At 36.6% G+C, this 144,179-nt stretch overlaps 2 protein-coding genes across 2 annotated transcripts; one reads left to right on the top strand and one right to left on the bottom strand.

The window, feature by feature from the left end:
- Positions 1-40,991: 40,991 nt before the first annotated feature.
- Pfdn4 (prefoldin subunit 4) lies at positions 40,992-73,236 on the bottom strand. Its single transcript, XM_081745063.1, has 4 exons — positions 73,092-73,236; positions 58,228-58,332; positions 51,049-51,162; positions 40,992-41,416 (listed from the first exon to the last, which is right to left on the bottom strand). The coding sequence occupies exons 1-4, from the start codon at positions 73,137-73,139 to the stop codon at positions 41,264-41,266; spliced, it is 420 nt and encodes a 139-aa protein (XP_081601189.1). The 5' UTR covers positions 73,140-73,236; the 3' UTR covers positions 40,992-41,263.
- A 2,165-nt stretch (positions 73,237-75,401) lies between these two features.
- Tmx3 (Thioredoxin-related transmembrane protein 3) lies at positions 75,402-140,408 on the top strand. The gene is made up of 12 exons (XM_081746039.1): positions 75,402-75,508; positions 91,059-91,107; positions 92,916-92,955; positions 96,177-96,340; positions 105,879-106,062; positions 116,169-116,246; positions 119,689-119,755; positions 124,324-124,519; positions 127,925-127,978; positions 135,894-136,086; positions 137,677-137,869; positions 140,016-140,408. Exons 1-12 carry the CDS (start codon positions 75,478-75,480, stop codon positions 140,039-140,041), a joined length of 1,275 nt encoding a protein of 424 aa, XP_081602165.1. The 5' UTR covers positions 75,402-75,477; the 3' UTR covers positions 140,042-140,408.
- The last annotated feature ends 3,771 nt before the right edge of the window (positions 140,409-144,179 follow it).

Below are 144,179 nucleotides of genomic sequence, written 5' to 3'. Positions count from 1 at the left end.
ATATTCGTTTAAAGCTTCTTTACTTGTTGCAAGTGATCACACTTCAGTTTTCATTTGATATCCCTAAACATTTTGAAGAATCTTTAATGAAAAATCGGGAAATCGTATCATGACAAAAGCAGAACAGAGGTGGCGTGCAAAATTAAAACAGGCAGAAGAGGCGTTTTGGTGACAGGTAAAGCATTGGACGCTAAGAATTCATACTAATAAAACAAGAACAAGGCAGTGACTGTTTAGTATAAACTTTTTACTATGTATAATATGTAAATTTGATACATTTAAAAGTTTTCCTAATAGTAAAATGTCAAAGACAAGCTGATTTTGATACCGGATTGAATATACTGTGTAACTGTGTCTGCTTTGTGTAAGAATAGACATTTCGCTTTGAAACAAAAGGTGATCATATTAATATAAAGAACAACAATAGGTTATTTCAGTCCTATTTTGCAGTGAGACTTTTCTATTTACAGGGCTTTCAGAGTAGGGAGAACTGAACAAAAGTGTGTTTTGGGAATGGCATCACAGTAGGTTTCTGGTGGTGTTGTTCGGCGAGGGGAAGCTACAATGGATGAGTCAAGTCATTTAATCACTTCCGCTGTGAACCTAAGTGCAAGATTCCAAGTCACATTTTTGGGTTCCAAACAATACAGTACATCTGCTGGGTGAAAGCATGTTTCTCTTCATTTTCATACAAATGTGTTGCCTTCAGAGGCGGATCCAGGGAGGCGGCGATCGGGGCGATGGTCCCCCAGAAGAGGAAACTTTCTTATTTTATATATAAATAAAACCCATCTCAGAGTTTGGAGCTCTTAAAAGTAGCTCTAATTAGCAGTATTACAACCCCCCCCCCCCCATAAGTCTGTCCTGGAGCCGTCCCTAGTTGACTTTCCTACCTTATTTTTAATCCCGTAGTTGTTTCTTTCGAAAAGTTAAACAAAAATTGCAGTTTTTCTTTTCTTTATAGTATTTATAAGTCAAAATATTATGTAATCATTGTATGTTACTTGTGTAGCTCACAGGGCCGTAACTATGGGGGAGCAAGCTAGGCACGTGTGCCAGGCGCGTGGTTAGAGGGGCGCTTAAAAGGTAGGTTATATATTAGTATTTTTCCTGCCGGCATTTAATACTTTCCATCAGACTGCGAAATCATGAAGTCGAAGTGGGAAGAGGCTGGAGGACTTATAAAAAAAATAAATAAAAAAATAAAAAAAACTGCGCACTTCTACACTTCAAAGTTTCGATATAGAAAGTTCACGTATTTGGGAAGCCATAAGTAGTAAATTATACAAAATTAGGTGTTACAAGTATACTACTGACCACTAGTCAGTGTGATAATTGAAGGGAGGAAAGGGGAAATTCCCAGGCACCTCTGAACACTTCCCTAAAACCTCGTTCCCCTTGTGCTTTCTAAGGGGTGGAGGGAATTGGTAATGACATCAAACCTTCTGAGTGATATTAGAAATAAATTAAGTGCTCAAGCATTATCTAACTTGTTCTTCATCAATGTTAAAAGCTGACCGTTAAAGCTCAAAGCAGACGAGCTAGTTATTTCTTGGCTGAAGGATGATTCCACTACGGATGACTTAGCACGAGAAAGTTCTGGAGGACAACAGGAAAGAAACCTTATTTCAGATTTGTTTAAGGTGACAAATTACGAGTTACGGAAAATGTGTACTTGTATTACTAATTGCTTATTTGTGTTATTACAAGTATCTGTTCTACCTTTTGTGTATAATGCTGCTTTTTAAAATTAGATATTAACTACTTTGAATAAATATTCATAATAAATACAGTTATACATATTTGTAACTGAAATTTAACATGGTGTTTTAATGATTACACAGATTACAATGATGAGCATACTTTATGGAGACGCTCTCACAGAGGGTACCCAACCAGCTTTATACGCTATGCACATTAGAAAAACTGATTTTTCAAGTCTTTTGTGAGACAGATACTGCGAACTGAGAAATCATAATCTTTTCCATATTCTACATTTCCATAGCCTATTTTCCTGCTAATAGAAGTTTTCTTTTGGGGGATTGCGTTGAGAAATAAACACTTAGTCTGCAAGAATACTCTCGTAGTACAAGTACGTATATTTTAAGCACACACCAACTCCTCCCATCCTCCATCTCGAAGTGCTTCAATTTCCACACTGCCACTAGTTCACCTAGAAATGCACGTTGATTATGTATGGATTACTGTAATTATTTTGCAAACTTCTGACATTATTTCACTGTATTATCCCCCTAGCAAGGTTTTAGTAGGGGGAATTTTGTCAAAAAAATATTTAGTGGGGGGAATTCCCCCGTTCCCCAAGGATTTTGCACCCTGCTTTTCATCATAAGTTGAACTATTTCAATTCGATAATAAATAAATAATTTCATTCGATAATAATGTAGAATCAAATCTCATATATCAAAATTTGTACTATAGCGCATTTTCCTCTCTTCTAACCACAGACATTATTCGTTTTGGTAGAAAATCATTGTACAAAGACATTCTCTCAGGCTTTCTACCCCTTGTGTGCAATATTATCCCGTTGGGAACAGCATTGACCTTTACGACGCTGTTAACTAAAGGGTGGGGCGATAAGGTTTTTTTTGGTTTGACTTAATTTAACGTCCCACAATTGTGCCGGGTAGGCTAAAGGAGACGTGGACCTAACGATTATAGTGGAATCCGAGCCACTTTGGTCGTTCAATGCTCTCCCACCAGTAATCGAACCCGGGACCACAACGCCAAAGGCTCGTGTTCTAGCTACTAGACTTGCGGGAAAGGCAAGATTGTTTGTTTGTTTGTTAGTAGCGAGTGGGTATGTTATAAAAATGTAAAAGTGTGTCATAAAGTGCAGAAATATTCCCAGTGAATATTTAACATAGGCCCAATAGAATTTTCATTCACAATTGAGACTAAATAAAAGTGAGACTAAGATTTGACAACACTTGGCAATTCTTTATCAAGACTTGGCAATTTTAAGTCCCCCCCCCCCATCTTGTAATGCTCGCTACGCCGCTGTGGATATGACGATATTTTCCTATTTGATTCTTCTCTTTTCAATTTCCCTTTCTCGAATCACCCTTCATACTTCATAGAACCAGGGGCGGATCCAGGACGGACTTCTGGGGGCGGGGGCAGTGGGTTGTAATATTGCTACTTAGAGCTACTTTAAGCCTTGTCCGGGCAAGATATTTTTGTAACGTAGACGGGCAACTGGGCCTAACCAACTCTATTAGCCTTACCAACTCGATACGTTCATGACTTTAGCTTCGACTAACGATAAAAGAATTCAGAATTTTATGTCATCGAAATATTTATAGTTATTGAGAAATTCGAAAAAAAAAATGAAGCTACTGGACCTGGGAGGCCCCACTTGCCCGGATAAGGGTTAAAGATCTCCAAACTTTGGGATAGGTTTTATTTATATATAAATTAAACAGTTTCCTCTTCTGACGGGGGGAGATCACCCTGATCACCCCACTGGATCCGCCTCTGCATAGAACATCGTGTTTATGCAAAGTATAGCGATCAATTTTCCTCAGTCAGAGGCAAATCAAGGTCGGCAGAAAAAAACGATCAAATAGTTCTTTGTGACGCAAGCATCAACAACACATTTGCAGTAAAGATAACACCTGCAATCCTGTTTTAAACGTCACTGGGCAAACAGGACTACTTTGTGTACAAGAGAGAGTAATCAATCAGCGCACTGTCCACTTGATCGTTCATCGCAAAAAACAAACATGTTCGTTTTTGAACAAGGAACAGAGATATGAAGCTTGATTTTGAATGGAGTATAACCAGGTTCCGTTTAATACGATATTTTTAGTTTGCTTTTTCGTTTCGTTGAGCGAGGAAAAGGGAGAATTAAATAGCGAAATTTTGGTATAACCATATACTTAAAAAAAAAAAAAAAATGATAGTGCGCTTATCTCTGGTGGAAAGGGTCACTGGTTCCATCCCACGTTATGTGAGTTCGTAGTAAAGAACATAACGTCCGTGGGTTTTCTCTGGGTTCTCCAGTTTCCTCTAACGTTTATATTTCACTGTTATTTCATAATCATTCAATTTAATTCAAAATTAGTCCCTTTTAGCTTAAGAAGTAATTGTAGGAAATTAAATTTAAAATTTCATTGTTCTGAAGTTTGGTTTAGCTAAGCTTGTCCGTTCGGGAGACAAAAATCTCCAAGAATACTTGATAAATCACCGGATATTATGTTGTTGGATGCCATTGAATTAAATGATTGTTTGTATCTTCTACGCATGGACAAACATTTGATAAGCAAATCATACATTCATGAGATGTTGTACCCGACTCTGGTCACTTTAGTGCAAGTCCTGTTGTGGACTACATTCTGCCAGCATAACGCGCTTCCTCATATTGCACGTACTGTCCTAAACCTCCTGGCTTGACACAATGTTTTTCGGATACCTTGGCCGGCGTGCTCCCCTGATCTCTTGCTGATTGAGCACCTGTGGTCGATGGTTATACACCACTTTTTACACCTGCGAGCTTGGCCAGCTACAGTTGATGACCTATGACATGGTATCGAAGGTGCATAGCTTGCCATACGACATGAGAATATCCAAGGGCTCATCCTTTATATGTCTCGCCGTGCTGCAGTCGTTCTCCAGTTACTCCAGTTAGCCCACAGGTTACTGAACGTCCCCAGTACTACCCGCTATTGCTACGTTCTCAGCGTCACACAGAGCGATAAGTTTAATCATTTGCTATAAAGATAACCAAGAAAGTTCTGTCTCTTTTCCACCCACTACCTTCGATCATCGATATGTCACCTAAGACGTACCTGGAAGATCGAAAATAGTTCCCATCAGCATCGACGACCTTCTGCCAACGTTCTGAAAGGCCATGGATTCCATCTCGGTAGAACTTGGTACGCCGTGAAGCGAAGAATGTATCAACTGCATTTTGCACATCTACAGGGATTTGAACTGGCGGCCTCTAAGGTGATTGTCCAAAGAATGGAACAAGTAATAATCGGATGGTGCAATATCCAGGAAGTATAGCGGTGGTATACTGTTTCCCATCCAAGGCATAGAATGGTGTCCCAGGTCATCCTAGCTACGTAGGGCTTAGCGTTGTCCTCTACCAGGGGGGACTCCTTTGCGATTCAAAAGCATTGGTTCCAAAGTTTTGAGTTTTTCTTGAACACGGTTCAACTGTTGACAATACAGAGTTGCATTGATGCTCTGACCAGCTGGTAGCAGATCCCGATGCACGATGCCGCGAGTATTCTACCAAACACACAGGAGGACCATCTTCTGGTGCAGTGCCGGTATCGGTTGTTTTGGAACCGGTTCATGGGATGCTAACCAATGATGACGGCGCCATAGAGTTTCGTATATGACCCTGTCACATGTCAACACCCTGTCCAGAAATCGCTTCTTCCTCAGACGAGATAGGAAAGAAACACAGATGTCTGTTCGCGTTGCCTTCTGGTCTGGAGTCAAATCGTGTGGGATCTATCGACCCAAATTGTAGTGCTTCCCAAGTTGATGGAGGTGCTGACAAATAGTTTCTCCACTCACACTGAACTCTAGTCCCAGTTCCTCACATGTTTGGCCACTGTTCGCCTCAATCGCTGCCCGAAGATCTTCATTTTGTACATGTGTTGGTCTTCTGACACATAGTGCGTCTTCGAGTATTTCTCACCGTTCTTAAACTTGTTAAACCACCGCTGCATTGTCTGCGTAGTCACGACACCCTTGCCAAAGGCTTGACATATCTTCCGCCCCGCTGCAGCGGTGTTTCAAACCAATTTTGAACTCTTACAGCATATACGTCCTTAGAACGCTCTGTGGAGATCCTAGGTTCATTCTGTTTTTACGCAAGTTCAAGGTGTTAAGAACTGCCACCACCAGATAGTATGTTGAATATGCCCACACCAACAACTGACCTTCGCCTTATCTAAATTCGCATTTAACTTAACGTGTGAGGACTAATGGAAAACAGACCTCCACCAAAAGCGACAGAACTTTATTGGTTTACTTTATACTTATATCATTAGATCTCTGGTCTGGCAACTTTGGGGCTGATATTGTGTCTTCTTCTTGGTGCTGCATTTTAATGGCAAGAAGTGTACTAATAATAAAACTAATTACTACTGTCGTTTTGTCGTAGTACTTTTAGCTAAGCTTTGCATCACTTCATTGCGCGTCATATCAGAGCTGCTCTGAGGACGAACACATCATATTAATGTGGTAAATTGGATTTTTTCAGGTATTGTGTTATCTAGAATCACATCTGTATCTACGGCAACAGACATCTATACATGACCGTAATACTCCCTATCCGATCAATTGGTATGATAACCCTTTGTATAACGAAAATTTAGAACCATAAACGCCCACAGGATTTTTCCTATCCAAAATTGTTTAAAATTAAAATTAAGAATATTTACTACTATGTAATGAGAAATGCACTCAGTTTTGAAAAATAAAATGAAATTTAGTTGATTAGGTTAAGGACATGGGAAAACTGTAGCCATGAAAAGTTACTGTTTATGTAAAATATTAACGTATAGTACCAGTAATTAGTGTATATCATGTCAGTGTCACATCCTTGCAAAATATCCTTTTACATATTTCTTGAGAAGAAAAATGGGGTTAATTTTTTAATCGTTACGAATATTTTAAAATTATCAATTAGAAACTATTAGTGGTGTTGTAGCATACACCACGAGGAGTTTGGTTGGTCAGTGAACACAACGGGAAAATTGAAGTTCGTTTTTTGCATTTCCTCTCATGCTCAATTCTCCATTAAAAAAAAAGAATGGGTTTTTAGAAATACAAAATACTAGCAGAATGCACACTATTCGCACGGGGGAATACGTTTCATTTAGGATATCAAGGGGAACAAAACTGTAACCAATCAACTTACAGACCCCCAAAACTATTAATTCCACACTAATATCTGTATTTTAAAATTATTTTTACATGTCACTATTCCCCCTTACAGGTACTAATGAGGCTGAATTTTGATTTAAATGGCATCGGAAGTGTCATTGTTCATCTCAGCGACTAAAAAAATATGGATTCTACACTACGAGATCTCCTAATATCGATCATTTACGATCATTTTTATATATATCTTCGCCCCCTCCTCCAAATTGCGTGGCTGAATTTGGATTTGAACGGCATCGGAAGTGTCACTGTTCATCTCAGCGACTCCAAAAACTATGGATTCGACACTAACATCGATCATTTTTATATATCTCCGCCACCTCCTTCAAATTGCGGGGCTGAATTTGGATTTATACGGCATCGAAAGTGTCACTGTTCATCTCAGCGACCCCAAAAACTATGGATTCAACACTAATATCGGTCATTTTCGATCATTTTTATATATCTTCCCCCTCTCCCTCCTCAAAGTTGCACCTTCAAAGTGGAATGATAAAAGCCATATCAGGCCCGAATCTCATCTATGTTAAAAATTTGATCGAGATCAGTCGAGTGGTTCAAGAGTTATTAAGTTACAAAAATGTGTATTTAAATCTTAGGATTTGTGAAGTAAAAAGTAATTTAGATGCGTTTTAACATTTAAAATGTAAGAATTTTCCTGATCATTATACTAACTGACCAATCTCAACAGCACTGCGGTAGTTTTTCCAGTAAGAGTCATAGCACTAATTACTCGCATTGGAATATATTGGAAATCGATTTTTTATTGTCCGTATCTTGGAATCAACTGGATGTATCGCCTCCATCAGCAGGCTTGTTCCTAATTTTTGTCCATTTGCATCCTGCCTAAAACTAATGGTGATTCATTCGGTACTTTTTGAAAATAAAGAAATGAAATCTTTAAGTTTAAAGTCCCACGCTATGTCAGCTAGGCTAAAGGAGACGGTGATGATGATAAATGAATGCAATGGTGGAATGAATAAAGTGCGAGGCAACGGAAAAAGCATGTCCACCACAAAGCCCACTTGGTGCGAGCTGGGATCGAAGCAGAAACCCAATACATCAGACGTGATCACTCTACCACTGAGCCACCATGCCTCCGAAAAAATGAAGAGAAATCTTTCAGTTTACGTCCCACGATTATTCCCTTTAGGCTAAGGGAGATAGATGGTAAAGGCAAGTGAATGACGATGGAAGAATTGGTGGAATGAGAATGTAAAAGAGAAATGGAAGTATCCATAGACACGATGTTGTGTATCACAAACTTTACTTGGCATAAGATTGAACCAGGAATCCAACACAGCAGAGGTAAACGCTCTACTATTTTTTGGGTGGAAAACAGTTCACAAAGGATGAGAAACTCAAGCAAGCAGTGACAGCCTGGCTGATGAGCTGCAGATCTTTAGCGGCAGATGAGTATAACATCGGCGTTGAAAAACTGGTCCCACGTTCTAACAAGTGTCTTGACAACTATGGCGATTACAGAGAAAAGTAGTGTAAGGTCCTGTGGTTTTGTAAATAAAATTTTGTGCTGATATCTTCTGTTTTTATTTAACCATGCCAAAACGTTCTTTACTTTCTCAACGACCCTCGTATATATATATATATATATATATATATATATATATATATATATATATATATATATATATATATATATATATATATATATATATATATTTGGTCTAGGAATTAATTCGTGCGGGTGGACAAGAGATGGCGCAACGAACGGAGCGTCCCACAGTTCCGTGTATCCACACATGTGTTGCAAACCCCTGTCATCGCGTATCGTTCGTACTATAGGGCAGTGGATTAAAGCGTCAACAACACCAGTTTGTAGTTAAGTGAACATGGCGCAATTTGTGCCTGATAAAGTGTTTTTGCGGGGTGTCCTGCTGCATTACTTTAACATGCAGAAAAGTGCGACTGAAAGTCATCGTATTTTGGTGGAAGTGTATGGTGACCATGCTCTAGCTGAGCGAACGTGTCAGAAGTGGTTTGCACGGTTTAGAAGTGGTGATTTCGGCTTGGCAGACCAAGAGCGAGCTGGACAGCCAAAAAAATTTCAAGACGAAGAATTGACAGCATTGCTCGAGCAGGATTCGTGTCAAACGCAGGAACAACTTGCAGCAGCATTAGGCGTTGATCAAACAACAGTCTCCAAACGCTTGAAAGCCATGGGAATGATTCAAAAGATGTCACATTGGGTTCCACATGAATTGAAAGACAGAGACGTTGAAAGACGAAAAACCATTTGCGAATTGCTGCTTCAACGACAGAGCAGAAAGGGGTTTCTGCATCCAATTATTACGGGTGATGAGAAGTGGATCCATTACGAGAACCCTAAACGAAAAAAGGCCTGGGTGAAACCAGGTGAACCAGGTCCATCACAACCAAAACGAGATATTCACTGTGCAAAGGTTATGCTGTGCATATGGTGGGATATGAAAGGTGCGGTGTACTATGAGCTGCTGCAACCGGGTGAAACTATGAATGGAGAACGTTATCGACGACAATTAATGCGTTTGAAGCAAGCTCTGGCCAGAACACGACCAGAATGGGAGAACAGACATGATAAACTTATTGTTCAACGTGATAACGCTCGCCCACATGTTGCAAAACCGGTCAAAACCTATTTAGAAAATGTCGGATGGGAAGTTTTACCCCACCCGCCGTATTCACCAGACGTTGCTCCTTCGGACTACTACTTGTTCGATTGCATGAACAACGATTTGATTGGACAGCGGTTTACTTCTTCAGAAGATATCGAAACATGGGTCTCTGACTGGATCGCTTCCAAGGATGAGGACTTCTTTCGCCACGGAATCCGTACATTGCCTGACAGATGGGCGAAAGTGGTGGCTAGCGATGGACAATATTTTTCTTAAGGTATTTATGTATTTTGTGTTTGTACTACAGCTTCAATGTGTGCGTACCAACCGCACGAATTAATTCCTAGACCAAATATATATATATATATATGAAAGTGACTATGTGACGTAATAACCAGGGGCGGATCCAGGGGGGGGGGCGATCGGGGCGATCGCCCCCCCAGAAGAGGAAACTTTCTTATTTTATATATATAAATAAAACCCATCCCAAAGTTTGGAGCCCTTAAAAGTAGCAGTATGACAACCCACCGCCCCCCCCCAGAAGTCGGTCCTGGATCCGCCCCTGGTAATAACTCTTGAACCACCCGACAGGTCTTGAACAAAGCCACATACGCGTAGATGAGGTTCGGGCCTGGATGTTTTTTATATAATTTCACTTCAACGGTGCAACTTAGGGGAGGGGAAGGGGTGATATATATATATATATATATATATATATATATATATATATATATATATATATATGTGTGTGTGTGTGTATGTATGTATATATATATATATATAGTCCTCGGGGTTATTGAGATGAACAGTAACACTTCCGATGCGTTTAAATAAAAATTCAGCACCGCAACATGGGGGAGGTGAATGGAAAGATATATATAAATGATCGAAAATGACCGGTAACGAATCCATAGTTTTCGGAATTACTGAGACGAACAGTGACACTTCCAATGCCGTTTAAATCCAAATTCAGTACCCATTAGTACTGCTAAGAAAAAGATGATGACATGTAAAAATAATTGAAAATGATTTATATTAGTGCCGAATTTTAAGTTTGGGGTTCCCTAAGTTGATTTGATAACAGTTTTGGTGCCCTTTATATCCAAAATGAAACGTATTCTTCCCGTGCGAAGAATGGTCATTCTGCTAGTATATATAAATTTTAAGCTTGTATCTGTATATAAATTTGTTTCGCTTGAATCTTAAATTCTGATTGTGATTATGCAACTAGTGTATGTTCATGAGCGAGTAGCACGCAAGAATGGAGCACCGCATAAAGCATGATTGTCAGAAGAGAAGACAATTCTCCAAAATTATAGACACTCTTCCGACTCAGAAGATAAAAGGAAAAGAACCCAGCAACATCTGATCGGGCATGATTCAGTTTCAAGTTCCTACACTCATTTGTTTCTGAAATCTGATAAAGAGCGAAAAGTGGTTGAATCGTCTTCTCTCTCTCCGTACTCACTTAGCAGTCAATAGAGGTCTACACGGGATCGAGCCGTAAATTTTTAATTATACAACCATATTTCTCGGGTCTTTTTGGGCCTAACTTTGTCAATATACTGTACAACGCTATATATTGCACTGTTCTTTCTGGAGAAGTTTTAAAGCACAACTGCAAAATTAAACCTCTAATTGCTGTAAATAAAAATACAATTCTGCGTTAATTATTAAGTTTCTGTAATTCGGGCTCATTTGATTATCACAAGAGCTAGGACCGGGCTCGGGCAAAAATGCTAAAACATATTTCGGACTCGGGTCGGGCCTCACATTGCAAATTGACGAGCCGGGCCGGGCCTGGGCTAAAAATTCAGGCCCGTGCAGACCGCTAGCAGTCGATTCCCGCACAACTCGTCTTATCTACGGCTAGAATTCAAGGAAAACATTTGTACAAAATTTGACGTACCTACCCCAACAAACATGATACGCTACTGTTCAGTGGCGGATCTTGAAAGTAAAACCTGAAAGGGGGAGCTAGAATTCAGACTATGATAGGTATATCATGAGTTCACAATTCTTCATGGGTCCTGTAGAAGTTTCCAACTTAACTCTATCCTAACGGATATTACGGCTAGGTTGGACGTTGACTTTCTGAACCCCAAATATGTGTTTTACAAATTGCATAAGAGAAGAACTGCAACTGAAACTATATCTAATGTTTCAAAAAGTTTCCAATAAAGAATAAAAGGCAACGCTTACCATAAACTTTCAGAAATACACGAATAATTGCTTCAAGTATTTTAGTCACTCAAAAACTGATGGGCTTTTCAAGTATTTTAGTCACTCAAAAACTGATGGGCTTTTCAAGTATTTTAGTCACTCAAAAACTGATGGGCTTTTCAAGTATTTTAGTCACTCAAAAACTGATGGGCTTTTCAAGTATTTTAGTCACTCAAAAACTGATGGGCTTTTCAAGTATTTTAGTCACTCAAAAACTGATGGGCTTTTCAAGTATTTTAGTCACTCAAAAACTGATGGGCTTTTCAAGTATTTTAGTCACTCAAAAACTGATGGGCTTTTCAAGTATTTTAGTCACTCAAAAACTGATGGGCTTTTCAAGTATTTTAGTCACTCAAAAACTGATGGGCTTTTCAAGTATTTTAGTCACTCAAAAACTGATGGGCTTTTCAAGTATTTTAGTCACTCAAAAACTGATGGGCTTTTCAAGTATTTTAGTCACTCAAAAACTGATGGGCTTTTCAAGTATTTTAGTCACTCAAAAACTGATGGGCTTTTCAAGTATTTTAGTCACTCAAAAACTGATGGGCTTTTCAAGTATTTTAGTCACTCAAAAACTGATGGGCTTTTCAAGTATTTTAGTCACTCAAAAACTGATGGGCTTTTCAAGTATTTTAGTCACTCAAAAACTGATGGGCTTTTCAAGTATTTTAGTCACTCAAAAACTACCAGTGCTGGATTTAGGTTTGATGGGGTCCTCAGCTATTGACGGGGTCCCTTTATACGTCAAGCTTTCTTTTTCACTGACAAAATGTCGCCAGTTTTTAGGTTTGAATATATGCTAATTTGTGGACCTAATGGATACCTAAATTGAAACAAGGGCCCATTACAAGCAGAGCTTGGAAACAGGAGCTCCATTATAAGCGGGATTGGATAACAGGGGCCTCATTACAAATGGGACTGAGACAGATGCGGATCCAACACGGACTTCTGAGGGAGCGGTGAGTTGTAATACTGCTACTTAGAGCTACTTTTAAGAGCTTCAAACTCTGGGATGGGTTAGTTCCTCTTCTGGGGGGGGGCGATCGCCCCCTGGATCCGCCACTGGGCTAAGAAAGAGAGCCCTTTACTTGCTTCATAAAAGCCTAGCTCATAATACAAAACACCATTGTTGTATATGCGTTCTATTTTTAGCTTTTTCTTGTTACTTAGAAATTAGATTACAATCAGTTTTTCTTAAAATTTTTTGGACCCCCAAGTGAGTGTGGCCCTAAGCTATAGCTTGTTCAGCTCATACGTAAATCCGGCATTGACCAATGCTACTTTTCTTAATCAACACAGATGGGACCTATAGATCCCGTTCTCATTCGTGATGTCATTTCGAGTTGTGGTGATATTGCTGATGCAGCAAAATGTGAATAATGAGTACTATTAACAGAGAATGTACTTTATGAGAAGAAACGACTCCTCTGTATAAAATGTAACAGAAAAGAACTTGTGTGACCCCGAAAAAAGAAAGCTGCAACATGTCTCCCATACTTTCTCTCGCTATTAGCACAATCTCTGACCCACCCTTCTCACGATCTCTAGATTACACAAAGAACACAGTGCACGCAATTTTTCTGCATTTCATCTTTCAAAAGACAAAGAATGCAAAATGTTCTTTTCTTTTTATCTTCTGAGTCGGAAGAGTATCTATAATTTTGAAGAATTGTCTTCTCTTCTGACAATGATCCTTTATGCGGTGCTCCATTCTTGCGTGCTACTCGCTCATGAGCATATACTATAGTTGCATAATCACAATCAGAATTTAAGCTTCAAGCAAAACAAAGTTATATACAGGTTCAAGCTTAAAATTAGTTACAAAAGACTAAACAGAAAATTCAGTAGGTGCTTCAGCTTCTGTACAGTCTAATCATTCTTGTAATTAATGCGTTAAAAATTTTGTTATCTTTTAATTTAATCAATTAAACTTTGTACGACTTAACTATAAGAGTTTAGTTTACCAAAAATTTCTGTATATAGTTACTCTACCTGTCCGTGACAAAAAAAAAATCTCAAAAGCTACTGGTAGAGTGCTTACCTCTGGTGTGTGAGATTCTTCGTTCGATCCCCGCCAAGTAAGTTCCTGATAGACAACATTGTATCCGTGGTTTTTCTCGGGATACTCCAATTTCCTCCCACATGCTCATTCCACCGATTATTCTATTATCATTCACTTCTCTTAATCATCCGTCTCCCTTAGCCTAAAGGGCATAATTGTGGGACGTTGAACTGAAAATTTTCATTATTTTTTTTTCAAAACGTACCAACTGGATGGAGTACCAGCAGTTTTGGCCAGGATGCAGGTGGACAAAAATTAGGAGCCAAGTTCGTTGATGGAGGTGATCCATTCAGTTGATCCCAAGATATGGACAATCAAAATTGAATTCCATATATTCCTATGGGAGTAATTACGAATATCATCCTTGCTGGATAGACTACTCGCAGTGCTGTTGAGATTAGAAGGTTAGTATAATGGTGAGGAAAATACTAACATTTTAAACGCTAAACGCATCTAAGTTAATTTTTACTCGACAAATCTAAAGATAAATATTAGTAGTAGAAAATGGATCGATCTGGGCCACCTTCGGACAACATAGGCCAACATTAGCCAACTCACGAGCCCCTGGGAAATTGAGCACCTTACACCGTGAAACCACGGTCTTTTACGACCTCCATTTTAGGGGTGAATTTGTTCCCTTTTATGACCACTTTTTAGGGGGTGTACTCGTTCTCTTTTATGACCACTTTTTAAGGGTGAACTCGTTCCCTTTTATGAGCATATTTTTCCAACCCCTACGAACACACAACATAACAAGGGTATATCCTTTCTCTTTTATGAGCATATTTTTAAGGGTGAACTCGTTCCCTTTTACGAAACATGGCAAGGGTGTATTCGTTTTCAACCCCTTAGCATCAGACTACATAACATAAAAGAGTATGGTATATATTTTCCAACATAGCGCATCAGACTGGCAAGGGTGAACTCGTTTCCAACCCCTATTTCAACACATAGCAGAGCAGAGAGTACGTAACACACAACCACCTCCATTTTAGGGGTGTCAGACTTCAACCCTTAATTGAACATAGCGCATCAGACAGAGACTACGAAACATAGCAGGGGTGAACTCGTTTCCAACCCCTATTTGAACATAGCAGAAATTACATAAGACTACGGGGGTGTATTCCACCCCTATTTGAACAGCAGAGAACAGGGGTGTATTCGTTCTCTTTTATGAGCACATTTTAGGGGTGAACCCGTTTTTCAACCCCTATTTTAATTACGAAAACATAGCAAGACTCGTTCCACCCTTATTTGAACATAGCACAGCTAATAAAAGAGTATGGTATATTTTCCAACCCCTATTTGAACATAGCAGAGATTATTTTCTTTTACGGGGGTAGCAACACCCCAATCCTCCTCCTTTCTCATCCAGGGCTTGGGACCGGCAATGGCGGAGTTAAAAGGTTAGGTTATTTATTTTGTACACATTTTAGCAGTGTTTTAAAAAATAACGACGTCTGGTTATTCACACACCCACACATATAATCTCATGTCAACACCATCACACATACATGGTTTACGGAGAACTTAATCTCGCGCCAGTGACCATCATACATACACGGTTTACGGAGAACTTAATCTCGCGCCAGTGACCATGGTTTACGGAGAACTTAATCTCGCGCCAGGGACCATCACACACACATGGTTTACGGAGAACTTAATCTCGCGCCAGTGACCATCTCATAAATGAATAAAGCATAATATCATTAGCATCAATAGTGGTAAGTGAGAATTTGTTTAAAAAATCGTGCAGTGAATAACCAGATGCACGACATGCTAGATATAGAAAACAGTAATGTCCACAAAATTGAGATAAATCACCTTGAATACGTCTATTATTCCATGTATAATACAGACAGTTTCGTTTTAAAAACCTTATATGATGTTGTATATAGGGAGGTATACCATAGCTATCGAAATACTCTCCCACACACATATTAGATATATAAACAGCAACCCAATGTTCGCCAGGCTTATCACTAGAATCAGTATTTATAATTATGGCGGCTGGAAATGTATGAATAAACAAAGGTAACTCATCAGCAGCATATACACCAATAAAATGATCTTTAGGCAAATTTTGTTGTAATGCTTCATAAAGCTCAATTGTATTTAACATTTTTTTTAATTAATATATATTTTTCTCTGGAAATCAATTTCTAATTCTGAATAGAATTCACCATAAATAATTGTTGTTACAGGAGATGGCAGTGCTTCTTTAAAATGAACCTCTAAACGTACACTTCCTTGCCGTTGTGGACTAGTATGAAATGCAGCACTTGCGCTTGAATCAGGAGTTAAATCAAACACCAGTAGAGTATAACCATTAGGATATTCAGCACGTGAAATATCATTACCTTGATTAGAATAATAAATACCTGAACCTGTAAATAACGTAGAATATGCTTGTACATATAGATTATTATCAAAATCCGGTTGTAATGGTTTGAAGGGCACTGGAGTTCCATCAACATACAGTGTAAAAAACGTCATACTAAAATGTTGAAAATTGAATGGATTTGTTTGATAAGTACCATTGAAAGCAGTATTAGTAACAAAACCAATAATAATACGTTTAGGCACTATGCCTGAAAACAGATCTGGAAGTGTACTATCCATAATTCCTTGTGGTAGAGTTTCTGTCTTCACCTGCACTTTTGTTATAGGATATTTTATTCTAAATTTAGGATTTTGTAATACTTTATTTTGTGCTATTTTAACTGCTGGTGATACATCAACCTTTTTCACAAGCAATGTTGCATCTGTAATTACAACTTTTCCATCAGCATCTGCGTCACCCATTAAACAAAATGTAGGTTTAGCTGGAATTAGTTTAAAACGCAATTGTACAGCATTCAGTAAAAATTTCTCCTGATTGAAAATATCAGCATGAATATAACCCAATAATTCAAATGACTGACTTAAAGCAGTGAGAAGAAAACGTTGTTTAAATCCTACATTAGCATCGGCCACACTGTCCATATGCCCTGCAGTATCTTTAAACCACATTGATGTTTGAAGATGCGTTGTTTTAGCTTCAGCATTATAATTTAGTAGTTTTTCAATATACGATCGATATGGATATGTATGTGAAGAGTAGGAAATAATTTGATTATTTAAATATAATTGCACTTCACTGAACATTGCATTGAGAAAATCATTTACAGGGCCGATTTTCTTATCGGCAGAAGTTAAATTAGAACCATCTGATTTAGTAATTTTACCTTTAACATATAACATTGTGTGCGGTAAGTCAATATAGTCATCCCCATGACCGGGGACTACAAATTCTATTGGTGCATTATCAGCTATCGAAGCCACAGGCTTATATGGAACTATTTTATTACCTATAATACTGGTTTGAGTGGGTAAACCAGCAAATAAATCTAATTCTGATTTCATACACTCACACTGCATTTTTGTCTTTTTCTTACTATTAATATTCACACATGGTAAAATTTACAATACCGTATTACGTCTACGAAAATGTAATTTTACACATACACTGCCATATTGGAAAGGAAGTGGATTACCTGTACTATCTCTTAAATCAATAATAATTTGATCAAATTGTTTACGTTGCACTGGCACATAATGAGGATTATCAAAAATATGTACATTATTAATACCATACTCTGTAATATTTGTATTTATAATACGTAACAATGGAGCTATGGTGTCACCCACCATTTGTGGTTCTACAATATCACTGTAAATATACATAAGTGTAGGTAGCGATTTTTGTAAATCAGGTGGATAACGAGCATGATGCACAACTGCAATATCTTCTTGTTGTATGTGATCAAAGCCTAGTATTCTGGCTAGTTCAGGAGATAGGCGTACTTCTATATGCTTCTCTTGATCTTTTATTACTCTATTAACCTCAATTCGTTTTACTGATGCTTTAACTTTTAATTGTAAATTTAATATATCACTTTTATGATTAATTTGAGATAGAATATCATCAACATGATAATAGTGGCCTGGTAAGATTTGAGTTATGTTCCAGCTTTTTGTATTCATGAGACGGTAATAAATATTATTTGTATATTTGGAAACATTCTGAAATGAACTTGTATAATGTACCTCAACAACAGCTGTTTCCCACACTCCCTTCTCCAGTACAATAGGTTGATATAATTTAGTAGTATAACAAGCAAGAGTATTTTGAGGAAAATATTTCATAGAACTATTGCTAGGAAGTGTGAGATAAAAACTATCACTTTGCTCCATAATCAATCAATCAATCAAAAATATCTTTGGATCTTTTTATCCGTTTCACACCACCACTACCACCACTAAAATAAACTTCCTTTCTTTTTCTTCCAGATCCTTCCAACACCTGATTTAATTTATTTTGAGCTTTATTTTTTAAATTTGTTTTAGCTTCTTGCCATCGATCATGCAAAGACTCTTCAATAGGTCTATTATTATCTAATACATCTCCTGCTACATTAATTCCTGTACGTATCAACTCTTTACCAACAGTTTTTGCACCTTGTTTTAATAAAGGAAATACAGTACGAAATAAACCTCCTAGTAAACTACCAATGCCATAACCTTCTTGATATGCTGTACCTTTATACACGTTATAATCACCTCCTACTTGATGTGTGTAATAATTAAAGTACGGCTCATTCATCTTTCTTTCTATATACTTAAAAATATCAATAGATTACAATAGAATATTAATATTATTGCTTATAAGTACACCATTTGCGTTTACGGGGTGGAGGACCATCCTCTTCGTCCTCTTCGTCTTCTGTTAGTTTTCTAATATAATCTATTCGTTGAGGATTACCAATATACTCTAAGGGTATATTGGCTTTTGCTAATAATGTAGCAAAAGGTTTCCAACCGCAACTGAAATATTTTTCTTACGACATCTAACAAAATCGGATATCAAATCCACTATATTTGCACCTGGAATTAATTTATTATTAATATTCACATTTCCATTATCATCCCATTGAATATTTGGATTTTGTTTCAATTTACGTAATAAAGGTTTTGCTTTACGTTTACAAATTTCAGGGAGAGTAGATATTATTTCATCATCCTCCTCATCCTCTTCTTCTTCTTCCTCCGTAGTAGTAGTAGTAGTAGTAGTAGTAGTTGCTGTTGTTGTAACTGCTGCCGGTTTTTGAATTATATTTAAATATTTTTGTAAGACTCCTCTATATCTTATCCATTTTTCTTCTGCATTTAAACTTTTATTATTTAAAATTTCTTTCATTTCATCATCAAGATTAGATATCGTTTGATAATGATGTAATTTTTCTGGTGAGATTAAAATAAGTTTTTTGCGTTTTGCATAATTATTTAATTAAACTAGATAGTATACCTCCTAAAATAGGTGCAAGCAATGCAGTAAGAAAACCACCTTTTTGTATAATTATTCGTTTTTTCTTTTGTTTTAATGACGGACCTTTTTTCACCAAATATCTCAGTTCCTTTGTATATTTTTTAGCTTATTTATCTCTGTTTTATTTAATGGAACATTTCTCTGTAATACGTTATAGGAACATTCGCAAATAGAGCGAATTAAATCAGGATCTGCATTTTGTAAAATTGCCTTACGTGCTTTCGGTTTTGACTTTGCTAAAAGTTTTAATAAATGTGCATTTTCCTTACTAATCATTTTTACGGCTATTAAAGCACAAATAGTTGTTAGAATATAAACCATATTGCAATTATTTTTTTACAGGCACATAAACATAATTAAAAGAATCTGTTGGAAAGATATTTGTTCGAACTCGCTGCTCATCAGGAGTATTTTGTTTTAAATCAAAAAGTAAATAACCATGTGCAATTCGAGTAGCATCTTGATATGCTTCTTGAATAAATTTTGCATTACCTGGATACAATTGTCGTGCCAGATAATTAATTTGAGCTTGATCTCTAGGATTTTTAAAATAAACAATATAATGACAATTTAACGAAATATCCCGCATTCCTTTTTGTTGATGAAAAATATTCTGTGTTATAAATATTACACTTATATTTCTATGATGGCTACCCTTAGTAAAAATATCTACAATCCGATGGTCACACTCACGCATTAAATCATTAATAATGACAAGATGTGGACCTTCGTGTGCTTGAAATTCATTATTTTGAGGTAAACCTTCTTTAAACGTACAGTTTGAAAGAGTATCATACAATGGTTGCCATTCACCATAACACCATACAATATTTTTAAATAACTTACTATAATGGTCAAGAAATGTTTTAACAAAATATGATTTTCCACAGCCTGTAGGACCTGCTACCATACATGTAAAAGGAATTTTCCATTTCATCTCTATTACAGATATATTGCATTTATTTTAAATAGCGTTTTTAAATATTTTGCTTTCTTTTCTCCTTTACATAAAAAAACAGCGTTTGTGGAAGAACTTGTGATACTGATAGACCTCGTGATGACGATGACAATTTAACTAAGCAACGAAAATTTACAGTATTGCTAGAATTTAAAATACTTGTGACGACATGCTTCACCTATAAATTCTTGACTTTTCTTTTTTTTACAATATAGTATGTTTTAAATCAATCCAAGAATTTTCACTTTTTGGCAGACCTAACCATTTCACATAGGCCTTATTATTTTTCTTTCGCAAAACTTTTTCAATTAAATATGTTTTTGGAAATTTCGTTAATTGTAATTCGTGTCCGTAAAATCTTCCTTCAATAGGTTTATTATTTGAGTCTACTAAGTGATATGTTGGAGGATTAGTGAAGAAAACTTTAGCAATTCGAAAAATTTCTGTACTCCAATTGCGTGTAAAACCTCTATCAAAACCAGGACGTTTAAGTTTACTAATTCTTACATATTCACCTATCTTAAATTTACTTTTTCTTTTTATCACAGAAAACTTTTTGCAATAGATGTTTGTCAATAGATGTTTTTCATTTTCTTTTTAATAGCGTCGATAGGTTTCATTTTAATAGTGGAATGAATAGTATTATTATATTTATGTAGTAATTCCGACAGAATGCCAATCCATTTATAATTTCCCTGCAGTGTAAATTGTCTCCACATTAAATTACGTAATGATCTATTAAATCTTTCAATAATGCTTGCTTTCACATCACTGTACGTGGAATAATGTTTAATGTTATTTTGGTTCATCGCCTTCTGAAACTCTGAATTATAAAATTCTCGACCCGTGTCAGTTTGTAAAAATTTAGGGCTTTTGTTTGCTTTTCGCAGTACTGTTATAAATGCTTGTGTAATTTCTTTCCCAGTTTTATTTTTCACAGGAATAGCCCAAGCATATTTAGAGAATGTATCTATCACAGTTAATAAATATTTGAAATTTCGATTAATTTTTGCTAGACCTTTCAATTTTCCACTATTCATTTCAACTAAATCAGCTTGCCATAAATCATGAATACCTTTCGTTATAACGGGTATTCGAGGATAGTTTCGTCTTGCACTTTTATGTAATTCTGCAACTATTTGTTCTCGAACTGATTGTGACATATTTTTTAATACTAATATATCCAAAAAAATTATCATATTTACAATATACAAATCTTACATGTTAAATCTTTATTATGATACCCCCAAGGAACAGTATGTATTTTACAATTTAAAATTTTTCTCTTGTCATCATACGGATCTAGCGCTAATTTTGTTACCTGATTTGTTGTTAAATTGTGATATTTGCTTTTAATTTCAAATTGTGTTTTATGAATCGTTTCGTTTTGAAATAGACATGATTTATAATCGTCAAACGTAATTTGTTCTTTAACTACATTTTTCTTGATCCCTTTACATTTTTTCAATTCTTTATTTTCATCAGTTTTTATTGCATAATTTTTTGCTCGTAAACCAACATATTCAATGACAGGAACTCCACTTAACTCGTCTTTCATTTTACCCAAAACGTGTTTATTTTTTGTGTTATGTAAAGCATGATTTTCTGCATAATTAGAAGTATCAAAATACTCGTTCATGTCTTTTATATCTTTATAAATATCATCGGTTTTAATGTAGTAAATGAAAGAGTCAGTATCCATATAAGTAATGCTAATCTTATCTCCATATCGAGGTTTCATTATATTGTAATGGAATTCATACATTGCTAATTTTGATAATTCCAAAACTGTAGCTCCTACATAGATCGGTTTATTTAGAGTTACAGATTTTTTTAACATATGGAATAATGCAAGATTATCTCCTAATTTTACCCAATTTTGAAACTGATCTTGTGCTACTAATTTTTTACACTTTTTTCATTGTTAATTAATTTTATATCAATTCGTTTTCGTACATTCTCCATTGTCTTTCCGTATACAGAATTATTTAATAACTTATAGAAATCTTTTTCAAATTCAATTGTAGCATTTGCACGGCGTTGAGTATTTTCTTGTATATAAGATGCAAGCCATTTAGATTGACGAAACCATAATATTTTATGTACTTTTACCAATATTAAACCTTGTTTTAGATAAAATTGTAATACTCTATAATGCAAGATATAATTCGATTTCGATTTAAGTGTCAATAGTAATTTTGAGTATTTACCATTTGGTGGAACTTCATTAGTGGGAGCACACGGAAAATCAGAATGGTATTCGTGTAAATAATTTGGATACTCTAAGTCCACTTCTAGAAAAAAACCCATTCACTATCCGTGGGGCAATTGATAATTTTATTCTTGTCTTGCCAATTGTCAATTTTATCCTCCCACCGAAAACCACCATATGGTAAATAGTCAATCATTGATAGTCCGTACAGATTGTTCATGTCAATATAGAGTAAATAAGATTTTTCTTTTTCCGCATCAAAATCATGTACGTAAGGATTATTAGCTTTGGCATACCTTAACACAGCTTGAGTAATACCTCCGCGAATCGATTTTTCTACAAACATATACATATTGATATCTGATAAAAGTTGAAGTTCAATTTTTGTTTTATATAACATGGCTTGCCATGCCAACCCAGATGCAGTAAAACAATTAATCGGATCAATGCAAAAAGCATTTAAACATGTCTTTCGAAAATTCTTCAACACATCTGCTGTGAGAAGTACATCACATTTTAAATATAGATCGTGGTAGTCCCCTAAATTTTCACATTTAAACACACGCCAAATCAGTTTTGCATATTGATAATCAGTCTCGGAAATTTGTGTTTTATTCAATTTGCTATTAAATGCCTCTCTTTCAGGAAATTCAATTTCATTAAATGTATCTAAATTTGTTATGTAATCGTAATAATAAATTCCCTTACGAAGAATTAAAGGGAACTTATCATCAGAAAAATATTGCTTTGTATAGACGAATTGCTTAGGTTTTAATTTTGACACCAAATTTTCGAGACTGTACGGCAGGAATTTAAATAAGTCTACAAAACGTAACTCGATATGTCTACCATTAAAATTAAAGTGCTTAGAGAATGTTATGTATTTCTCAGTGCTTTCAGCAATTACAGAAATATTGCCAGGGGTGCAACCTAATTCTTTCACAAATAAATGTGCATCATACCCAGACAAATTATGGAAGAAGACAGGGATAAAATTACTTTGACGTTTAATTTGTAAATTGCAATTGTTGCACACCGTGGCAATATATTGCCCAGTTAAATGGTTATGATGTTTAACTTTTCTATTGTTACTCGTATATTTACTATCGCAAACAGAGCATTCAGTGGATAGATTAAACTCCTGTAACTGAGAACTATTTAATGGTATTAATGGTTTTTGTTGATCTAATATGTTTATGATTTTTCTTAATTCATTCTCCATAGCAGACAAACTTCATCGATACATTTTCTCCCCGATAAATAACTAAATCTGATTTCATATAGTTGTTACTCCAACATACAATATAACCAAAACTGCATGGTATATGTTGCTGAATTTGTATTGTACTAGATCCTCTTTGTTTATTTATAGGTTTTAATAAACTTTCAAAATCTGCAACTATTATCACATCATTCTGTAATAACAATTTCAAATTTCGAAATTTTAAAACTTCTCCTTGTTTCGGCATGTTAATTTTGGTTGGAGTGTGTTCTTTACATAATTTCTCATGTTCATCTAATTTTGATTTGTTATAAAAAGATACTAAACATCGTCTACAAATAAATGTTTGATGAGTACCTAACTGGTGTCTAACTAAACCATTTAAATTTGTAATTAAACAATAATGAGAGTTTAAATATAATAAATCTATATGTTTAAATACACCTGTATTTTCGCTTATACGTAACGGAAAAATTGTTTCATTATCATAATTAATGCCATATATATTAATAGAAATTTGTTCCTTAGTAAATACAGAATTATACATATGTTCAAATTTGCTTATGTGTGCTACTTCGACGGGGAATTTTATATTAGTTTTTTCAAATAATGGTAACAAACTATTAATATATTGTATGTAATTATTCACACGATGTGGATGTTCTTTTACTGGATATAAAGCAGCTAGAATGCAGTACATAAAACATCTATTATCGTTATTTTCAATATTTATAACACAATTCTTTTTAGATAAAATCCATTGAGGCAATTTTACGTAAGTTTTCTCTTTATGACTTTCTAATAACGCATTGAGATTTTTTATAAGACAATAATGACTATTGCAATTTTCTTCACAATACAGTAAATCTATACGTTTAAATACAGATGTGTTTTCGCTTATACGTAACGGAAAAATTGTTTCATTATCATAATCAATGCCATATATATTAATAGAAATTTGTTCCTTAGTAAATACAGAATTATACATATGTTCAAATTTGCTTATGTGTTCTACTTCGACGGGGAATTTTATATTAGTTTTTTCAAATAATGGTAATAAAGTATTAATATATTGTATGTAATTATTCACACGAAGTGGTTGTTCTTTTACTGGATATAAAGCAGCTAGAATGCAGTACATAAAACATCTATTATCGTTATTTTCAATATTTATAACACAATTCTTTTTAGATAAAATCCATTGAGGCAATTTTACATAAGTTTTCTCTTTATGACTTTCTAATAACGCATTGAGATTTTTTTATAAGACAATAATGACTATTGCAATTTTCTTCACAATACAGTAAATCTATACGTTTAAATACACCTGTATTTTCGCTTATATGTAACGGAAAAATTGTTTCATTATCATAATCAATGCCATATATATTAATAGAAATTTGTTCCTTAGTAAATACAGAATTATACATATGTTCAAATTTGCTTATGTGTTCTACTTCAACTGGGAATTTTATATTAGTTTTTTTCAAATAATGGTAATAAAGTATTAATATATTGTATGTAATTATTCACACGATGTGGATGTTCTTTTACTGGATATAAAGCAGCTAGAATACTATACATAAAACATCTATTATCATTATTTTCAATATTTAGAACACAATTCTTTTTAGATAAAATCCATTGAGGCAATTTTACATAAGTTTTCTCTTTATGACTTTTCAATAACGCATTGAGATTTGTTATAAGACAATAATGACTATTGCAATTTTCTTCACAATACAGTAAATCTATACGTTTAAATACAGATGTGTTTTCGCTTATACGTAACGGAAAAATTGTTTCATTATCATAATCAATGCCATATATATTAATAGAAATTTGTTCCTTAGTAAATACAGAATTATACATATGTTCAAATTTGCTTATGTGTTCTACTTCGACGGGGAATTTTATATTAGTTTTTTCAAATAACGGTAATAAAGTATTAATATATTGTATGTAATTATTCACACGATTTGGATGTTCTTTTACTGGATATAATGCAGCTAGAATACTATACATAAAACATCTATTATCATTATTTTGAATATTTAGAACACAATTCTTTTTAGATAAAATCCATTGAGATAATTTTATAAATGATGAAGCTGACAGAGGATCATATTTACTGATTTTAATTTCTAAGTGATGGTTTGGTTCAGAACATAAAGACCACCCTGATTTCTTAATTGCCCTATTTTCTTGTTCAACTAAAATTTTATTAAATAGTTTTTCAATTATAGAATTCACATCTGTACTCGGTAAAATAATTTCGTTACCACTATTTACAAAGAATCTACATGTTTCTAAATCTACTGGTTTTACAAAAGTTGTAGCCAAAGAAAAATTTACTTTAAAAGATGTATTAGTTTGTTCTTGTTTTAATATGTCTAAACAGTCTTTTCTTTTATTATTTAAAAACATCCACTATCCTCATTTAAAACAGTATCACATTTTAAAATGATTTTTTTCAAATTATTATTAAATAGAGTATCAGTTGGTGAATTGATAGTATTTGGTTTAACCTTTTTTGTTGCCATTTTTTTAAAAAAATAACTCGATGTTACTATAATAATTCTGAAGTGAGTTTTTATAATATGATATTATTATTATAAAATGTCTTACCTAAAAAGAAAACAAAACCACACTAATAATATAAACACACACACAAAAAAATCTGAACTTTACACTTGAAACACCAAGAAGGAAGTGATTACAAAAAAATATCTCGGTCAGTCTTTTATACCTGTGTGATCGCATTACGTCATATTGCGCAATAGGGATGAGTCACGGTCGGGGATTCCCCTCTTTTTTTTTAATCCTATCGTTGAATGAAAAATTATACCGCGAGCCATCAACATATACCTTTGTGATTGATTGCATTACGTTCGGGAATTCTTTTTTTTTAAATCCTATCGTTGAATGACAAGTTATTGTCTGTTAAAGAGAAAACTAGCTCAATGTTTTTTTAAAATCCGGGTGAATAACGTAATGAGAATTATCCACATATGGCGGAAGTTATTATGTAACTGATAACAAAACACGGAAGTTCGCATTCTTTGCAATCTTTAAATATAGGTTAGAACAAGTTCACTCCTTAAAAGAATCTTTGCTATTTTTAAACTCCGCCATTGCCGGTCCCAAGCCCTGGATGAGAATGGAGGAGGGTTGGGGGTGTTGCTACCCCCGTAAAAGAAAATAATCTCTGCTATGTTCAAATAGGGGTTGGAAAATATACCATACTCTTTTATTAGCTGTGCTATGTTCAAATAAGGGTGGAACGAGTCTTGCTATGTTTTCGTAATTAAAATAGGGGTTGAAAAACGGGTTCACCCCTAAAATGTGCTCATAAAAGAGAACGAATACACCCCTGTTCTCTGCTGTTCAAATAGGGGTGGAATACACCCCCGTAGTCTTATGTAATTTCTGCTATGTTCAAATAGGGGTTGGAAACGAGTTCACCCCTGCTATGTTTCGTAGTCTCTGTCTGATGCGCTATGTTCAATTAAGGGTTGAAGTCTGACACCCCTAAAATGGAGGTGGTTGTGTGTTACGTATTCTCTGCTCTGCTATGTGTTGAAATAGGGGTTGGAAACGAGTTCACCCTTGCCAGTCTGATGCGCTATGTTGGAAAATATATACCATACTCTTTTATGTTATGTAGTCTGATGCTAAGGGGTTGAAAACGAATACACCCTTGCCATGTTTCGTAAAAGGGAACGAGTTCACCCTTAAAAATATGCTCATAAAAGAGAACGGATATACCCTTGTTATGTTATGTGTTCGTAGGGGTTGGAAAAATATGCTCATAAAAGGGAACGAGTTCACCCTTAAAAAGTGGTCATAAAAGAGAACGAGTACACCCCCTAAAAAGTGGTCATAAAAGGGAACAAATTCACCCCTAAAATGGAGGTCGTAAAAGACCGTGGTTTCACGGTGTAAGGTGCTCAATTTCCCAGGGGCTCGTGAGTTGGCTAATGTTGGCCTATGTTGTCCGAAGGTGGCCCAGATCGATCCATTTTCTACTACTAATATTTTTATTTTCAAAACTCCATTCATGTTTTTAAATAGAAAATGGAGAGTGAAGGGAAACGCAAAAATTCAAACTTCAATTTTCATCTGTTCACTGCGATAAACCAAACTCCTTTCCATGGTGTACGCTATGACACTGCTAGTTGCTTCTAATTGATAATTACACTAGTTAACAAGATTTTTGTAACATAACACATCTAATCTTAAAGGAACTGTGAGTGCTTAATTCGAATATGCATTCAGTTTTTCCTCCATCACGTACAATTTTCCTGTGACTCAGGGATTTTTGGGAAATTGCCTAAAAATTTCCATTTTTCGCGTATTTCATAACTCTAGCTCTTGTCCCCTTACGAATAATAACACAAGAGTTAAACGAATGAATCTACGACTGGTACTCAATAAACCCTCTAAGTTTCAGAACAATCACTTTATTATTTCTCGAGAAATAAAGATATTTATATGTCTATGCTTTCAGATCTCTTGCTTTTGTGGGGAAAATGATTTGCTTCATTACCGCAAGCACATACATAAAATAGAATACCATATAATTTACATGTAACACATTTTACAATGAACAATAATACAAATATACAAAAATGTCATGAAATAGCCATTGTAACTACCAGAATGTATGAAACTTCCATTGAGTTACATAAATGTACACAACTTCCTTCTTTTATAAGAAGTATTGCATTCTCTAACAAGACCCCAAAAATAATCCTCCATCATTGAAGGATCCCATCGTTCTCGGTACCTTTTCACTGTTGCCATTATGTCTTGCTGGAATCTTTACCACTATTCGTCGCTGACAGTATCTAGATTAGCAGGATAGAAACTGACACAGGAGGGTCCCACAAGTTGTCGCTAAAATCTGATTGCCACATAGCACATCTGATAGAGCATCATGAGAAATGAACATGAGCAAAATTTAAGGTGCTATGGACCAGAAGGATAGGAGTTAGGGGGATTCAAAATTTGAGTTGAGTTGATTTTAAGTTTAACGTCCTTTTCAGCAGCGAGGCTATATGAGACGTGGACCTACTGATTAACGTGGAATCCGAACCACATGAGCTTCCGCCGGGAATCGAACCCGGGTCTCCCACGCCAGAGGCGCGTACGCTAACCGCTTAGCGACGAAGGAGCTCGATTCAAAATTTGAATATCCAAAGAATTATATTATAGAATTATGTACGTTTAAAGTAAATATCTTGAAAACCGTTAAAGCAATCAAAACAAAAGTTGCATAATATAATGAGAACCAAATGCCCTATGAAAAAACTATAAACAGTGTTGCCATAGGTGAAGCAGTGTTGCCAACTCAGCACAAATATTTTATTATATATAGCACCATATAAAAGCATGCACAGATTTAAAATGTACTATTATCACTAAACATAACAGTGAAGTGTAGTGGTACAGTGTTGCACACTGTTGGAGCTACGTGTGCTGAAACTGTACAATGGAGAAGTCTGATACCTGGCAACAGATGGTAATAAAGGGATCTGGGTCTCATACTATGAATTTAGTTCAAATGCATAACACAGATAGTATAATATAGCAAAATGTCAGCAGTGTAACAAAATATTGATACATTTGAAGATGAGTGATGCAATTTTTACGTCCTGTGTCAGCTTCGAAGCAATATAGGAGTACAAAGTAAGATCCGAATTACTTTGAAAGAGAAATATAACAATGAAATGTAAGGTGGAAAGTACAACAAAAACATGTCCGAGACGGGATTGGAACCCGCGACGCCTAATATGTTGGTTGTATAGCCTTCTAGACCACACCGCTGTCCGGTCTGACTAAAAACGAAATGAGATAGTAACAAAATAATTATATTTCCAATGTAAGTATGGTAATATTACGGTGTACAAACATAATCATGTGGTATATAAGAGAGGAAGTAAAAGAATATGTTACTTAACTCGAAAGACACAAACCAAGAAAGTACTCTTCCAAATATTGATAAGATAACATGGAGAAGCATTTTACAGAATTAGAAAACACGTGTTTCTTACCTTGCGTGTATAATTTGGTTACGCAAGTTGTCTACTTATTCATCAGGGCTACAGAAATATATTGCAAAATCCTCAGTTTTTTCTAATGCATTCCTTTATTACCCTTTGTTACCACATATCAGACTTCTCCATTGTAAATTTTCAGCACATGTAGCTCCAATAGTGTTCAACACTGTACCACTACACTTCACTGTTATGTTTAGTGACAATAGTGTATTTTAAATCTATAGACACTTATATATGATGCTATTTATAATAAAATATTTTATGCTGAGTTGGCAACACTGCTTCACCTATTGCAACACTTTTTATTGTTTTCGATAGGGCATTTGGTTCTCATTATATTGTGCAACTTTTGTTTTTATTGCTTTAACGGTTTTCAAGATATTTACTTTAAACGTACATAATTCTATGATATAGTTCTTTGGATATTCAAATTTTGAATCCCCCTAGCTCCTATTCTTCTGGTAAATAGCACCTTAAATTTTGCTCATGATCATTTCTCATGATGCTCTATCAGATGTGCTATATGGCAATCAGATTTTAGCGACTACTTGTGGCACCCTCCCGTGTGAGAGTCTAAAAAGTGAAGGTTTAAAGACATCCTACAACCCAATTCTTTGTACTTCTGTAGTAGGTCTATGCCATGTACGATTTCACTGTAATTCTCCGCTTTGTTATTGTCCAGAAAGTTGTGTACAACACACGTAAATACTGTCCAAGCCGCTAGCTATGCACTGTTTAACTTGCTGTCAAAGCTATCATCAAGCATGAGTTTCCTAAACTGGGGACCAACAAACACTCCCGCTGAAATGTTAACATCATTCAAGTTAGGAAACTTGTGTTACAAGTGCTTGACACCTTCACCAGTTCTGGTCATGACGAAGTTCTTCGTAAGTCCTAACTTTATATGAAGTGGTGGCAGTAGTATCTTATTAGGATCTATCAAAGGAGCATTGCATTCCCTCGGAACATATTTACTCGACATTCCCAGTATTTCACTTCATAATGCTTGTCAGTAGCTCGGCTATCCCTTAAACATAAACAGCATTGGTACCGTACTTCGTTTAAGCGCAAAAGAAGGAAGTCGTGTACATTTCTGTAACTCGATGGGAGTTTCATTCATTCTGGTAGTTTCAATGACTGTTTCATGACAATTTTGTATATTTGTATTATTATTTATTGTAAAATGTGATAGATGTAAATTGTATTCTATTTTATGTCTGTGCTTGTTGTAATGAAGCAAATCGTTTTATCCACCAAATCAAGAGATCTGAAAGCATAGACATATAAATATCTTTATTCGTCTAGAAATAATAACCCGAATGTTTTGAAACTTGAGGAGTATCAACCAAAGTTTCCTTGGTTTAATTCTTGCGTTATTATTTGTTATGGGGACAAGAGCTAGGGTTATGAAATACGAAAAAAAAAAAAAAAAAAAAGAGAGAATTTCACAAAAATATCTCTGTTGCGGGAAAACTGTACGTGATGGAGAAAAACGAAATTCATACTGGAATTCAGGGCAGAAATTTTCTTTAAGATAAGGTGTTTTCTCTCATGTTACAGGAAGAAGTTAAAATTAGTTGACTAGTGTTATTAAAACGATTCGTAACTATTAAAAAGTTCGTTGCTGAATTTTGTGTCTGTCTGTCTGTCTGTTATTTGCGAATTTTTCAATTTTGAGCCCTCTATTCGATACAGCATCAACAATTAACTGAGAAAGTGACGGAATATTTCGCGTCACTCTTACAGTTCTCGAGATATTGGCCAAAAAATGGCTGATTTCCGGAGATTTAAGAAGCCATATGTCGGCAACTATAAGCTATACAGAGATGATATTGGTGTTGATCAATACCTAAGAGGATGGTGAATATTTTGGTACCAAATAGTAACCGGTGGCCACTGGTTTGGCCTATGGCCAGTTGGCCAGTGGCCACCAGTTAATATCGTTACCAAAATGTTTACCATCCTCTTAGGTATTGATCAACACCAATATCATCTCTCTATGACTTACCGTTCCCCAGATACTGGCCAGAAAAGTTCGAATTTTGGGAGATTTCAGAAGCCATATCACGGGAACCGTAAGTCATACAGATGATATTTTGCGATTTTTTGCGAGAAACAGAAGAAGGTGATGTGACACGGACATGATGCAGGGGGCGATGTGGCTCAGTGGTAGAGCGTTCACCTCCGGTGCTTGGGGTCCCTGGTTCGATCCCAGCAAGCGCTTTGTGGTGGACAAACACCGTGCTTGTGAGTTTTCTCGGGGTTCTCCCGTTTCCTCCCACTTTCTTCATTCCACCATTTCATTCATTTCTCGTAATCACCGTGAGACGCAAAACTTCAAAATTTCATTTCACTGGCATGATGCACACTAATCACTGGTATTATACGTTAATATTTTACATAAACAAAAACTTTTCATGATAACAGTTTTCCCACGTCCTTAACTTCATCAACTAAATTCCACTTTAATTTTTAAAGCTGAGGGCATTTCTCATTACATAGTAGTAAATATTGTTAATTTTAATTTTAATCAATTTTGGATTGGGAAAATCCTGCGGGCGTTTCTGGTCCTAAATATTCGTTGTGGAAAGGGTGTCGTACCAATTGATCGGATAGGGAGTATTACGTCATGTATGGATGTCTGTTGCTATGGATACAGATAGGTATCTAGATAATACAAACACCTGAAAAAAAGTGCAATTTACCAGATTAATATGATGTTGGATCAACTTTCGTCCTCCGAGCAGCTCTGATGTTACGTGGAGTGAAGTGATGCAAAACTTAGAGAAAAGTTCTACGATAATAGTAATTACTTTTATTATTAGTACACTTCTCTCTATTAAAAATGCAGCACCTAAAAGGAGACACATTATCAGCCCCACATTGTCAAACCAGAGACCTAATAGTACAAGTAGCAAATGATTAAACGTGCTAACTGGAGTAAATGGAGAATTACTTCAACACGGCAAGGCATATAAAGGATGATCCCTTGGATATTCTCCTCTCGTATGGCAACCTATGCGTTTACGACACGATGTCATGGCTCATCAACTGTAGCTGACCGAGCTCGCAAGTGTGGATCAGGAGAACGCACTGGCCAAGGTATCCGAGGAACATTGTGACAAGCCAGGAAGTTTAAGACAGTACATGCAACATGAGGGCGTGAGTTATCCTGCTGACCATAGTCGAGAAGAACATCTCATCAATGTATGATTCAATTGTCAAATGTTCGTCCATGCGTATGTTACATCCAGAAAAAAGTATATAACTTCGTTAACTGATTACAATCCAAAATATGAAACAGTGTGTGCTCTTCCAACAACTAGTTAAGTATGTTTCTCGTCCAGAGATACACGAAATCATCAAGACATGGGGCATAATTCTGAAATCAATTAATCCAAACTTCACCACACGTATCTGCAACAATGCTACTTACGAAATGTTTAGGTCGAAAGCAAAGATTTCGACTTTAAGTTCGAGCGGACACAAAACACTATTTCCGCCATGACGTCCTCCAATCTTATCAGTTTTCATTCGTGGCGTAGAACATAACTTTACTGATGAAGAAATTTACTTTGAATTACATCAAGAAGGACTACCAGTCAAGCGATATATACGAATCAATAATAATCCAACATATTTAGTCCGCGTTCTCACTGATCAACAACAGTTGATCGAGCAACTTCTTCTCGAAGGTGCATATATATACCGCCGTTGTTACAAGTTGAACCATCTCGCACTCCATTACCTCTACCTGTTAGATGCGAGAAAAGTGAACACTACAACTAACATCGACATCTGAGTGTACAAATATTGTTGCGGCTACTATTCACTTGAACATCTTTCTAAAAGCTGTTCAAATCTCAAGGAAACATCACATTGCGACCGATGTTCTTTACGTCACCCTACCTATAGCTACAAATCTCAAGGAAATATCACATACATTACGATCGATGTTCTTAACGTCACCCTACCTATAGCTGCAAGTGAAAACCTAAGCCTCAACCTGATCCGGCTAAGCCAGAACTTGTGCCGATACGTTCCGTTGACACTACAACAGAGCTAGCTAATTCGCTACGCCATCTAATACCTGTTCAAGAGCTATCACGCTTCTTATTTCTTTAAAGAACATTTATCCTTTTTATTGCAACCATATCCTGAATCAGATCATACAGACTACTGTTTAATTTACAACTTCATGCTACCTACTCTGGACCTATAGTTCACTTTAAATTCAGCTAATCGAAGTCTACGTTTAATATGGCTGCTTCTACATACAATTTTATACTATAGTACGGAAAGTATAATGTCGTTGGCTTCCCGCGAAAAGTTGTAGTGACGTTTATGCAGAGTTGCCAGCTTGGTTATTTGGCTCGCTGAGCGCAGTAGACGGTTTCGACTTTTCTCTTTTCATTCCCATATTGCAGATTAGACTGCTTAGTTTGACATAATTACGTATGAAAGAGTATTCAATTTCCAATTATCTGTTCAAAGCAGAATATAATAATAATAATAATAATAATAATAATAATAATAATAATAATAATAATAATAATAATAATAATAATAATAATAATAAATATGCAATACCTTCATATACCGACAAAGCCATGTGAAACAAATGGGCATTGACACTTGAGAGTTGAAGTTTTACTATCCGCGAAAATAGAAACTGACCTTGCGATGAGTAAGTTATTCAAATCTGAAGGGTGGTGATTAGCTGTCCTCTTACCACACCCCCAGTGATTAGCAGGTCCAAGCGCGAGAAGCCAACGACGTTATACCTTCTGGACTTCAAGTATCATTATGACTTGACTTCTTATCAATCTTAACCCACCACGTGCTCTTTACACCAACTTCTTCAAGAACAAACTGCAGCCTTTGCACTTAACACAACGTTCCTCACGCCATATCTTTCCTGTTACTTTTCAAAATATCATTACTCCATCTGGTCCACGAGTTTACGAAGGTATAGTTATAGGTATTAGGAGGCGCGGATTCAAGGGGAGGCTATAGGGGCTATAGATCCCTTGACGCTCAGGTATACACTGAATAAAATGGGCTTCAATCCTCTTTTACACTGGATAAAGCGGCAACTCTGGTTTAGCCCCTCCCTTCATCATATGCTGGATCCGCCACTGGGTATTAGCCAATGCCTTCCTTATCGAACAGTCACAGTTTCACCTTCGGTCAACTGAGCATAATGTCATGGTCATTTATTTTCGAGGTCGCACTTTCACCTTTGTCACCATCAATTTTCGTACAGGCAAAGAACTCAATTATGGCTTCTTTCGGTACATAGATTCTTCCAAGGATATTTAAATAGAGAATCTGCCCTTACAACAAAATCGTGAAGCCATACGTCAGTTTCGCCAGTCCTACTCTGCCCACTCCGTCCAATAAGATCGCAATGTTTTGAGCCAACGATCATGGCGGAAACGAGAGTAGCCAATCAGACGTGCTGATGCTCGGTTTTTTTTTTTTTTTTTGGCTTTATTAATTTAATAGAATGAAGATATATATGGGTAGATCCTCTATTTTATAACATCCTTGGATTCTATTTTCAAGCACTACATTATCATGCCGGATTTAAACATTCATAGCAGATCATATAACTTCCTCGACTTTCTTTACATTGAGACAGTTGCTGGGTGCCATGTTTTACTGAAGCCTACACGCCCAGCCAGCAATATTACTTCTGATGTTATCATATCAATATCGCATATCCTGATGTCCCGCAGAGTACATATCAATGTCCTTGATTCTAAAAGTGGCGACCATGTCTATCAAACTTGCATTCCTCTACTCACATTTTTTGAACCTAAGGTATCTCCTCAGAAAGTTTTCTACTACAAACGGGCTAATTGGGACCAATATCGCTCCGATCTGGACACTCGGTTAATAAACTGCTCATGGCTACAACGCAATACGATCTTGATCATACGATCGCTGCTCTTATTGCAACTATCCAAGACGCAGCTCAGCGTCCCATGCCAACAACAGAAATACAATTCCATAAACCAAAATTACCTTTACACTGTTTTCCTTTCATATCCATCTCTCATACAGTATATTCCCCATGCCATAAACGTCGCCAATAACTAGTGGCCCACTTGCCGGTAAATGTCGATCGTCGATATAGCGACGCGTCGAAGGATTGCCGCTAGTGTGCCACTGGCGGCAGGGTTTCATCGAGTTGAAACAGATATGTAGAGTCGGGGTGTTGAAGTTACCACCACGTAGCATCGAGGGCTTCATTTTGGTCCGCGCTCCTTCGAAACGTCGCGGATCGCGAAGAAACCAACACGAACTATCGCCAGTCATGTGCATAAGGTTATTATTATATATTATTTTTTCCTGATGAATTGTTCCTAAAGTGAGCTCCAGGGTCAAGAGTAACTCCTGCCTCTATATTATGAAGTGAAAAATCCGTGTATAATTGTATGAATGTAGATGGCAACTCTAGCCGATCATTAGAAACTGAATATGGGAGAACTATGAAATAAAGTATATAGACGCGTGTCATTTTGTTATAAAATTACATGACGAATGTATTCTATCTGATCCCAAACGGATATCGTCGAATATAGACGATTAAAGGAGCACTCTGATTCGAACCCACCCCGGGGTACTTTTTCTTTTACTTTCTTAAAGGCATTTTCAGACTCGACTTAAAGTAAACAAATTACGCATATAAGAGATTCAACATATTTTGAGGGAGGAATTTTGTGGTTCCTTGGCATTTAGTCGCGTCTCTGCGACTGGTGGGTCGCTGGTGGTGTAATTTTCAAAACGGAAGTGAAGCTATCGTGGATCGTAGCTGCAGGGCCGCCAATTTTTGGCGAGATGTCGCTAGTTGCCCATCGGTGGTCCACCGACACTTACGGCAGGGGGTCGTGAGTATCTAGCTACAGGAAAGACGTTCCTGCAAGATCAAAAATAGTCCCCATCAGCATCAACGAAATTCTGCCAACGTTCTGGAAGGCCATGGATTCCATCGCGGTAGAACTTGGTGAGCCGGGAAGCGAAGAAGGTATCAAGTGTATTTTGCACCTTTACTAGGGATTTGAAATGGCGTCCTCTAAGGTGATTATTCAAGGAATGAAACAGGTGATGATCGGACGGTGCAATGTACGGGGAGTATGGTAGATGCAAGTGTTTCCCATCCAAAGCGTAGAATGGTGTCCCGGATCATCCTAGCCACGTGGGGCTTAGCTTTGTTCTGTAACAGGGAGACTCTTTTGCGATTCAGAAGTGCTGACTTCAGTGTTTTGAGTTTTTCTTGAACACGGCTCAACGCTGACAGTACATAATTGCATTGATGCTCTGACCAGCTGGTAGCAGTTCCCGATGCACGATGCCGTTAGCAGTCCGCCAAACACACAGGAGGATCTTCCTCTGGTGCAGTGCTCTTTTCATGGGATGCTAACCAGTGATGACGGTGCCGTGGAGCTTCGTACAGGACCCACTTCTCATCACATGTCAACACCCCGTCCAGAAATAGCTCTTTCCTCAGACGGGGCAGCAAAGAATCTCAGGTAACTGCTCGCGTTGCCTTCTGGCACGGATCCAATCATGTGGAACCCATCGATCCAACTTGCAGTGCTTTCCAAGTTGATGAATGTGCTTCCGAGCGGTTTCTTCACTCACACTAGTTTCTAGTCTCAGTTCCTCACATGTCTAGCCACTGTTTGTCTCAATTGCTGCGAGGAGATCTTCAGTTTGTACATGTGTTGGTCTTCCGGCACGTGGTGCGTCTTCGAGTGTTTCGTCACCGTCTTTAAACTTGTTAAACACCGCTGCATTGTCCGCGTAGTCACGACACCCTCACCATAGGTCTGGCATATCTTCCGCCCCGCTGTAGCGGCGTTTGACCCCAGCTTGTACTCGTACACCATACACGCCCTTAGGACGCTCTATAGAAGTCCCATGTTCACTCTATCATTACCCAAGTTCACTGTGTAACTGAACTTCCACAACCAGGTAGTATGTTGGATATACCCACACCAACAACTCACCTTCGCCTTATCTCCATTCGCATTCAACTCACGGTATGAGGGGCAATTGAATACAGACTTCCACAAAAAGTGATAGAACTTTCTTGGTTCCCTTTATATATTGTTGCATATAAGAAACAACATTGAATTCAAACTTGCAACACACTTGCTACTGAAACACATGATACTAAATATTAGCGAAATTCCATCAACTCACTGGCAAAACTTCCCAAACGCCATATCCCATTGTCCACAATAATCAGGCAGTCACCTGGCATTCTCCACACGTAAATTCTGCCAGCAGTTGGAAACCAGATAAAGAAGACTCATCCAATTAGATGACAGTCTTCCACTGCTCCATTGTCCAGTTCTTATGGGCATTGCACCGCTGTCTCCGTATAGCAGGATGGTCAACAATCACGAGTAGTTTGGAAATTGTAGATCTGCCATAAATATCCTGCTTGTGGAGTCCTCTTCTGACTATTTTGACGCGAACAGGGTTTGTAAGCACTGTATTCAGCTAAGCTGCGGCCTTTGCCGCCGTGGTAATCTTCTGCTTGATCACAATCCTACCAAATGTGCGTCTGTCTGTGTGACGCAACACACACTTGCATCCACGCTGGTGCTTCGCTGATGCGGTTTTTCCGGAACACTCGTAGGCACGCATGATCTTCGAGACTGTCTCTCTTGATACGCCAAACATTTCTGCTGCTTTCGTCACGGAAGCTCCCACCATATGCGTACTCACAATTTGTCCTCTTTGAAACTGTCAGCTCAGACATGATACAAGATAACCTGCACAGATCGGTTGCTGAACTGTAACTGACTCGTCTGTTCGATTGGCCAGATTGTATACTTCACAGGATGTACCGGTAACTATAGTGACACCTACAATTCAGACGCAAAGTGTTTGGATTGGCTATCTCTTTTACACAAGATGTTTTCATATTTTTGTCCATTCTGTACTTTCATAGCTGCTCCTTTTATTATTCACCTGCCAAATCATCGATTCCTGACATTTCTTGAGTCTTTATCAAGCCAAGTCAACCAGGTCTCTCGTAGTACAATCGGCTATTTTCTTCGGGTCAACTTCATCTTCTTCCAGCAACACTTCGGTTTTCTATCTTCCCTGATATAGTTTTTCGATTTTTTTTTCACTTTTTTGCAACTTTCTTGTGCTCACACTAATGCTCCATCTTCTTTCTGTATTCGATCGCTCTTTATCCTCGTGCCGAAAATTTTTGATAAATTTATATGCTGTTTCCAGCTTACCTTCCCTGGTCAATTTATTAACTTCTTTACATCTCTCTTCCATATACTGTTTCTTAGCTATAGTTGATTTCCTGTTGATCTCATTACTCAGTGCTCGGTATTTCCTTGTTTAGGTTCTCTATCTTCCTTATAATCTCCTCAGTTATCTATTGTTTCTTCATTTGGACTTTTTGTCATCAAATCTCTTTTTTTATCCGCTGCCTCCAACATATTACTTTTCAGCCTGTTCCACTCTTCAGTGTCTCCAGAACTATTTTCTATCACATTTGTATGTTTTCTCTGCATATGCCCACCTTGATTCATCGTTATTTTTCAGTCTTTCTAAGTTCCATCTCGGCTAGATCGTTTCTTTAGGTTTCTGTATTTCAGCTCACACTGACATATCCCCACGTTGTGGTCACTGTCTATGTCTGCCCTCCCGAAATTCCTGCAATTCTTAACCTGATTTCTAAATCTATTTTTGACTAGAATATAATCAATCTGGTATTTTCTGTTCTTGCCTGGAGATTTCCAAGTGTATATAGATGGTATTGAAACCATCTGTTGCACACTTTACTTTGCATTGGATACATTCCCATATTTCCGTCCACTCCTCCTCCTATCACGACATTTCGGTCTCCCCTGATGATCAGCTTGTCTTCGCCTTTAATTCTTCTTATGACTCCGCTTATTTTGTCATAGGTCTCTTCAAACTCTTCATCATCATAGGAAGATGTCGACACATACACTTGGATTGTCAGTTTGGTATCGAGTTTCACAAGTAGTATTATTCCACAAATTTGTGCGTATCCGCTGACTCTCTGCTCTAGTTCCTTGCTTAGAATCACTTCCACTTCTCCTGTACCTGTCCATCCTTCTTATGTTTTTGTGTGGCTTGTGCCTGTGTGAATTACTCTGTAGTCGCCACTCCAGAAGTCTCCATTTTCTGGACACCTCATCTCATCTCCCAAAACATATTTATAAACCCATTTCATCTCCATTTTAAGGTTTTCTAATTTTCCGCAATGTAAAAGTGATCTGACATTCCATGTTCCTAATCTACTACTAGTTTTGTTTCTATCTTTGAAAACATTCTTCTGTACAACGGGATCTTCTTGTACTCTGATACTCGGGGAGGATCCAAAGGACAAAAAAGATTTTTTAACAAAAAATTCATTTTTCCGCGATTTTCCCGCCTCAGATACATTGTGGAAACACCGTTTAAAAGGCTGTTCTATTCTGGAGAGAATGATGTACGAACCATAATCCTAGGATAAATAGGGATGTTTCAGGAAATTTTTACCCGAGATCCTGTTTAATGCGGGAATCTGGGGTATTGTGGGATATTTTTAGCACATTGGTAAATATTTTTTACCTTACTTTTCAAGACAGAAGCCTGAAATTTACTACACACATTCAGTATACTCCTTAGTGTTTTTCAGTTGATTTTGAGATCGGTGCGTTAACACATGGGCAAAAAAGTAAAGAAGGGATATTTTTAACAAAAAAAGAATCCGTTTTTCGCGATTTTCCCGTCTCAGATACATGATGCAGACATTGAATGGTACCGTTTGAATGGTAACTGTTCTATGCTGAAGAGAATGAGGTACAAAACATGACCCTAGGATAAATAGAAATGTCTCAGGAATTTTTTATATTACATCCGGGTCTTTTGGGGTAATCTGGGGCATTGTGGGATTCATTGGTAAATACTTTCACCCCTTACTATTCAAGATAGAAGCTTGAAATTTCGTACATACATTTAGTACACCCTTTAGTGTTTTTTCAGTTGATTTTGAAATACGTGCTATTAATACGGGGGGGGGGGGGGCACCAGAGGAGCTCAAAATTAAAAAACAAAATCAGAAAAAATATCGATTTCTCTCAAAATTCCCTGCCTCACGGAAATGATACGGAAATGTAAATGGTACCGTTAGAAAGGCTGTTTGTTATATTCTGAAAAGAACAAGGTATGAACTATGATCCTAGGATAAATAGGGATGATGCTGTAGCTGCTTGACTGAAAGTCTATAATTTACCTAAAAACAGCCAAAATTTAAAAAGGTTACAGAGTTTAATCTCCTAACAAGAAAGAAAATAATGTAAAATCAGTAAAAAATTTATTAATGCAGTTAAAAGACTATTTTAGTACGCTTTTATTTAACGCAATAATATAAACAAGAATGTATATTTCAACCACGAAACTTCCTTTTTCGTAAGAAATATATGCATTTTTACAAATTAATTTTTACTACAGCGTATGTAGAAAAGCAGTTATATTACGTGTTCACATAAATTATAAGAAGAATTACACAACGATGTTAAGCACTTCCCGAACGTTATTTTCAATTTGCAAATAGAAATCACATAGCCTTCTAGTCTTCTTCTGCTTCTAAGTTAATGTGATTACCAAACTTCCCGTATAACTGAGTTTTTAAATCACACATCGCTTTCTTCAGATCTGTACACGAAGCCTCCAGATTCTTGATCTCGTCCTGAATGTTCGTCTTCGCATTTTCTATGGTTTGCTGAAAAAAAAAAAAAAAAAATAGACTTTAGATATAGAATCCACAATACAAACAAACAAATTAATTACGGCCTCACCTCAAGTGTGCCGTTTACACTGGTCGATTCCAAATTTTGTGTAGATTGTCCGTTCTAATTGAATATAAATAAAAAAAAAAAAAAAAAAAAAAAAAAAAACATGGTCGTTATTTCTTTATTACATTTTAGGGGTACACTGGGAGTGTTGAAATTTTAAAAAAGTAAAGCATCATATCCTACGAGTTATACATTCCAACACCACATATTTGTATATAGGGGTTATATATATATATATATATATATATATATATATATATATATATATCAGGCATTTGTTTCATGGCCAAATGATTATGAAAAACAGAGGATAATCATTTCTCCAGTCTAAGATGAATCTTTATTGTTTGAAGTGTTTTGCCCACTGAACACCATATATCACTGACACTATAATTAATTGTGTGTGTAATATATTTGCTTATTTCATACTGTATGCAAGACGAAAGAAAACATTGATCAAACATGAATTAGAAACTCCAACCCGAAGTAGGCTTAAATCTTGGAAATAAAGCGATATTGAAAAAATAATCGAAAAAAAATCTCCCCTTTATGGCACCCCTTGCCGAATTTTATGAACACGTCTTTCACTTGTGTCTGTAAAAGGACATGTACAGATGTTGTGAGCAATGACAAGCAGATTCCTGCTCATATGTGAATGATGCGCTGTGTAGAGAGCACAGGTTCAGCTAGTAGTCATTTTATTGTTACTATAGCCTTTTCATATGTAGTTGGGATATAAGTCCACAAGAGTTTATTGTTTGATCCTAAATATTTTGCTTGGGTGCTTTTGATATATTTTCACTCTAGAAACTTTCCTAGTAAGTTCCATGTTATCAGCAGCATTTCTTTAAAATCACCTTCCCTAATTACCATCAGTATAATTTAGCTTAAGGAACAATTTATGGCAATGTGAAAGTTACAGTGTCAGCAACTGGAGCCAATACTTACTAAAATGTCACACTTTTAGGTTGCTTCTTCACAGTTGACAACACAAGATTTTTTTTTTAACTTTCACAAATTAACATTACAGAGATTATTATTTATGCACTCATAATTTTCTTCTAAGTCAGCCTCAGCCTTTAACTTTTCTCAACAGAACAAAATCGTGCATAAAATATAAAATTCTAATCAGTTTTCGTTAATAAAAGGGCTGTTCAGAAAGTACCAGACGTTTTGACCTATCGCAGCAGTGGACGGGGCTAGAGTCGCCATCTTGGTATCGGAACATTGCCACACTCAGTACGCATCCAGCTGTGGTAACGTGAGGACTGTGACGCTCTTACTGTGCTTTCTATGACGTGTTACAATGTGCGCTGTAATAGAAAATCCCGCCCGCCTCTTGAGGTGCGTTCTGTGATTAGCTTTTTGTTGGCAAAAAACAATAAGCCAATCGAAATCCATCGCCAACTGTGTGATGTGTATGGGCATGGAATAATAAGTGAAGACCGAGTGAGACAATGGTGCATTGATTTTAAAAATGGCCGTTCCAATTTATCAGAATCAAAACTCTGTGGCTCGAGATAAGCAATGAAGACAGAAAATTGACTGTATTGCTAGTAGTTCAAGGGACAGAGAATCCGCCCGGCAAATCGAAGGTCGAAGTTCAGAGTCCTTGTTAGTCCATAGTCTTGTTTTCCAATGTTCTTTACATATACTGTATGAAAATAAATTATATTAAAGGACTTTCGCTATTGATATAGTACGAACTTATGTCAATGTTCTGAAACCTGAAGAACTAACGAGTTCTCAAGCAAACGTGTTCTTTCCACCCTGTATGACTGCATTAAATAATAATAATTTCTTCTCTATTTATTTACTTATAAGTCCCTATTTATTTATAAAATATGTTAATTGTAAAAAAAAAAAAAAAAAAAAAAAGTTAGAATTTACAAGGGATGTACACAATTTTAAGAAAACTCCACCGTTCAGCGGGTTTGTATATCCAATACTACTGTGGGCAGTATCTTCGCAAAGCGATTATCTGGTTATTCCCTGCAACTCAATCTTGAATGGGTTACAACTGGAGCCACGTTAGTCTTTTCAAAGTTCTTATTTCGTCGAGACCATTTATTTTATTTAATTCATCTCATCTGAAGTGCATAAATATTGTGAATTAACGAACACAGTGACGTAATCATTTACACGAGACCAAAATATCAAAATTACGATAAAGTAGCATCGGCCATTTAGAAATAAGGTTATACATATTGGTTAATTTCTTTTAAAGCTCGCATAATATATAACAAATGAGATTTATTATTTCTTATCTCTGTAATATATTTATAGCAGTTTTAGCTTAAGCAAATTATAAGCATAAATATATAATTTTGCTATTTTCTTTAACGAACAATCGCATTAACATTTTTCCTTATAACCTTTGCACGGCACGGTAGGTATTGTACTACGAGGAAGGATCAAATGAAAACCTTAAAAATACAATCAAATGCCGTAAAGTTGGACGATTACTTCGATACGTGGCAGTAATATGTCTTGAGTCGCACTTAATGACCGACAGGTGACAGAGTGTTGCTGGAAGAACGACGAACGCGGCAGCGTCAGTATCAAGACGACCGCCCGCCCCACTGTCCACATGTACCGCGTTAGAACAGCGTTCGGTGATCCGGTTTTTGAGCAGTGAAGGTGTGAAACCAATTTAAGTTCATCGCAGGATGGCAGCAAATTATGGTGATTCGTGTTTGTCCCTGCAGGAAGTATACGGGTGGTGTAGGAGGTTCAAAAGTGGCATAACGTCCGCCATGGATGCTCCTCGACCGAAAGCGGCTCACTACGCAGTGACCGACGAAAACACTGCGTTAGCGGAACAGCTTTTATAAAGGTAAACAGGCGTATTACGCTGAAAGAAATCAATCGGCACAGTCATGAATATTAGTTTTGGTACAGCTCAACAGATTGTGCATAATGTTCTGCTTTCAATAAGGTGTCTGCAACATGGATCCCACGTCATTTGACTGCTGAATTCAAAGATAGTCGCGTCGACACCTGTGAAGAACTTTTATGTCATTTCAACGCCGAGGGTGATGCATTTCTGGACAGGATTGTTTCACACGATGAGACCTGGGTTCACTCTCATCAAGCAGAAATCAGAAAAGCGAGCAAGGAATGACAGAAAATCCGCACTCAACTATCAGCAGGAAAAGTAATTCTCATTCTCTTCTGGGATGCAAAGGTAGTAATTTTGGATAAGTACATGGAAAAGGAGTGATAGTAACCAGTGCCTCGTATTCAAACCTGGTAAAACTACAACCTCGCTCTGCAATCAGGCGTAAACGATAAAGACTTCTGTTCTCAGGTGTCTCCGACCGCATACTGTCCATTTGATCGTTGAGACTATCAATGACATCAAATTTGAGTGTCTCATTCATCCACCCTATTCACCAGATTTTGCCCCCAGTGACTTTCATGTGTTTAGATCACTCAAAGAAGCGATGGGAGGTAAGCATTTCAACAGTGATGAAGAGGTGAAAAATACGGTGCACGAGTGGCTAAAATCTCGGCCAAAAGAGTATCTCAACTGGTATCCATGCACTTCTGAAGTGATGGAATACTTGCATTTAACGTCAAGAGGACTTCGTTGAGAAATAAGAGGTAAGATGTCCTTTCCATTGTTCCATTCTAAAATATATTGCACTTTTAAGGTTTTCATTTGATCCTCCCTCGTAACATTATGATAATGGGTCATACTCATCATTTTGGTTTATAATATAATTACAGTGTAGAATTTATTAACTTTCATACGACATGCCGGAATCACGGTATATGCTAAGAACATGGCGAAGTACTATCCCGGCATTCACCCTGCCACTAACATATAGAAAAGGTTTACGGTGATGGGAAGCCGCAGAGAACAATTTATTATAATGCTATCTTCATAAATTAGATACGCAAGCTTAGGTTTCAATTGTAGTTTAAGTAATTTGAAGGCGATTACAGTGTGTTCCCATTCCACTATAGCAAAATAAATAAATAAAAAGTTAATTAAAATATGGAATACATTAACAAATGAAAATTTGGAATTACTGCAAAAAGGTGAGTATAAGAAATAATTGTAAAAAAAAAAAAAAAAATGGCAAATGTAAAAATAAATATAGCAAACAATGAATACAATTCAGTAGAGACGGTTAACACAAGAGAAGTGTGCCACCGATATAATGGTAACAGTGTCTCCTCATCTTTTTCTCAGGAACATGAGAGAGTCTGGAGAAGGATTCTGAACAATTGGTCTTCTGACGTTTTAATTCAAGAAGAACTAAATGCATGGGTGTTCAGTACTGTTTTCTCTCCATGAACTTACAGAAAACCAATATAGCTCAATAGCTCATAACTGTTATGATCATACCCTTTCAGTGATCATAGAGGATGATAATACAGCTATTTTTATATATTTATTGATAAGATCGATTTTCAATATTATGACCCAGTGTAATTAAAAATATCCCATGTGTGGCGCTACCTGCAATATATACCTGCAAGAGGAGTTTTACAAACAAATCTAACGCGTTTCTTTGCGAAATGGCTTTGAATGCAGTACACTCACTAAACATTGCATAGGCTACAGATTTTATTATTATTATTTATTTATTTTTAGTGTTGTCGAATAAGTCTTCCAAGGAAATGAACATAAAATGCACTATCAAGTCGAAGGTTAAAATCAGAAGCATTTGGCTCAAAAGAACAATAGATTTTTGAGTTTAATGAAGTAGTTGAAACAAAGTAACATTATATATATCAGAAATGCTATGATTCCAGGAGGCGCAAGTTCAACCGGGTGAAGTCTGGTCAGAGCACTGAACACTACTACTATCATTATTATTTCTGGATTTCTATACTAAATTCAACCTTACTTTAACTTTTTAAAAGTTTTTACGATGGCATATTAAATCTGTGCCCCTACCAAGCAACGAACGTGCCGCTTCTGGCCGGTCAATCTTTTATGGGTCGTAGTAAACAATTACCAATCCTCTAAATTATAATATCACCATGGTGGTCAGTTACGTTAAGTTCCTCGTTGACGAATTAATGAACTGATCTTTGCAACGACCGGAAATTTCAATGCTAATCATCAGTATGAAAATATAATTGTTTATGTCAATATGGGGTCTTCATGAAACGGGATTCTAAACGCTTGTCATTTGTCTTGTGTGTTAAACTACTGTAGTCTCCTCCTTTCGCAGGCTGTGAAGAAACTCAGGAAATTTGTTCTCTAGAAAGGTGAGGCTGTTGTGTGGTCACCTTTCATCTTCACTTGACTTAACTAAAACTTCTTACGTCATGGTATCGACCAGGCAGGGAGATGGCAAATCCAGTCCAGAAAGCACAGTACGTTATTTCGTTCACTGAATCAGTGATCACTGATCACTGTATAACGTAAATTTGTGTTTCCCCAAGTAGATGACATTAAGCGAGTACGGGACTACTACTAAGCCATATGACATATTACCATTCCATTTGTTACGTTCGTAACCGCTATGGATTTATCGGTAGATAGATCATAGCCCTGACCTGACAACTTCGGACTTTATCCTTTAGGGACAGGGAAAAATGAATACAATTGCATCCATCTCAGCAGACATGCTGGCATAAATATGGCAGAGATAGAATACAGGTTGGATATATGTACAGCCACCAAAGGTGCACATATCGAAATCTACTAGATGCTAAAATATTTTCAGGAATATCGCATTAGTTCCATAATCCAATGTTTTTCATGTGGGCTGTATGTTACCATTCTTGCAAACCGTCTCTAAAAGCGTGGACCATAATTTATAATGTAAGGGGTTTAGGTCCGGACTTGTAGAAGGCCAATCTGAAGTTGAAATGAAGTCCGGAACATTTGCCCCCAGCCACTACTGGGTTGTCCGTGCCTTGTATGTTGGGACGGAGTCCTACTGGAAGCTCCAGTTCTGCCCATGGAAGAGGTTGTTGGTGAGATTCTTGTCTAGTCCCTTAAGTACTGTCTTCTGGTACATTTTGGCTGAAGTTTTGACCCCTTTTCACTGAAACTGAGCTCCGCTGTGCTCTACATTTTACTACACGATGACTGAAGCAAGATGCTGACCTCTTTGGATCTTTGGAGCTTTTTCACCAGCTTCTCTAGAGATGTGACATATATCCTGTCATTTTGGGCATTGAAAGCCTCCTCAACACTCATCAGTGAAAAGAATTCGACAGTGCCCATTAGCTGCGAAACGCTTGAGTAAGCGCTTTGCTTTTAGGAACCTCTGGCGCTTCAGTTAATTTGTCAGATGTCCTTTGCGTTTTTTGTAAGCATGGAGTCCCAGGTCATTAACATGCGAGACATAGATAATTTCAATATCTTTAGCTTACGAGCCATAACTGACTGCTTTCTTACTGGATTTCGTCGGACATGCGACGCCAATGCTTTCACAAGTCCTGCTGTTCGTACTGTGCGCCGTCTTCCTTGCCGCGGGTGATCTTCTACAGTTCCTTTCAACAAAGCGCTAAATAATGCGGTAAACGACTTAAAAAAAAAAAAAAAATAATGTCCAGTTTCTGGAGGCTCTTGAAAATCTCCCCTGGTGATCTGCCTACCCTGTGCAACGCTACACTCAAAATTCGGGACAGTATTTATGGTAAGACTATGTATATATGTATAGCATGTTTGAAGACACAAATCTCATGTTCTGTTATAACCATAAATTGTAAAATTAATTGAAAAATAAAATGAAATCTTTTAAGTTTTACGCCCCACGGTTATGCCGGCTAGGCTAAAGGAGACGGTGATGATGAGAAATGAATGAAAGGGTGGAATGAAGAAAGTGGAAGGAAACGGAAGAATCCCGAGAAAACCCACGCACATGGTGTTTGTCCACCACAAAGTTCACGTGGTGCGAGCTGAGATCGAACCAGGGACCTCATGCACCAGAAGTGAACGCTCTACCACTAAGCCATCGTGGCCCCGATAAGTCCTGCAAAATGAAGTAATTACACAGTGCAGAATGTTAAAATAGCTGCAACTCCGTCACTGTCATCGATAATAATAAGTTCAATAAAAGCAGCACACTCCACAACAGGTCTTCTAACCATTTTTGTTTCGAAATCTCTTTAATTATATTCAGGATATCTGGAAATATACTTTCTTTCTTCCTCTTTGTTTAGGATAGCGAAATGGGTATTTGGGCGGATTTCTTTGAGAATAAAATAGTCCACATTTTTTATAATACCACCGAAGAAAGTTAAGGTAAGCACACTAAATATCGTACCACTTCGTAGTAGAGCTGGATTTAGGTTTAGTAGGGCCCGAAGCTATTGAAGGTAATGGGGCCCTTTGTGTGCCCTGATGAACGTAGGCGTCCTATATACACTAATGAAGAAACGAGTGATATTTTAAAAATTAGGCTAGCAGGACGGAGCCCATTACTTTCAACATACGATTTTCACAATACGAAGCACTGTTGCTATATGTAAATTTTATCTTGTTTATTGTTTCTCTTATACAGGGTGGCCCAAAAGTAGGTATACAGTACCGTACTGATCAGCTCATTGCATGTTATATGATTTCTTATTGTTATCCATCGGGTAGACTTAGTTTCTTTACTATTTGTTCTTAATGTGTTTTTACTTACATCTTAAGCTCGGAAGAGCCGAAGCAAATAAGCCTATAAACTAGAATATTATACTTTATCAATGCACGGGGTGTATTTCTACTTTTGGGCCACCCTGTATTTTAGAAACGTAAATCCAGTTTCTTCCTTTATTTTCGAGGGCTTTCAAGAGAGTGGGACCCTAAGCTATAGCATGTTTAGCTTATACGTAAAGCCGGCACTGCTCCGTAGATGTCATGTACCAAGCGCGTTCGGAAAGTAACCTCTGATTGGTCATTGTGTGTGAAGTGGTGGGGGCAGCGCTACCATCTCAGCACAGACGTGCGCGGTAGATCAGTCTGCATCCAGCAGTGGTAGAGTGAAGGTTGTCTGATCATTAGCTCCACTTTAGTAGCGTCTCAAAATGTATGCTGCAATAGAAAATCCCGTCAAGTGCGAGGTCCGAGCTGTTATACGCTTTCTTACGGCAAAACAATATTGGGCAACAGCTATTCATCGGTAACTTTGTGCCGTGTATGGACCAAGTGTGATGAATGAAGTTGTTCGTGAATGGATTCGTTTATTTAAAAGTGAACGAACAAATATTCATGACGAAGAGAGAAGTGGAGGCCATCAGTGGTCACTGATGAACTCGTTCAGAAAATTGATGGAAAAGTTCGTAAAAAATCGACGTTTCACAATCTCGCAGCTTTCCGATGAATTTCCACAAATTTCCAGGACTTTTGTTATATGACGTAGTAACACAGGCTGGAAGATGCGGTCACAGACGGGAGATTTTTGTGGTGATGAAATTTCTAAGCTAATGTAGAGATATGATAAGTGCTTGAATGTTTATGGAAACCATGCTGTAAAATAGAGCAAAGAAACCATGTTGTAATTCTTCTTATTTACTTTGGTGTTTCTTTCTTAACCAATCGGAGGTTACTCTCTGAACGGGCCTCGTAAATGCATGTTGTCTAATTTTATTTATCTACTAATTCAAAGATAGGTAAATATGGTGTAAGTGCTCTCAACGCTACCATTTGTTTCTTCTATGTTATACAGTATATACTATTACTGATAGCAGATTGCAATGGTGCGAGGCGAATGTATTTTGTATTGCACATTGCTAATATAGGAGCTACAAAAAAAAAAAAAAAAAAAAAAAAAAAAAAAACCGTAGTTTCATGCGCTCATTATACAGCCCACATGAAAAACATTGTATTATGGAACTAATGCGATATACCTGAAAATATTTTAGCATCTAGTAGATTTCGATATGTGCAGCTTCACATACAGTATATCCAACCTATATTCTATCTTCTGCCATGTTCATGCCAGCATATCTACTGAGATGGATGCAATTGTATTCATTCTCCGCTGTTTGATTTAAATCTGGAATTTGCTAAGCATTCATTAGATCTTTCACGTGTCCCTAAAGGATAAAGTCCGTCGTCAGGTCAGGGCTATGATCTATCTACCGGGAAATTGTTTAACCATGGCACAAACGAAAGGAACGGTGATCTGTCATATGACATCCCAGTCTCTTCGGAAGACTGCTGCATACTTTCCAGTTTGTGTGTTGCGTAATGCCACAAAGACTTAAGGACTGTGTGTATCCCAATGGTGCCCATTATGAATAATTATTTGTGATTTTGGTTCATAATACACCCATATAACTTACGTTACTAGGATATTAACATATCTCTAACCATTTTGCGCCAATGTACTCAAAACTTTGGGACATCGTGAAGTACTCTATTTAGTAAGACAAGCCTCTTGCTTAATAACAAATGCTCAATTTCTATGATTCTGTGTGTTTCATGATGTTAATTCAATGTATTTATATTAAATACAATTGTAGTACACCTCAAACTGCTCCATGATGATAACTCAACTCTAGATAACAGTTACCCTTTACAAGTTTTAACAGTATAAATATGTTGCTAGCAAACAAAAATCAAACTTACAAATTGAAAAATAAATAAAATACCCACCATAGTACTTTCACTATCTTGACAAACAAATATTTCACCAATGAGGTACGGTATTTTTTCATCCTCTACTAGTATCAATTCCTCTGCAGCATCTTCCAAATTCTTCAACTCATTCTGAAACATAAAGAAAAGTTATATCAAAATAATATCCAGCTTGCGATCGTAGAAGAAACTTTTTTATTCGTACATTTCATAGATAGAGCTAACATTCAGAGTGTAAGATACCATTTTCAAAACACCTTTAACTAGTTAATTCTATAATTCAAGGAGAGAGGTTAATCGCCACAGAAAAAAAACTTTCCCTAGATGTTATCCTGTGCCGATTCCACTTTTATTATCCATCTTCCTAACATTCTTCTTTCACTTCCTCCTTAGTCAAGTTCCCTGTCCCTCACAAGTAAACCTTACGTTTGGGTGAATCGAGTTGCTGACTGAGACACATATGAGAAATTAGTACTAAATGTGGTCAGTATTTCAGTGAAGTTGTAGGTGCGAAGCTCCAGGGGTTTAGGAGATACAGCTATCAGGACATCACATGGAAGTACAGAATAGTCTTCATACAGTTGGAGGTAAAAGCTCTGTAAGACCTCTTGTAACGGCAAAGGGTAAGTAACAAATATATGGGTACATATTAGGACTAGGGGGAAGTCATATAGTAAGGGTATACCTGACGGCGGCCATCTTGATATCCGCCATTTTGAATTAAGGTTAAGTTTTTAAAATAGGAATAGGATCATGTGATACATGATTTAAGGCGCAAATTTAATCAGAAGAACAATTGTGACGTTAATTTTGATTTACGCGCAATTGGTAAAAAGTTACAGGGAAATTAAATATTGTTGCAGCATATGTATTAGTCCTTTACCCCACCTTGTAAATTTTGTGTTAATGATAATAATTAAATAAAAAGCAGGTGGATAAATATTAGGTCTATGGTAAGAGTTGCCTTGATGGCGGCCATGTTCAAATCCGCCATGTTGAATCAGACAAAAGTTTTAAACAAAACGCATAACATTGACATCTTATTAGTAGCAAATTTTACCATAAATCCAACGGTATAACCATTTTTGCTTTATCATTAACCAGCATTTGTTATCCCATAAACAAGTTGCTAATATAAGGAAAAATGATATACCAAGACCTAATATTTATCCACCTGCTTTTTATTTAATTATTATCATTAACACAAAATTTACAAGGTGGGGTAAAGGACTAATACATATGCTGCAACAATATTTAATTTCCCTGTAACTTTTTACCAATTGCGCGTAAATCAAAATTAACGTCACCATTGTTCTTCTGATTAAATTTGCTCCTCAAATCATGTATCACATGTCCCTGTTCCTATTTTAAAAACTTAACCTTAATTCAAAATGGCGGATTTCAAGATGGCCGCCGTCTGGTATACCCTTACTATATGACTTCCCTCTAGTCCTAATGTGTACCCATATATTTGTTATTCACCTTTTGTCGTTACAAGAGGTCTTACAGAGCTTTTACCTCCAACTGTATGAAGACTATTCTGTACTTCTATGTGATGTTCTGGTAGCTGTATCTCCTAAACCCCTGGAGCTTCGCACCTACAACTTCACTGAAATACTGACCACATTTAGTACTACTTTCTCATATGTGTCTCAGTCAGCAACTCGATTCACCCAAACGTAAGGTTTGCTTGTCAGATCTTCTGACTGGACACTCAAAAACTTCACACAAATTTCTAACTCCAGCAATATGCCCCCACCCTTACGTATCACGACGCCTCAATTTAATTATTCACACGATATTGTGATATCTTATAGCTATTGTAAAGCTCCGAAATGTTGGTTGGTAGGTTTGAAGTTTAGCATCCCTTCCAACAACGGGGCTATATGAGATGCAGACCTACAACAGGCACATAGACAGAATTTCGTAATGCGGGGGGGGGGGGGGGCTGATATTTGAAAATGAAATGAAATGAAATCTTTAAGTTTTACGTCCCATGGTTATGCCGGTTAGGCTAAAGGAGAAAGGGTGAGATTTGATTTTGACTTTAACGTCCATTTCAGCAGCGAGGCTATATGAGACGGGACCTACTGATTAACGTGGAATCCGAACAACATGGGCTCCCACCGGGAATCGAACCCGAGTCTCTCACGCCAAAGATGTGTGTGTGTGGAAGGGGGAGAGGCGTGACATGAAATACTATTGTTATCACACCAGGGACTCGTCATTCTAAACTATTATACTGGCAACATATAGTGGTTTGTTAGAACAATAAAATGATATCTTGGTTAAGTATTTTAATAACAAACTATGAAGATATCTCGAGTAAAAGAATATAAAAAAGTATTAAAAACGATTTTACAATATCTACGTTCCTTCCTGTGTTTATTCAAATATAACAATTTTCCTTTCATTATGACCTCAACTATTATAAAAAGTATATATCCAATAATGTTTCATATAATATTTTACAATATCTGTGTTCCTTTCTTTGTTGAATCAAATGTTAACAGAACTTTCTTTCCACATAATTTTAACTACTGTCAACTACTGTTTGTTCTAAATGAGAAGTTAAAGGAGCAATAGAAAACTGTTTCTGAAATAACATGTTTGATACTGCAGAGAAGCAATGACGAAAAATTATGAAGAAGAAAAAAAAAAGTTTACACTAAAACAGAACGGCACTATATTTTTGAAAGCTTGAAATTTCCTGACTAGTAGCAGAAATTCTGAGAATTTGGTAACTTTGTAGGAATTTCAAATTCCCTGACTTTTCCAAGATATCCAGCTCATTCGGCACAATGTATTGTAATTCGGCTAATGCGTTCCTCGTAAGGTTTGAGTGGAGAGGAAACAATGAGAAGGGCACATCCCGACAACGCTGTGTTCAAGTTTGTGTATCATTGGCTACTGCTTATTTAGCTTGTCATTTGGAACACACAGTAAAACACACGTCAAAAACTTTCTCATTACATCTCTAACAAATATTTACAAAAGCAACCTCGCTTTTCCTCTTCGTGCCATTGCATTTAACACCTCGTCAGGGATGAAAGGCACAGGGTAGTGTATAGACATCAGAGCCTTGCTGTAGCTTTTTATTTTTAACGGTGATTCTTCTTTCACTCGTTTATTTTTGTTTCGTCCCTCCTTTTTTTATTTTTTTATTTCTGGTTTCGAAGACGGTCCTGACCTCCCGGACCCCCTTTGGCTACGCACCTGCCTACAACTAAACGTACGATCTGAATCACATGAGTTCCCAGCAGGAATTCGAATCCCGAGTCTCCTGCACCGATAACCATAGAGTGACGAGGGAACTTTTAGTTCCGAATTGTACAACTTTTTAAATTCATTTGTTTGTCCGCTTTTTTTTTCCGCGCCAAATACTTTCCCATTATCCTGTACTCGAAAATCATATCACTGTAGATAAAGTCAATATGAAAGAGTCGAGTTTTTTGAATTCTTCATTATCCAGCCTTGCATACACAAATGCAAGAGGGACAATAACAGAATTTGCCAAAGTGGGTCCAGCCCCCTCCCCTCCCTCCCAAAAAATCGAGTTTACCCACCTGAAAAAGATGACTTAAAAACGTACCTTGGCTTTTGAGCTTTTTAGAGGATATTACATGATATAGAATGGAAATTAACATCGAAAAGTCGAAAGTCATGAGAATAACCAGTGAAATCATAAGAGTAGAACAAAGAGAACTTGAAGAGGTCGATAATTTCAAGTATCTGCGAAGTATTTTGACGAGAGACGCTTACTGCACCAAAGAGATCAGGTCAAGAATTACCATAGCCAAAGAAGCATTCAACAAGAAAAGATTACTCTTAACTAACAAGCAGGGTTGGCTGGTTTAAACCAAGGTGGTTTAAACCAAGGTTTAAACCAGCTGGTTTTTTCAAAAAAACCAACTGGTTTAAGCCAAAAAACAAAAAAATGTTCGTAAAAGTGTAAGTGTTTGTAAAATCTTGATGAACACACATTTGTGGGTTATCACGTTTTACTCCCGTATATTATCCGTATTATATTCAGACCTAAATTCCCCATTCATTACTCAAAAAGATTATACTACAAAAGCAACTTTTTTTTATATAAGTTTATAATGTTTATTTTGTGATTTTTTGTAGTTGTTATTATTATGTAATTGCAATCGAAGAAAAATTCTAAATATTGTTTCGTTTCAATGTTTACTATTGATAAAAAACATCGAAAATGCCGTACTTTTGTGTGTTTGGGGGGGGGGGGGGTCATACAGACCTCACGAGAGGCATTTAGTGAAATAAGTATCTTTGGTATCTATTCATGTATAAATGAGTCTGAGCCAAAGTGGACTCAAATGATTCGTATCTTTATTCACTTTTCTTATTGATATGCAGATTAAGTCGGTGTATTTCTTTAATTTCGACCAATAAAAGTCGTTGTTAACTAACTTGAACTAAATTAGTTCTTCTGTACTCCGTAGTACTTTGAAATTGTTCATATATAATTCTGTGTAATGGTTTCACTTGTGCAACTGTTTATCTTTTTGTCCTTCTGAAATGACTCTTGACAGTTATATTAAGAAGCATGTAAAGATCAGTACAACGTTTTTTTTTTTTTTTTTTTTTTTTTTTTATCAGGATTCCTTCGTGAGTGAGTCGGCAGACGTATCGCATTTGTGGCCAATTAGTCCTGGTTCCGAGTTCAAATGGAGGACAATTTCTCTCGGATGTAACTCGAGAAGCGGTTTTTATTCCGCTTTAAGCTTATGTAACCCCTTCCAGCATAACCCGGTTGTTGCATAATAACACCAAGGTGAAACAAACTTATTTCTGTCCATATATGATGTGAATATATAGAGCAAATTATTTAAACCATATAAACCTGGTTTAAACCAAAAAAACCTGGTTTAAACCAAAAAAACCGGTTTTTTTGGTTTTTTAAATAAAAACCATGGTTTTTGCCAACCCTGCTAACAAGCTCAATACTGGACTAAGGAAAAAGTTGGTGAAGTGCTATATATATGAAGCATTGGACTGTATGGTTCAGAGACTTGGACATTACAAAAGTTAAAGAAATATTAATAGAGCTTCGAAATATGGTGTTGGAGGAAAATGGAGAAAATATAATGGACAGAAATAGCAACAAACGAAGATGATTTAAAACGAATAGGAGGGAAGAGGACACTTCTAGCCAACATCCTCCATAGAAGGCCAATTGGATTGGACATATCTTGTGAAGAAATTGTCTTCTTCATCCTACCATAGAAGAAAAGGTGGAAGGAAAGCGAGGAATAGGAAGAAGAACAAAGCTGATCGATGATTTGAAAAATAGAATATTGGGAATTAAAAAGAGGCAGCTGAAGATCGAGAAACATGAAAGACACATTTCCAGGCCCAAATCTAAAATTGAAAAAAAAAAAAAATCCTCATTAGTTCCAGGATCTGCCGAAAGGCGGAATACTTAATAATTGTTTATACAACCAGTTAATTACATTGCAAGTTATTTTCACTAGATTTTGGATTTTTATTAGGGGGGGGAGAGAATTAGACGCTTTTATGTATTATTAAGGTCTATTACCAGTGACGTAACGTCAGAGCCTCCAATGCAGGTGGGTCTCCACTGAGTTGGGGCTCGCAGACTCTACCCATTTCTGAAGAAAAAAAAAGTCGGATTATGTATTACAATGGTTTTGTAGGGTAATCCTAAGTATTTATTAAGGACAGAACAGATAAATTGTCAAAATATCAAATATTCCATATTTTAGTTTTGTACTGAGATCGATGCAGTTGCAAGGAAACCATCTATGATATATCGACCCTCTCGCGTACCTGTTACTTTGCTTTCTCTCAGAATTGCCATACGTACCAGCCGTGAACATGAAAAAGCAAGAAGTATGTTTATTATAAGTAATACAAATGCAGCTAACGATGCGAGACTTAACACTTATGGTACTCCTCCTCCCACCCAGTTAAGAAATTAAGTATTCTAGTCTTTTTTTTTTTTTTTTTTTTTTTTTTTTTTTACTGCCATACAAGTAACATTCAATCTACATTAGGAAATAAATTGTAATATTGAATGAATGACAATGGGATATTATAATAATAATCCCACCACGTACAAAAGTCTACATATTGGTTTTATGTTTAACTGGTACCTTGATAGTACTTTAATCAAATTCCTTGATTTAAGAGATCGTTTCACTGTAGAACGGGAATACGGAAGATTCAATAGGGATCACAAGAGTATTATTAGTAACAGAAATATCTAATACTTGAATCGCGCTGCGCAGGACTGTGGTGGCTCAGTGGTACAGCGTTCACCTCTGGTGTGTTCACCCCTGGTTCAATCCCAGTTTGCGCCAAGTGAGCTTTGTGGTAAACAAACACCGTGTGTATGGGTTTTTCTCAGGGTTCTCCCGTTTTCTCTCACTTTCTTCATTCCACCATTCCATTCATTACTCAACATCACCGTCTCCTTTTGCTTACACGGCATAACCGTGGGATGTAAAACGGAAAGATTTCATTTTTGAATCGCGCTACGTATTTTCCACCTGAAAGCACGCTGCATGGTTCAACTTTATTAGAAGTCACTCTATGTACAGTTTTATAAATACTTAAACTACACACAGCAAATAAAAATACATGGTAATTGAAATTCAAACTTCCGTCCTCTATATTAATATGAAAAATATTAAAAATTGATCTGATAAATAACTTAATAACGCCCCCCCCCCTCCCAGAAAACATAATCCAGTAATGATACACAGCACATTAATTTCTATCTTTGTCTGGTGTGATATGCCATTAATTAACTGTAACTCATTTAATTCCTGTAAGTTTTAATTATAGTTTTAGAGAGCCAGAAATTTATTTTTGGAGGAGGGTTTGGATAGTCTTCGTTCGGCCACTGATTACTAACACTAAATAAATACTAAAACGAAATAAATACCAATTAAGTACTAACTATAAATACTAACGCCCCACGGTTATGCCGCTAGGCTAAAGGAGACGGTGATGATGAGAAATGAATGAAATAGTGGAATGAAGAAAATGGGAAGAATCCCGAGAAAACCCACAAGCACGGTGTTTGTCCACCACAAAGTCCACACGGCGCGAGCTGGGATCGAACCAGGGATCCCAAGCACCGGATTGGGTATAATACAGTAATCAACAAATCTCAAATACATTTTATTATTTTCCACATATGAAACGTACCTGCTTGAATTTCAATTCTTCCTTCAAGTCTTCAAGTTTAGCGTTATGTCGAGCAAATTTGTTAATTTTTTGTTGATCTTCATACGTTATATGAACGTCAGAGTCCTGAAAAGATATAAATAAAGCATAAGTACGTCAACTCTTTGTGAAAACTATAAAAATCATTAAAATCATAATTCACTCTAGAAATTCGTTGAATGAAAATACATAATTCTCTGCCAGAAGACAACAATGGTTCAATCAAGCCATATAAATATGTGGTGGATTAACTAAAATTTCAATTATGTAAAATAAATGGATATGATTCTAATACCTCTCTACGAGCCTTCAGGTCGAGAATGGCCTGAAATAAGGAGATGCCGTGTCACCATTTATTATTCAACTTTGTCCTGGAGTACGCTATAAGGAAAATCAAAGATAGTAACCACGGCCTAGAGCTGAATGATATTCACCAGGTTATGGCGTATGCTGATGATGTAAATTTAATGGGGGATGATAGGAGAACAATAGATAGAAATGCAGAGATCTTATTAATCGCTTGCAAGGACATGAGTTTAGAAGTAAATATAGGAAAATAAACATGGAAGTTCGTCGAGATCGTAATACGGCAAATTATGAATGCCCTAAAATATCAAATAACACTTTTGATAAGAGGATACTTTCAACTATCTAGGATCAATATTAACAGACCAAAACCATATTCACAAAGAAATTAAATGTTGACTAAAACCAGGGAATTCGTGTTATTATTCAGTTCCAGATCATTTGTCGTCGCGAATTCTGTCGAGGAATTTGAAGCTTAAAATATATAAAACGATAATCATGCCTGTTGTTCTGTATGGTTGCGAAACATGGTCGCTTACAATGAGGGAAGAACGCACACTGAAAGGATTTGAGAACAAGATCCTAACACGAATATTCGGACCCAAAAGAAACGGGAACGGTGAATGACGGAAACTTCACAACGAGGAACTACTTAATTTATATTGTTTACCAAACATTGTTAGGGTCACCAAATCTAGGAGGCTTGGGTGGGCAGGTCATGTAGCCAGGATGGAAGAAAGTAGAAACGTTTTCAAAGTTCCAACTGGAAATCCAATCGGAAAACGACCATTAAGAAGACTTAGGCGCAGATGGGAGGACAATATTAAGATGTATCTCGCAGAAATAGAAATACAAAGTAGAAACTGGATCCAGTTGGCTAGGAACAGAAGCCAATGGAGAGCTTTTGTGAACGCGGCATTGAATCTTCAGATTCCATATGCCATAAAGTTAGTTAGTTTACGATTCTAATACCAGAAAAATGTCACTCGACAGCTCTGATTTCTATAAAATTCAAATCTAATAAACTGAAATCGCATATGGATCTGAAATAGATATCAACCCTTCTATCTCCCAGACTATCGTACAGGTTTACCAAACCTTCAAAAATACAGCTGGAAAAACCAAATTTAATCTCCAATCAACTTCAGAAAACAGGCTAAAAGAATATTTTGTCGGTTAAGAAATCCATTTTCATGTTTATGAAATTAAATGTGAATAAATAGTATTTATATTGGATCGACCAAACACAATATAAAAACTACCTTGAACGAAAGAACGTATCATTTTCAAGAAACTGCAGTGTCATCGTAGGCGTAACAAAAACATTCCTTTGTGTATGAACATATGTAACTTAAATAATATAACATTTTATATAAATCAGCATCACAAAACAAATACTTGATTCATTCTACGTTCGGACTACAGATAGAAGAAATTTAGACAAGGATTGGGATACCACTGTAAGTAGCTATATTAATAAAATAAATAAAAACATCTTTACGAAAAGAAATTTTAGAACGGAATGCTCTAGTATTGAGAATACTTGGGTTAAAATTACAGACAGCATTAAAATTTCAGCAAAAGGAAAACTGGGGCGCGCGAAAATATGTATAAACTATGGTTCAATCGGGAATGCACTAAACTAGTAGAGAAGAGAAAACACACAAAACTGGGTTGGCTACAAAATCCGAATGACAGACCCGCACAAAGTTTCGTTGAGATAAGGCATGAAACTTTAAAAACTTTTAAAACAACGATAAGATTTTTTTGAAAGCTAAAATGTTGAAGATAATAGTAAAAATCGTACGAATATATTAAAGAAAGCGGACGGCACAATTTTCACGGATACGGTTAGTATTTTGAATAGATGGAAAGTTTATTTTCTTCTTTTGACGATTTGCTCAACACTAAGCCCAAAAATAACGTGCATGCAGAAAGTAAAATGCATATAGCAGAACCGTAATTCCAGAGCCTAATCGAACAGATATAGAAATCACTACAGAAAATAATAAATAAAATACAGAAACACAAATCTCCGGGTGAAGACGAAAATTCCTGCTGTTAATTTTACTTGAGGGGAAAAAGTTGCGGAATGAGATAAACTCATTTTCCTCTGGAACAAGGAGGAATTACCACAAGAGAGGAAAGAATTAATAATTGCTCCGATTTACAGTAAAGGCGACGAAACTGTTTATAGTAATTGTCGAGACACCTCTATTTGTCCTAACATCCTATAAAATCCTCTCCAACACGCTCTCAGCAAGATCGATCCCATACGCAGATGAAATCAGTAGAGGTTTTCAGTGAGAACTGAAACAAAATCGATGAACCAGATGTTTACCATTCGTTAAATACTAGAAAAAAAATGCGAATAAAATACTACCGTACAGCAATTATTTATTGATTTCCGAAAGACACGACTCTGTTAATTTGGAATACCAAAAAAGCTAGTTAGATTAATTAATGTGTTTAAAGTAATGTGCTTAACGTGCCCATATTACTGAAGGTCGAGCGCATGATTAATTAATACAACGACAAAAACAGCAAGAACTTTCTTTTGGTTACCTTGTACTTTCGACAAAGGTATATACTTTCAATATCTAGGATCAACATTAACATACCAAAATCGACACGAAGAAATTAAAAGTCGACTAAAACCAAGGAATTTGTGTTATTATTTAGTCCAAGATCTCTTCTCTTTGCGAATCCTGTCGAAGATTTTGAAGCCTAAAGTACATAAAGCGATAATTATGCCTGTTGTACTGCACAGCCGTCAAACATGATCCCCTTACTTTAACGGAACAAAGCAGCCTGAAAGTATTTGAAAGCAATGCAGGGCTTGTTATAGCAAGAAAGGTATGGATCATTGGTTTGAATTCCAGTTAGAGTAATTTTCGAAACTTATCATGGTTTTTGGAAACTTTTGAGTTAATTTTGGGATATTCATCGCATATTGGTAAATATTTTCCTCCTTCTTCAGTTGTCAAGATATCAGATTGATATTTTGTACATGCACTGCGTACATCACTTAGTATTTCTCAAGTGATTTTGATATCTGTATGTTAACACAGGTCCGGTCCAAAGGTGTTTAAATATATGAAAAAGGATTTTCTTCAGAAAAATTCCCCTTTTCAGGTATATGATACGGACATGCTAATGGTACCGTTTGGAAGGATGCTTTGTTCAGAAGAGAATGAGGTACGAAACAAAATCCTAGGATAAATAATGATGATGCAGTAGCTGCTTGACTGAAAGTCATCCCAAAATGATTAATACCTTAACTACAACTACTTTTGAATTTCCGTTATTCACTATTGATTGTTAATGACTTTTTTTTTTTCATGCATTCTTTGCTCTTCAATAGATACGTATTCACCTGTATTGTAGTACTGCGCAAAATTACTACCTTCCAACTGTTTAGTGTTGTTGTGCGCACTGTTAAGAAAAACGAAAACAATGAATCCTCACCTCCTCAGGTTTTCAACCAGTACTATAAACACCTTACTGCGGTATTATGTAAACAAGCAATCAGAGAGGGAATTTCCTATCAAATATATATCCCTGGGACATCACGAGTTACAAAACGCATACAGAAGTACTTGTTCCCTGTACTAGCTGCCACACAACGGGATACTTATATTCATGAAATATGAACTTCTAGCAAGAAACGCATGGCTTCTTAGGGAAGGAGTTGCATTAATGGGTGCAGATTGACTATAGGAGGGCTGAGTATAACTACAGTGCATAAATAAAACTACAGTGCACAAAACACGAATTAACATAAAAGCACAAGCCAACTTGCGCTAGGTGACCGACAAAAAGCACGAATGCTGTCTGTATTAGTCTATTTTAACCCAGTCGTATTAACTCCTAACTCGGGCTTTTAGCAATCCTGATAGGACGGAATCAAGTGCAACGGAAAGAATGACGATAAAATTTCAAAATAATTATTATAACCAAGATCTTGTCCCCAAAAGATGCGGCAAGGAAAGAGAAGAAAAAGAAAGAAAAAATATAGAATGAAGAATATCTTAAAGCAGAACTTCGAAGAAGACAATTAATTAGTGTAATTCTCGTTTAGATTTAGCTTCTCAGCTTAAGCTGGTATACAAACATTAAATAACCGAAACAACATTCCTTAAACTTTACATTTATTGTCTAACAAAAGAGTACTCTTTATCACAGAATCGAAGTATCACAGCACGCTTAACATAAATGTTTGCAAATAGAACGAAAATAAAAAAAAAAAGTGATTACGATATAAATAGCGAGTGTATTTCGCTCAGTTAAATTTAGTCCAACCTTTCAACAGATTTTCATAGATACGGTACATTTCTTCCTTTGACCCCTTGACTTTAATGGTTATTCACTGAAGGTATAATTTCGAAGTAATCACCAAGAATTTGTCGTTCACGAATTCGTATTTACACTTTGCTGCCTAAATCATTTCCAACAGTGTTTAAGTATCATCACGTTCTTCATCACAATAACAGACTTTATATTTTTACATACAATATTACATTCACATTCAATGTCAAACACGATTGACTATCATATTCCGCCGACACGCGTATCGGGACCCGGAAGTGAGAATAATTCACGATGTGGCTCAGGTATCACCAAACAAGAATAAGAAGAAACAGAGGACATTAATATATTTTAATTTAAATCGTCTCTGTTCTAAAGCAGCGCAATTCCAGCAACGTTACACAACGCAATTCCACAACGTTAAATTGGAGACACACCTGAAAGCACCGAAACAGTTACTTCCGTTATAACGATATCGTTATACACTTTCTGTACAACCCTCATACATATAGCCCAATTCCCTGGAATCAACGCTTGGCTAGTCAAAATTCGTAGAAGAGAGGAACTACGGATTTTTTCTACCCAGAAGGCGCGTCTTCTTTCAAGACATTTCAGCACCTCTCGTCGTACCATATTTGGGAAGGTATTTATTCGTTCCCTCACTCACGCCTACACAATTCGCTGCCAAAGGCATCGATATGTTCAATTATTTATTATTGTTTGATATTTAGTGAATTATCCAGTGTCTCCGTATTAGTCATTCAATTTTCTTAATGGTGTTTAAATGGCTATAATGTTTAATAATAATTCGTAGCTTTATGGGAACTATATTCCAGTAACATTCGTTATCAGTCCGCTCTCTTTTGTCTACAAAAAAAAAAAAAAAAAAAAAAAAAACGTTGAGGTGAGAGGAGGACGCTGTGCATCTGGAATCTAGAGCAAGAGGAACACTATGTGATTCGTATGAAAAATTAATAAGACTACGCAGCCATAATGATGGTATTAATACCTTCATTTCGCCCAGTGTTGAAAAATATTGTGTTCTAAGTCCAACAGTGGTGTTTGCCATGTGAAAGATGAAGATATTAATAGTGTTTTTTTTTCTAATTTTCGTACTATTTGTCCAGTAAAAAAGAAGACGACGAAAACGTAAAATACCATACCTAACACGAATAATCTTAAGTATGATGCTTACAAATACATGTTGTCCACCGTATGACACTGTTCATTTATAACGTCCTGTTTACTCTTTGAAACCTACAATTCAACGTTAGGTTTGAAGTGAAGCTTTTACTATAGGCAGCCAACGCGACATCTAACTGAACGACTGATGATATCACTCTTTCAAGATATCACTACGAATATAAGACTTTAATATCTGTAAATGTCCATTTATCAGCGTGGACGAAAAGAACTAACGGACGATCATTCTTTGAGAAACCCGAGCGAATATCGTACATTACTGCTGTGTCTAATTGTTATAATAACCATTAATATATATATATATATATATATATATATATATATATAGAAGTAAAACATTCCTAAATGACAAATGAATCCATAAAAGGAAGATTGAGAATTGTAGTATTACACTTAAACAAATACATACAGAGAATAGGAAAAAATTTCTTAATCTACTAACGTAAATTAGTTACAACATAACCAGCTGTATTACTCACGGAGAAAGAGACGACAGTGTATTACGCGGGACGATTACGGGGCCCGAAGCAAAGCCGACAGTCAAGGAAGAAAATTCCTCCCATTGGAGTAGTTTTACTCAGCCATGCTGTGAATACCTTATGCAACTGGAAACTGAACATATTTAAAGCAAATCTTGAGGAAATACTGTATCACGAATACTTAAAATACTATTTGATTTAACCAGGCAGTCAGATCTACGTATTCTTTCTAGAGTTACTCTTAATAATTCTACTTTTTAATAACTTCCTTAATTGATATCACGACGACGACAGTATGAAGACATAGAATTTCCATCACGGATTCCCTTAACGACTTATCATTCAACCAAATCTCCTGATCAATGTCCGACCCAACATCCCAATGAACATCCCGATCTATGCATGCTTATGGATAAAATAGAGTTCGTTACCTGTGCTGTTGCAAAGTTACACTCCAATTTATGATGAAGGGACCATCACTACCTCCAAAGATTACCATGTGACCACCAACTCTTTTCGTCGAATTTAGGCATCAACCTTCTATTACACCTTAACAAACCAGTCCAATAATAACTTGTGCAGTACAACAAGACTTCAACTTCCTACGGAAACCGCTACCTATTTGGAATATGACCGATGATTCTAGACATTCAAAATCTCATAAAGAGATCTGAAGCAAACTTCCTTTTACGACATGTTCTTCAGTTCAGTGCATCATCACAGGATACTTATAAAACAAAATAAATCGAAGTCGAAACTATCAATTGTTACCCTTTCCTATCCAGAGAGACTATTTATCTTCAAAAACATTTAAAACCATAAATAAGGGATGAATTATACAAATACTTACTAATCTAACATGAAATATAAGGGAATTATTAAATAGAAAAGAAAAGAATAATGAAGAAAGAAGGATAACACGAGGTTAGAATACTGTTTCATTCCGTTCTCTCTCCTCCGCATTCGAATACTCAGAGTGTGCAACTTGATTTATGTTTTTTTTTTTTTTTTTTAGTAAATAAATGAAGAATGTAAATAACAACTAGTAAATAAAGGAACGTCAAACAGCGAAACACATGAAACAAGATTCCTGATACACAACTAAAATAATAATAGTAGATCGACAAAAAGGGAAATAAAGAGGATAAAACATAAAAGTTAGAAATAGACACTAAGTAAACGATAATACAAGACAAATAGATAAGAGCACTTTTCAGAAACAAATCCGTAACGAAGTCACGGGAGGAGTGCAGCAATGTCCAAGCGGCAGTGACGGGGTGCGTCCGTAGGGAATAGGCGACGGTGGTTATAAGCATAAACGAAAATAGTGGAAGAGCACTTTTCTAGGAAACAAAAATACCCCTGCGTACAGCACAGCTTTGCGATACTTCTATGCGACACTTTGTATACTGTCTTTACACAGTACTTCAATTCATCATGTCTCTTATCGAATACTACGTTCTAAAGAGCACATTTTCTATTTCGTACACTTCTACTTTATCATAACATGTAAAAGATTGTTAGATATTCTAGTGTAAACTGGCGTTCAGCTGTATCTGGAATTATGTTTGTAAATAGATAAATAAAAGTAAGATCCCAATATGGTATATTTTGATTATTTGTAGCTACAATCTTATTTTGGAACCAAATAACATATTTCGTCCATCAATTTTCCAAACTTATGCCCCATAAAATGTGATAGCATCAGAAATTTTGCCCTATTTCTCAACATTTGGTTCAAATGCAACTCCCATTTTATCAGTTTCCGCTCTACATTTCTGTATTTCTTCTATTGCGACAGCATCCATATCAGTGCCGGATTTACTAATAAGCTAAAAAAGCTATAGCTTACGGGCCCCACTCTTGGGGGGCCCAAAATATTTTCAGAAAAATGTAGATGTACATTTCCGAACTATAAGATAAAAAGCAAGTTATAAAACTTACATACAGTAACAGTATTTTGTGTTGCATTGGTTTCTGTAATGAGAGTAATGCGGACCCTCATGCTATCCTGCTTCCAAAAATGTCACTAGTTTGCTCACTTCTGCACAAAGGATGTTGGATATCTTCATGGACTGGTTGCATGGCAACATGTAGCATGCAGCTGCAGACTTTTTTTTTTTTTTGACAAAAGATAGCTGGACATTAAAGAGCCCCATTAACTTCAATAGCTTAGGGCATCATTAAGTGTAAATCCGACTCTGATCCATATCCTATGCTAATAAGACAGCGGATTTGAAATACGTTATGTCATGTTCTATTACCTGTTTACCTAATATTCCATCAATACCCGAATTCATATAATCCAGAATTTAACTTCTCTTTTCTCCCTAATTAATTACCCTACAATCATGACCTTTATTACCTTTTTTGTTATCCTCATGCTGAAATTTCGGTGCTGGTCAAGTTTTGGCACACCACATTTTGGAAAATTTACAGGTAAAATTCAATACTCCGCGTAAAACCATATTCATAAGGAACAAATTTCTGCAAGTGATAGAATAAAATAGGAAGTATTAAAGCAGAAACTAACACACGAACATTACGTGAAATCTCGTTGCAGTGTATTGTTACCCATTACAGTATGGCGTCACAAACTCGCATTGAGGAGAAATTCCGGATCCAGTATTGTGGAAAAAATGAATGCTATGATTCTTGACTGCTTAGGGAGAGAATCGAGACACGACACTAAGTATCGCTGGGAAACAAATAAGAAACGATTTGAACGTATGCAAAGTTAACAATGCAGTGATCACCCGAAAGTGAATAGCAAAAAATTAAAATAAATAAACGAATTACCTGATGTTATCTTTCAGCACGAAGCCACATTAAATAGGAACGCTTTATATATATATATATATATATATATATATATATATATATATATATATATATATAATGGAGGATAATAGAGATAACATTGGAAACGAAGGGGTGCCAAACGGTAGAGCAAAGCCTTCCGTACAGCAGAAAAAAGATTTTCCCCCATACTAAACTCAATTTATGTTCAAACCTGAACCGTAGCCAAAGAAGAAAACATCATGATTAAGTTTCTCAAAATCATAGATGCCAAGGACTAGTACAAAGAAGCTGACATTCACCAAGAGAGGCAATGAGAAAGTATAAGTACATAACTGTTGTGGTGGTCACCTAGGAGAAGGCTAATATGTGCTTTTAGTACGAATAGTCGTTTCTGCATATGCTCAAGATCGCTGATGTGCCTAGACAAGTTGCGCCCTGCCCTGGCCCAGTTAGATAGCTCTTGTGCTTTTTAGGGCCCACCTAGATGTTAGTTTGCGCACTTTAACAATAATTTCTGGTGACCCTTTTGAACTTTATCTATGCTAAGTGGGAGACAGCCATGTATAGATAGATTATTTTCGGAACAGCTGTCTGCATTCGTATGTGCACCTCTGAACTCAGTCAACACAGCATGGCGCTACTACAACAGTGCGAAAGCAATTGGCTAACAGCTTACACACTGACCACAGGGTTTTCACTGTGCGCAACTCATCACTCCCTTACCATGTTCCGGCTTGGCCGACTAGATTCGCACCAAAAGTAATAGTTGTTCCGAAAATAATCTACCTATAGCCTAGTGGAAATACTTTGGAAGAATTACGATTTTCGACGTTACTTGTGGTTGCACCTTCAACCTCATCTACGCCAAGTGAGATTTTTTCATGTCGTCCAGTGCAAATCTTTTGGTGATAATAATAAGAAAACTAAAGTCCATTCTAAACAAGAAGCAAATTGACAGCTCAAAAACACGTGCAAGTTTGTTTTGAAGAAAGGAGTCTACGTCACACAGTTATTGCGGTCACTCAGCGAGGGTCGAATCATAAACTCCCTTTTACCAACAGTGGGTGGAGGGTTACCTTGGCAACAGACCTTAACATTCCAATGTTACCGCTAGCAAACACGTGTTTTCAGAAAGAAAGAAGATATTTTGTGTTTCGTTTCCTTGTGTGTGGGAGTGATTTCTAGATTATTCTTGTGCATTCGAGTTTTATCTTTGTGTACAATTCTGTAAATATATTTGTATATGTGAGATATTTTGTTGTATATATCGTGTGGTGTTGTGTGTTTGTGTATATATATTTATATTTGTGTATATAACGAATATATAAGCTATTTTAAATAATGTCCAGTGAAATGGAGGACATTCTCCCTGCAAAACGGCCGAGAACACATTCTTCTGAAAGAAAGAACGTTTTAGGGAAAGGTATTCCTATTAAAGGACAATCAAGGGAAATTATTTGCTCGGTTCGGACTTGACAGGACTGCCGCTGCTGTAAAAGTAAATAAATGTACCATCGTGAAAATTGGCAAGGAGAAGTTCGAAAATGAAGAAAATCAATCCGGGTCATCAAAATTAGAAACTCCAGGCAAGAAGAGAAAAGTAAGTGAACGTGTGACGAATTTGGATACTTTCCAAAAAGACACTATACGGCAACATATTTATTCTTATTATCAAAAGAAGGAGCACCCCACTCTCCTGAAATTACGCGCGTCACTCCAAGAAGCCGAACTTTTTCAAGGAAGCAAAACATCCTTCTATAGTATTATTAAAAAGTTGGGGTTTTCGTATAAGAAAATAAATGGAAGGAGACTTTTAATGGAGAAGCCGGACGTTTCTGCGTGGCGATGTAGATTTCTTCGGGAAATATTAAAACATAATTTTGATAATATAGTGTGGCTTGATGAAACCTGGGTGAACGTGAACCACAGCGTTAGTAAAGGATGGACCGACGACACGCTTCAGGGCACAATGGGATTGCCGTTAGGTAGAGGGGGAAGGATTATACTTCTTCATGCCGGTACGTCTTCTGGGTTCCTCCCAAACTGTCCCCTTCTCTTCACATCGAAGAAAACAGGAGATTATCATGAGGAAATAAACCAAACGAAATTTTTTCAATGGTTTCAGGAATCTCTTCTCCCCGAACTGCACACGCCATCCATTATTGTTATCGATAACGCAAAATACCATTCAGTTATTGCTGACAAAGCTCCCACTATGGCCACTAGAAAAGAGGACATTGTTCGTTGGTTAATTCAACGCAAAGTGGAGGTTCGAGATGATTTGAGAAAAGCAGAATTAATGCAACTCGTGCAAAGATACAAACCCCAATTCCCCACATACGTCATTGACAAAATCGCTACTCAACATGGACATAAAGTAGTGAGACTTCCCCCTTACCATTGTCACTTCAATGCCATAGAACTTATTTTGGCACAAATTAAAGGGTACGTTGGCCGTAAAAATAAAAGTTTTACCATGTCGTCTGTTGTAAAATTAACAGAAGAAGCCATAGCCTCAATTACGCCAGAAAACTGGAGAGATGCAGTTAACCATACGTATAAAGTTATTCAAGATGCATGGAAAAATGAAGGTGTGCTTGAAGAAAGTGTAGAACAATTAATAATAAGTGTTGGTGGTTCCAGTGATTCATCTGGTGAAGAGGAGCTTAGTAGCAGTGACATCAGTAGTAATGATGATGATGACTTGAGTGGAGTCTATCCACTGGAATAAATTACATTTCAGGTATGTCTGATTCTAAATTATGCTTGCATTTACCTTTCTAGGCCTATACTGAAATAAAATGAAGATAGTAGTTCTTTCAGAAAATGTGTTCCGGGTGGAGGACACATGTAGTATTCTGGGGGGCACTGCTGGTACTATTTTATTAATTATTATATGATAAGACGTATTATTTTGATCTCGTCCGGGGGCACTCTCAGAGCTCCGGGGGGGCAGTGCCACCCCAAAAACATGTCTGGAAGAAACCCTGAATGACAAAAGCAAACTTTTTTTTTTTTTTTGGACAGCACAATATATATAATATGTTCCAGTGACAAAAAATTGAAAAAGCAAAATCGTCGCGGGAACCAAAAATTGTTTACTGATCTCATTGCAGAAATACTTGTTTCTTACGTTTAGTCAGTATAGTACCGTAGAACGGGGTGAAACAGATCACTAGCACACACCTACATTGAAAGAGTGCTGTCACCTATCGTTTCAAATTGAGTGTAGGAAATATATCATGAAAAGAAGGGTGATTAGACACGAGATCTGTGAGCATAGAAAGTTAGAGTATGATGCATGCAGATTGTGTGTATAGTGCAAATTTGCTTAATGGTAAAAACGTAATTATTGCAGAACCCTGTTTCCGTTATATTGGTGTGACTAGAGTACGCAGTTATAGCTTTTAGCATCTGCTAGAGAAACAACATAGAAAACTAAAAAACTAAAGATCATTTATTTGTAAATATTTGTTGACAAATTTCTAACAAATGCATATTTCTACCAGCCCCAAATTTCAAATGAATCCGGACATTCAGAAGTGTTTTGTAAGTTCTTTTTATCCTCATGATTTGTTTATATTTTTCATTTATCTTTTCCTCATAAGCATTTAAAAGATGTTCTACTGTTAAAAAAAAAAAAAAAAAAAACACATTTAAAAAGAATACTTTCTTTACAATCACAAGCAAGATTTCATTTCTCTCTCTCTGTCACATAAACACACACACACACAGCCCTCCCCCTTCCCAACATGCAGAAACTGGGACGATAAACATATATTTTCATCCATCCAAACAAATCAATATTTAGAGATTTCCTTTTTCGTTGACTCACAAGACAGTTCTAGCCCGAGAACTAACCGGGATGCGCACCAAGTGGCAACAGCGTACCACGTGCTTCTCCAAACGTCAATTTGCTTCTAGTTTAGAATGGACTATAGTCAAAGAATTATAATTTTTCAACAATTATTTTGATATGAGTGGAGTGCCAAAACTGCAAGTATTTATTTTTCAGATAATGTACTATTGGGCGCCTCCTTTTGTTTTAAATATGGCAATGTGTTTTGGCTCAAAAATAGAGTCAAGGCGCAAGAATACAATCTACAGCATTGGCTTATCTAGGACTGCCAACACTGAGAAATAAAATTAAGGGCACCTGCCAATAGTTTTCATATCAAATGAAGAATAATTGTTTTTTAAACTTCGAAATATATATTTGAGCCTGACAAAGGCATTTATTTCGAAGTTAGTCGTTCGTCTGGTTTTAGACAAAAAGCATAATGCCAGCTACGAAAATTTAAAAATCATTAACTTTTATGACCGATTTAAAAGGGTAGGGTTAGGTCGGGTTAGCTTAGGGAAGTTTGGACCCATTTTGTTAATATAGAGTGCAATTTCAAGTATCTCGGAGCGTTTCTGTACATTCGTAGCCATGTTCACAATATAAATGCTCGTTACTTTTCCACAATCCAACCATGCGGTAACCTTACGCGAAGTAGTTCCTTCCGTTTGCCAAATAGTTCCAAGCTTATAACATAAAAAATTAAATACAAATTCCACTCTCTTTACATATTATCAAGGGGTTAACTTCTGAATCGCCGGAACTATTTTAGAAAATTTACCAGATCAATTGGAGAATTTATTTTGGATTGTAAGGAAGAGTGAGTGAAAGTAAGGTGAAGGGGATAGTTGAAGTTAAGAAAATACTTCTTGTCGTTAGTTGGTTTCGATGTTGTAAGCGGCACTATATATGGAGGCGGAAGGGACTATTTGATGGAAAGGCGCACTTGTTAAGACTTATGGGAAAAGCAGTGTGGGAATGGTTCATACACGACAAGATTGTGTCATATCATGTTTGAGTTTTATTGAGTTGAACGGTACACAAAATAAGGTATGTTAGTTGTTGAAATTGTGTAAACGACATAGCCTACTGAACAGGCGAACAATACATCCCACGTGCGGAAAATTGAAACTACAAGAAAGAAGAGTGACATCTAACTACACTTAATTGAATCTAATCTAATTTAGTACAATTTGGTACTTTTTGAATGGCATTTGGTATCTCCCCCCAAAACTATGCAACATAACCTATGTATTTCATGATATATAAAACGTTTTTCTACTATTCTCCTTTATGCGTATACTCACCACCGCTGACACGCCTCTCACTGCCGACGCATCTCCTCGCTCCTACCCAAGCCTCCTGCTTCGCTACTGTCCTCTCTTAGATAGTATTTGTGAGTTTTAGTGACTACCTAGCACAAGTTTTGGAGTGTTTAGCAAAAGGGGTCCAGAAGCATTTAAAAAAAAAAAAAAAATCGGCGATACAGCATTCCATGTTCCGGTAAGGGGTCCAAAACTAGCTTAACCTAATATAACGTTATATTATGTAATCAAACAAAAATCAATGGAAAGAAGTGGAGAAATTGCAAATTTCGTGTGGAAGCAATTACTGGATCCCCTTAACGGAACATTGACCATGATGCCGTATGTCACTATAAAGCACAAAAACGGTAAATTTTCTAAACTTTGCGAAACGGATGAGCAACTTGTGAACTTAAACACTACCGCAAATACCGGTCAGTTGGCAACCCTAGTTATAGCTGGAGAGGCTTTCCGAAGTTCAGCCAATTTGATCTGTAAATTTTACAAATATGTAGATTTGTACAGTAAACCTGTACCAATACATGATAGTTTCTACGCTGGACAAAATTAATAATAATAATACATAAACCAAAATTAAATTACCGGCTGAAACGTTCCCTTTGCAAGATTTGGACTTCCTCCAGCTGACATTTTAAAATATAATTAAGAGAATTCCTTCCCAAAATTTGTTTCGTATTTCCTCATGTACACTACACAGTAACTAACTTATCTGTTTCTTCTTCTTCTTCTTCAAAACCACTACCGGTTACAAAAGAGGTACCTCAAACAAATAGACACATAAGCTACAAATAAAAATTGTCATATAGATAGATAGATTTATCTAACAAGTAAGATTTTTGAACCGAAAACTAAATTTAAAGCATGCTATGAGAATTTATATATGGTCACAATGATGGAAAATTCCTAAAGTTATTTTTCTAAAGTGTTTTGCTTGACAATTCCTCATCGATCTGGCAGACATTAAAGCCGATATACTATATTAGATCCATACAAATATTAATAATAATCTTAAATAAAATTTATCTGAACGTTTGGAAGGTTCAGTTACACTAAATTGATCAAGACACTATCTTAATATATACTGACACTTCAAAATTTCCAAATACCGATTAAGGAGCGGCGATTTAAATCTCTGAAAGATAGATTATAATTAAACATAATTTTTTATATCAATTTATGAAAGGGAGGTATTTGCAATTAGACACACTTTGATTTATATCAAGAAACAAACAATAAAAAGAAATAAACTATTAACTTAAACATTCGGAGGAAGAATTCTCATAAAGATTTAGCACCATACTGAGAGTTTTACTAAGCTATGATTATCAGAAGAACATTTACCATCTCTGATTAGCACGTAGTAGTTGATTAAGATAATCACATTTGACTAATGAATTTAGAATAGTGGGCACCCTGATTATCCACGGCTTAGCCACAGTAAACTTATTACGAGAATACAAAGGCAATAATTAACTGTTTTTTTCTTTCCTTACATCTCATCGGGTGAGTTAACTATGAAGTAGCGAGTCTACAATAGCAGAACTATTTCTTAAAATTAGTAGAAAATTTACACTTTTCTTAGGGATACATACAACTAGTGTTGAACTCAGATTTTTGTGCAAGGGGGCAATTTAAGAGGGCTCTGTTCTAGATTGCAATAGAGAAGCAGGACTCTATCGCAACAAAACTCGCGATTCGTTATTGTCTGGCCGGTTGCAATAATATCCCACTCCCCCCCTCCACATTGCCACTTTTCCCGAAGTACGTAAGTTTGTGTGCGTCTGTGTTTAATTTCCAAATTTTTATTTAACTTTATATGAGAACGCGGTTTGTTAATTAGAACAATGAAGTTGGGCAAAAGAAGAAACTAAGTTTTCCTTTTTAAAAAAAATCCTTACTCTTAAGACTTTTATTTCCGAAAAAAATAAACAGAACGAAACAATTATTTTGATGCAGATATAATTATAGATATTCTAGGGGGTGCTCAGCAGTCAGCACCCTTTGAACACGCCTCAATTCAACACTGCATACAACTTATCTACAAAGTATCTTCCCTTAAAATTAAGCATAAACTTTCTATTGTCTCTGATGTTAATTCACTTCTACTTATTCCTGCCATAAATTCTTCTCTCAAAAATAAATAAGTTAATTATAATCCGATTTCGCAACTATTTACAAGTTGTTGTGATGTCAAACCACAAAGAAAACATTTCGAAATTCCTATTCCATAAAATTTCCTTTTTTACAGATTACATGCGCAAGTCTAGATCTCCGAAGTTGCCACATTTATTTTACTCACCCGATGTATTGGGGTTTTATTAGTTAATCAACTTATTAGCTGAACTCCAAACGTATACCAAAATGTATATCCTCTTTTGTACAGAATTAATACGAAACTAATAAAAGGCGTCACTAAAACTTGATTAACGAATTATATCTCAAACTACTAATTAAAACCATTTTTGATGAACAATCAATCTGCACGAATTATTCTTTTCTTTATACATTTTTAGCTCACAGTAACGTCTTCAGGGGCGTCATTTAGGGAGGGCAGGAGGGGTCAATAGATCCCCAAGGGTTTGAAAAATATATATATTTGAATCGATTGTCTACTAATATGCTATTACAGAACATGAAAATCTTAGGTTGGTGATACTCTTGTCCCCTGTGAAGCGAAGCCTGAAATGACGCCCCTGAACGTCTTATAATGAGTAAATAAGTAACACTATTAATAGTGAAGAAGAGAAGTGAAATCGGCATAGCAATGATAATTACTTTTTGAATTTTTTGCAATGAGTTGCTGTATACATGAATGTTGTAAGATTGCTACGGAATGACTCACAAAGTACGGTGAGTAACGCTACTCTGAGGGGCAAATCTAGAGAATTGACTATCACCTTACGAATAGGGAGGAAGAAGATAAAGAAATTTGACTGGGAGATGTTTGTTTATAGAAGCGTTTGACGTTATGAAGTTTATAGTAGGAATTATTTTCAGTAGTAAGTGTAAATTTTATTTCAGGTTATCCATTGTATTACCGACAACTAACGATTGAACTTCATATTTCACTTATTCAGCTTATTTGCAACATGTAGGATTGTATTAGTTCCATGTAGAGAAATGATCTTAATGTTCTTGTACCGCACAACTTATTATCCTCAATTTCCTACCAAAATATAAAAAAATACTATATAAGGTGCAGATTGATGAGGTGTCGGTATAGAAATTGTAATATTGCGGTTAAAACGAATGATTTGTCAAAAAAGATAACCAACGTGTTAACTTGTACAGGCAGCATTTTATGCTTAGAAGAGGAATGCTACAAATGCGAAGGGGCCGCGGTGGCTCAGTGGTAGATTGTTCACCTCTGGTGCTTGGGGTCCCGGGGTCAAACCCTGCTCCCGCCAAGTAAACTTTGTGGTGGACAAACACCGTGTGCGTGGGTTTTCTCGGGGTTCTCCCACTTTCATTCCACTATTTCATTCATCTCTTATCATCACCCTCTCCTTTAGCCTCACCGGCATAATCGTGGGACGTAAAACTCTAAAATTTCATTTCATTTCATTTGCTACAAATGCGAAACCATTGTAGTTCCATAGGAGGTCGTATTAATGGCGTGACATAAGACTACTTAACCTTAATTCTTGCTCTAAAAAACGTTTGTTTTAAAAGTAATATTGTATAAATATTTTTAAAAAATCTTGCACATTTAGCTATTAAAGGTAGTCTTGAAGAATTTTCAGCCGGCAGGAATGTACAAAAAGAGCGCTTCATTACGGTGCTATTGTACGTAAGAAAACAACGCGCGGAGATTTATATCCATTTAGCTATTGCTAATATAGCTTTAGGCCCTGGGCCATACTCTTTGTTTCACTTGCCTGCCTCCGATCGTTATGACTACTTCTGGCTCTCAAACTCCCAGCTGTGCCGGCCATAGAAATTATTTCCTCGTATCATCGTACTTAGTAAAAGTGTTCAGTAGTAAAAAAACAATAGAGTGATTTTTTAATGACATGTGTGTATTAGGGTTCACTCGAGCAGACGGTTCTACCAAGTAGAAAATTTGGGAAGAGTTCACTTTGTGCCGACCAGTGACTGGAACCGATTCATCTGACTTGGTTACAGGAACAGTTCAAGAATCAGTTCTTAAGAACGATTCGATTCATCGCAGCGTTCTCGAAACAGACAACCTGTTAGGAGGAACTTAGTGCCAGACTACTCCGAAGAATTAAAACATACTTAAGAATGGCTTCCCGAACTAATCCGGAAACCATATCAGATGAATCAATTATAACATACGCATGTCAGTTAAAGTAATAAGTAGCTTCTAAACTAACTAAACTTAAGCTAACCACACAAAGCCAGCATTTATTTTACACAATATTTAAAACCATCTATTTTACACAATAACATCTAATTTTATCAACCAAGAAAATAAAAAAAAAATTATCACGACGATTATTTTCAAGTCTACATGGAGGCCTACCGCCCCTCAAACCCCTCCCCTCTCTAAGAAACGTCAGTAGATTAAGTAACTGGTAATACATTTTCTATCTACCTACATGGCAGCTATCGCCTCCCAAATCCTCCTAAAAGAAATTTCACTCGAAAAAAATGGAATAATCCTAGAAAAAACCTCTCAAAATATTAGAAAAAATAAAATATTAGGGTAACACCTTCAGTCATTGACATGTTAAGGTTTGCTTTTTTAAATAAAACTTTACTAACAGCTCTGTATTAATATTTATTATATAATATTCAGTTTGCAGAAAGACACATCATCTGAGAATATACAGGGTTACTCAAAAAGAAAGAACAGATTTCAAACATTTATTTCTTCCAAACTACAAAAGATAGAAACATGATTCGAACGTTACTTGATTAATAAGAGTTTACAATTTATTGTTAGTAATTATGGTGTGCATTCAATATGAGCACCGTGTGTTACACGACAAATGCCAAAACGGTAGCTCATTTCTTGCCACACACGAATCAGCTGGTCTCTAGTTATCGAATTCACAGCTTCAACAATTCAATGTTGTAGACCTTCAAGAGTGTCAGGCATAGGAGGGATAAAAACAAGGTCTTTTACATAACCCCATAGATAAAAATCACACGGAGTGAGATCTGGAGACCTGGGAGGCTACCGGGGATAAAGTTGATCTCCTGCTCCTCCTCTTCCAATCCAACGTCCTGGAATGATGTCATTCAAGTAACGTCCAACGTTGTTAGAGAAATGAGGCGGGGCACCACCTTGCATGAAGATGAAGTCATCTGAATCATCTTCAAGTTGGGGAAATAACTAGTTTTGAAGCATGTCTAGATAGGTTAATCCTATCACAGTTTTCTCCATGAAGAAGAAAGGCCCATAAACTTTTGTTACAGATATCGCACAGAAGACGTTCATCTTTGGTGAATCTCTTTCATGTTGAATACCTGCCGTAGGATTTTCACTTGCCCAAATTCTAACATTATGGTGTTTAACTTTACCAGAAAGATGAAAAGTCGATTCATCGGAAAAAAATAATTCTTGAGCAAAATTGTCTTCTTCCATATCATCTAACATGCTAATGCAAAATTCGTACATTTTGTTGTGGTCGTCAGGATGCAATGCTTGCAATAACTGCAGTTTGTATGGCTTCATGTGCAGACGATGTTTTAGAGCTCGCCATACCGTTGGTTGAGGAATGTTAAGTTCTTTGCTTGCTCGTGATGTGGATTTCTTTGGGCTCCTTTCGTAAAATGTACGAATACGCTCGACATTCTCGTTCGATGTGCGTGGACGTCCCGTGCTTTTCCCTTTGCAGATGCAACCATCTTCTACGAATTTTCGATGCCACTCGTAAATTTGCTTATGATGCGGCGGTTGTTTATTAAACTGACGGCGAAATGCTCGCTGAACTGCAACAATAGACTCAAGTTTTGCCAATTGTAGCACACAAAAAGACTTCTCCTCTGGTGACACCGCCATTTCACTACAGACAAACAACAGCACCAATGCGGCCGTGATTGGAACTTCTATCTGGGCTGTTTAAATTGTAAACTTTTCTTAATCAACTAACGTTCGAATCATGTTTCTATCTTTTGTAGTTTGGAAGAAATAAATGTTTGAAATCTGTTCTTTCTTTTTGAATAACCCTGGATTTATGTTATATGCCGTTAAAAATCTTTCTTGTGTTTTCAGTTATAGTATCATTACCAACACATGGCAATATTACCAGCTATTGACACCGTGTAAAGTGTAAAAATCTAATAATTGACAATGGTGAACCCAGTAATTGACAGTCTCTTCCAGTTAAAAAAGGTTAAAAGGGAGTTACCGTGGTCCCGTATTTTTCGACATTTTTGGGTTTTATAATTTAGATTTCGATGATCTGTGTCCAATAGTACTGCTTTTGATTTCTGGAACTGACCACTTCGAGGTCAAATTAGGGGTGATAAATTGATATGTCATTTTCTTCGAAAATTATATTTTGACCCCGAAAATTAACGAAAAGCCAAGACCCCAATTTCTAGATTTTCGGGGTCAAAATAGTATTTTAGGGAAAGTGGACTACCAGATATTCATGTACATGTGAATACGGATCAAATGACACCAATTTCGTCCCAGTCGGTCACTGATACGTACTGCCCAAAATCCCGGATTTTCGTTAAATTTTCGAAGTTAAAATAGAATTTTCGGGAAAATGACATATCAGTTATTCATGTACGTGTAAATATGAGTAGAATGACACCCATTTTGTGCCATTCGGTCACTGGTCCACACTGCCCAAATGGTCCTACTTTTTATTTTGGTCCCTAATTTGACCTTGAAGTTGTCGGTTCCAGAAATCAAATGTGATGCCATTGGACACAGTTCATCGAAATGTACATTTCAAATGCAAGAAAGTTGAAAAATATGTGGCCGCGGTAACTAACATTTAATCTTAAAAAATACCACAAAGTGTGGGACGTAAAACTCAAAGATTTCATTTCAATACCACAAAGCACAAACATAATTCCTTGTAAACCATTAACAAACAATTCCTACAATAATAAAAATTCTAAAGAACTCCTGTGCTTATTATTACTACAAAATATGATCTGCAATAAGAAATCAGAACTCAAACTGCTATATTTGGTGTGGAGACTGCAAATTTGTTTTACATTTTCGGTAGCTAGGCCTAATACTGTACATTACTCCTGCTGGAAGTGTAAAAGGATTGTTGCCAACGAGCTTCAGGGCCCAAAGAAGATCAACAGTTCCAACAGAGCACTGAAGTTCAATTTTCGTTTTACTAGATGAAAATTGTTCATTGGTTTCTTCTCGTGGGTCTGTAATGATTGTGTGTTTAACTTCCGTCTACACACTGTAAACTGAGTACTTTCAGCACCATCCCACTCACTGCTATCAATGACTTTGTCTTGAAATTGAGTCAATAATTCTGGAGAGATAAAAGCTACCATAACTTCTAATAAAATGCAGCAACTGTGAATGTAGTTTTCTAGAGCTTAGACCAGTGTTTGACATGCTGGATCTAGTAATTGACAATGCTATGTCAATTACTGGTATATTTGCACATTTTAATCTGAAATGTTTTTATGTGCATTATTAATGCTTGTACTTGCTTCTAAAAGTATGTCACGTAATGAATCATACACTTGGTGATAAAACCAGTAATTGGCATGGTGTGTCAATTATTGGAAAATTATGATTTCTTTGTCCTAGTGACTGAAATCCCCCCTTAATCAAAGAGAAATAATTATTTTCCACTAAATATTTAGTTAATAATGTGACAAATACTCCCTAGTACTGATCTGTCGATTTACGGTGATGTAACGTCAAAGATGGTTGCAAAAAGTAATAAATTCAATTGATAACTTCTTTAACATTATCAGGAGCAGAAGTCATAGTACATAGACACTTCCTTGCAGCACCATGTGACTCAACAGAAATAAACGAGTAGGACAATCTATTGGGCAGAACATTAATTACCAAAGCATAGAGAAGTTGGTGGCTACTAACAGACGGCAGTAAAGGAACTTCCACTTCTTTATAATCTTATTACAAGACAACATTTTCAAAAGGTGTCAATTACTGGGGGTGTTACCCTACTCACCATTAACGATACAGCAAACTAGCATGCAGAACAAATAAAAGAAATATTGCTCTCCAATCGGCAAACCACCACAAAATTTCCCAATACTGAGATTTGTATGACCGAAAATGGTTCCATTAGGCAAATAAATTTATTTTCTAAAACGGCTATAATTACGATTAAAACATACATGAGACACTATTACTCTGACAATCACACCATATTTCGGACATAGGTTCGTCCTATGATCACGCCCCAAAGCGGAAACAATTCACGGCCGAATTCGAAACGCAACTATTTAAGAAAGACGAGTTAACACGCTCCGCATTAAATCCATCGAACGCCTTTTGAAATTCTAGAACTAACTGCTGAGTCGCCATGGACAAAAAGAGGAGAACGGAGAAAAGAAAAACATTCCACTTAGACCATCGAAGTGGACATACCACACTTACAGCTTCAAACAACTACGAACTGCCCGTCTAATACACTAGTGTTGTACTAGGAAGACATCTAGTGCAAAAATCGAAAGCGCCGAAACCACACACAAAAGAACAACACAGTTCGATTTCTTCCAGTGATTGGAATCATTATTAACCCGCGCCAAAAGTCACTGTTAAGCACAAAACGAACTCTTACCGAAACTTTATAGATGAAATACTATGTGAAACATTTTTCATGAAGGAATGAGAGTAAATATAAGTAATTACTATCAGTTCACAGCATATTGAAATGAATTTTGAGATGATAGTGAAAGTATTGTATGTATGTGTTTCTCCACTATGCTTGTTTTTGCGTATACCTCCTGTCGCTAACGCGCCAGCTCCCTACAAACGCACCTCTCGCTTCCTTTCCGGTCCGTCTGCTTCATAGTGCCCTAACTCGGTTAGATAACATTCGGGCTTTTTAGTGACCACCTATCACAACTTGGTTCGTATTTTATGCACTAGTTTTTAGGACGTATGTTCACACTTCATTTACTGGGCCCTTCTGAAGTCAATCTGCAGAGCTCCTCATGTAGTGCATTCTGTGCTAAAAGAGATACAAAGCTCTAACCTAACCTGAAAATGTAATGAATGTGTCAGAATTTGGTAGAACCGTCTGCTCGAGTAATGCTGTATATTATTTTGAAGCATAGATCAGTATGCAGTTTGTGACCAGACCCCAAGAAATTGATAGTGTAGAATATTTTAGGATGCTATTTCTACGAAAGAACGAATTGATTAAATGTTGTATCAATATCCCTCCTATTCTGAATTTCCAGACTGAGCATTATTGATAATGCTGACTGTCTTGGTAGTTAAAGTATATAGATGTCAAACAGGATATCTACACGAGACTCCACCACCGGCGTACCAGTCGGTTTTAGTTGCATACGCTTGCAACATCATAACCCTCGTTGTACTTGTTTGCTGACCCTCCGTCAAGATCGCAAACAAGAATACACTCGTGCATCGCACCCAGTGCAGGTAAAAAGTGGACATGAAGTTCAGAACTTTTCTATTGGCATGATTTACGTAGGCATTATTTTTGACTCCGAAACATTTCATTTGCATACCTATGGAAATGGATATTTTTTAAATATAAGTAAAATAAACGTAATTACGACAGAAGATCGCTTTTTAAAGAAAAAAGGAATTTCTAGACATCAGTATGGTATTATTTACAATAAAGAAAAGTACACGGCTGAACTGAGAATCAAATCCGGGTCTCCGGCTTACCGTCCCGATGCCGTAACATCTATTCAACCGAATCCATTTTCTGAACAGCTATACATTCTTTCCTTTTACTAATTGAATTCGCACCCGGAAGAAAATTGATGTAACATAAAATCGATTATTTCCTCCGTTTATCGTACATAATAGATAATCCAATCGCCAGAGGTGTTTTGTAATGTAGTCACTACGTTGTGCAAGCGCGACTGGAATTGTGGTACAATTCATGTGCTCTGAGTGGCTTGGTATCGATCTCAAAAGCGACAGAAAGTAATGCTGTTTAGAGAACGGGCCGGTAAGGCCTAGGTTCAATTTCTATCCAATCGTGCAGTTTGTGTATTTGGTAATACTATCTATGCCCTTCCAAATGGCATACGTTTTGGTTAAATGCATGTGGTCTCATCCCTATTGCCTTGTACCAGATATGCAGGCGTCAAATACAACAGCGAGCATGGAAATATCTGTCAAAGGTTTTTCTGCTAGAATGAAGATACGCATGTGAAAGTCCAGTCCAATCCAGTTGTTTCCCAGCGATAAATTCTGGCTTATTTTGGCATCACCAATTCTGTTTATTTTACACCAAGTACGAGTTTTTTTTTCACCCACCTCACATAAAAAAAAAATGCTAACCAATATCACACTTCTGAAACATGTTCCGTACATTAATAACATTATAAACGTACAGTAGTTATCAGTATATAATTCCATCGCAGATATACTGTGTCGCCGAGAGTTAGTGTGCAAGAGCTCAGGGATTCTTAGTACACAGTGTATTTTGTAGATGTTGGTTTTTTTGACGTATTGAATACTTACGCAGGGTGTTTCGAAATGAAAGGTTAATTAAGTTATCTTGTATAACGAGGACTTGAAAAATCCACTCACCAGTGGCGAGTACTTTTTTACATTTAGCGAGTAAAGTCCGATCGATCAGAAACGTAGTTTATTTCACACAACTCTTATTCTTATTCTTATTATTAGTAGTAGTAGTAGTAAGAGACATGCCAATAACCAAAATTAAAAATTTATTGATATGTTTACTGTGTTGTTGTAGTAGTAGTAGCATAAACAGGAGTTTTGATCCTGAACATAAACAGTTGGTAGGACTGGCCGCGCGCTTCTGCTATGTTTAGGCGGGACCGCTGGAAGTGGAGAGAGCGTGCTGTTAGATATTTCGTCAGTACCGCTCATGATGTCGAAGCAACAGGTGCACCCCTCCACTGCGCAACGCATAATTATCTAGAAGTTCTTGCTCGTGAAGGAGTTTCAGCGGCAGAAATTTACCAGAGATTGACTGCACAGTTCGGGGATCAAACATTGTCAGGGACGCATGTGTATGCCTGGCATAAAAAGTTCAAGGAAGGACGAGAACGTGTGGAAAAACAGCAACACGATCGCCATCCTCGGACCAGCATTACGGACGAAAACATTCGTGCAGTTAAAGGCATTATTAACGACGATCGACCAGTAACAGTATCAGAAATTGCAGAACAAGTCGATATCAGCTATGGGAGTTGTCAAGCAATCATCAAAAACGACCTACAGTTCCGTAAAGTGTGTTCCAGATGGGTCCCTCACATTTTGACTGAAAATCTGAAGTTGAGACATTTGGAGGTCTGTCAGAGGCTTAAAGCAAGGTTTGCGGAAGAAGGTAATGCATTTATGAGTCGGATCGTCCCCTGTGACGAAACATGGGTTCACCACTACAATCCTGAATCCAAACAAGCCAGTAAGGAGTGGTGGAGGAAAGGGGAGGCAGCACCAGTGAAAGCCAAGACTCGACTGTCAGCTGGCAAGGTTCTTTCAACAGTTTTTTTTTTTTTTTTTTTTTTTTTTTTTTTTTTGATCGGCGAGGCATTTTGCTGATTGACTTTTTACATGAGCGACGCACAATAAATGCTGAATACTACTGCGAACTGTTGAACAAGGCAAGATTGCATATCGCCACAAAAGACGAGACCAATCGCTTCGACAGATCCTCCTGCACGACAATGCGCGACCCCATACTGCAGCTCGAACTGTCTCGAAGCTACAGGAAATGCACTGGACTACACTTGAACATCCTCCTTACAGCCCGGACTTATCACCCTGCGATTTTCATGTGTTCGGACCGCTTAAATAAGCTCTAGGAGGACAACTATTTGGAAAATGACGAGAGTGTGGAAGAGTTCGTGCGCAACTGGCTGGTGACACGATCCTGGTCTTTTTACAATGAGGGCATCAAAAACCTGCCCATACCTGGGACAAATGCATTTCCAAAGGAGGAACTACGTGGAAAAATAAATTTTAAGTGCCTTATAGTATTCAATAAATGAATTTAAATAATAAAAAAAAATCCGTTTATATTTGATCCACCCTCGTGGTAAGAGAAAGGCCAATAAACAAAATATTTTTTTGTTTATTTGTATAAACAGTATGACTGCAAAATGATCTGGCTGGTAGATTTTTTTTTTGGCTGGTTAATACTTGCAAGACATGTCTTTAACATATAGAATACAGAAATGAAACAGCTTATAAAGGGTGTCACACACAACGTTTCAGTTTATTTTCAAGCAATTTTGTCACAAGTTACAAGTCTACAATAAGGAATCATCTTGTGACACGACTAGTCTGTGCTCCCTGCTCTGACATTTTCCATTTGCTCATCTGATACAAGCCGTCTTCCAGAGCTCTTCCCTTTGCACAAGCATCTCGTATTCGTAAATTGTTTCGAATGTTGTTATCCGATGGGGGACCAACGTCCGTATTCCTGCCGAACAGCATGTTCCATCCCAATTGCTGAGTTACGCCGTGCGAATTCCAATGATGCTTCCAAACTTGTAACAAGGATAATTCCACCGAAAATCGCACGTTGGTGGATCCATGACATTTTTTGAAAAGGGCATGGGTGGATAAGAATAGTAAAATGGCCCCAGATGAATCTTGGGACGACAAGTGGGTGGTATGTAGGTACCCCCAAGATAAATTAATCCCTCACGTTTCGAACCTCAACTCTCATTGGTTCATGAGAAATAGCGCAAAATCGGAAAAGTGGAATTTATTTATTTTTTTTTTCTCAAGAATGGCTCGATCGATTTTGTTCCAACTTGAATGTATGTATAGGTGTATACAAGGGCTTTGTCTGAAAAATTAATATTCCCCCATCATTTTCCGCCCTCAAAAGATTCGATTCAATATTTTGAACCCCTTTTGACCTATGATGGTCTGCGAGAACAATAATGAAAGAATAATTTTTAGATGTTGCTTTAACCCTACAATCACATACATTTTTCACGAAATTGTATCACGGGTACGCCTTGGTCAAAATTAGCCAAAACCAACCATACCACACCTATAAGGAGGCAATTACAAAAAGAATAGCTATTGATATAGCTTTAGCGTATTTGCTACGTGAATGAGTGGGAAATCACACCTGAAAAGCGCTAAACTCACTGAGGCCCCATTTGATGGCGTGTGGCGTCCCCATTCCCACTTTGAACCAAAGTGAAACTGTTGATAGTGATGTTACTTCACATGAATCAATGTGCCTGAACATGAATGTGAGGTTAAAATTACCATTAGACCCCGTAAGTATCCCATTTAAGGATGCGTGAAGTTTCAGTATAAGTGCTCATATAACAAATCAATGTTACTTATACATATAGTGTGCAATGAAAGGGAAATAACCTCAGCTGAAAAGAGAATAACCATCAACAACAAATTATGTTATACAACCTTTGTTTTAGTGCCTCTCACATTTCCGGAGAGGGAGGATGGGGATAAGAAGTAGAGTAGTGTAAAATACAACATTTGAATAAAAGGCACATTTAATCCAAGAAATAGAAGAAAATATAATGCAAACGGAAAATAAATTGCATGTAGGAAGTACAAGTATTTCAATGTGTGAAGTAAATAGAGATGAAAAGAACATTCTAGTACGTACTTCAGTCCTTGTCACTGTTTTCATTTATCAGTCCACAAATGTTGTTGTGATCCAATATTTTTGCTGCTTTTGGGATCCTCGACAAATATCTTCCATAACTTATTTAATAAACAATGGCTGCAACATGGGAGCAAGAGACTGTGCTATTCGCTATCCATTTGCACAGTCGCAACAATACCTAATGACACTTTTGTAACTTTCTGTATCTGGTTTTAGATAAAGCATTTCTGTCTTATTTTGCGTATGTCTTGAATACACTGTCGTTTTCAACATCTTGTCGTTATCTTTAACGTACTGCGTATTAATATTACCTCTTTAATCCAACATTTCATTTAAATAACATATTGTCTGTTTATATTGGAAGGATCTACAAAACAATCCTTTCAAATATTTTTCGGTCATTCGAGGAACATCCTCAAGATTCTGTGAAGAAATAGATGTAAACGGAAGTTCTCTTGTCCGCAATTTCTTCTGTTCACCAAAGGCTGCAAAGGTATTTTCGTTTCCAAAAGTTTTCGCAGATTTCATAATTGACCCATGGTTTCCATCTGGTGTCACACGTATTGAGAATTTATTGTGTAGAGAACTGGCAATTCTATAATACGGGCCGATACTAGCTATAATTTCATTGTCAAATATTTCATCCAACAGACGATACTTTTCTTTCAGCATTCCATGTGTAGCTTCAACCGTCCATCGAATTCTTGTAACAAACCTAGTATCATTTGCTTCTGCAGTGGTCAATTGTGATTTTCTGCCTTTAAATGCAGATATATATTAACTTCATAACCTTTGTCCTCAACATAAGTTTTACAGGGTCTATATTTTAATCCATTGACTACTAACTTACTAATATAAAACGTACAATTCTTATGTAGATGAGGGTCTTGCTTCCCAAGTAAATAGCAACAGACGCTCCTGGCTGTCAGTATTTCTTTTTTCGCGACATATTCATACAGTCTCAAAGATTCATTGTTTCGTCTTTGTTCTAAAGTGACAAGGGTGTTCATACCCAAATAAATTGTTAAATATCAACAGTTTCACTATATCCCAAACTAGGGATGGGGGCGCCACAGGCCACCAAATGGGGTCAGTGAATTTGGCAGTTCGTGTGTGATTTCTCATTGATTCACTTAGCAAGTATGCAAAAGCTACATCAGTAGCAGTTCTTTTCGCATTTGCCACCTTATAGTTGTGGTATGGTTGGTTTTGGCTAATCTTGACCATGGCGTACCCGTGATACAATTTTGGGAAAAATATATGTGATTATAGGGTTAAAGCGACATCTAAAATTTATTTTTTCATAATTGTGCTCGCAGACCATCATAGGTCAAAGGAGGTTCAAAATATTGAATCGAATTTTTGAGGGGGCAAATGGTCGTGGGGAGCTGTTAATTTTTTTCAAAGCCCTTGTACAAACACCTATACATGCATTCAAGTTTGAACAAAATCGATCGAGCCATTCTTGAGAAATAAATTAATCCCACTTTTCCGATTTTGCGCCATTTCTCATGAACCAATGAGAGCTGAGGTTTAGAACGTGAGGGATTAATGTATCTTGGGGGTACCTACATACCACCCACTTTTCGTCCCAAGATTAATCCGGGGCCATTTCACTATACTTATCCACCCGTGCCCTTTGATAATTTGTACACTTATTGGTACATGTTTCGTAAACACAGTGTTACAATTAGAAATATCGGATTCTATTCTGTATGCCCACGGCGCCCATATTTCCAATATGTAGATCCATACGGCAAATCATAAGAAGATTAGGACGGACGCGAAATACAATATTTCAGAAATGAAAACGGGCACAGATATGAAACAAACACTAGGGTAAAGCTTATGAAAACTTTTTACCTCTCCAATTTCAAATACCTCAAATAATGCCACACAGTCATAAGGGAACATCCAGCCAAATTACCATTTTTCAGTCCTGAAAAATTCTGGCAAGGAGTTGAGCCAAAAATTTCCTATATGGATTTCTTATTTGTTTCCACATAGTATACAGTTGGTTGAAATAGGAAATCGTAGAAATGAATAATAATGGTTTTATAAGACATCAAATATGATCACAAATGTAGTCTTGCCAATGTTTGTACTTGAATATATCTGGTGGGGGATATGTGACAATTCTTAAACTTATGCTAAATGACCTTTAGTTCATAATATTCTTATGAATAAAAAGGAAAGGAAAAAAATATTTTAGAGTTGACAAGTATACAAACTGTAATATTGGAAAGATGTCAAGATACAGGGCAGTGGCGTATACTCCTTTCAGCTATAACACGTATAATACATGAGAATGAAACTAAATATCACTAGAACAGTAAAATACCATGTTACCACCAAAATATGAACAAAAAGCAGGTCTAATAACGGTGTAACAGAGAAATTTAGTTGCACATTTTTTTCTGTAAGGCGATAGCTTCTTTTTATGGGTGTTGTTAGTTCCAAGGATGTAAGTATTCGGAAAACACGTGACAAGGGTACCCAGGGTGCATCAGTTGTCTTCGGTCCCGCTGGTTTAAAGAACCGAACATACGAATCTTTATGCTCCAGATTGACATCTTCAACGACTGCCAGTCACCACTGATGATCATGAATGCACGCAACGAAGTCCTTGGATGCGAAAATCAGAACAGTGTAATTCTGTAGGCATTGATATTATATTTACGCCTTCTTATTCACTTGAATTTCATGTTCTCTAACATTGCAGTGTACTTGTGCTAAGCGGTACAAATGTCTTTTGACCTAATACGAGGTACGGGTTTGCATTTGGCAAGCTTTCTCTCAAAGATAGGAGAATTAACTTATACAGCTTCCGTGGATACAAATATCTATTTGATTCTTGTGATTTTTTTTTTTTCTTTCACAAAAGTCATACAAATCTTGACCGGTCACGATCTAATTTGTGTATACTCGTTGAAGACTAGTTCTTGACGCTTCTCGTTTGGTTGTACCACCTACCCGTCGCACAGGTCTGTGACGTAACCAGACGCAAAACGATTTTATTCAGCAGAGACGCAAAGTCAGATTCGTAGAGTGGATTTTGAGTTTAACGTCCCGTTTAGCTGCGAGACTACATGAGACGTGGATCTACTGATTATTGTGGAATCCGAACCACAAGAGCTCCTGCCGGGAATCAAACCCAGGTCTTCCACGTGAAGTCAGATTTTTGATAACAGAGGTTTAGTAGATGCTTCTTGATTTTGGACTGGGCCGCTGCCCCACCACTGAATTTTTTGACCGATGGCAAAACCTTCAAATGGTTTATGAGTTGCATCTGAAATGTATACCACTGTGAAAGTATCGTGTAAATGATCACTTATAACACACACTGTGAATCAATAGTGTAACATGTAACATAATAATTCTCAAAAGGGTGTAAAATGGGTTGAGAATTTACCCAATGATGAGCTTAGCTCACGAATCTCTACCGCAATTCTAATTCTTTTTTGCCGTCAACCGCGGCAAAGATTTGTGAGCTAAGCTATAACATCCAATACTATGAAGTCAGTATCACCGAGATTAACTTTACATTTCTTTAAATATCAGACTGAGGTTTCTGCATAAAGTGATGCTGTTTGCGTGCTAATAATACTTGTATGAGACTTTCAGTGATACCACTGAACTCAAAACAAATTTTGTTAAGGTGGACCTTCTGTATTCAACCACTGTTTAACATTGACAGTTTTATCCCTACACCAGTGTAGGTAGAGTTCACATCCATCATACACTCGTACCTTCGTATATCTCATGTCATCAGTTCTAACAAGTCTTGGAAGTCAACATTTAGATGTGTTTCTTCTAACATAAGCATGCCATTTTGATGGTAAACACACACATGGAAACTGTATGGGTACCTACAGGCACAGCATTTAGGTCTCAAGACAGAATTCACAGAAACCTATTGCATTGTTAAGCACATAGTTTTGAAATGAATGTGTAGTTCTTTCAAGTTACACAAAATCAGTCGTTTTTGTCTACTATCCTTCAAACCTTGTTAAATAGAATACATAGTCTTGACCCTAAAGACAACTTTTTAGTAAAACAAACGGCCTATCCGGTTTGCCATAAGCACCAGACTGTGTCACGTGATCAGGTCAAAAATCACGTTGCGTACTAAATAAAGTCTCGAAATTCCAAATCCAGATGTGAGATATTTCAAGCACGTAACCTCCGCGTGGGATGCCCTGGGTAATTCGAAGAAGATGCATATACTTTATCATTATTATTGATTTTAATCAAACAATTTGATTTTTGACAATGTTTTATCCATATTTACCTTATGTGTTATACATCGTTTTTAAGCTCTTCATTATGTCTTTGTAATAAGCTTTCAATTTGCCATCTCATTATAGTTTTTGAGATATGTGGACGACTTCATTTTGTTCATTGATTTTCCATTGCCTTCAATGTTCATGTTCCGTGATCTTTTACTATGTTCCATCTATTTTAGGTCAAAATCTCTTTTGAACATAGAATCAACACATTTTCTTCTATATTTAAGCTGAATTTCAGCCATCTCCTTCGTTTGGTTTTTGGGATAAGTGGAGGAATTACTTCTTTTTTGATTTTCCGTTGACATTAATGTTTTGTGTTTTTTGACTATGTTCCATCCATTTTAGACAGTCTCTTCTACCCTTGAGCTGAATTTCAACCATCTCCCTGAAAGTCTGTTCACATCATTGCAACTGAATAGGCCTTTTGTAAGTTTAATTCTATTCCTTACACTCAATAAGCAGTTTTACTTGTGTATAGTTTGTACTGAATAAATAAATAAATAAATAAAGTAATATTATTTTCACTTATTTTACGTTTTATCTTCTTGCAGATTTGTTATTCCTAGTCCTGGGCTCTCGAGTGTTGGAGTTAAGTGACAGGTAAAACAATTAATAATTTATATTAAACTGAAATATTAATTATATAAAATTGCGGTGAAACTTTTCTGTAAGAAATAGACATAAACATACCGCTTTCTAAGTTAAAACCAACTTGAATCGAATACTTCACGACAAACTGAACCTGTACCAACGTGGGACGTGAAACTGAAAAATTTCATTTCATTCCCATTTTGAACCGGTACTAAAGGTTAAAAAAAAAAATAAGATGAAATAAACGATAGGTGGAAAAGTTAGAATTTAAAATGTTCTATTGAGTACTCTAGCTTTCGTACAATTGTGCAATATTCAGTATGAAACGCACCATTCGTTTACACTTCAGTAGACTGTGTTTCGCTAATGCAAAACACTCGACAAACCAGGGTGGAAAATATCATGATTTTTTAAAAATCATTTTTGTTGATTTTTTTATTTAAGTCAAATCTTTTTCCTCATATAATACAAGTCGTAAGCAGAATTAAAAACATTAGGAATTAGTATTAAATGTTATGCCATTTAAGTGAAAGTATTGTTGAATTTTGAATTAATCCTCAGTCGGTAGCCTATTTCAATCCCTTAAGCATTAAGGAAAAAGTAGAGCAACGTTTATCAACATGACATTTTTTTCACGAAAGCTACTGATATTTGGGAGGGACATATTTAAAAAATCAAGCGGTCCAGAACTAGCTTGCAGCACGAAATATGTATAAAACACTTAAATTTCTCGTAAAGTTATATAAAATATACAAAATTATTTTTAAGTTTCGGAGAGGAGATCGGACTTCCCTAAATACGCCCCTATTATCTGGGAACAAACAAACAGACGCGCACATTTAAGAATTTTCCTCTTAAATGTCCATGGTGATTTCCCCGATGGGAGTGGAATAGTTAACGACTTACAAATCCTATGTTACGAAGAGAAGAAAGCAGAATTGACCCGTTAACCGTTCAAAACAGGATTTTTCCCTAATCCTTTGCGTGAAGCACTTGTTTCCATACTGCTCTATACATACATTTGAGTCTCACTGTATTATGATTATTATCTTCTATAATCAAAATAACAGAACAGAAACGGGATTTTACTTATTTTCACTTCAAATTAATTTATTTCTGAACTTGATTTAAATCAACTATTTTTATTTAAAAGATCATGTGATTTAAATCAGACTGATTAAAATCAATCTACCGTGCGACAAACTTATCGAGTACTTCACTTAGTAAAACATCTTTGTTTCTATTTGTAAAATGTATTGTTTATGTATTTGTGTATTTTTTAAATTCATATATCATAAACAATAACCTTGTCATTCTAAATCGTTATTGGTTTTGTACATTACTTTAACGTCCTTTATATTTTGTTGATTGCATTTTAGATTCCTGTGAAGGCTTGAAATTGGATTCTCACTTCTTTCACTTTTAATCTGTTGTTTCAAGCTAATGTTAGTATTTCGTTTAACGTTTCCGTATGAGTTTCTTCGCATATTTCTCCCTGATTTATAAAGTACAATAAAGGATAAAAATCAAAATCTGGGTAGGCATACTCAAACTCCGATATTCATTTTGAATCACTCTGTACTTTAATCACCACTAAAACACAATTGTTAACTTTAATTTAAAATGATTCTGTTTTACTTGCTTCAAAAACGTTTGCGTCTGAAACAATTATTCAAAGTAAATATTAATAGTAAATTTAGCAGTAGAGGTGCATTTGCTATTTTTCTCGATTCAGAATTGACAGAAAAAATATTTGCTGCTCAAATAAGATTTTTTTATTATTTATTTATTTATTTACTTTTTTAAACTCATTTTAGGTTTCTTGATATCAGGAAAGATGGTCAGTGGCTTGTTATGGTAAGTAACATTTTGAAGTTGAAATATTAAGTTTATAATTATATATATATATATAGGTTGTTTCTGAGCTATGGTGAGAAATTACTCATCTTGTGCAGCACCATTAAGCGGGAAGAGAAGGAAGCTGCCAATAGTGTGGGCACCTTGGACCATTGATTGCGCGTGACAGGTGTGGTAAGTGCATATAGAGACAAATGCCGCCGAAAATAAGTGTTTATTGGGAGGGCTACATAACTGCCCTTTCCGTCGTGAACTACAGTTACATTGTCATTATCTATCTGTGCAAGGAGCGTGGATTCACTGTGTCCAAAAACGGCTTATCATAGGTGTTGAAAGGAGCAGGTAAGGCGAGGCGTGGGATGATTCCTGTAGGGCAGAAACAGGCCAATCGCCAGCTTGCCACTAGCCGCACACGAGCTAGAATTCCAGAAGTCGGGACTCTGCTCACCGAGGAGAACCCACCCACACAGAGGAGTATCGCGAACAGGCTACTGACGGTCACTACACACCATCATTCACTGCGATTTGAGGTTGGTAAAGTGACGGAAGCGGCGTGTTCATAAGCTCTTACCAAATCACATTAAGGAACGTCGCACCAACTGGAAAGCTGTGTTGAGCGGTACCTGGACGAGGCATGTTTATCTGGATGATTGTCACAAGCCACGTGCAACTTTCTATCGATCGATAGGTGAAAGGGACTTTCAAAGATGCTTCACTAAACGCAAAGAAAGTTTTGGCACAGGTTTCATGATCATTGCTGGATACTCGTACCAGGGCAAGCTAACCATACATCGTGTAGCCAAAAATACGAAGGTGAATTCGGAATATTATCATGCTAACGTCGTGACATCCGTTTGTCGCCATGACTACAGGAGGGACAAGAATCGTGTTGTGGGTGCATCAAGACAAGGCGTCGAGTCACACATCTCGTCCAACCCGTCTCATCCTCCAACAAATGGCAGCAGAAACTGGAATTCGCGCCATTCGATTCACAGACATTCCAGTGAAGTTCCCTGATGCGTCACTGATGGACTTCGCACCTTCGGCCTCCTGAAGCGAGTCTTGTCTTACCTGAGAGCCCGCACCGTTGAAGGACTATGGAAAGCCTGTTAGGAGAAGCGGTTGCGGCTTGACATGAGTACACTGCGTGCCAGTTTCCTACAGTGGAAACTTCGCTGTCGGGCAGTTTCCCAGATGCAGGGCCAACAAACTGAGCATTCTTGATGGTGGCGACATTGTTTCCCTTAAGGTAAGTGCAGTTTGAAATTGTCGCCATAGATCGGAAACAGCCTCTGTGTATATTACATTTGTTAACATTTCTTCCACTTTTACAATACATTTCACTCATTATTATCTGTAGTTTATTACCAGTATCAGTAGAATGTCACATTCGAGGGTATTATTTATTTGCTGCTTTTAAGGCATACCCAAGATCTACATGGGAGTAAATTTTCCTAGAAAACTTGGGTTCATAGATATATATCGGTGTTCTAAAAATGGCGCCCACAAACCACAAAGCATTATTCTACAAGTCAAGATAAAGCTTTCTCTCTCTCTCTCTCTCTCTCTCTCTCTCTCTATATATATATATATATATATATATATATACCTTTCGAGTCCTCGTCTGAAGACACAAATTGCACTATGTGACAACGTCGCAAATAAAGAACCATAGATTAGATCTACCAATCTATCATATAGTTATATCGATTCTTTTCAGATGGCAGCTAAAGTCGATATTCATTGACACTAGAATCACTTAATTAGTGTAGCAATCGATTCAACTGCTTGTTGTATTCGTAGAATAATGCCAATGGCTCCAAGTTAATCTGCAGCGTTGACATATTGTGAAGTTTTGATTCCTCATAACGGCTGAAGGAGGACCCGGAGGGCATACCATCATATAACATTTTTGCTTTATTTTCACCTGCAGAATAGTGCGCTGTGGTTCGTGGGCGCCAATTTTAGAACACCCGATATATATATATATATATATATATATATATATATATATATATATATATATATATATATATATATATATATATATATATATATATTATTATTATTAAAAGAAGAACAGGCAGAAATCCATTACATGTCATTGAAAATAACATAAATAGCAGATAAAAATGACAAAATAGCTATTTTTGTATGTATATGTATGTGTGCTGGTTTAGTTCATAGTAAAGAGGGGCCGCGTTTGTCAAGCATTGTGTGCGTGGGTTTTTTCCGGGTTCTCGAGTTTTCTGTCACTTTCTTCATTCCACTATTATCCTCCATTTCATCATTGTTTCCCTTAGTTTCGGTTCATAATCGTGTGACGACAAATTAAAAAGAAATCACAATAAGGATTTTTTTTGTAGGATATGTGATTTGTAATGTCTGCTCTATGATAGTAGTGTTACACGGAAAATAAAATTTTACGTAATAGCTTTTCTGATACTATTTTAGTGTTTTGTTTTGACATTTCAGTAGCAGTTATTTTGTCTCACTAGGGTCGTGATTTCGAGTGTAATCACTAACAAGGGATGTGCGTGACCTCGATCGATCAAAACGGTACGAAAATGTACTTAAATTATAAATCGCTTATCCCAAAACCAGTGGTAAGAGTCATTCAGAAGCAAAACGCAACTGTTGTTTTGCATTCGACAGTAGCATGTTATACCTACAAGAACAAGTACTTGCTCTGGTTGTGTGAATATTATAGCTGTAGTAGGAAGCCTTCTCTTCTTTTAGAGTGTTCGGTTGTGTGTTAGAGTGTACATCGGTATTATGAGATGAATTAATCCCATGAATGTTGTCAAACTGTTAGAGGCAAAATTGCGACGTGCTGAATATGGAAACGTAAGCAGAGTCGAGGATATGGAGTTCGCGAATGTGTTATATAGCATAATAATTCACAAATACAACAGGGATGATACAGAAATGCATGAAGATATGCTGAATAAGTATAGTGATTTTGAAGGACTGGCAGAGCCAGTACCTGAAGTTAGCAGTGCAAGACTTATATCTGTATTATAATTCGTTGAACTGTCTTTCACATCTATTCCGCCTTTGCATGTATAGTAAGGAACAAATTGTTTTAAAATACTGTAGCTTGTAGCTGTATATAATTGCCGTTTTTTCAAATTCTTATATTGATATGTTTATTTATATTTGCGCATTTTGTTTGGATTTCTAATTGCTAACCCTTTCTTTTGTTTTTCTCTCTTCCTCAGTTCTATGCGCCGTGGTGTGCTCATTGCAAACGGCTAGAACCTATTTGGAGTCATGTAGCTCAAGCCCTTCATAACACTAATATACGAGTGGGACGAGTAGATTGTACGCGCTTTACAAATGTAGCGAATGAGTTCAGCGTTGCTGGATTTCCAACAATCCTGTTGTGAGTACTTATAATTTGTTATATATGTATTGTAATATAATATAAAGGAGCGTCAATGAAACCCATTTATGGCATTATCTTGTATTTACAGTAGATACAAGCTTGTATGATGACTAAATTGTATCTGTTTCTCAGAAGTAGTTACCATAAGCATTCAAACCGTTGCCGCATTTCGAGACTCACCGCCGATTTCCCTTCATAAAGAAATCGGAAGATTGATCTTTGAACCACTATGTATGCCAGCCTTCACCTCATTATGTGTGTCAAATCTTGTTATAACTAATTCCCTTCAATATCGTATGGGCAGTGGGACGCTTATATTGAGTCGCTTCGAGAAGAAGCGGATCCAGCTGTCCTCTGTTGTTGCAAACATTTGGACTCGGTCTACACGGTCTCGGTCGGGACGAGAGACGAGAACATTAGCGACTAGCTACGCGGTATCACTCTGAAAAAATAGAAAACATGACTAGCGCTGTATATTAACATGTACGCTTGATAATACATATTACTGAAAATTACATGCATTTATCCACATGCAATCGCGCTGTGCTCAGCAAATGGGTTTCGTTTGAAGGCCCTAGTAGTAATATATAATATAATAGTATTGTAACATAATCTTTTATGTAATTTTGTCATATTCTTTTCTTCCTTTGAATGACTAATAGATCATGTTGAAACTTCCTATTTATAAACATTGAACACGCTTCCTAAACATTATTATTTTAAAATAGAGATATCACGCGTTCTAAAATATTTAAAAGTAAATCCTTATTTCCAGTATTTGCTATTTGCTCTTCTTATTGTTTGCTTAGTTCTGAATGTTCTTTCTCAACATCGAGTTGTCATGAGACGTGGACCCAGGGCACGAAAAATGCCATACGTCAGGTCGCCATTGCGATTGGAAATACGATTTTATTTATTTATTTATTTTATTTTTTTTTGGATAAATTAAAGACCAATATGAAAAAATCGTATAAAGTTCAAAGTTTACAATTTACTTTTGAATCTCAGATATACATATACGAGGGGTGACTGAAAAGTTTTGACCCTTGAGTAAACTACCTAGTATAAGAAGTACCGATTTGATAATACCTTTATTTTTCAACATAATCCCCTTGGACAGCAACACACTTGCTCCAACGGTGCTGCAATGCTCTTATCCCAGTAGAAAAAAAAAAAATCCTTAGGTTGTGACCACAGAAACTCCTCCACGGCTGTCATGACGTCATTATCACTTGCATAACGCCGTCCTGCTAGAGCCTTTTTTAGATTAGGGAACAAGTGAAGTCTGAGAGTGCCAGATCTGGAGAAAAGATGGATGAGGAGAAACGAGTTCAAAGCCGCATTCGTGAATAGTAACCATAGCAACTGCTGATGTCTGGCCGGGAGCATTGTCATGATGGTAGAGAACGCTCTTGGACATCATTTGTGGCCTTTTTTTCTTGAATTTGCACTCGAAGTTTTTGTCAAAAGAACACTATAGTATTGTCTTGTGATGGTATAACCCCTTTGTAGGTAAGCAATGAGTATCACACATTGAGAATCCCCCCTCCCAAAAAAAAAAAAAAAAAAAAAAAAAACAGGCCATTACTTTTCCAGTGGAGGGGATCACCTTTGCCTTTTTTGGGGTAGGGGAGGAGGGGTACTTCCATTGTTTGAATTGTTGTTTTGTTTCTGGCTGGTAATGATGTACACCCAACACTCGTCCATAGTGATGAATTGACAGAGAAAATCGTCCACATCATGTTCTAACAGTTTCAAATTGTCCACGGATACGAGGTACCGAGTGCGTTTTTGTTCGGGATTCAGAAGACGTGGGACCCATCGAGCAGAAACTTTTGATAAACCAAGCTCATTCTTCAGAATATGATCTGCTCTCTCCTGTGATATGCCCAGCCTGTCTTCTATCTATCGAAGTGACAATCGGCGATCTTCCATGATCATATCAAGTACCAGGCCAATGTTTTCCGTGGTGGTAGCACTTGATAGTGGTAGCTTAATTCCTGCACTCATCTTTTGATGGTGGCATATGAAGGGCAGATTCACCTACGGTATTGACCATATCCTGGTGGATCTCAGACTCCGACATTGCTTTTAATTGCAGATGACTGATCTGTACTGACTTTTTTCCATTTTCCCAACTTCTGCCATCTCACTCACTTCAAGAGCCTGTAAAAGACAACAGAAATTACTTAGAACCAAGAGCTTGATACACATTAATATCAAAGGTTGTACTATTCTAATACATATAATTATTCTATTCCAGCTTCTCATTTTATGTGTTAGGCTCAAAAATTTTTCAGTCGCCCCTCATACTTATCAATTTAGTGGAAATATCTTAATAAAATGCGTAATAAACAACTTAACCAGATTAATATGCCGTTGAGCCACCTTTCGCCCAGAGAACATCTCTGATCCGATGTGGAATGGAGTCATAGAGTCCTTGAATGGTTTCAAGTGGAATATTACACCATTCCGCTTGCAGTACATTACTTAATTCCAGGAGAGAGGATGAAAGCAGAAATCTTCGCCGGAGTCGCGTCTCCAAAATGGACTACAGATGTTCAATTACACGGGAAGTGATCAGAAAGTAAGGTTACAGATCCTGCAGTAAAACATGTATATATTATTTCATACAACTAATATAGCCAACAGATAGTACATACGTTAGGTTATTTTTCGACATAGTCTCCACATCGGCTGAAGCACTTGTCGCATCATGGGATAAGTTTGAAGATTCCCTCCTGGTAAAAACCCTGTCCTATTCAACCACGTTGTCACGATATGTTTCACCTCCTCGTCTGAAGCGAATCGACGGTCTCCTAAATGGTCCATCAAGTGCGGGAACAGATTAAAGTCGCTTGGAGCGAGATCCGGGCTATAAGGAGAGTGGTCGATGATGTCCCAGCGAAACTGCTTGTTGATGCCGTGCTGGGTCGGCCACTGCGCTCCTCGTTGGCGACGTTTTCTGTACCAGCCGCAAATTTTCGACACTATTCTGCGACATGCTGACAGAACGTTACAGTTTCTCTGTAAGCCCCTACCAGCTGACGGTGAATTTCAGCCGCGGTAACATGTTTCGCCCACAGAAATCGAATAACTGAGCAGACTTCTTCGAGAGATCAGTTTTCCAAAGGAGTCGCCATTTCTGTTTACCTAGGTGGTGTTTACTAGAGCCACAGGTGGCAGGTGGTTGAAACTCTGCACAGTTGCCAACTCCATGTATTAAAATTACCACACACACTCTATAACAGACGAAACTTCAGAAATATCGGCCTTGTAACCCTAATTTCTGATCCTTTGTCGTATTTAAGTCTGGGGATTGGATGGACCAGGGGAGGTGTTCAACTTCATCTCAGTGTCCTTCAAACTATGCCTTAACAGCTATAGCTGTGTAAATGGCCGCATTACCATCCTGGGATATCGCGTCATTGACGCGGACATCTTGGCCAGAGAATGGATATGGTTTCCTGAAATGGTGACATAATCACGGGCAGTGACACGACCGGTAGCGTCAGCACAGGACCCACTGAAAAGCATCATAGTGCAGCCGGCATGTTTTACAGTTGTCGGAGGCACGGCAGATCATACACTTCTTTCGTTCGTTCACCTTATTTCGAAGCTCGGCACATAAACGCAGCCCGTGGTTTGAACTAAGGTAACGGACTCATCCGACCGTGTTACACGTTTACAGTCATCAGTGTGGTCCGTGTTGCATATTCGTGGCACAATTGACGTTATGCTAAAGCTTATGGCCCCTTATCAGCGGTTTCACCCATGCAACCTGAATCCATATATGCATGCAGACCCGGCCCTAGGCAATGTGCCGTCCCGTGCAATGGCATTTTTGCTGTCCGCTTTCTCCGGAAAGAACAAATATTTAAAGCCTCGATTTTAAGTATGCTACTCCCTCGAGAACATCAAAGGGGAGGGAAAGAACACTCGCACTCAGAAGGTCTTAAGCACTACAAATACAATCTCGTGTCTGTTTTTTCCTTTAAATAGTAATCTATTATGTTAGTGAAAGATAAACATGCCTGAAGAGAAAAATTAGTAATCCTTTTTATACAATTCAATATCGAGCTTCAATCTCAATCAGTTTGCAATTCCAGTGCAACTAGCTCTTTTATCTTTATTTCTTGATTTTCCTTCTACATCTGTTAAAAAATAATTTTAAAAACTTGTTTCCACCTTCAATGATAAGGAACTTGATCGTGACAAAGAAAAGTCTGTTTTTCATATAAAAACTGTGATAACTAACTAAATGGAACAGGTGTTCGCTTCTGTTCGAGAATTGAGTTCTTGTATTTGATAACAATCAAGCAATTCATGCTGGGATTTGTTTTACCATTTGCTTTAACATTGCCCATATGACCTTAAACAAATGTGATCTAAACATGATTTATGAATGTAGTATTCAGATAGGTCAGCTTATCTACCATCATCATGAAGTATGTTTCCAACAAGAAGTATTTATTTTAAATAATATAGTTATGACAGATTTTGCCGCTCCGTGCAAATGCACGTGTTGCACATATGGTAAAACCGGCCCTGTGTTCATGTCATGTGACTCGCTGCGGGCTGTGAGTGTCGATACAGGATGTGGGATGAGTTTGTTCGTCACTTGCATCGCAGTTACACGATAATTCCGAATGACAACCTGCTTTAATGCTCACCGCAACCTGTTATTGAGACCATTCTTCCAACCCTGTTCCTATTCAACAATGTGGTTTTGCCGGCATTTTCGTAGGCTATCTCTCGCGACATACCAAACACATTTGTCACTTCCGTCATTCTCGCGCGACATAACCCGACACCAACTATTTGCCGTCTTTGGAATCAGAGAGGACACCTATTTTACACTATCATCATCTCTCACTTGCCGATTTACTGCTTCTCATATAGTACGGAGTTTATCTTAATACACCATCACCAAGAGCCCGGCGGTCAGATCGCCGCCTGTCCATTGCCAACCCATACATTGATGTGTTTCGAACTCTATGCGAGGATGCTACATAGACGTGACCTGTTATTTCATTAAGTTACACGGTACTGCAATCATAATATTCCTAACTGAAATGGCTATTACATTTTACTGTTGCCTACGGTAGATGGTACGAAAGTGTTGGATATTTACCAGTAATAGCTGTTTCTCCTACAGACATGTCTATAGTAAACATAATTTTGATTTGAAGGCTTGACTTCGTAAAAATGTTTAAGCTGCCTCATTGTGTTTGATCAAGCAATATATGCCAAGACTAAGGAGATTAAGTGACAGAACAAGTATTTACAGAAGCATCACTTGGTCAGTTCTAAATAAGTACTCTTATTGAATTATTCTAATTGTTGAAGAAAACTTCCTTGATTAATTCTTATCTTCCTAAGGAAGTATTAAGTTATTGCTGGTTTATTATAGTAAGGATCAGAGATATTACGAAGGGTAATCAGAAAGTAAGGTTACAAACCCTGCAGTGAGACGTGTATATATTCTTTCATACAACAATATAACCAACAGGTAGTACATACATTAGGTTATTTTTCGACATAGTCTCCATATCGGTTGAAGCACTTGCCGTGAAAGTCGCTTGGAACGAGTTCCAGGCTGTAGGGAGGGTGGTCGACGATGTCCCACCGAAACTGCTTGAACAACGTGGTGGTCTTCTGGGCTGTATGGGGGTGTGCGTTGTCGTGAAGGAAGATGACGCCCTCGGTAAGAAGTCCTGGCTGTAAACCTCCACTAGCTGCTGGTGAATTTCAGCCGCGGTTACATGTTTCGCCCACAGAAATCGAATAACTGAGCGTATTTCTTCGCGACACCAGTTTTCCAAACGAGTCGCTATTTGTGATTACCTACCACTAGCGCCATAGGTGGCAGGTGGCTGAAACTCTGCACAGTTGCCAACTCCAGTAGTAAAGTTACAGCACACTCCTCATTCTTCTATAACTGACGAAACTCCAAAAATATCGGCCTTGTAACCTTAGTTTCTGATCCTCCCTCGCATGTGTCCCTAGCAGCGTGGAAAAAAATCATGATTTTTTTAAAAATAATTTTTGTTGATTTTTTTTATTTAAATCGATTTTTTTGATTTAAATCAAATCTATCTTCTCGCGTAATACAAGTCATGAACTGAAGATAAAACATTGGGAATTAATATTAAATGTTAATTATTCCATTTAAGTGAAAGTATTGGGCTTGAATTTTGAATTGATTGCCAGTCGTTAACTTATTTGAATCCCAAATAGAGATGCAAGAGTTCGGAAAAAAAAGTCTTTTGGGGGGAAGGCTCGGCTTTTTCTGCTTCGCTTTTTTGCTTGGGAAATTTTGGGCTTTTTCCAAATTCTGCTTTAAATTGATAAAGCAGGTTTTGTTTCGCTTCTCTACAATACAAAAACTCATTTAAGTAGTAGTGGATGCAGATAATAATACAAAACCTCGAAAATAAACATGAATTTCGAAAATATTTCAAACAATTTCAATTCTTAACACATTTTTATTATGAACCCCAAAAAAATTAATCCATGTATATAATAAGTTGCAGTTAAGTTTTAACTTTTATATGCATTATAAGCAATATTTTTATTGTGAATTAAAAATTAAAAAACAAGGAAAAACTATTACATGACATACAGAATTTATTGTACTATGTGTGTGAGTTCAAACAAATAACACATCGGAATAACAAATAACACATATTTACTGAACAAACGCACAAAACAAATTTGGCTTCGCATTTGGGAGGTCATGGGTTCGATTCCCGCTGCCGACCATCCTGACTGGGGTTTTCCAGTGTTTCCCTCAGTCCTACCAGGCAAATGCCGGGATGGTACCTATTAAAACAGGCCCTGGCCGATACCTTCCCAAATCCTTTCCATGTTGTTGTTAGATATCCAGTATAAAATAGCCTCTGAGCTGCATCTGGTGATTGTTAAATAAATAAATAAATAAATATCATTCCCTCGTCAATCTGTTTAGCCTATAAGTTTATTATGTCTGACTTCCGAGACTTTCATAAGCATTCGTACTAGAATAACAATGAAAAATAATCATTGTTTTATTACAATTCAACGAATTACTTTAAAAGACTGAAAAAATGCAATCTTTGTACGGTGCTCAAAAATCACCTAATTTGTTAATGCACCTCTTGCTTCCGCCTTTGCTACCCCTACAGAAACTTCTTTGAAATGGAATAGAAATGTTGAAAATGTATTTTCTATTTATTTATTACATACGTAATAATCTGTTAACACCTATCAGGTGCTTCGGACCTGCAAAATTGGTAAAGTCCCAAATTCTGTAATGCACTGACTGTTCCTTAAACTTGTTTAGTTAGGAAAGTACTGAATTTTCTGTTCATGCATCATATGCGTAATACTGTTCATCTGAGCGTTTGGTTTCCAAGGCTCTGGAATATATAACCACCATTACGGTTTACCCAGTCCTGAAGGTTTCTGAATTTTTAACAAGAATTCAACATGTCATTTCGGAATTTTCCCTTTTAAAAAAAAAAAAAAGAAAGAAAAAAGAAAAAAAGAAAAAGAAAAGAAAAACTACGAAATGCATTTACGTTAAGCACAACAAACATGAATGTGTGGTTAGCTTTTCCGCTTCTATTGGGAAATCCGGGATTCAGTCCCGCATTCGACCATTCCGACAAAAGTTCTTAATTCCATCTATGAATGTAGAGAGTGCGTGCACTGTGATTCCTGGCTGATTTAATTTCTTATGTTTTAAATTGTTGTCATTACTAATTACCAGCAATGACGGATTTGCGAAAGGGGTTAGGGTGGGGTGTCTTTCGGATTGAAGCCTGTTCTCCGAAATTACGGAATTTCTAAAACAAACGAAATTTTAGTTATGTTTTTACTCATAAACATCAAGCTCCCCTCAAATAAAAATCAGGTATTTTTAGAAAAAACTAATCATTAATAAGAAAAAAGCCTCCCAAAACACTTTTCTAAATCCGTACTGGTTATTTGTATAAAATGGTATTCAGGGTTGCATCCGGAAGATTATTGCTACATCATTACACAGCTACAGTATAACAGAAATATGGAAGTATGCTCTGACGGATATATTGAAAAACATAAGTTTAACTAATGTTTTTCAATATATCCGTCAGAGCATACTTCCATATAGTTTATAGCTTATAGTCTAACTATGTGCTAGAAACTAGAGCACTAAGCTCTAAGAAATAGAACACGAATAACTAAAAATGAAATGATGTAAAGAAGAAAAAATGTCGATAACTCAGAAGTTAAAATAAAGTTATACAGCCTCTAAAATTGCTCTCAAATACTACGTACTTAATGTTTAATTCATAAAACATGTGCTCCATCCATCATGATGGTGAATTCTAGAGGGAAATATGGCATTTAGGTCATGAAATCTTGTTGAACTATAGAGTATACTATAAGAAAGCTATTTGGATACAAAAAATCATGAAAATGAAAAAAGCCAAAATTTCCGGTTTTTTTTTCCCTAAAAACCCGACTTTTTATGTTAAAAAAAGACATCAATTCAAAAAAGCTGGCTATTTTGCATCTCTAATCCCAAACAATGTTTCTTAAGCACTAAGGAAAAAGTACGGCGACGTTTATCAACATGATTTTTTTTAATTTTAATTTTTATTTATTGATTTATTTTATTTTATTTTTTTTTTTTACAAAAGTTACTCATATTTGGTAGGTGCATACCCAAAAAAATTTTAAAAATAGAAAAAAATGGAACTAGCTTGCGGCACGAAATACATATAAAAATCGAAAAAAGATTTAAGTTTCGGAGAGGGAATCGGACCCCTTTAAAAATACGCCCCTATTATCTGGGAACAAACAAACAGACGCGCACACAAAGAATTTTCGTTTCGTCCATGGTAATTTTCTCGTTGGAATAATTAACGATTTAAAAACCTTATGTTACGAAGATTAGAAGGCAGAATTCCTCCGTTACCCGTTCAAAACGGGATTTTCCCTAATCATCCTCTGCATGAAACACTCGTGTTCATACTGTGCTCTACAGACATTTGCATCTTATTGTATTATGATTATCTTCCATAATTGAAATAACACAACAGAGGCTGGATTTTACTTATTTTCACTTTAAATTAACTTATTTCGGAATTTGATTTAAATCGTGATTTAAATCAGACTGATTTAAATCAGACTGATTTAAATCAATTCACCCTGGTCCCTAGTAACTTTAGAACTTGTGCTCGGTAACGTAGCTTGTACCGTGACAGGCAAACTAATGTAAGTGAAAAAAAGACAAATACGTAATGTTTAAATAGGCACTCCTTCAAATAGAAATAATTGCGAATTATCAAGACCTTAAAAGTAGAAACTTTAGTTTCTGTTGCCGTAATTGAAGTAGTATAGAAAAATTTGAAATAACGATAAATCCAGTAAGTGCATAGGTATGGATGGAACCCTGTAAGAACTCTAATTAGTCCATAATTAATTTTAAAAGGTTGTTCTACTTCAAATAATAGTAATAACATTTGGAGTGTACCTTGTTAAACAGTGTGTGTTTTCCATCTTTCAGCCTGAAAGGTGAATCAATGTATACCTACAAAGGGGACAGAACAAAAGAAGAAATAGTGAATTTTGCCTTACGAATGTCGGGTCCACCAGTGCAACAGATCACACGACCCGAGAGCTTAGAAACTGTAAAACAAGCTAATCCTTTACTCTTTGTATATATTGGGGAACAAGATGGACCTCTTTGGGTAAGTAGACAAACAAAAGGAAGTTCTAGTTGTACAGTTCCCTATGTAACACATTTACATTAACTTTTCCTCAGGTACTTGTATATAACGTTTCAGTACCGATTTTCGTTCTGTGTATGTGAATTGATTTACTAATGTACGTGCTGTTTTAACTGTTAATCATCATCATCATCATAAATATTCTGCCATTATTGGCAGATCACTTGCTGTAACTGAGAAGCTTCCATGCTCCACGGTCTTTCACTAACCTCTTCGTCTTCACGTACGATTCTGTTTCGATATCGTCCATTAATTGTAGTCTCCTTTGCCCCCTCCCTCTCTTTCCTGCCACTATATCCTCTAGCACGTTCCTCATGATACAGTTCCTTCTGAGCCAATGTCCAAACCAGTTTCTCTTTCTCTTCTTAATAATATTTAAAATTGTTCTTTTTTCCCGAACCATTTCTAACACCCTCTCGTTCGTTTTTTACTCGACCTATCTAATTGGCTCCATTTTTCTCCACACACACATTTCGAAAGCTTCCAGTCATTTCTCATCATTTTTGCGTAATATCCATGTTTCTGTTAAAATATATAAATAATTAAGGTAGTAGTAATAATAAATGTTAAAGTATTGTCCTAAATCGTTGGAATTATATGATTCTGATTCTATAGCAGCTTCTGTGCAATCATAGACAAAAGTTTATTTTGAAATTAGACATAGACCGTAGAGAAACACTCGACCATAATTGTACAAGTCACGATACTAAACATTTTAGGCTGGAGTTAAGTGCAGATTTAGGTGAGTATTATTAAATTTAATATTGCTTTATGTACATTTTTTTTTTTTTTAACGAAGCATTCTACATCAATTTTCTATACTCTTTAGTAGTAATACAATGGTACTTCTGTCAGTAAATAAGATGACGACAAAATTTATTTCTTGTTGGTAATTGAGACACAATTTGAAACATTTCTAGTGTAAATGGGTGTATTTTGTGTATTGTATATGTATTTTAATTATTTATTTCTTAAATATTTATAGTACGCATGAGACTCAATTCTAAGTACTAAGAAATCACACTTCATTGACATGATAAGATTAAATCGTGTGGATGAGTTCATAGTTTTTAATAAGTGAAATTGATATATTCAGGTACAAATTACAATTTTTTTTATTCACGTTACATCTCAGTACACATGCCATACAAAATAAGTGAAAAGAAAAAATAAAATAAGAAGATACAATAAGAGTATCCTGAGAAAATTCATGGATACAATGCACTTTACCACAACCTCAAATAACTTGGGATGTGGCCCTTCGCACAAGAAGGCAGCGCTACCACTCAGCCCAGTATCTCCCCTGTCAAATATGAAGATCAGTTATTAGGTCGTGATAGACATATATTAAGTGGAAAATGTTTAATGTTTAATGTATTTTTGTTTCTGTAATATGGGAGAAATGTGTATTAAAGTTCTTAAAATACCATTTTTGACTATATCCATCCCAATCAATCGAAATATATACGAGGGATGTCCAGAAAGTAACAGACGTTTTGAAATTAAAAAAGTAACAGAATGAATATACCAAATTGTATTATATTTATTTGAAAGGTATATTCTTAAGCTATTTTCCCACATAATAGCCATGCAAATTAAGGCACGTATCATACCGTGGCACAGGGGGGCGCGGTGGCTCAGTGGTAGAGCGTTCACCTCCGGTGCTTGGGGTCCCGGGTTCGATCACAGCTCGCGCCGTGTGGACTTTGTGGTGGACAAACACCGTGCTCGTGGGTTTTCTCGGGGTTCTCCCGTTTCTTCCCACTTTCTTCATTCCACCATTTCATTCATCTCTCATCTCTCCCTTTAGCCTAACCGGCATAACCGTAGGACGTAAAACTTAAGATTTCATTTCATTTTTTTTTTTTTTTTTTTTTTTTAATACCGTGACACAAGTTTTTCAATACTGTCGCGGTAAAAATCTACCGCTTGCGATTTCAACCACTGGTTTACACCAACATGCAGTTAGGCGTCAGTATCAAAGCGTTGTGTAGCGAGTCATGTCTTTATCGCTGGAAAGGGTGGTAGTCGCTCGGCGCCAAATCGGGGCTGTATGGTGGTTGATCGAACACCTCCCATCCAAAACCATCCAAGTGTCGTGTCCGTGTGTGGACGTGCGTTGTTGTGAAAAAAAACACCTTTGCGCTAAGTTTTACCCGGGTTTGTTTGAAATTGCGCGTCTTAACTTGGCCAACATAAAACTAATCACAGAACGCACCTCACAAGAAGCGGGATTTTCTATTGCAGCGCACATTGCAACACATCACACAAAGCACAGTAAGAGCGTCACACTCCTCGTGCTACCACAGCTAGATGCGTACTGAATGTGGCAATGTTCTGATACCAAGATGGCGACTCTAGCCCCGCCCACTACCACGGTAGGCCAAAACGTTTGATACTTTATAGGCAGTCCTCGTATTTATTCAAAAGAACAAATTAATTCGTTTAAATGCATGTTTTTCATGAAAGAATTTCTAATAGATAATATGTTATCTACTTTTTAAACAGATAATCACGTCTAAACGTCGTTATGTTAGTTATAGCAAAAAACAGTTTCAAGGCATCACTTGCCCCTTGTTCAGTGTGTTAATATTTCGCTTCGTCGCTAACCTTATGACATGAAGAAATCTGTCACTAAATATGTTTCCCATTATTTAAGCATTCTCATAATTATTTATCTTATATCAGAGCTTCAGTTTTGAGACCTTGAATGTCTTGTGTGAATTGTTACATGTCGAATTTGAAATAGCGTCTAAAAAAATCTTAAAAGCCGGACGGGAAGGAAGATACAGACAACTTTTAGTTCAGATAAAAGAAAATGAGTAACTAAGACAATAATTACGAGTATGTATGTCTGAGCTTCCCATAACCCAGTTTAGTAGCTAGTAACGGAAGCGTTTCTTTCTCTATCGTAAGAATAGACGCAAGGTAATTTTACAAAAGGAAGGGAAGGACCAGTCAGTAATAAGTGCGTGATTTTCTGCATATTCATTATGTGCCCGTTCGGTATGATACAGGTGAGCATCCGGGCAGATCAGGATACTGTTTGCATCGTTCGTGCCGCATATAAGAAGCAGCCAATAGGCCATGAATTATGCTTGGGGAACATTCGTATGTGTCCTGGATATATCTACACAATGCTCCCAGTGTGGTTGAAGAAGCCCTGATCAGTCGGATTGAAGCATCTTTTAAAACCAGCGCATTGGCAGCATTGTATGCAACCGACATGTGTATGGTATGTAAAATTGTCGATTGGTCACGGGTTCAACCCTCGACTTCGAAGAAGACCATGATGATGATGGGCTCCGTGTGGGAAGCAGGCGCACATGCGATGTCTCATGGAGCATAAGGCGTAATAACAATAAAATTAATAGAATCATGAAGTGTCACTTATCCTTTACTTACTAGTCATTTCTCTAATAGTCAAAGCTGAAAAGAATTAAAATGGATGAAGGATTCTAGTTGGGGAAAATAATCCGCTAGCAATATAGTTAAATATATATATGATTGAACTACGGATGTTTTCACCAATAGAAGTCCATATTTGGAGGGAAAAAGACAAATCTGTGACTCTAGCTACGAAACAAAGCTTCCGCTTGTATCATAAACACCGAAGTGATGGGCGTGCCCAAGGGCAGGGCTTCTCCTTATCCCGGAGCATCCTGGATACACTACATTAGGAATTTAGGTCAACATCATTTCGAAATAACACTAAATTGGTGTGTGTAATCTCATATTTGGCACTCCTTTAAGAAATTCTAGAAAGAAAGAACTAGGTGTGTAACTTGAGTTGTATTGGTGACAGAGATACCTATAGTTGTGAGTTGCGAGGCAATGTTTCGTTACAGAGGGAGAAAGGAAATTAAATCGACTATTGTATTTTAGGGTTAAGTCATATAACTAGAACAAATCAATTTATTCGAATTTGTAAACTCATGTATATTCTCCATTTTAAATTTATTGTAATATAATTGTTATTGTTTTAAAATCAGTTGTCAAGTCAGTTCGAAAAGAACAGTACTTTTCCATGTTAAATCCTGTTGTGCACGAGGGATAGCATGAGCTATGACCTTGAAATCCGCCACCAACACACTTGAAAGGATCAGGCAATCGTAATAGTGTTGCTAACTGCCACAGCGGTGAACTAGAATTTGTCGATTTGAAGCATTTCTGGGAAGGGATAACAAAGACACTTTGAATCAATCTGCAGCCTGCATTTCTCATCTTCATTTAGAAAAATCTGAACAATAAAGTAGCATATTTATTTAATAAGATGTAAAAGTGCACTCGGTCCGTTAGTTTCCTTACTCGTTTATTTTTTTTTAATACATGATGATCGTAAAGTAAGCTAAAATAACTAAAAATTATATCACATAACACCACCTATATTTGCAATCCATTCATTCTGGGGACCACGACTCATGTCCTAGCCTTAGGGAAATCGTAGCTACAGACCTGTCAACTCCTTCCCCTCTCATACAGGGAAGTTTGTCATTTTCTCTGGTAAAACAAAGTGGTCCTATTGGTACCCTCCCTCCCGGGGTGCTTATTTATGACACAGATGGGGGCGTCTTAAGAGAGACATGCAGAAGCCGAACTGAACACAGTGTTCTTGTGTTCAGTGAAGAGTGGTTCTTTGTGCATAGTTCTGTGTTATTTTAGTCTGTGTTGTGTGCTGGTTTGTTCCTTTTTAAAAAAAATCATAATGGAGGGTAAGAAGAGCGGAAAACTCGGAGGATCAAAAGTAATTCACAGCCAGAGCAGAGAGATTTTGGTTAATGTTTATGATTTTATGAAGAGAGAGGCTGACAGTGGAAATCCAATTAATGTAAAACAAGTGCAAAAGCGAGTATCTGAAGCTACCGGTGTTTCAGTAAGTACACTAAAACGTGTTTTGAGTGAGCGGGAAAAAAACAAAATCACGGGAACGAGCTTTTCTACTCCGAATAAAAAGCGAGCACAACGAAAAACAAAAATCTCAGTGGATGATTTTGACAAATGCGTTATTCGTCGAACAATTAATGAATTTCATATTGTTCACGGTCAACGACCTTCTGTAAAATCACTGTTGCGAGTACTTCGAGAAAAGATTAATTTTAATGGAAGCACTTGGTCTTTACGGAAAATAATTCGTTCCTTAGGATTTAGATGGATTAAGGCTGAAAACAATAGACGACTACTTATTGAAAAAAATGAATTTCGGTCAAAGAGGTTGGCTTATTTGCGAGCTATAGATCATTACAGAACGCAGAACCGCCCCATAATTTACATGGATGAGACGTACTTGCATTCATCGCACACAAAACAACACGCGTGGAGCGATAAGAAGAATACAGGTTTACTCAGACCAATTTCTAAAGGACAACGCGTAATAATCATGCATGCTGGCGGAGAAAACGATTTCATTCCAGACGCGTTAGTCATGTTCAAATCTGGAACGAAATCTGGCGATTATCACGACGACATGAATTATGAAAACTATGAAAAGTGGTTGAAGTCACGGCTGATTCCTAACTTGCCAAGTAATTCAGTTCTTGTGATAGACAATGCACCATATCACAATGTCTGTTTAGATCCTTCACCGACATCATCATCTCGTAAAGCTGTAATGATCGATTGGCTTGTAAGACACAATATTCCTTTCAGAGAAAATATGTACAAATTAGAACTTTATAATTTAATCAAAGCCAATAAAGCTCGTTTTCGGATATTTAAAGTAGATTCGCTCCTTGCTGAATATGGACATACAGTTCTTCGTTTGCCCCCGTAGCATCCTGATCTAAACCCGATAGAATTGATTTGGGCTGCAGTCAAAGAATATGTAGCAGCAAGAAATACCAGTTTTTCCATTATCGATGCGATGAAACTCGCAGAAGAGAAATTTACAATGATAACAGCGGAAGAGTGGAAGGCTAGGTGTGATAAAGTACGAAGATGTGAACAAGCATATTTGCAAATGGAACCTCAGTTAGACGTTCTTACTGAAAACGTTACAATAAACTTAGCCGAGGACAGTGACAGTAATAGTGACTCTTCTGAAGAAAGTGACGACGAGACGGAAGACGATGATGATGAGATGGATTGTATGGACGGTATTGAGCCTTTATAAATACCTGAAGCTACAGATAAGCCTATCATAATATATATAAGTTGCGTTAAGTAGTTATTATCCATTGTTGTTACTTATGTTGGAGGTTAGTATCGGCATTGGTTAGAAACACTACCAAAAAATCTTCCCTCTCTCTCCACTGTCACCCTCGCAGCGATTAGCGTTCTTCCTACCTCCCGCTTCTCATAGCTCATGCTATCTCTCGCGCTCTGTACATAATATACAATAGTGAAACGCATTACTCTCACCATCCTTCCAGTTGTAGTAACAGGGTGTTATATAGATTGATTGTTTTCAGGTTCGGGTACTGACATAGACACTTGTACAGTTAAAACATTATATTCTATCTTTCTATCAGGTGTACCTATACTCAACCAGTACCGACTATATGATGCAATATGTAAGGCAAACATGTAAAAATCTATATATAATGCTTTAATTCAGAAGTATTCAGTATCTTTTTAACAGCCTTTTGTTCCAAATTAAATATTATCACATACATGTTCTTACAAATCATGATCATCGTATTTACTTATATTTATCTTCAGTTGTACTATTTTTCATATTAATATTATCATTATAACGTATAATTCGTAGAGGCTGTCGCAGTAAAACTTCAAATTATCTTCGCTATATATATATATATATATATATATATATATATATATATATATATATATGCACATTACTTTATTTGATTACTCGTTTTACATTAAGATCACAAAACAAAATATAAATATTAATACAGTTGGTTTATCTTCTACGATCCGGGGTTTATATATTTTACAGATTCATATTATATATTTATACTTTACCAAATTAAATTACAACACTATCTTCATTATATGTGGTTAACATTCAAAATGAAGTTCTAATATCTAGTTTGTTTATTGATTTCGATTCGAAAAAGTTTGCACATTTTAAAATTTAGATCTTACGGTGCGGAACAAAATCCATATTATATATAGTGTAATGCGCTATAGTACAGGTCTATAATAGCGGCGCGTTACTATAGGGTGCAAATAAAGCTAGTGTAAGCGACATTCTTTTCAGGAATATAGAAGACCGACAATTACAAATATTGCAGAGGGAAAGGCACAAGAAGAAAGGTACAAGTAAAGATACCCCGGTATTATGTGACTGATCGTTCTGGGAATTAGCTCGTAGCTAATAGAATAGTGTGTTCTCTTCCAAACCAACCCAGAAGTAGAGAGAATTGTGTCCACCACATTCTCATCAACGCCCTCATGTCAGTCACCAAGAGAGAGACGAGTTTGTAACGTGCCTTCTGTCTCTCTCAAACCCTAATGGTGGGGTTTAACACCCCACTACACTTTACGGAATCAACATCTCTATATTTCTTGATGAATAAATGAGTAATGATTTACCATAAGACGGGGTTACTTTGCACTTCATGGGTAACTTTGCATAAAATATGAAAAGGGCTGCACAGTTCTCTGTCAGTAAAACCATGAACTCTAAAGAGAAAGTTTCAATTGTCATCTTAAGATGGAACATCTAACTGAATTTTGGCGGTTAACATCAGTTCTAATTACCTTGAAGATTTGTTGTTGTAGAGGTATGGAAAGCAGTCACTGTAAAGGCCGACAAGATTTGAAAGATATCACATACAAGAATTTCCGTCAAAGTCAAGTCAGTTTCGTAGAATACTGCTGTGTATAATGGGACTTTGAAACAATAGTTGAAATTGAAGTGTGAAACGTTTTAAAGTCATAAAAAATAAAATTGGAAGAAGGTGGTTTCAGCCTCTAATCGGGGTTGCTTTGCACCGGTCCAAAGTAACCCTTTAGATAGGAAATTATTACTGCTGGTACTTCCTGCCTTCTAATTTTAGGTGAATTTCCTATTTAGGTGGATGCTGGAATGGATTCTTGGAAAATAAATTACGAAGAATGGGGGATTCAGATAAATAGTTTGAGAGGACTTCACTCAGAAAACTTTTTTTTTTTTTTTGTTAGGAATCATCACTAGGCTGTTTTTTTTTTAGGGGGTGAAGGACTTGAAGCTTATACGCATAGGAATTACTAACATTAGATTTTTAAAAAAGAAATGAAATTTGGGTGTGGGCTTCAGCCGAAAAGGTCCAAACCCCGTAAATCTTCCACTAGTGACGGTTGGGATGATATTCTTGGCCATAGAGAGCAACCAAAGCAAATCTGTTCACGGGGATTTTTTTTTTTTTTCTGTTCCTGAGTTGGCATTTTTGCGGGACATATGTTAAACTATTATAATGTGCTTCCTGTATCGGTACCAGAAAAAACATAATTTTCTTTACAAATATCGATAATACATACTAAGTACTGATACCGGTACCATCATTCTAATATCAATATTTATTTATTTAACAATCACCAGATAGAGCTCAGAGGCCATTTTATACTGGATATCTAACAACAACAACAACAACAACGAAGGAAAGGATTTGGGAAGGTATCGGCCAGGGCCAGTTTAGCAGGTACCATCCAGGCATTTGCCTGGTAGGACTGAGGAAAACCTTGTCAGGATGGTCGGCAGCGGGAATCGAACCTACGACCTCCCGAATGCGAAGCCAACGCTCTACCACTTGAGCTACTTCACTCAGCCAATATCTGTAGACTGCATGCAGTTTTGTGTAGGAAGTGAAATGAATAAATACTGAAGGGAAAACATTGCACAGAAACATTCTGTTCGTATGTTGAACATACTTTTTTGTATGTGGTGCGAAGTATCCTCACCTATGGGGTTACTTCGCACCAAAGTTTATATTTGCACCAAAGTTTATATTGCAACCATGGTTATACTGAATACTTATTAATGCACTTGCACGAATATTTACTAGGCACTTGCTTTTTCTTATATATCTAGCTACTATATGTTTAAAATACAGGGTTCTAAATCTAACAAGGAGAAAGCAGACTTTGGTATATGAACTTCGGGGTCATTTTTCGCGAGGTGGTAGTGCGCATTTAGTGTTAATATTATAAACTGGGAGAGCGCAATAGCCAAAAGTAGCGGAGAAAAAGCGTCTTAATGTTTTCTACTCGCCGCATATATCGTACGACGCGTAAAGTTATCAATTGAGGCATGGCAGAATGATTAGCATTTGCGACTCACATGCAAAAGGTCCAGTGTTCGTTTCCTGTTCGAGTCAACTTTTTTTTCTTTTACCAATAAAGTAGCCATTTGTAACTACAAGTAAGATATTAATTCATTGTATGTATATAGTGAATAAAACAATAGAAATGTTCAAATCAGTTGTAAAACCTTGCTATGTTCCATGTTAACTATCATCAAAATGTAATCTATTCCGTCAACATATTGATATCACGAGTTATATTATGGTTACCACAGTCGTTGAGTAAAAAATGTTCTTGATGCTTCGTGTCCTCATCTGTTGAAAGTGTGCAAATTACAAGGGTTGAGGGGGAAACGCAATATGGTAATAATGGATGTTGCTATAACCAAAGGAAATTTCCCCTCATTTCCCTTAATTATGTATGAATTATAAATTAATATTTTGTTTGTAGTTATAGATGGCTACTTTATTGGTTGAAGCAAAAAACAAAAAGAATCACTCAAGCGGGAATCGAACCCAGGACCCTTTTCATGTGAGTCGCAGATACTTCTCATTGTGCCATGCTGTCACTTGATAACTTTACGCGTCGTACGATATAAGCAGCGAGTCGAAAACTTTAAGACTATTTCTCGGCTATTTTTGGCTATTGCGCTCTCCCAGTTTGTAATGTTAACACTTTAAATGTGCACTACCACCTCGCGAAAAGTAGCCCCGAAGTTCATTTACCAAAGTCTGCTTTTTCCTTGTAAGTTACATGCGATTTTCTTTAAAATTCCTTTCATATGGTGCAAAGTATAGAAGTCTTAAGATATTTTTAAAAAGTATAGAATTTCTTACTGTTGTTTTTGTTAGAAAGGATTTTGATCAAGATGTTTGTTTCAGGAAGTATACAAGACGGCAGCTGAGGAGTTCCAACCCTTCAGCTTTTTCTATTCAGTTGCTACCGAAGTTGCAAAAAGAGTAAGTATATATTTTTGTTGTTTCGACATGTTTCTGCACTCAAGTTGGGGGTCAGATTATTGTTTTTTCTTCCCTTTTTTGCGGAACTGTTCGTAATAAAGTTGCTTTCTACCGAATGCTATTTCCATTTTCATTGTTTGCCAAGGTGTCTATTGGTCACGAAAGTCACGAAATTAGAAAACGGTCATGAAAGTCAAGAAAGAATTCACACAATTTAGCTTTTGGGTCTTTTTTAATGTAGAAGTATAAGTAGAGACTGGAAAATTTTGTTCTATAAAACGCCAAAAATGTCTATGGCCAGCTTTAGACGCTACAAAATCGCAAGCAAAGCACGCTTCTATCGCATGCATGAAATTCGGCCTAATTCGCACCCAAATTTGCGCTTGAGATTATCTTTCAGCTGGAATCATTGAGCTGTGGCGGTGCAAATCGCATAGCATTGCCGAAACCACCTACGCTTCTAACCAGTGTATTCAACTGTGAGAAGACACAAGTTTTTATCGCTCCAGGGAACAGCCTTTGAAAGTGGAGATAATAATATAGAGATAAGTGCTTAAGAATATAGGTACTGTTATTAGTTTTTGAATGTTACGAAATTTTATAGTTTGATAAAGAAAAGGTCATGCAATTTTATTCTGGAATTTTAGTAGACACCCTGTTTACAAATGTGTGATGCTTTTCAGTATAATTTTGCTTCTGTATCGAATAAATTGACCAAAATCGAAGTGAAGGCATAGCCAAGGAAAAGACAACCAGGTCACAGACGAAAGATCATTGGGAGAAAGTTTTAAAAAATTGCACTGGAATAAATGTAAGAGTAAGTTATAAGTTCGCAGCGTTTCAGGATACGTTTAACTTGTCGAACAGCAAGATAGGGATTATATTAGGTAGAATTTTTTATTCATGTTAAACTCACACAGTACGGTATATGTACCCCGTTTCGATAGAGTGCATTTTAACCAAATAGACTGTCATCGACGTAATAGTGTGGTATGTATTTTGTTGATTTAGTTCATATGTGTCTTTAAGTTTCTGATACCGTGGTCTTAAATTCCATTCCCATTGCAGTACAGAATTCTGGATCCTGACTCAACATTAGTGAACTACTTGAATTAAGAAATAGCAAACTAGAAATGATACTGACCGCACATCGCCTAGTCCGAGCCTAGTTTATCGTTAGCTCCATGGAATTATTAATAACATTTTGTATTGCAGTTAGATTCTTTAGTTTTGGCAGCAGAGACAAACATGATTGAATCATCTCAATTTGAACCTTCAACGTATTGACTATCTCGTGTAGGCTGAGTTTCTTCAAAGCCCCTTTATCAATGTTGTAATGTTTAGATTTTAGCGCTTCTACTTACTGTCTTTCCAATGGGGAGTCGATCGAACAGCATCTTGCTGTGCTTTAATGTCACTTTGAAGGTTGGTGATATCGAGTATGATGGTCAATGGTATCTCGAGCTCTGATTTTACATTGAACTTCAGAGTCGACATTATAAAGTGATAACTGGCTAATGTCATTACGAACCGTCTTGACTTCTTCTTTAAATAAATCTATAGTCGACGGAAGATTTGTATTGAGCTTATTAAGTTCTTCTGGGTTGGATGTTTAGCTAATGCTGAGTACATGGAATCGACCGGAAGATGATAATCTAGTGTTCGCTTTAGCAAATGCGTCAAGTTTCTCAAGAAGGATTGCAAGAAGATCTTTTACCTCCGAACTAGGGATACATTGATCCTGTAGAATAGTGTTTCTCAACCTCTTTCGTTTGAGACACACTAAATTACGTTTCAAACTTTCGCGACACTGTGACTGACTTTTCGTGACGCATGTGACTGACTTTTTTTCTAGGTGCAAAAAAGCAAACACACAGAAATACATACGATGCTTTTTTATTATTATGGAGCGACTATGAGATACATATCTCACAAGGAAGTTACGTAAGACTTTTGAATAGAAACCTATTAACATAAAAGAAACTTATAACTCTCAAGCAGGAATATAAGAAAGAAATATTACCATCAGAAATATAAGAAGACATCAAACTTAAAAATTAGTGAGGTGACTAATCGGAAAGAAAATACCAAGAATCGTGTTATTGAAATTACTTTTCTGTGTCCAGTGTTTCTATCCAAAGAAAAATGAACAGCTTAAAAGCAAACTTTCCAGCTTTAAACTTGGAAGACAAGTTCTAAATCTAGTCGATTGGCGGTAAATTTATATTTTCTTCTAGAGATAATTTCTTTGCGGAAGATGTGTTGCGACACAGTGGTTGAGAAACATTGCTGTAGAGAACCTTCAGCTCGTTCTATAAGCTTAAAATAATGGTGTGAATCCCATTTACAGCCTTTTAAATGCTAACTCGTCGTACATGGCTATCACACTTTTAAGTTTATTCTCAAACCTCTTAAATGCCTTTAGCAGTGTATATTGCGCTGAAGCAAACGGTTTGCTTGTGTCACTGTGAGGAGATAACTTAGCTTTGAGTCTTGCAAGTTTATCTTCTAATAGTATTAACTGGTTTGTGTTTAAATATGCTTGTCGTAAATCATTGGGTTCTCATAACCATAAATAGATCTGTGGCATGGTGTGTAGGGGGAGGTATTTACTTACTATTAGTACTACTAACGACAGCTGCGTGGAGTCTCTAGTTTGATCCCAACTCGCGCCATTGGACTTTGTGGTGGACAAACACTGTGTGCGTGGATTTTCTCGGGGTTCTCCCGTTTCCTCCCACTTTCTTCATTCCACCATTGCATTCATTTCTCATCGTCACCGTCTGCTTTAGCCTAGTCAGCATAACCTGTGACATAAAACAAAGATTTTTACAAACGACAGCTACTGCTATGCACATCGTTTACATTTGGTAGATGGTAGTTTATGGCACTATAGTAAGTAGCTTGCCACAATGCCTGCAATTATCGATTGATATGGACACGATGATGATTACGATTTGTATGTATGAGTGTTAATCGTATAGGAGTATGGAAAATGAAATGAAAGCTTTCAGTTTTACGTCTCATGCTTATGCCGTGTAAGCTAAAAGAGACGGTGATGACGAGAAATGAATGGAATTAGGAAAGTAGCAGGAAACGGGAAAACTCCGAGAAAACCCATGCACACGGTGTTTGTCCACCACGAAGTTTACTTGGCGTGAGCGGGGATCGAACCAGGACCTCACGCACCAGAGAACGCTCTACCACTGAGCCACTGTGGCCCGCATGAGAGTGTGGATACACACACACCACATGTGATGTCTCATGTAATAGTAAACGTTATTACAGAAAATTCTACCACATAGATTATAGCAAACAGGGCTCGGAAGCAAAAGTTGAGTTTATTTTTTTATTTTATTCGATTAGGTTTTCATTAAGTCTAACTTGTATTGTGAAATATTTGACAATAAAGAGTACTAATCAATGTTATTTTTTTTTTCAGCATATGGAGGTGAATACTTCTCCAACTGTTTTTGTGTACAAAGAAAGCAGCCATTACTATTTTAAAGGCAAGTTTCTGTCGTTTTCTTTCTCTCTCACTTTCCTTTCTGTGTAATATGGTGTACTGTTATGCAACAGTGAACTCTGCCGTGCTAATTATGAAACATCTCAACTCTCTTAGTATACTTCGCATCAAAATACATCTAAATATATAAAATTGAAAGTGACTACGTTTATGACTGAATATCTCTTGAACTTTCCGACCGATCTCGATCAAATTTACCACATAGATGAGGTTCGGGCGTGGCATGGTTTTTATCGTTTCATTTTCACGATGCAGTTTAGGGGAGGGGCAGAGAGGGAAATATTTAAACATGATCGAAAATGACCGATATTAGTGCTGAATCCATAGTATTCGGGGTCGCTGAACAGTGACATTCCAATGCTATTTAAATCCAAATTCAGCCGCGCAACCTGGGGGAGAGGGAGGGGGATATATATATATATATATGATCGAAAATGACCGGTATTGGTGTCCAATCCTTAGTTTTCGAGGTCGCTGAGATGAACAGTGTCACATCTAATGCCGTTTAAATCCAAATTCACCCCTTTACATCCAAAGTGAAACGTATTCTCCCTGTGCGAAGAACGAGTATTCTGCTAAGGCTAAATAAAAATAAAATATTGTAATTATCATAATTTGCCGATAATTGCTTGTCGCCTTACAATTATTTCTTAATTGCTTTACTTTCTGAGAACTTAACGGAAAATAAAAAAGCAGAAAATTATTGTCAAAAATTACTATCAAGAAAATAAGTTATTAATGGAATTATTATTACTCTTTTTTTTATTGATATGATTTCCTCTTTTATAGTTATAGCAAAATTAACCCCTCGCATTCCAGTGACATCATGTGATGTCATAAAATACTCGTTGCAAAATACTAGTGACGTCCATTGTGATGTGATGATAACGCATCCTTTATTAACAGTCCTATTAATCCTGTAAATGATGAACTTTTTTTAATGGATGCAAGGCATGAGTTAGTTCTGCTGTTTCTCCTTAGGTGACAGCACCTTACTGACAGAAAAGCAAAAAAAAAAAAAAAAAGTTTTGTCTCAATAGATGGCAGGCCTAAGGGAGCATGCAAGTACGACACACATGTGCTTGTTTTGACGATAAACAATTAGCAACTTCAAGATCGGAAAAAAGAAAAAAACGTTGTCTGATCTCCGGTCAGTATTGCCAACCTGAAGCAGCATAAAATCCCTTCAGAACATCAAAATTTCCCTTTTTTAAGTCCAAATGTTCCACAATGCAAATATCTTTTTATAAGTAAAGTGGATGCTATCCTTGCGCTTGCACAATAACTATGCTCCATATAACGACCTAGACAATCTTTTAACTGTAAATAAAAACCTGGTGTTACAGCATGCACGTAGAAACGAAAATAACACCTAGAACGCAAGGGCTAATCATAATCATTTTATTCCTCAAATAATGTTTGTCCATATAATCCCAGAATGCATCGAGTTTCTTGTGTGTGTGAATGAATTTTAATATACTAGGAGTTGTGCCCAAGCCATTGGCCTTTCATACACTATATGTGTAATTACCATAAAACTCTAAGTGTATATGTTTAATTACTTTATTTATTTTTATTTTACGCCAGGCAGGTAAGTGATAGCGAACGTAGCGACATCTGTTAGTGTGATTGTGTCTTATTAAGAATAAGCGTGTCGCATTGAGACATTTACCATATATTATAAGGAATTTCATTGTACGCCTTGTCTTTCTACAACCAACATTACAAATTTCATAAGCAAGGTTGTATAACATTCCAGGATAGCGTGATAGACATAAATTTCTTGTTTATAATTAGGATTTTTCAGATTAGAATTCAATATTGTGTGCAATGCTGCTGCAAGACGTAGTAGAAACCTTTCACATTGCTATAAAAACATTCTTGGTATTCATAGTAACACTTTCTAAGTTACCGGTAGAACGGAGGGCACGGTGGCTCAGTGGTACAGCGCTCACCTCTGCTGCGTGAGGTCCCTGATTCGATCTCCGGCCAAGTAAGTTTGTAGTCAGAGTGTGTATCGGTCACGAAAAGGTCACAAAATCAGAAAATGGTCATGAAAGTCAAGAAATTTAGCTTTTGGGTCACGATTTTTTGTATCTGTACAAAAATAAGTACAGTTTGGAAAATTTTATTTCATAAAACGTCAAAAATCATCACCGAACATGTCTATGGTCGGCTTTAGACGCCACCAAATTGCAAGCAAAGGACGCTTCTATTGCTTGCATGGAAAGTCGGCCTAATTTGCACCCAAAAAAGCTCTTGAAAATGTTACGAAATTTTATGGTTTGCTAAAGAAAGGGTCACGAAAAAGTCACGAAATTTCATTTTTGAATTTTAGTAGACACCCTGGTTGTGGACAACATCGTGCCGGTGGGTTTTCTCGGGATACTCGAGTTTCTTTCCACTTTCTCATTCCACCAAGTCTCCCATCATCATTCATTTGTTTTAATCATCGTCTTCTTTAGCCTAAAGGACTTAACCGTAGGACGTTAAACTGAAAGATTTCATTTCACTTTTTTTTTCTAAATTAGAACGTCCCCGTTAAACCGTAATAATTCATTCTAAATTAGAATTAACAAGATAATTCACTGCGGAAGCGTTAAATTATATTGTTTCACTATTTCATTTCCTCGCTAATCTCATCAGAAAGTTGGGGCCGCGGTGGCTCAGTGGTAGAGCGTTCACCTCTGGTGCTTGGGGTCCCCGGTTCGATCCCAGCCCCCGCCAAGTGAACTTTGTGGTGGACAAACACCGTGTGCGTGGGTTTTCTCGGGGTTCTCCCTTTCCTCCCACTTTATTCATTCCACCATTTCATTCATCACTCATCAACACCGTCTCCTTTAGCCTAACCGGCATAACCGTGGGACGTTAAACAAAGATTTCATTTCATCAGAAAGTTACATTCACAATTAGCAAATTGATTGTTTCTGACTTGGCAAACATCATGCGATTTACAAAGCTTTGAAAATTGGATGTTTTAGTGTAAGCAGTTTAATTTTATTGAGATTTTTCATATGGATAAATTTTCATATTTATTAATTTCTAATTTAGAAGACGTTACTGTGCATTTGTTCATGTTGCACTGTAGTTGGTTGGGGACAAAAGTAACTATACTTAAATATGGAAATCTCAAGATAAAAATTGAATTGAAACAGTAAAGTCGTGCCTGAAGACGAAGAGGTTAGCGGAAGACCGTGGAGCATGGAAGTTTTTCAGTTGCAGCAAGTGACCTGCCAGTAATGACAGAATTCGTAGAATGATGATTGTAAAATGCATGATGTTTTTTGCCTAGTCACAACCAGTCAGTTGTTTTTTTTCTGAATACAACTGCCCGATAAGGAAACTCTTGCAAAGTAAATTAATATATTATATTCATTGGGAAAATGGAGGAGGCTGCAAAATGCTTTGAAAATGAAAGTGTGCCATTCCATGGCACTCCGTGAATTTGATATGCACTTAGTTTGGAAGCCATTGTAGATATTGGAATCCCTCGAATTATTTCTGAGCAGGAGGTGCGTGATCGTCTTAATGCACTATCCTCATAGTACCATCACCATAGGGAAAAATGTGCAACATGTTGGAATGTACCTAGTCAATCAAAAGATTACAATACCAGACACTAATTGTGTTCGTGTAGAACCACCAAAATAGTTCTGCCATGTAAATATGTTCCCATCTCCACTGACCTGTACTGTTCACACCATGTACGAGGGCTCCAGTGTGTCCTTGGGTTTCCGCTACACGCACAGTTATCCATGGAGTGGAGTAAATATCGTTAACTCATCAGACTAGCATAGCTTCCGGTCTTCTGTCGTCTAATTTGAGTATTTGTTACACCACCGTCGTAGGCATTGCTGACTCCAAATGAGGAGCGGGTATACCGGGGCGTCTTCTACAATGGCCCCTACTTACGAGAGTACGGCGCATAATCATAAGGAATATGTTTTCTAGTTGACCACGGTTGTGTTCAGCTGCTTTATCGTGCTGCGCTTATGAATACGTGCCAGTCGATAAATGCGATGTTCACCCTCAACAATCAACCATACACTGTTAAGTAACTCTTTCCCGACGGTTTCTCCCGTGCTCGTGTGGTACTTTTTCATTATGATTCCTGTCGAATATGACACTAATCCAGTTGTTTGCGCGATCGAGACACCAGCACTTCGGGATACCATGATTTTACTCGTGTCATATACTGATAAATCTTTACATTTATCCATCACATGCAAACTCTGATTAGTGACAGACATCCTAGGCCCATAGCTGTGCACTACGAGGATGCATGCTGCATCAGAAAACCCAAGTGGCAACAGTATCGAATCATATTCATTAATATAGGAAATATTGGTTGAAAACAACAGACGAAGAGAGCCTAATGTTGAAACACATATTGCTGGAATATAGTCGTTTTGCGCTTGATCTTTTTAAAGCACATTTTGGTGTCAAGAGTATCTGAATATCCTTTATTTTCTTTCTTTCTTTCTTTTTTCTTTCTTTTTTTTTTTTTTTTTTCAATAGTTGTGAAATCACTCTAATATTTTACTTTTTCAGTGCCAGAAATGGAAAATCTGGAAGGAGAATATGATTTGAACAGCACCTTGTTTGATTGGATCAATAGAGAAAGATTCCACACGTTTATGAAAGTAACAAGGGGAAACTTCCATCAAATGCTACGGACGAGAAAGTACCTAGTTCTGGCTGTCGTTGAGGAGAACAAATTGCAGGAAATCCCAACTGACATGTTGGAGTAAGAGAAATTGCGTAAATATTTTGTTGTTCAGTGTATATATATATATATATATATATTTCATGAGTGTTACAAACCTAATCCAGTTCTAATAATGGACTGAAATAGTGTGACGTCACATCCTTCTCGTTGCTATAGTGATCACAGTTTTATTTTTTATATAACATGGCCTAAGAACCTAGGTACAAAGCGAAAACAGTGACGTCTTGACTTTCTTGATCCCAAACATTAGAGTTAAAGAAACACTTGTATACGTAAAAATGATTTTCAATGAATAAAACTACGAAAAGATAGAAAATCCAAGCAATTAGGTAAATAATATGTTAAAATGTGACAAGCGTTGGAGGTGAAAGGTTCCCGCAGGTTTTTTGTATTTATACATGTGGAAGTTACAGTAAGTGTGAAAATATACTTAGCTTGTTTATTATTGGGCATTGAATTTAAATAATTCTGGAAAAAAATTATTTAGTACCGTCAGTATCAACATTCATTGCAAATGTGTAGGCCTACAGAATTAGTGTTTAAAACTTATGCCGAATCATTCATAACTGAATGTTTTCTCGTTGTACTGTCAGGCATGTTGTTAAAGTAAATAGGAAATATGAGGAAAGATCCGATGCATGTTAACCGATCAAAAATTGGACCAGATTGAAAATTCTCAACACGCATATTTGTTACAAGCGTAGTCTTTTTTTTTTTTTTTTTATGATAATTTGTTTCTTTATTTTGTAGCTACTGTAACTGTGCATTTCTGTCTGTTTTAAAGGTGGGCATAAGAAATTAAATGCGCCAATATTAATTAACATTATTCTCAAAGCAGACAACGATTTTTTTCTTGTAGTTAAAACGTGTATTTGTTCCATTTTAATTGTGCCGACAGCTCGCCAGTCTGTACCGTAGAGATTTTACATTGCGTGTAGTTGCTTTTGATCATTGTGCATTATTTGGTAATGGCGCTGGCACTACATACGCAATTTCTATCTTATCAGTTTACCTAGAGGTGTGGCCCCTGTAGAAAAAGGTTCCTTAGATGTTACTTCTTGAATTACTAGATTTCATTCGCGAATTTTTTTAAATAGTGGCTCCATATTGTTAATCTGTACCTTTTCCCATCAACTTTATTTTGTCTTCAAATTCTTTTACAATTGTCTTATAACAGTATACTTCACAGTATTCCTACCACTCCATGCATTTGTTTAGAAAAAACACGGCGATCACCGTGGTAACGTAGAGGAAATGACATCACTATTTCAGTCTATATGAATGCCAACAATAATTATCTTTTGTGCCATGCATCTCTAGACCTGGAACTTTCAAAAATCAGACTTTCTTTTCAATGAAAAAGTTGAGCTTAACCGCAGTAATAGCAATAAATTAAATAATTGCGCAAGTTCAAAGATTTCGTATTCACAATTACGTTGAACGAAGGAAAGAAATAACGTTATGCAGTGTAGGAATGCAAAGATAACACAATAAGAAAATTGTAATTAAAAATACATTTAGAAAATGAAATCTTTAAGTTTTCCGTCCCACGTTTGTACCGGCTAGATTAAAGGAAACGGTGAAGAGAAATGAATGAAATGGCGGAATGAATAAAGTGGGAGGAAACGGGAGAACACGGAGAAAACCCACACACACAGTGTTTGTCCACCACAAAGCTTATTTGGCGCAAGCTGGGATGGAACCAAGGACCCCATACAGCAGAGATGAACGCTCAACTACTGAGCCACCGCTCCGCCCCCTCCCGCCGAATCAGCACTGTGCCAAGAATCAGTAAGAACATAAATATAAGGTGAACTGAAATTTGAGCACTTATTAGGATCTCGAGTTTTTAATTTTTACAAAATTTTGTTTAAACTACGTATTTGCATGTTTTGTTGTTTAGTACCACTAGTTATGTTCATAGTTTCAAGATGTTAGTCGACTTTTCTCTATTATGTTGCGCCACGCTGATGATGATCGCTTTTAGAATGAGTCGGCTATTACTGAGTTAAAACGTATTTTCTGATGAATAATGAGGAAGAATTTGTTGTAGACATAGAGTATAGTGGATCAGAAAGTGGGAGTACTGTCAACCGCAGTTAGAAAACGAAGCATCGCTAACACTCTCGTCTTCGGTGTGAGCGGTCCTGAGTTCGATTCCCGGTGGGGGCTCTCGGTCGAAAAAGTGTAAAAATCTTGTTTTCAGGCCAGCCATCCTGAATGAGGTTTTCCTGGGTTTTCCTCATTCATCCTTTATACGTAACAGGCGAAATGGCTATAGGTGCCAAGAGTCCAGAAATCGAAATCCTAATTCTAGAAAACGAAGTATTGTAAATGACGTGAAATGTGTATGTTCCTTATATATCGATGAAACAGGAAACAACAGATTTTTAACACACACCAGATCCTCTGAAGATATGAACACATACACAAAGAATGAAAAAGTGACTGACTGACTGGGACTCGAACCTGGGACCTCCGACATACCAGGCTGATGTGTCTACCACTACGCCACCCAGCCCGCTTTCCAGAACAACCACTCACTCTGGAGGTCAGTGCTCCACATGGATTGTACTACAGAAAATTGTTGTGCTTGGACAATCCCTTTGTCCATATACCGAGCACCTATGACTCTTGTAATTTCATATATATCGATGAAAGAGAAAACAACTGATACATATATATATGAAATTACAACCGTCATAGGTACTCAAAATATGGACACAGGGATTGTCCAAGCACAGCAGTGGTTTGTGGTACAAGTCACGTGGTCCGAATGGAGAGCACCGACCTCGAGAGTGAGAGAGTGAGTGGCTGTTCTGGGAAGTGGTCTGGTTGACGCGTGGAGGTTAACGCATCGGCACGGTATGCCGGAGGTCCCGGGTTCGCGTCTCGGTCCAGTCAAGTCACTTTTTCACTCTATGTATGTTCCTTATTTGTATTTACCTCCATAGTTTTAACAGTTTTCATTGGTATTTTACTGTGAAGTATTTATTTCGGGAATTATTTTCCAGTCTGCATATTCGCATTTTACAAAGCGAATATATTCGGGATTTTAAAGTTATTTTTAAATCACTAAAACTTTGAATCATAGTTGAACATAACCTTGAAAATTATAATAGGCAATAGCCAGTAAAACGACTATTTTACTCTTTTAGTATTGTATTTTAGCGACACGTGGAAAATAAATGTTAAAGGGTAAGACAGAGAGACAGTGGAAATCTTAATACTGTGGCGAGAGGAAGCTGAAATCAGTGTACATAAACATTTATTTTCGCATTCAAGATATTCAAAGATTACGATCCTGATAATAAGATTTGTCAGCAGTTATTAAGAAAACTTTACTCAGTACTTTGTCTGAAATACTTTTAATGTGGCGTTTATGGAAGGTTGTCGTAACATGTTTTATTCTATTTCTTTCAGATTCAGAGACATGGTAGAATCAGTAATTAGAACGAACAGAGATAGGTATCACGAGTAAGTATAAGTATCTATTTTGTATTATGTACAGTTTCCACCAGTTGATATGGTTAGATTCCTGGTGGGAATATGTTGTGTATTAACCCCTTGCGTTCCAGGTGTCATTTTCCTATATGCGTGCTTGAATACCTGTTTCATTTACTGTTAAAAGATTGTCTAGACCGTTATATAGGACATAATTATTGTGCGCACGTGAGGAGAGCATTCACATTACTGATAAAAACAATTATTTGCATTGTGGAACATTTGGACTAAAAAAGGGAAATTTTGATCTTCTGAAGGGATTTTATGCTGCTTCAGGTTGGCAACTCTGACCGTAGATCAAAGACAAAGGTTTTCCGTTTCTGATCTCGAAATAGATTTCGAAGTTGCTCATTGTTTATTGTCAAAACAATCACATGTGTATAGTAATTGATGCTCCCTTCGACTTGCCATCTACTGAGACCACACATTTTTTTGTCTTTCCTGTTAGTAAGGTGTTCTCACCTAAGGAGAAATAGTAGAATTTAAGTCTTGCCTTGCGTCCACTAACAAATTTCAGCATCTCCAAGATTAATAAGATCCATAATAAGGGGTACGTTTTCATGGCATCCACATGGAGGTCACTGGTACGGAAAGGGTTAATCTATATAGTGGAATTTCAAACGAACAAAATGTGTATAAAAATTTAAATAGTAAAACTAATAGTAGAATGAAATTTAAGTAGTTAAACAATAATAATAATAATAATAATAATAAATTGAACAGAATAATTACAATGAAATCCATTAACGGAGATAGTGATGCGGTGGTAGAGCGCTCAGCTCTTGTACAAGTAGTTTCTGGATCGATTCTCATCCATATAGATTTCCGTTGCACACCATTGTTGCCATGGTTATTCTTGGGACGCTTAATTGATTGCAGAAAACAATTTCTTGCTAATATCGTTTTTACTCTATAGCGATCACAGTTAAAACCGGAAGTTATCCATTTTATGCCACAAGAAATCGCTTTTTCCTATCTATTACGATTTTTATGCTATGACATTGAAAGTTAAACCCGAAAGTGGTTCATATCTGCAACTTCTGGTGTGAATAAGGAGTTAAGACAGAAGGTGTTCCCTATACTTAAAACGCTAAATCGATTTTTTTTTTTTTAAAAAATACATCTCTTTATTTCTCATTTTTGGTCTATGTAAAACAATACTGAAATTTGGCGTGGGAGACTCGGATTTGATACCCGGCGGGAGCTCATGTGGTTCGGATTCCACGTTAATCAGTAGGTCCCGTCTCATATAGCCTCGCTGCTGAAAGGGACGTTAAACTCAAAATCAACTCAGCTCACCTCAATACTGAATTCGAAAGCTGTAATGGACTTTTACTGTTTCAAGTTTTAGTAGAGAGTAAAGAATATAGATAAAATGTTTTTTGTGATGCTTAATCGATTGAAGAGAACCGCTTCTCCATATACATGTGTTACCGTTTTTGCTCTATAATGATCAACGTAAAAGCCGGTAATTGTTAATTTCTACTACTGCCAGTTGGAATATTGCCTCAGCAATCGAAATCAATTCCTAATTAACCGGAGGTTATCCATTTTATGCCACAATAAACCGCTTTTTCCTATCTATTACGGTTTTTATGACATTGAAAGTTAAACCCGATAGTAGTTCATATCTGCAGCTTCTGGTGTGAATAAGGACCCTCTACATATTGAACAAATTTGCTGGTGATCATCACGTAATCTTTGAGATACTTTCATCTTGCGGAAAAAACGACACACAGATAGAATAATGTATAACGGAATTTCGATAAACCAATTTCCTTAACAAGATTTGTTCCTAATTGTAGTACATACTTCTGTCTTCAAAATAGAAGTTGTTCCCTATTTCTATCCTCATGAAGCTTCCAACAATTCTGGAAGGGGGGGGGGTTACCGTGCCAGTGATGAAAATATTTTTCTTCAATAGGACATATATTGTTGTCAAGGGAAATCCCTGGCATTCCCCCGTCATTTCGCACACTGGGAAAGGTATACGCTTTAATTCATTTAAGTAACATTTTCGTCATCTACAAGTATGTACCCTTAAAAAGAGAGAAAATAAAAGTGCCCAGATTATTCATTTCCATAGTATTTGGGTAACAGGGTTCCTACAATCTGAAAAGTCAGGAAAATAGGTTCTCGGTCATGGAAAAGTCAGCGAAATTGAGCAACTGTTTTCGAAAACACCTGAAAAAAAATTTTTTTTGTTTGATTTTTGTAGACTTTTCTTTTAAATCATAGAAGTACATCTGCTAAGGAATTTTCTTTAGAAAAATGTACATTTCCATGTTTGGATTCTCAGTTGATACCAGCGTTCAGGCGATATTCTTGTGAGCCTTCGTTTTTCAAAGCAGTGGATGGCTAGTGGATGCTTAAGCTCTCTAGGTGAAATTGAGAGCCCTTCTGTGACTGTTCTATTCTGTCTATTTCTATTGCTTCCTTTTATTCAGTCCTAGAAAATTAGGACTGTATAAATGGAGTGTATATTCCTTAAAAATTAGGAAGAATATATTGATCAACCATTTCTCAAACATGTTGTTCTATAAATGTTACTGCTGATGGAAGAAATATGATTCACCTCTGCGAAGTATTTGCAATTATTTTATATATATATATATATATATATATATATGAGTATGCCTAAACTTTGTAAAAATATAAGCTTGCTATGTATTTTTGATTGTATTCTGCATTTCTCTCAGATTATCTTTAATATTTCTTCTCTTTCATGTTCAAATTTGATATTAATTAATTTACATTAGTCCGACAAAAGATATCCAAGAAGACTGTGTTTAACTCTCTGTGGGAGAATCCAGTCCATTAACGTCTCATGTAAAAGGACCAAATCATGTGAAAATTGTACAAAATTTGAAGGAGCACCATTCAATAATCCTATTTGTGGAAAAACTTTCAACATTAACCTCTTGTGAAGTTCCAGCTTCATCTTCTTCAGGGTGTTGATCCGTGACAGGGTGTTTTTTGTTTCCAATCCAATTTGTGGTGTAAGGTGGATAGAAAACGTGAACTGTCTTCAAAGAGCATTGCAAATTTGGGACCATGCGGTGAAGTTCCTAAATGAAGCACAGCTACCGAAATAGAAAAAAATTACATCATTGAAAGAGGCTGCCAGCGATTCTTTTGTAAAGTGTAAGTTGCTTTCTGAAAAGCGCCAGCCGTTTCTCCGAAAGTTCCAAACACGAAGTCAATGGGTTCTTATCTTCTTGACGGTATTCATCAAGTTCTGAGAGATCTTATGATCCACTGTGTGAAATCAGATGTAATAAAAAGTGAGGGCCCATCATTCCATTTTATTGCTACCAGCAGATCGGGCAGCCTGATAGCAGACAATAATAAAGATATAGGATTTGCAGCAAATCATTTCTTGCAAGCCTTGACAGTGAAGGAGAAGGAGAAATTTGAATTTCTGTATGAGTGTCGTACTGTTATGCTCAGTGATAAGAAAACTGCAAGAAAGAAGTTCTCTAAAGCAAAAGCCCTTAAGAGCTTTGTCACCTTTGAGTTCTAACGTTATGCAGAGATCCCTTGTGATTTGACAGAAGAGATTTTCCGTAATACTTTAAGTAATGCATAATGCCAACTTCCTTGATGATATATTAGCTAAAAATGCCAAGAAACATTACTCCTTATTCTGTAATCTGGGAGTAAAGAAGCTTGAGGAAATCTTTCAGTTTTGCGGTGAAGAACAGGATATTTCCTTCAGGAACCGGGACAGGACGTTTGGGCGCCGCCATTTGGGCACGGACGTTTTGGCGCTGCCGTTTGGGCGCCGGACGTTTGGGCGCAAAGCCGTTTAGGCGCCAGACGTTTGGGCGCCAGACGTTTGGGCGCGAGGTACATAGTAAAAATCACAATTTACGACATATAAAGTAAGCTAGGCACTGAAAACTAAGCGCCAATCAAGATATATACATTTCCTACACTTCTATCTTTATCTCACCTCATTTATCTGTATATTTTCTATCTCTATCTTATTTATTCATCTAAATTAAATAGTTTAATGCGTTTGTGGCATTTGTTGCCTAACCTCGTCATGGATTGATTTTTCGCTTGTTCACGATTCTTGTACATCTGATATTATGTTGATCTAATTTTTGTAATATATAAGAAAGCTAGGAAATGAAGGAATCAGACGAACTGTTAATAATTTTCTTAATGTTAAATAAAACATATTGCTTTAATTTTTGTATTTTTTTAAAGAAAGTTAATAATTACATATTTATGAATATTAAAATTTGTTTTCTTTCGTATGACGTTTGCCAAATTCTTCTCTTCCTTAAGTCCAATAAAGAACTACCAATAAAAGATTTCAGCGTAGTCGCTAACACTCTCGCCTTCGGTGCGATCGGTCCCGGGTTCGATTCCCGGTGGGGGCACTCGGTCGAAAAAGTGTAACACGCCCTTTCAGGCCAGCTACCCTGAATGAGGTTTTCCTGGGTTTTCTTCATTCACATCAGGCAAATGCTGGGGTGGTACCTAATTTATAGGTCCAGGCCGCTTCCTTCCTTCCCCAATCCTTTCTTGCTTCCCTTTCCCCGGATAGTGTGCTCCCTCAAACGTGACGGGCTAAATGGCCTTAGATGCCGAGAGCCCAGAAATCTAAAAATCCTATATCGTAATCGAGTTGAGGGAAAGATATTTTGCATACATGGTGTCTAAGGCATATTTCGCATACAGGATGTCTAACACATTGAGTTTAGGAACTGTAGTATGCCGTATTTCTGGTATCACTTTTTTTTTATTAACATTCCAATATAAAAATCAAAACTTAACACACATTTTTTTCGTCCCATTGCAAGCATTTAATCTGCATTAAAGAAAGTGGCGAAAGAAAAAAAAAAAAAAAAAAAAAAAACAACGATTTCAAAGTGAAAAATAATAGTTAAGTGTACATATATTGGTCATTTAGCCACTAGAAATGTGTTTGACATTCACACTTATTGCATAACTACAGTAGAAGGCCTGCTTTAAGTTTTTTAATGGAATAGGCTCGCTATGTATGTAATGCAGTCAATCATATGTAGTCTGGTCGACTTACATTTGGCTTGAAACGTTCTCAAATAAAAAACACACTTAACTTTCGTTGAAACTTAAATTTACAAAATTTAATTGTTAATTCAGTTTTTATAATTTTGAAATTCCAGTATTTCTAGTATGTAAAACAAAATCCAGTATAATTCAAGGACTTCCACTACAGTAGACACCTTGTGATATCTTGATTCGAACTTAGTACTCAGCGCCTAACATAACGACTTTGTAACTCGCGCCCAAACGTCTGGCGCCCAAATGGCTTCGCGCCCAAACGTCCAGTGCCCAAACGGCGGGGCCCAAACGTCCGCGCCCAAACGTCACGTACCGTCAGGAACTTTCTCATGGACAGGGAGGATTTCAAAAAGTTGTGGCATGTAGTAAAGATCTGCATGATTTTCTCTCACGGCAGTGTAACTGTCGAAGGTGGTTTTTCCATAAGTAAGTCTGTTAGTAGAGAACATGCCGGGCACAGCGTCAAATGTACGAGAGTATCCTAGAAGCAGATAGAGTCTAGAATGTTGAGATCTGAAGGAAGATGCTAGATTATGTTTCAAATGCACGGAGATGCTAGCAAGAATATCTAGACCAGAGAAAGGTAGAGATGAATGATCAAAAACAGAAGAAAGCTGCGAAAAGGATATTGGATGCAAGGCTCAAGAAATTAGAAGAAAGTAAACGTGTACATCAAGAGAATAAGGAAAAGAAGTGTGTAATTGATGCAGAAATTAAAGAGCTGAAGAAAAAAAAAAAAAACTTTCACTGAATTGAAAACAATGGTGCTGATTCAAACTTTGTCAAGATACTGAACACGATTGTGTTAAACATTTATTCTGTGTTGCGTAATTATGGTTTTGTGATATTCGTTGCCGTCCTTAATATAATCAAAATTTAAATAATATGGAATGTGTAATGAATATATATAACAATAATAATCAATGATCATATCAAAAGAAAATTACCACGTTGGTAAGAAACGCTCGGCTGTAGGGAGAGGGGGAGGGCGATTCCATAGAAATTTTATGTAGTCAGTGAATATCTATAGAGTGTCATGGAAAATCAAGGAAATGTCAAGGAATATTTTTACTTAACCTGTAGGAACTCTGGGAAATCGTCGGATACAAATGGTGACTCTAGCGACTTTCTAACGTCCCATGAAGAAAGAAAGAAGGAAGTGAATCATAAAATCAGAAACAGTAAACCAGAACAGTAAAAAATTTTTTTAAAAAAGAAGAAGAAGAAAGAAAAAATAGATAAAGCACACAATAGGATTCGAACCAGGTTCGAAAGGTTTGAATCCCAACAGAAAGGAAGACCTAAACACGCACGGCTATCAAAACAAACTGGAGAACCAACTTTTAGTTGTCTCGATAGCGAGGGAATTCTTTAAAATCCTCATTGTTTTTGCGATTTTCTTTGGATTTAAAAAGTTGTGTTTTTTCTTTACCTATAACAAAATTTTTGTGCATTTGCCAAGATAACATTTTGCTTTGAAATTAACATTGCATTAAGTAATGGAATAAAACATCAATATTTTAAACAACGTGCAGCAAGATGTTTTGATCAGGATTTACCCTCTTCTTTTCTTATGATTTCCTCTCTTATTACTTCGAGTGTGCTGTTGCCAAATTCACAATTTTAAAGAACTTAGAAAAATTCAGGAGCGCAATTACATTTTGGAGAAGTGTATAACCAAAGATATAATTTAGGAAGAAATTGACAACATGGAAAAAATATATTGTTATGTGTAGTCACAATTAATATTGCCTTGTGACACACTGCCAAAATGTATTAAATTAAAATAAATTTAATAATTTATATATTTATATGACCAATAACTTCTTTCCTCGGACTGCTGTGTGTAAAGTATTGGACAATTCAAAGTAAACAACAACTTTCTATTGTGTGAAGTAAGATGATGTATGTAACTTACTAACATCAGTTACCCGCTTCTCTGGGTTAAATTAAGAAAAATTAATAATACGTTCCGTTAGTCACTCATTTTTTACTATTACTAAAGCGCTTTCTGATATCGGTAACATTCGATCATTTTTATATTCCCCCCCCCCCCTCCTTCTGCCCGATGTTGCGTGGCTGAATTTGGATTTAAACGGCATCTGAAGGGTCATTGTTCATCACTACGACGTCAAAAATTATGAATTCAGCACCAATATCGGTCATTTTCTATATATCCCCCCTTCCACATGTTGCGGGGCACGGTATCGGAAGTGTCACTGTTCATCTTAGCGACCCCGAAAAAATATGGATCCGATACTGACATTGGTCATCTTCGATCATTTCTCTGTATCTCTCCCCTCTGTTTCTCTGTATCTGTCCCCTCCCCCAAGCTGCGGGGCAGAACTTAGATGTAAACGGGATCGCACGTGTCAGTCAGCGACCCCGAAAATGATCATTTTTTTAATATCTCCCCTGCCCTAAGTTTCACCGTCAAAATGATATAATAAAAACCATCCGAGGTCCGAACCTCATCTATGTTGAAAATTTGATGGAGATCGGTCGGGTGGTTCAAGCGGCACGAAACCACAAACATAGTCACTTTTATTTTTATATTAGATTTAATAGAAGTACACGAAAATAATTTAATTCTCCTTTCTTTGAAAGACATTCTCTCAAACAAGATTGTTTATAGATTACTTGAATACTATTTATAATTTCAGTTCAGTTTTTGCAGGTAATTAAATGTTTATATCATTATTTCAAATCAGACTGTAATTTTTATTTCTTGAATTATAAATGCCTATTTTCCATGTTTTTTAGTTCCTAAACATCCGATTTCTATTGATTGCAATATTTATAAAAGTAATAATACATATCTTGTTTTCAGCAAATTTCAGTTCGGATGGATTGGATCACCTGAATTAGCCAACTCAGTTGCTATGTCCATTCTGTCATTACCTAATCTTCTGGTTGTGAATTCAACAACAAATCATCATCATTTGCCACAGGATGATATTAGTCAGCTTACTCCGGAAGCTCTAGCAATTTTTCTGGATCAAATTCTTAACCAGTCAGTCCCGGTAGGTCAGATTTCATGAAGTCGAATAGTTTTAAAATAATAATCAGTGTTGGCAAAAAACATGGTTTTTATTTAAAAAAAAAAAATTAAACTTTTTTTTGTTTGTTTGTTTGTTTAAATAGTTTGCTCTATGTATTTATATTACACATGGCCAGAAATAAGTTTGTTTTGCCTTGGTCTTATTGTGCAACAACCGGGTTTTGCTGGAAGGGGTCACATAAGCTTAAAGCGGAATCCAAACCGCTTCTCGGCTTACATCTAAGAGAAATTGCCCCCCATTTGAACTCGAAACCGGGACTGAGTGGCCACAAATACGATACGTCTGCCGACTCACTCACGGAGGACTCCCGATAAAAAATACGTTACACACTGATCTTTACGTAGTTGTCAATATGTATAATTGCCAAGAGTCATTTCAGAAGGACAAAAAGATAAACAGTTGCACAAGTGAAGCCATTATTCAGAATTACATATGGACAATTTCAAAATACTACAGAGTAAAGAAGAACTAATTTAGTTCAAGTTAGGTCACAAAGATTTTTATTAGTCAAAGTTAAAGAAATACAACGATTTAATTTGCATGTCAGTAAGAAAAGTGAATAAAGATACGAATTATTTGAGTCCACTTTGGCTCTGACCCATTTATACATAAATAAATACCAAAGATATATCTGATTTCAATAAATGCCTCTCGTGGGGTTTGTATGATCCTGCCCCCCCCCCCCCCAAAAAAAATACGGCATTTCGATGTATTTTATCAATAGTAAACATTATTAAAACGATACAATATTTAGAATTTTTCTTTGATTGCAATTGCATAACAACAATAAACTATAAAAAAATCACAAAAGAAACATTCATAAAATAATAATAATAATAATAATAAAAAGTTGCTTTTGTAGTACCTAGTATAATCTCTTTGAGTAATAAATGGGGAATTTAAGTCTGAATATAATACGAATAATATACGGGAGTGAAACGTGATAACCCACAAATGTGTGTGCATCAAGATTTTGCGAACACTTACACTTTTACGACTTTTTTTTAACATTAAAAAAAACGGTTTAAACCAGCCAACCCTGATAATAATAATAATAATAATAAACCTGTTGATAATATGTGGCTGGAGAGAATTTATACTATTCTAGATCAATTACCCGCTTCACTGAGTAAAATTAAGGAAAAATAGTAATATGTTCATTAGTCAGTCAGTTTTTGCTTTTACTAAAGGGCTAGCTTACTTTGTACATTAGGCTTTATGTTATCACACAGAATTTTAAGAAAATGAACGAAATAATAAAATTATAATAGGGAGTATAGTGCCATTCATTGCATTCTAGGATCTAATGCTTTCTACTGTACTTTGAAACACTGTTCATTGTGTTTTAAGTGTTTATAGCGACGTAATTTGACAACCGTTTGTATGACGAGTGATCAGATTAATCCGTTCTAAATAATATCTAAAATACAGTAAACAGTTTTTCATAATATTTTCAAAATATCAAACCGCTATAAGACCCAAATTGTGGTTTTAAATTCCTATACACTTACTCTTAACAAAAACTTACGAAACTGTTTTTCGTTTTTGTAGGTATATGGAGGTGATTCACTAGGCGTTAGGATGTACCGTACGTATTTTGAGGCTCGAACGTCGCTCGCAGAAATGTGGTATGGGAATCCAGTTTTAACGGCAGTTCTTTTTGGCCTTCCGCTTGGCTTTTTGAGTTTGATATGTTATTCCATCTGTTGTGCCGACATTATGGACGCTGATGATGAAGATGAAGGTAATGTATTCCGTATTTGTTACTTTATGTTTGGTATATATATTTACGGAGTTTTGTTAAATTATACCACTCAATACAATATTTTATTTGTCACTGTTATCACATAAAATTTAGAAAAAAAAATAATTTTCTTAAAAATTCCCAGAGAAAGCCCGAATTCTTCTCTTATTTTGCATCCGCTCAGTATCAACTCAGTATCCATTACAATTTGTGGTATGTATTGGTTATCCGTTACAATTTCGAAGTCTCGTGGGATTGAGGGTGTTGCTGTGATGAAGAAGTACCTCTGCCTAATCTTTTCAATTCCTGTAGCTTCTGCAACATAAGAAGGTGGTTGCTCGTAAGAAGCTTTCGCACCTTTGGCATAATACAAGATCAGATGTTAATATAAATTAGGCCATCCCATCCAAACTATGATGTTTACAAATAAGAGGAAGCAATCAAGCTTTCAAACCATTCACGGAGCGAGTTGTAATAAACAGTCAGGAACATTCCCTTCCTTGTCAAGGGCTTGCCACTGCCCCAATATAATCGATTACAAGAATCCTGCCTCTCGTTCCACGTCACACTTCGTCTTTGCTCGATTTTCCTGGTTTTCGTCATGTTCAGAGCTTTCTTCCTTATTCTGGTAGTAGCCCTAGTTTGTGTATTTTAACCAAGATACTTTTTTTTTTTTTTTAACGTTCCAAAGATACAGTTGATTATCTTACTTTCAACCTCTTGGCAACGTGATAGGTGGACGTGTCGGGCCTCTATTGCATTTTTATTTGACTCTACGTTTGATCTCCCTTAAAACTACAGGTCGGAAACAGCTTGGAATATGGAGATACTTAGTGTTATCTCATTGTTCAAACCTTTGCAGGACGTTATAAATGGTCTTTCTTAGTGTTTCTGGTCGGTGAATGTATGACAGTCTCCAGAATCTCCCCGCCCTATTTCTATAGAAGTATACTATATACTTAACCACCCACTTCGTTTTCTTTACTCTTCATGACGGTCGAATTGCTCTCTAGAACAAAACACTTGGTGCAGCGAGTAGCAGGTAAAACGTTGTTCCTACGTCCTCCACTCTTAAGTGTATTGATACCAGTACTCAACAGGAACATAATATATACCGTATGTTTGTGCTTCCGTTTTGTATTCAACCATTATAAAAGATGTGTTGAAAAAGTATCGAACCTTTGTTTGGCGAAAATACATTTATTGATTTGGAAATGCGAAACACTAATCCCCTTCAAAGTAGTTTACTTGGTAATGCACACACTTCTCCCAGCGCTCCTGTCATTGTTAGAAACACTTCTGTATCGCAGTTTCTGGAATGGTGAGCAACCGTGTCGTCCCATTCCGCTGTTGTTTTCTATTAACTCAAATCAGATTCCTTTTACTGACATTTACAGCTTGGGAATAACCAAAAGTCACACGGAGTCATGTCTGGTGAGTAGGGAGCCTGACGACACACGGGAATGTTGTGTTTGGCGATAGAAGTCTGAATCAGTGTTCTGTACGATGTCCAGACGCCATTGTTAGCAGCTCCGGTACAAATTTCGCGGACATCTCCTAACGGCAAAATTATCGTTCAAAATTGAATGTACCGATCCGATGCTTACCCCTGTATTGTTCCGTAATTGGTCAATAACAATGACATTGTCATTCCGGCTTGTTCAGAGCCTACCTGAACATGGTTCATTGTCCACTGATGTGTGGCCATCTTCGAAGCAGCTGTATCACTCCTTTCTGCGTAAGGTGCTCATGGCATCGTCCCAGAAAGCCTATTGAATCTTGCCAATGGTTTATGCTTGGGTATCGTGAAGCTGCTGGCAAAATTTCGCTGCTTAAGTGTTTCTGTCATTTTATAAAAATTGAAATCCGACGACCGCTTACTACACGTCTTCACTCGTTGGCCAACTGCCAGCGACTGCGCATGAGTGTCTCCTTTACATCTAAACTGAAAAATCTTCGGTGCTTCATTGGTTTACGCGGAGGAAAAATAATACTTTTTGAACACGCCTTGTGTAAAGTTGTATCCTTTGCGCATTGTAGGAAATTAATAACAAGTGCTCATATTACGTTCTGTATGTATTTGTATGTTGCATTGTCAGATTTTAAATCCTTCAACATTTCTCATAGCACATATTTTTATTCGCAGATGCTGTCCACGAGAAGAAAGAGTGAAGAATCATTATGGAAACACGTTTATAATGTATGTGTTGTTTCAATTTATGTTTTATGTATAGACATTGGTGATCTCATTTATTCAGGTAGTGACATAAGGTTTGAAAAGTGCATTTAACAATGTAGAATGTAGACAAATGTATGATTTGTCTGTTTCTTAGAAGATAAGAAAGACAACCGTATCCGAGAAGAACCATTATGTCACTCTTGGTTGTTAGTGTATATTTTGTAAGATGCCATTAACGATAAAAAGTAAACTTTGTTTAAACAACGTTGATTAGCTAAGAAATGTTTGTAAATTGTAAGCATGTCGCGGTTCTGTAATATATGTATGCTTTAATTTTACAATAAAGTAGTGTTAAATTTCTTTTGAAATGAGTTATTTTTAGACAGTGTTATTTCATGTCTGTATTACTTTGAATCCTAATATGGTGCACCAGAAATTATTCCCGGATTTCATACGTATATAAGTAAGGAACGTTATAAATTATGCAGAATTTTCTTTTACAATTGGAAAGAGGAATTTAAAGCTTACAGTATATATAAAACAATAATCATGCCCGTTGTACTATATAGTTGCTAAACATAGTCGTTTACAACTCTGAGGGAGGAACGCAGACTGAGGATATTTGAGAACAAGATCCAGAGACGAATATTCGGACCCAAGAGGAACGGGAATGGAGAATGGCGGAAATTTCATAACGAAGAACTACATAATTTATACGGTTTACCAAACATTGTTAGGGTCATCAAATCTAGGAGGCTTAGGTGGTCAAGTCACGTAGCCAGAATAGAAGAAAATAGGAACGCTTTCAAAGTTTTAACTGGAAATCAAATCGGAAAACGACCATTGGGAAGATCTAGGCGCAGATGGGAGAACATTATTAAGATGAATCTCGCAGAAATAGGAATATAAAATAAAAACTGGATTCAGTTGGCTAAGGATAAAAGTCAATGCAGAGCTTTTGTGAATGCGGCATTGAACCTTCGGGTTCCATAGGCCATAGAATTAGTTAATTGGAAAGAACAAAGTTTACCATTTGGCTTTTTATATGTACCAGGAAATAATTTCCAGATTTACCGCTACCTGGTTCAGCATTGTGACGCGGGCGAATAGGATTGTGGCCGTGAGAAGTATGTGACTGACCAGTTCAGTAGCATTGAGATCTAACGTTCACGATACAGGCGTATTCCAAGAATGAGGAGGAATCTATCGTCACCAGACAACTTATTTCCCATATATTTTCGCCGTGGTTGATATGCTCAAGTTCCTGACAAAAAGAACATTTTGATGTGAATGCAAACGTGATATATTTTATTTGTGCAAATATGCAACAAAATGGTAACTCCGTTCACCTCTGGTGTATATAGGGTGCTTGGTTCGATCCCAGCTCGCGGCAAATAAGCTTTGTGGTGAACAAACACTGTGTGCATCTGTTTTCTCGGGGATTTCACGTTTCCTCCCATTTTCTTCATTTCATTCATTTCTCATCATTACCGTCCCCTTTCGCCTTGCCGGCATACCCGTGAGACGTAAACCTTAAAGGTTTCATTTCATTTTCATTTCAAAATGATAACTCTTGTTCTTTCCAACCATTAAATAAAATTTTGCATAACGTCTATCATTGATTTATTTACATATGAAATGCGGGAATTATTTTTGCCATACCCTGTATTTCTATGTAATTTAAGCGATCGTTTGTGAATTTATAAATATGATCAAATCCGTTCTAACTTTTTCTTCCACGCCAGTTCCAAGGATGGACTTTTCTATTATTTTGTTTAGAAAAAAAATTTAAATGTGTGCATAGCACACGTTTAAAGCAGAAATGTTTATATTTAAAAATTTAAAGACTTCTATTGAAAATGTTTCTATTATAAATTTAACGGTGCAAGCATATAAGAATTGGAAAGATTCCTGCTATTTAACTGTCTTAATTCAGAACCCTAGTAGATCTCTTTAAATTGTATTGAAAGTAGTATTCAAACCTTATATTGTACATATACAATTCTAAATTTCCAGAAAAAAAATACGCTTTGCATCGAGGTAAAAATAATTGAATCAACTTTGTATATGTGTAAGCAGAACATTTGATATTGAAATACTGCAGTATTATACTGTGTTATGAATCTAACACACAAATTGTAATACTATACTTTGATTTTGGCGATATTTAGAAGAAGTTGTAAAGAAAGGACTAAAAAGTAATTTTAGGAGTGGGAAATTTTATTTCGGTATATATATACAAAACAGCGCCGACAACGTTTGGAAAGTGGTTCCTGACACCAAGAGTAAAACAAAGTATAGACTAGCCTGGGTGCACAATGCTTCCTTTCGAAGTTATAGGCTGCCGAAAACACGAAGAAAAATAACTTTAAAGGTTCATAGCCCCAATATTATAGGACTTACCATAGTTGGGTCAAGACTATTTAGGAACTAGTATGTGCCCTATCCAAATATCCAAGTTTCAGAATCCTGCGGTACTTCCGCAACAAATTTTATAAAGGTAGTTGGTGAGTACTTCAAATTATATGCACGTAGCCAAACTGTCTCTATAAAAATTGTTGCGTGAGTACCTTAGGATTCTGAAACATGGATTTTTGGATAGCGCACATATTAGTTCCTAAGTGAAGTCTTGATCCGACTACGGTAGGTCCCATAGTTTTGGCGCTATGGACTTTTTTTTGTTAATGTTTTCGGAGCATATAACTCTGGAAGGAAGCATTTGTGCATCCAGGTTGGTCTGTACTTTTTGTCTTATCTTGGTGAGAGGAATCACCTCCCAAACGTTGTTGGTGTTGTGAAACAACCCTATATAACGCGAATTCGTTGAAGAGTAGTGGTCATAATAAAAATATTAAACGAGTTCTTCATTATCATATAAAAATATTTTTTAATGTATTTACTTGGGAAAGATTTCCTTGTTATCTACTTAATTTTGACCTTGAAATTTTAGTGAAACGAATTTGTTTTACTAAAAAGTTGTTTTTAGGGTCAAGAATATCTATTCTATTTTTAACATGCTTATTTACCGTTGATGTATGCGTGTTGTGAATGTTTGCTGAGCAAAAACCCTTTCTAGTTTGGAGCACTTTGTAATTATAGTTTTAAATAGTTAACCAGTCTAGTGTATTGTCTAAAACGGAAAAGAATCATATGGCCTTATTATATTTAAGCAAAAGCAAAGATGATGTAAAATTATGAAATATCTCTGGTTTTTACCGTTTAAATTTTGTTTTTTAGTATTCATGAAGAAAATAATAAATAAATAATTAACAGGTAAAATAATTCAGAAAGAATGTGAGAGTATTGATGGTAGTAACTTGAAACTGTGTGTTGTGAAAGAAGGAAAGTTTTGAATGGGTGCAGGAGGCTCGTTTTGCTGAGAGTTCGGCGAAAAGTAGAGAATAATAACTGTACAATAATTTCTCTTGAGGTTGTACTCAGAGCCGTTGCTAAGGGGGAAGGAGCGAGCGTGGTTGTTGTCCCGGGCGCTGATAGCAAGAGGCGCCGAACGAGGAAGAAGAAAGAAAAAATGTTGTAAATGAGTCGCCCCGAAATCGTATTGGCGCCCTAATAAATCAATATTATCGTCGTTTTTGAAGGAGAATTGTTGAAAATTTTCCTAATCGCTCCGCTCGCAACCCAAACGTTTCAATAAAAGTCACAAGTTTTTACTTATTACTTTAGAAAAGTCATTATATATGTTTTTTTAGTGACGATGTGATATACAAGATGCCGAATAATGGCTTATAGTGTACGCAGGAGCGTTTTCAAAATCAGAAATGCTCAAAGTCTGAAATACGTGTTCGGCGTTTTCATGTTGGTGAGTGTACTTAGTTAATCACGCTTTTCTACCCAATCGGATTAATCACGACGGTGAGAATGAAGCCTTTGAGAAATTCGCAAAGAAGGCTTCTTCTGAATTTTCGCTACATTTCACAAAATATTTTTACCATAAAAGAATCGAAATTAAAATGCTATTTGTGTGGTCACATAAGAATAAAATTACAGAAATTTATAATTAATGCTGTCACCCATTTCGAACATTTTAAAATCACATAGTTTATAATGTATTGAAATTTCATTTCTTATCGATAGTATGAAAGGTAGCAAAGTAGTTGCAAATTCCCATAA

This window comes from Thermobia domestica, chromosome 18 (assembly GCF_964235325.1).
Source record: "Thermobia domestica chromosome 18, izTheDome1.hap1.1, whole genome shotgun sequence".
In the NCBI taxonomy this organism is placed as follows: domain Eukaryota; kingdom Metazoa; phylum Arthropoda; class Insecta; order Zygentoma; family Lepismatidae; genus Thermobia; species Thermobia domestica.
The sequence above is the reverse complement of the archived record's forward strand: the minus strand, read 5'-3'. Positions and strand labels throughout refer to the sequence as shown.

Coding starts and splice junctions, on each gene's coding strand:
- Tmx3 (XM_081746039.1), top strand. CDS start 75,478: ATGAAGTTTATAGTAGGAATTATTTTCAGTA. Junction 75,509..91,058: donor AGTAGGAATTATTTTCAGTA/GTAAGTGTAAAT, acceptor ATCTTCTTGCAG/ATTTGTTATTCCTAGTCCTG. Junction 119,756..124,323: donor CAGCCATTACTATTTTAAAG/GCAAGTTTCTGT, acceptor TTACTTTTTCAG/TGCCAGAAATGGAAAATCTG.
- Pfdn4 (XM_081745063.1), bottom strand. CDS start 73,139: ATGTCAGCTGGAGGAAGTCCAAATCTTGCAAAGGGAACGTTTCAGCCG. Junction 58,333..73,091: donor CAAAGGGAACGTTTCAGCCG/GTAATTTAATTT, acceptor ATATCTTTTCAG/GACTCTGACGTTCATATAAC. Junction 41,417..51,048: donor AAGATAGTGAAAGTACTATG/GTGGGTATTTTA, acceptor TTTTTTTTTCAG/CAAACCATAGAAAATGCGAA.